Below are 133,808 nucleotides of genomic sequence, written 5' to 3'. Positions count from 1 at the left end.
AGTCCCCCTGCCTCATACCTCGATTGCCATCTCAACCTGTCGCATACTATAGATACCAAGACTTACAGTATTATGCTGAGCTTGGAACCTTTTTCGTTGTACCACATATGACACAGTTTATTCCAGCGCTTCTTCAGCTTGGCTTGAGGCATTTTGGCGCCGAGATAACCTACCCTTACATGTGATGTGTGGCATAATTATTAACAAAATTAACTTTTTTCTTTCTTTCTTTCTTTCTTTCTTTCTTTCTTTCTTTCTTTCTTTCTTTCTTTCTTTCTTTCTTTCTTTCTTTCTTTAGGTACTATTTCCTCCTCCCTCCTCCTCCTCCTCCCTCTTCCCTTCCTTCCTCTCTTCCTGGTTCCTCTTTCCTGTTGACGCGTGGAGACTGAAACTTGTGATCATCACCAGATGACCGAACTACAGTAACGTCATGACGTTACCGTAGTACAGTCAGACAGACAGACATACAACAAAGTGATTTTATAAAGGTTCCGTATTTCCTTTTGAGGTATACGGAACACTAAAAATTGTAATTTCTGTAGTGCCAGTAACATTTTCCATATAAACAGTACTTATGATGACGTCAGGTAGGAAGAAGTTGGTTTTCATAAAATTTAATGAACGTGCCGTATCTAGATATTCCAAGTCCTTGGAGCGTACATTATGGTAGTTGGTCGATGTATGGGTCGTTAATGATAATGATGCTTCTCTAGGAAAATTTTCAATAGCATGGCCACAGAAGCTAAACATTTCCATGAAAGAAAGAAAATCCTTTTCATTACTACACATCTCTCATATTCTAATTATTTTATGCCTGAATAATAAGAAAAAAAAGACATACAGGGTGTAACCAGAACGCTAGCAAAAACGAAGACGGGACTGATGATTACTGATATGATACCACAAAAAAAAACGCGATTAAAAAAATCTATTTTTGTAAAAGTTTCCGATATTTTGCAAATAAAACATCTCACTGACGCTAAAGGTCAACGAACGTTGCGTAAGTAGGCTACTCGAAGTCAATGCTGCGTCGTAAGTGGGGCATTGAACCGAGTTTTGCACACAATACATTGCGGGTTTGAAAAATACTCAATCACTAAAACTACAAAATGAGGCAAATGGTTATTGGTATTGGATTGTGTTTAGGTAGTATAACAATAACGCTAAGTTTTTGTTAGGATTCTGGTTACACCCGATACATATTTGTGACAAAAATGTGTGTAGGTACAAGCCATGGTACCTATATTGGCAAAGCTATATTTCTACGATAAAAAAATTAAGTCAATGTAAAACCTAATAAGACCAATGCTATAGCAGTGTCTATTTATATCATATTACCTTAGTGTCAAGTTTTCTAAAAATAACTGGGTTATTGGGTGAATCGCATACTTTATAAGTTTATATCACAAGACTAGCATATGCTTGCGACTTCGTCCGCGTGGACTACACAAATTTTACACCCTTATTTCACCCCGTTAGGAGTGGAATTTTCAAATTCTTTCTTAGCGGATGCCTACGTCATAATAGCTATCTGCATGCCTAGCCCGATCCGTCTAGTAGTTTGAGCTGTGAGTTGATAGATCAGTCAGTCAGTCAGTCAGTCACCTTTTCCTTTTATATATTACTAGCTAATGCTCGCGAATTCGTCCGCGTGGACTACACAAATTTCAAACTCCTGTTTCACCCCTTTAGGGGTTGAATTTTCAAAAATCCTTTCTTAGCGGATGCCTACGTCATAATAGCTCTGCATGCCAAATTTCAGCCCGATCGGTTCAGTAGTTTGAGCTGTGCGTTGATAGATCAGTCAGTCAGTCAGTCATTCAGTCAGTCAGTCACCTTTTCCTTTTATATATTTAGATTTAGATATAGAAAATATGAATTAATTTGAATAAAAAGTTATAGTCGGAAATCCTGATGCGTCAACGGAGAGAATAATATTGGCGTAAAATTGTAATTTAAGTCGACTGTGACCGTTCCATTAGTCACATTATAAATATTAGCTTTCTCCTGGATGAATATTAATGTAAAGATTTGTCACTATGCAGTTACCTATGCATCCGCATTTTCAGGGTTCTGTACCTCAAAAGGAAAAATGGAAGCCTTATAGGATCACTTTGTTGTCTGTCTGTCTGTCTGTCCGCCTGTCTGTATGTCATGAAACCTAAAGGGGAACTTCCCGTTGACCTAGAATCATGAAATTTGGCAGGTAGGTAGATCTTATAGCAGACGTTAGGAGAAAAATCTGAAAAATGTGAATTTGTGGTTACATCACACAAAAAAAAATTAAATTGTGATCATGAACTAATAATTAGTATTTTCAATTATCAAAGTAAAATAATTATATCTAGTGGGGTAATATGAAAGGGCCTGTGAATTCAAAAACAGATTTTTATTTATTTTTATGAATCATAGTTTTTGATTTATCGTGCAAAATGTCAAAATATTTATTCGACATTTTGCACGGAAAATCAAATTCGCACCTGGCCGGTTTTTTGTCTAAAAAAAAAGAATATCAGCCATGCTTATCAAGACTGATATTCCTTTTTCCCTTCCCACTAAGCGTATTTTTTTTAATTCTACATTTTTACAGATGGTTTGTTTATAACCTAAACATGTCACCCTCATAGGAGCAAACATTTTTGATTATGATCTAAGATTTGAGTAAGTCTTATTTAGCTTGTAGGTACAGTGCTCTGGCCTCCTTAGACAAAGCGTAAATATTAGGAGTAGGTAGGTAGGTACCTCATTAGTGCAACGGCTAGGGTTTGAACTGCCGACCTTTCGATTTCTATTTCAGTCTGTTAAAACTAAATCCTCGCGGACGAAGTCGCGGGCATCAACTAGTTCTAAATAATTATGAGACCAAATTATTGTCCAAATTGTTCGCTTCTAATTGAATAAAGTGTTTTTGATTTTACTTAAGATAAAAATATTATGCTATGTTATTAAAGTTAATGAAGGTTTGAAAAAAATATCATTCATCTGTTCTGAACTTAATCGTAAATACCATCAGATGGTGAAAGTTGTCCATCCGCTGTTAATTTACGAAATTGCCAAGTTTCGACGCATGTGAAAGTGATTTTTTGTTTCACACAAAACATCGCTTTACGTGTAAGTATAGGTTGGTATATACCTATTTTCTTTTTTTGGTAGCTGCTAATATTTTCGTGCGTGTTGCCAGCGAAGACATAATATGGATCCGAGACATGGTCGCTAACTATGGGCCTCATAAGAAAGCTCAGAGTCACTCAGCGGGCGATGGAGAGAGCTATGCTTGGAGTTTCTCTACGTGATCAAATCAGGAATGAGGAGATCCGTAGGAGAACTAGAGTAACCGACATAGCTTAACGGGTTGCGAAGCTGAAGTGGCAATGGGCAGGGCACATAGTTTGTACAACCGATAGACGTTGGGGTCCTAAGGTGCTGGACTGGCGACCTCGCACCGGAAGACGCATCGTTGGAAGACCCCCACTAGGTGGACGGACGACATCAGACGAGTCGCAGGGAGGCGCTGGACTCAGGCTACGCAAGATCGTGGCGTGTGGAAGTCCCTACAAGAGACCTATGCATCCAGCAGTGGACGTCTATCGGTTGATGATGATGAATATTTTCTTCATCTGTGAACAAAAGTGGAATGCGTTTTAGAAATTTCCGCACTCGGAATTCTTTCTCTATCGACTAATTAAAATGTTTCATCATTTGCGAGATGCGGCCGATTTCCAAAAAGCATGCTATAAAGGTATGCGTTTTGGAAACCACCCACATCTAATAAAACAATACGAATGTATTTGAATCATTTCGGCGCGCATCAGAATGTTTTTTGACGGGCAATTTCGGATAATATGCTGCCTTAAATTGCTTAGCAATGATTTATAATACGAATGTATTGTTTATCAATTAATGAAATCAAGCATTACCTACTTAAATCACTAATTATTATTATTAACCATTATTGTTTTTACTTTCGTTACATCACGTTAGATGGGTCTTCCCTAACACCAAAATGTAGAAACAATTGAATTCGCTAACAGAATTACAATAATACATTCCGTTTCGGAACTAGAAAGTGAAATGTTTTAGTCAGCTACGGTTTTTATTAAACAACTCACGAATACCGTTCCAACACTGAAATGGATATAAATACAAGTATGCTGGAACAGTAGGTCGATTTCGTAAAACCTGCATCAATCATTATTACAATCGCAATTGTTGTGATTGGCTGAATTTATGGTATTCTTGTCGCAACAACGAATTGTAGCCAAATACTGAGCGATCGTCAACCAATCAGAGGTGATTGCGATCGTGGCATTATAGCTATCATTCTACCGCAATCGCACAGCTGGTGTGCCATACAAAATGAGTTATTTTCTGTGCCGATTCAAAGCGGCCCATCGAGCGTACCGGGAATTAAAATTTACACTTTGTGCCACATGGTTTTAATAGTAGTTGTTGACAGATGTCTCATGACTAACATTTAATTCAGCTGCAGCCCGCAAGTCGATTACAGTAGAATGACAGCTACAAAGTCATGATAGCAATCACTTCTGATTGGTGGACGCTCGCTCACTTATTGGCTACAATAAATTGATTAATGCACTATTGTATATAATAATAATTGATGCAAGCAAGATGCAATTGAACAGCAGGTTGATTGTGGAAAACCAGCATAAATCATTACTACAATCGCAATTGTTGTGATTGGCTGAATTTGTGGTATTCTTGCAACAAGCATTGTAGCCAATAGTGAGCGAGCTTCAACCAATCACAGGTGATTGCCATCGCGACATTTTATTTATCATTCTACTGCAGTCGACTACCATGGTCTTAAATGGTAGTTGTTGACAGATGTCATCATCACTAACATTTAATTTCGAACACGCTCACATGACGCTCACTGCCTGCTATCGGCAATCACTAATCCAGCGTACTTGGATTAGTTGAGGTCAGTGCGTTCAAATGATGTGTAATGAAATGAAGTTACGTATTCAAGTGCGTAATAAAACCCGGCCTTTTTATGTTTTGATGGACTGACTACACCTGATGCGAATTTTGCTCTTTTAGTTTCAATTCTCTAACTTTTAGTGTTCCGTATCCTACGGTTGCCAACGGGACCCTATCACTAAGCCACCATTTCAATAAATAATTTCTATAGCCGCTATATCAACAAATAAATAAATTTCAAAATGGCCACCGACAAAATTAAAAAAAAAAGTGTTATTTACATATACAAGTTAGCCCTTGACTACAATCTCACCTGGTGGTAAGTAATGATGCAATCTAAGATGGAAGTGGGCTAACCTGGAAGGGTTATGGCAGTTTTTATTACTTTTGGTTTCTACACGGCATCATACCGGAACGCTAAAAGACTCGTAGCCCTGGAAGGGGCATGTCAGTTTTTATTAAACCCATGCCCCTTTCGTCTCTACACGGCATCGTACCGGAAAGCTAAACCGCTTGGCGGCACGGCTTTGCAAGTAGGGTAGTAACTAGCCACGGCCGAAGCCTCCCACCAGACAAACCTGACTCGTACCTTCTTATTATTTGCATTTTACGTTATGTAAAAAAGCACTTCCATAAATTGGAATCTGTTATCACACTGAAATGTGCTGAAAGATACGGGTCAACCCCCCAACTAGACGGAAAATCGTCCGTATTCAGAGACAAATGACCGAAAATTATTTCCCAGAACGCGGTGATGCATCATACACAGGGCCGGCTCTAGTCCATGTAGCGTCCGGGCGCCATCAATACCCAGTAAGTCGATTTCGTAAAACCTGCATCAATCATTATTACAATCTCAATTGTAGTGATTGGCTGAATTTGTGCGATTCTTATTGCGACAATGCATTGTAGCCAATAGTGAGCGTGCGCCAACCTATCAGAGGTGATTGCGATCGTGACATTGTAGCTGTCATTCTCCCGCAATCGCGCAGCTGGTGCGGGATTGCCGTAGAATGACAATATCACGATCGCTAGCAATAGCCCATTTGAAAGAGGAGGGGCTTACAAGAATTAAAAAGCATATCTTTGTCTTAGCGCCGCGAGCGTGGTATGCTCTATGGCTTGGCGTAGTAAATGGCCAATGTCCCCTAAAAACCTTCGCCTTTGTGCGCTGCACATTTTGCACCATAGCTAAAGCCGGCTCTGATCATATCTATAATTTTATGCGGAACCCGCTGGCTCTAGCTGTATGTTACGTGATCAGAATTCCACTGAAGGCGAGTTTTGCACGATATACATTGCGGGTTCGAAAAATACTACATCACTAAAACCACAAGGTAAATGGTTTTTTGTAATGGATCATCAGTACCCACCCATATTATAAATGCGAAAGTGTGTTTGTTTGTTGGTTTATAGGTTTGTTAGTTTGTTGGTTTGTCCTTCAATCAAGCCGCAACGAAGTCACGGATCGACGTGATTTTTTGCATGGGTATAGCCTAAGACCTGGAGAGTGAAATAGGCTGCTTTTTATCCCGGGAAATCAGAGAGTTCCCGCGGGATTTTTAAAAACCTACATCCACGCGTACGAAGTCGCGGGCATCAGCTAGTATATATATAAAACAATAGCGGTAAGTTTTTGCCCGCACACCCTGTATAGCTGTTAGCATTAGTATACATTTTAAGATTTGTAATTATTATTGATTTTGTTAGTTTATTTTATAAGGTCGTAGAACTTAAGACTTGCAGAACAATGTCAACTCGATTTTGGCGTTAGCAAGGAATTAAGTACCAGTGTAAATAGTAATAATTAATTATTGTATGATAGCCAAATTCGAGAGCGCTCGTAGGTTTAAAATTAATTAAATCGTTAAATTTTCCGTTTGTTACTAAAATTAATGATGATGAAGTCTGGAAAGTGTTGACTTTAAACGCTGAATAGCAAAATGTAGTAAATCTATAGGGAGAGTTTTGCTCCTTTATATTAAAAACTTGTGCCACTTGCTATTATTATTAAACTACTATACTAGCTTATTCCCGCGACTACGAAGTCTACACAAATTTCAAACCCCGATTTCACCCCCTTAGGAGTGAAAATTTCAGAAATTCCTTTTTTAGCGGACGTCTACGTTATAATGGCTATCTAGTACTTATAAATATAAATAAAAAAATTATTACAAGTATGCGGAAATGACTAGCTATAATAATTGTACATTTTTAATTTTAAAAATATATTTTTATTAAATACTAGCTGCCCCGGCGAACTTTGTACCGCCTAACAGTCGATTCTTTTTCAGGCAATTTTTTAAATTTTTCTCTCCGGAAAATCCATCCCCGTACTTTAAGGAATATTATAAAAAAAGAATTAGCGAAATCGGTTAAGCTGTTCTCGAGATTTGCGATCAGCAACACATTTAGCGATTCATTTTTATATATAGAGATAAGTAATACAAAATGTCTTTTATTTATTTAAATATAAAAACATTAATTACCGTTTCCGACCAACTAAAAAATTTAGATACCCAGCAGCTTTTGATAAGAATTTGTGGGAATCTTTCATTTAATTTAAAACTAGCCACAGACTAAATGTACAAGCATTCTGCGGTATTGTAACTCAGTGGAACTTTTGAAACAGTAACTCAGTGGAACTTTTGAACAGAGTTGTACCTACGAGTATTATATTCTACAAAGTATGCCATGCCTTTTGTAAGTTTATTCATTTCACTCCAAACTTTACGAGCCCCCTATGTTGTAACTTAGTATAATGCTGTAGGAACTTTATAAAGAACTAGCTAAAGCGCAGGCCACTCCGCGAGCTAAGCTGACTTCGTTGAGCTTGGTTCACATAATAATACACAGTGTACTTTGATGGTACCACGTATTTAACTTTGCGTAATTATTGAATTTAGCTATCCTGAAAAAGTCACTTATGATATAATCAGCTGCCGTCTATTAGTATCCGCGTGGCCGCCATTTTAGTGACGTCAGCACTAGACTGAAGTTTCGAGCGGATGGTAGGTATATTTTTATTTCGGCTGACGTCAAAATGACGTCATTTCGATGTTAATGAGACATGGTTCCAGCACAATAGCAATTTGCGGGACTTATACCCCGTATGTAACTTTGCGCATTTATTAATGATAAATACAGCTGCCGTCTATCAGTAACATAAAATATAGTAGCAAAATAAGTTGCATTGTATGACTCGTTTCATCGACTTAATAATAAATGAGGTATCGATATGGTCCGATGAATCTTCTACGGAATTACCAGCACTGACATACTGGCCATTCGTTACTACTTACTGTAGTATGGAACTAGAGCTGTGACATTTGCTATCGATAATTTATTTTTATAATTCTTACCTACTATAGCCTAACGATAATGACCGTAAATGTAATAAAAATACAAAGATATTTTTTTAAACTAGCTTATGCCCACGACTTCGTCCGCGTGGACTACACAAATTTTGAACCCCTATTTCACCCCCTTAGGGGTTGAATTTCGAAAAATCCTTTCTTAGTGGATACCCACTCTTTAGAAAGATATACCTACTAATTCTTTATATACCAACGCACAGCGCTTTAGGCTGTGCGTTGGTATATAAGTCAGTCAGTCAGTCAGTCAGGACTTTGAATTTTATATACACACAAATAGTTAATTGATTGTTAATTTCGGCCGCAATGAAACAGTAGATACAGAGAAGATATTGTATAGATAGAAAAAAAAATATTATCGACACCGCACATCACTAGATCTAGTCAATAACTATATTTCACGAGTATAATGAGTAATGACTTTCAATTTTGAAAGCAACATTATGGACGTCGAAAATACGAAAATAATGTGATTGATGTATTATTATTTTCGCTATTCTTTTCATCGTATTTTACATGTTATTAATGTTTGTAGATTTATTAGAGCTTAGCGGAAGTAACATTGGTAAATAAGTACCTTTAGAGAATGACATTTTGATTAGGGACTTTCGATTATGTAACTAGAAAATTTTCTCTAATGCCCATAACGTATTTTTACTCATTTTTTTAAAGAGTGTGGTGGTTCTAGGTTCGAGCCACCATATTTGGTAATAGCTTATGCTCGCGACTTCGTCCGCGTGGACTACACGAATTTCGAACCATTTCGAAAAATTGCGGCCCGGCAGGATTCAAACCCGCGTCTCCTGCTACGGTTCGGGCGTGATCTCAGGAGACGCGGGTTCGAATCCTGCTAGTTCGCAATTTTTGGTATGAATTCATAATTATTTAGAAATTTCCTTAAAGTGTAGGTAAAACACTATAAAAATTGTAAAATAAATTATGTCACTCATACTTGTAAACTTTCATAGTCAAATTGCTCAAGTTTAAATACAATTTAACCAATAATTTATCTTATAGGTAGGTAGGTAAGTTACGATCAAAAACCTGTCACAAACAATAATTGCACACGGCTTTAAAAAGTAGGTATAAGATTACAAAAACTATTACCTACTTGAGCTATAATAAACTTTTACCTACGTGGGTAACTAATTTTTTGATCGAATCGCATCTAAGACGTTTTACATATTACGATCCGATTTCGCAATAAAAATAAAGTCCAAAATATGAATTTCATGTAGTCCTATTCACGGCTTATGAAAGGTCAAATAAATAGAATGAAATGAAATATTCTTTTTTTTTTGCTAAATGTGAATGATAATAATTAGTGCAAGACTCTACCACAAGAGAAAGAAGTAGAAAGTAGAAAAGTAGTAGTAGTAATAGTAAAGAGAAGAGCTGGAACTTACAAAATTCAGCGATTACTCTTTTCAATAGACAAAAAATTTACAGTAGTTACGTCCTAAATTGCGGACGTATCATCTATTTATATTATACCTATTGTAGATATAGTTATATATGATATTACCCACAAACAACAATGATATACCTAGGTTTAATTGATCCTCTATCACACAATCCAGACTTATATTATAAATGCGGACGTGTGTCTGTTTGTCGCTAGCTTTTCACTAGACGAAATTTGAGATAGATAGATTGCATACAAGAGCCGGACATAAGTAGGCCCGGAAAATCAAAGAGTTTCTACGGGATAAAACACCTAAAGCTATGCGGACGAAATCTAAATATATAAAAGGAAAAGGTGACTGACTGACTGACTGACTGACTGACTGACTGATCTATCAACGCACAGCTCAAACTACTAGACGGATCGGGCTGAAAATTGGCATGCAGATAGCTATTATGACGTAGGCATCCGCTAAGAAAGGATTTTTGAAAATTCAACCCCTAAGGGGGTAAAATAGGAGTTTGAAATTTGTGTAGTCCACGCGGACGAAGTCGCGGGCATAAGCTAGTCATACATATAATCTAGTTTAACAATACAATTATTAGTAGATAAACACTACAGTACGCGGCAGAAAGTAATGTACACCGGCCTTAAGAACGACATTTCGGGGTTGACGTTTTGTCGGTCTCAACGACAGAGACAATGCTCTACAAATCTGCTATCTCCTTCTAAAGGTCGATGTACATTACTTTCTGCCGCGTACTGTACATATAATATCCATAAATTATCACAATAGCGATAAAGGTAGGACCACACTAATTCATACCGAAACGAAATCTTATCTTATGGTAGGTAGTTAGGTACGAGTGTACAACCTTTGTTAAGCATTGTTTTGCGTGTTTTGGGTTTATCAGACCCCTTTGATCCTTTATTACATAATAATCTATAATTTCCCCTTTGTTCCTTAAACTTGTAGCGTGTCTGCTATCGTAAGAGCGATAACTATCAATAACTACAAGGTTACGTAGAAAACCTGAAATTTTGCTTATTAATTCATGTTTTTTGGTTTCCACTCAAATTATAGCAAATTACAGTAAGGGTGAATTTAAAATACACGACCCCTTGATGCAAATATGATTGAGATTTGAGATAGTTTCCTGGTTCCATTTAAATAGCATTTGGGAATTTATAATTTCTAAATTAAAAACAGGTAAAATTCGTTTCATACCTATAAGGGATATTGAAAACTGGCGCGTTTGAATGTTATTAAGTTTTCATGTGAAAGTTTGATTGCACAAAATATTGTAATTAAAACTGACAAGATAATTATGATAACAGCTGGAGGGGGATAGTTGGGGAAATCAAGTTTAAATGAAAGTCGGTCTTTTTCGAGTTGTATATCTATTCATGAAAATTGGAATTTGGGCTTTGGACTAAAAATAATTAATAAAATAATTAATAATGGATTACACCAGAACGCTGGCAAAAACGAAGACATGTGATAGTATTGATGATTACTGATATAATACCATAAAAAAACGCGAAAAAAATAATTTATTTTGTAAAAGTTTACGATATATTGCAAATCAAACATATGACTGACGCCGGAGTTCAACGAACGTTATGTTAGTAGGTCACAAATACTAAATCACTAAAACTTCAAAATGAGGCAAATGGTTATTGGAATTGAATTGTGTTTAAGTAGTAGGTATAACAATAACGCTAAGTTTTTGCTAGCGTTCTGGTTACACCCTGTATGTGTTTCATGATTTTTGAAAATTTTGCTCCTTCACCGATTTTAAAAATCCCACTTAAGCGGAACCGAGGTGAGTTAGCTAATTATTTTATAACTAGCTTATGCCCGCGACTTCGTCCGCGTGGACTACACGAATTTCAAACCCCTATACCCCCTTAGGAGTTGAATTTTCAAAAATCCTTTCTTAGCGGATGCCTACGTCATAATAGCTATCTACATGCCAAATTTCAGCCCGATCCGTCCAGTAGTTTGAGCTGTGCGGTTGATAGATCAGTCAGTCAGTCAGTCAGTCAGTCACCTTTTCCTTTTATATATTTAGACTAGCTTATGCACGCGACTTCGTTCGCGTGGACTACACATATTTCAAACCCCTATTTTACCCCCTTAGGGGTTGAATTTTCAAAAATCCTTTCTTAGCGGATGCCTACGTCATAATAGCTATCTGCGTGTCAAATTTCAGCCTAATCCGTCCAGTAGTTTGAGCTGTGCGTTGATAGATCAGTCAGTCAGTCAGTCAGTCACAAATTCTCCGTGGATGAAATCGCAGGCATCAGAAGTTTTAATGTACTTAATAAAGAAAAATCATTGAATCGTCAAAACAGCAAGCAAAATTTTATTTTTCGCGCCAACGATTTCATTTTACAGATGAATAAATTAACAGAAAGCAAAATAATAATTGTAGTACCTATCGTTTTAGAATCAAGAGACGATTTAATTGGTTTTTTGTTATCAATAACATTCATCAACATTGTTTCGTTAATTCGGAATGAAGTGACGTGTGAAGAGGAGATAAAATAAAACACTCAAATGTACAGATTCGTGTTTCGTCTTTTTAGGATTCCGTAGTAAACAAGGAACCCTTATAGTTTCGCCATGTCCGTCCGTCTGTCTGTCCGTCCGAAATATGTAATTTGGCGTGGGTATAAATATTAATTACGCCGACAAATATTTTTTTTAGGGTACACATGTAAAGTGGGGATGATTTTTTTTTTCTCGTCTACCACATAGTGTGGGTTCGGTATCGTTGAATAGGTCTTTTAAAAATACTGTGGGTGTGGAAACATCATTTTTCGATTTCTAGATCCGTTTGTAAAATATGATGTTTTAAAGTGCAAATTTTTATTAGAGCCAATAATTGTCGTCGTGTCCCCCCCCCCCCTCTATCAACCAAATGGTAGTATATAGGAACGTGAAAAAATTCACAGCAGTAGTATATATATAATTAATTTTACAGGAAAACTATCATGGCTAAGTAGTGTTCACAGGTTAAGGAACTACAATGTGATATGACACAATCTTCGAAAAACAGATGTTTTTCGAGGATTGTGACTACGGAACCCTACACTGCGCGTGGCCCGCCACGCACTTGGTCGGTTTTTTGTAAATGCTACAGTAGCTACAATAATTATTCTAGCAAACACCTATAGTAAGCGACAGGTCGAGATGATAATCGGGGTGGGGACGCCCGGCACTCCCGCACATCCCCTGCGCTAACCCGGTGCGGGCGAGCGCGGTTGACATGCTGGTGTGCGGGGTGTCCCCTCGCCTCATACCCTGATTGCCATCTCGACCTGTCGCGGACTATAAATTGGCACCTACTGAAACCTGCTTTTTGGTTCAGTAGCGCTGAACCTGAGAGAGTTTTTTTTTTACATTTAAACTCGGTGCATGAGTCTGACTCGCACTTAGCCGGTTTATGTTTTCTATAGGTATGTGTATTACTGTTTTTAACATACCTTAGTAAAACAAGGACACCTTAGGTATATTTTCATCCGGTCTCTCTGTCTTTGTGCCACAACAAATTTTTCCATCAGACAATTTATCTGATACCTATTTAAAAAAAGAAATCAAGTAGGTAACCAAGTACTTAGTGACAAAACTTTATTAAAAAGTTATTAAGTAAAAAAAAAAGTATAAGTATAAAAACTTTATTTAAACCTATACAAATTCTCTGCAAAATAAACACTTAGTAGATAAATATTGTGAAAACTATGGCATTACAATTAATTTATTATTAATTAATTTAAAATCTTTTTGTGCTATAAGTTATAGGTAACTATAAGTAACTTAATAGGGTAAAAATTTAACTATTTTCCAAGATGAGCGACCGCTCCCACCACAGACACAGCAGGCCCTGCCTTAATTATTCCATCTCTGATGTGCTGGCCGACTTTCTCCTGAAATAAATAAATAAATAAATTTATTTTTATTCAAAGCTACTATGGCTCAATTTGTTAGTAGACAGACTTAGTTAAAAACTATTATTAAACTACTATCTACTATATTTGTGGCAAAAATACAGTTTAGTTTTTTTTAATTTACAAAAATGTGTTTTTTAATTTACAAAAAGCATTGGTGAGTCCGTCTTGTTCGGAAACATGTTCAGGATGCGGTTGGTACTTTAGCGCAGCCCTGTCAGCAGTGGTGATGTTAAAGACAGGTGATAGTACTGATGATTACTAATATATCACAAAAGAAAACGCGGAAAAAATTAAAAATCCTATAATTTTGTAAAAGTTTACGATATATTGGGAACAAAACATCTAACTGACGCTAGAGGTCAATGAACGTTGCGTAAGTAGGCCACTTAGAGTCAATGCCGCATCGTAGGCGGGGCATTGACCCGAGTTTTGCAAGCCGTACATTGCGGGTTTGAAAAATATTAACTCACTAAAACTACAAAATGAGGCAAATGGAATAAGTCTTGGATTGTGTTTAGGTAATCTAACAATAACGCTAAGTTTTTGCTAGCGTTCTGGTTACACCCTGTATAGAGCTCAGGCAAAACAGACACCGGTGTAGGTGTACTATACAATAATATGTCTACCGCGAAATAAAGTCTTATAGATCACTATTGTGTGGATACTATAGGTTAAATCGCTATCAAGACGCTGTCGATCAAAGTCGCTGCGTGTATGTAGAGCTTAAGGTGACGCAGTACGCTCGATCGAAATTGGCAGCGCACGTGGGTAACCTGTTTGCTTTTCACTTGACAGTGTATGAGAAAAGTGAGAGGCACGATGATTTTCACAAATCAAGCGCGCGAAAAGGGGTTTAGGAAAAGTATTTTTGAGAAAAAACTACAGAATTTATGTTTGCAAAATAAAGTTATTTCAACTAATGAATAATTAATAAACTATGTCTAATGTTAAATTGTTTTAGAATTTTCATACCCCTAATCATATTTATTTACGCCCAAAGTTGTCATAAATTTAGTGTTAAAATAGGAATCTTTTGAGGCTCGTAACTTTAAAATCAATATTTTGTCAATGTTTTATATATCAATAAACATAGATAATGATGAGACAAATCAATATAATACTCAGTTTAGAGCGTACAGTATCAAATAATGTAGTAATTACCCTTCTACGTTTTGTATGAAGAAAGTACCGTCCTGCGCCCACTTAAGTATGCAAAAATATAGCCCTAGAATAGCCCTAGATACTAAAAAAGTAGTTAAGCACAAAGTTGGTATCAATAAAAATGTAAGCGTTCCTTTCAAGACCGTATTGCAGTAATAAAATAAAAATAAAATACAATAATAAAACCCTGAGCAATAGACTCAAATTTTCATAGAATACAAAATAATGTCGACATCAGTGAAATAAAGTATAAACATAAAAACCGGCCAAGTGCGAGTCAGACTCGCGCACCGAGGGTTCCGTACTGTCGTACTTTCCGTACTGTCCTATTACAATGTAAAGGATTATCTAAATATATAAAAGGAAAAGGTGACTGACTGACTGACTGATCTATCAACGCACAGCTCAAACTACTGGACGGATCGGGCTGAAATTTGGCATGCAGATAGCTATTGTGACGTAGGCATCCGCTAAGAAAGGATTCTTGAAAATTCAACCCCTAAGGGGGTGAAATAGGGGTTTGAAATTTATGTAGTCCACGCGGACGAAGTCGCAAGCATAAGCTAGTTTTAATGATAAGCAAGCTTGGGAATGAGTTGCTTAACGGCTATGTGATAGTTCTAATAAGTTTTAATAATTTTGTAAAGTGGCGATAGTAAAAAGAATACCCGGCTGAGTTTGTTGTGGGCTCTTCTCAGACCTGGGCGCGTTTGGAACCCTCGTAGCTTTAGTTTTAAGTTTCGTAATAATTATCACCTCTATATCTTACAAATCCAACATCTGACTATCAAAAAGAGTAATTTATTACCTATTTTGAATGAATCATTTGACTTTGACTTTGACTTTGTCTATTTTTTCGACATCTTGCACGATAAATCTAAAACTATTATGCTTAAAAATAAATAAAAATCTGTTTTAGAATGTACATGTAAAGCCCTTTCATATGATACCCCACTTGGTATAGTAATCTTAGGAGACCCGTGCTCTGTAGTGAGCCGGCGATGGGTTGACCATGATGATGATGTTATTTACTTACAGCTTTCTTCCAAAACTTCCATTTAGGCGCCGGGGCAGCTACAGACATGGATAATCCCAAGAAAAAGACGAATAAGAAACAGAATATCTTTCCGAAATTCATTGTGATCGACTAATGGATAGAATTAATAATTACAAAATGTATTCTTTATGTAGACACTGGTCGTCTGATACAATCTCAAGAAATATAATTAGTTTTTATACTAATGGATTAGCCACTTATGAATAAAATCAGGTCATATGACAAAACAAATGACATTTGTTTGACCACTTTATTACTATCTTCAGTTTTAAATTGCTTTCTTAACATTCTCGGACTTATCTATACTTCTATACTATTGATAAAGAGGTAATGTCGTTAAGTTTGTTTGTAGGGGGTAATCTTTGGAACTACTGAACCGATTTTAAAAATTCTTTCACCAGTAGAAAGCTACATTATCTGAGTGATATAGACTATACGGGATCTTTAAAAACCTAAATCTACGCGGGCGGAGCCACGGGGATCAGCTAGTCTCTTATAAATACTTTATTCAAAATAGGTACGTATGTACCATACGACATATTATTTGCCAATAATTGTTGATATTTAATATTATGTCAGTCATTGTCTATGACGTCATCTTGGTTAAAAACTGACGTTAGCGAATAGAAAATTTGAGTTTGACATTTAATTATTAGACATTTTCACGAAATTAGTGTGCCACTGAGATACAGCATAACCCTGCAGATAATGATTTATGTAATGGTGATCTTTAGTCTTTAAAGGTTGAAAAAAACGGTCAAGTGCGAGTCGCACAAGGGTTCCGTACCATCGTAAAAGAAATAGCAATTTTTTTTTTAAATTTACATAGGGGTAATTTTGAAACTTTAAGTATTTGTTGTTATAGCGGCAATAGAAATACACATTCTTTGAAAATTTCAGGTCCCTTGGTCCACGGGATACAGCCCGCTGACAGAAACACGGATGGACGGACAGACAGACAGCGGAGTCTTAGTAATAGGGTCTCGTTGGACCCTTCCTGAACGGAACCCTAAAAGCATTCCTGAGAGTTCTCACGATGTTCTCTAAGGTAGTTGACGTCTGCCATTCCGCAGTCCGTACTTAGTCAGCGTGGTGACTATAAGGCCTAAACTAAAGGATGATGATAAGTACTCCTGACAAAAAATCAATGTCTTATGTCTATCTAAAAAAGTTTGCTATTACTTTTAATATAGGAGTTTGTGATTCAACGTTTCTTTTATAAATGAGAATTTAAATTTATAAAAGGAAAAGGTGACTGACTGACTGACTGATTGATCTATCAACGCACAGCTCAAACGTATCGGGCAAGAAATTTTGCATGCAGATAGCTTTTATGACGTAGCGTAGGCATCCGCTAAGAAAGGGTTTTTGAAAATTCAACTCCTAAGGGGGTGAAATAAACAAAAGGTGGAATAAAATAAGAATCGAACCCATGACCTCCGATTAGGAGGCGTACGTCCCAACCTATAGGCTATCACAGCTTTTTTTAGCTCTATGTAGGCACACGCGATACAATTCACTGAACTGTAATGGGTCATTTTCGAGACAAAAAAACCGGTCAAATACGAGTCGGACTTGCACACGAAGGGTTCCGTACCGTAAAAGATAATATTGTTTTAAGTAAACTAATAAATTATTATTTGTTCATGAACACATTTATTTTTGTGATGCAACCACAAATTCACGGTTTTCGGTTTTTATGCCTACCTACCGGCTTTTCATGATTCTAGGTCGACGGGAAGTACAGGTTTAGATTTCCTTTTCTTGACAGACATGATAGACAGACAATGAAGTGAACCTTACAAGGGTCCCTTTTTCCTTTTGAGGTACGGAACCCTAAAAAAGACAATAATTTGACACGGGGGGAAATCGTGGGCGACAACAATTTGTGTGCAAAACGGAAATCGAACTAACGATTCTTTTTGTAATGGGCACAATAGAGCGTTGATTTTATGCTTTTACCAACTTAGCTTTCGGGAAAATACCTTAGAATCATCTTCATAAATTAATAAGTAGGTATTCCAGATTCCTATCACTATTGACTTCACCTATTGACATGTTAAGGGTTAATAATACCTAAGTATATATTATATTATATTGTCATCACTTACACAGGATGTGTCTAAATAAAAGTTTTTTAAAGACCTTAAGCAAAATAATCAATAACTAAATTTGCTTTTTAAACAAATTTTTCAAAAAGAAATTCTGTTTAAAACTTAAAGTGAAATGATTTATGATTTATGATTTATTTATTCATTTGCTTTCATGGTTACATGAAGCCCCGTTAGGGCATTGCAAAGTTAGGTACATTAACAATACATACATGCTAAATATATAATTATTATACAATTACATGCAAACTACGTGTTACATTATTTTATAAAAGATTTTATCATGTAATTATATAGGGCATTCATTCTGAATCGAAATTATTTTTATTTATTGATCGCACTAATTAATTAAGTTTGTTATAATGTCAATTAGTTTCTTCTTTGTTAATAATTTAGTAATATTAAGTAGGTACAAGTATGTTAATATAAAATAGTTTCGATTATCAGTAAGAATGTCATATTAAACTTAAATTAACAGGTTATAGTAAGTACAACATAGTCTGAAGCATGGATTTAGAAGTAATAATTCTTATAACTTACATAAGTATTAGTAGGTATTTAAAAATTCTTTGGTCTAAAGTCTAAACATACAAATAGGATATGCAAATATAGTGTCGGTCGTGCAATTGAGGTCATGTATTAAATAGGTAGGTATGGTTAGTTTTGCAGTAATTCGTCTATCTCATAGAAACTATTCTGTATGAGCCATTGTTTGAGTTTACGCTTAAAGGTCCTATCGTTATTTTCGTCTGTAATATATTTAGGAATTTTGTTATATATGTGAGTTGTTCTGTAATGACCACTGTATTACAAAGTACCTGTAAAGATAAATAACATTAAGTAGTGTATAGTTCAAGTCTAGACTGAATACCGTAGATAAAAGATTTCACCGTACCGTAGATTTCACTGTTTGCGTATTTTAAATTTTTAATAGGGTCTTGGACTGTAGAAAAATGATGTGATGTCTCGTATAGCGGTAGCTTATGGGGCAAGAATTCATTATTAAAGAGAATAATCTAAATATATAAAAGGAAAAGGTGACTGACTGACTGACTGACTGACTGACTGATCTATCAACGCACAGCTCAAACTACTGGACGGATCGGGCTGAAATTTGGCATGCAGATAGCTATTATGACGTAGGCATCTGGTAAGAAAGGATTTTTGAAAATTCAACCCCTAAGGGGGTAAAATAGGGGTTTGAAATTTTTGTAGTCCACGCGGACGAAGTCGCGAGCATAAGCTAGTTATTAAATAAAAATCATGATTTATCCTTTATTTTTAACATAATAAAATAATTATAAAGATCTCAAACATCTACAGCGTGAAAAATCTAATCAAATCAGTCAATTTATTTACAAAATAACTTGACTAAAACACAATAAAGCTTTTCACTGCATTTTGATAGAGATTGAATTCCAAAATTACTATAAAGAAAATCAATTATGTACAAAATAAACCTTAAAAGGAATTAGGTACCTACCTACATCCAAAATCGGTGTCGTTTTTATTTGTTTTCTTAACAAATTTGATGCTAACATTTTGCGAAATATTTAATTAATAAAATACATGCTGTATATTGTGTTACTGTGAGACAGGTTACGTTATAGAGATGAAAGTAGGTATAGTACAATACAAGGAAGATTTTCAATTTTCATGCAATCGCTATTCTTTGTATGACCACGACAGTCACTAAGTAAGTTTTAAACAACATATTTCTAGAGCTGAGAGATTTTCATATACACGACAGATTTTCAGTAAGTTAATTTTTATTTATTTAAGTATTCTGTGAAAAAAAAGTGGACAGTCAAAGTCAAAGTCAAATGATTTATTCAAAATAGATAATAAATTACTCTTTTTGATAGTCAGATGTTGGATTTGTAAGATATAATCGTGGTATTACGCAAACTTAAAACTAAAGCTACGAGGGTTCCAAACGCGCCCAGGTCTGAGAAGAGCCCACAACAAACTCAGCCGGTTATTCTTTTTATTATCACCACTTTAAAAAATTATTTAAACTTATTAGAACTAGGTATCACATAGCCATTAAGCAACTCATTCCCAAGCTTGCTTATCATTTAAATAATCCTTTACATTGTAATAGGATTTTTCAATTAGTTTACGAGTATGAACGAGTTACGAGAGAACGAGAGTACGAGTCAGTGGCGTAGCTACCCAGGGGCTAGGCAGGGCAGTGCCCCGGGGCCCTCAATCTCAGGGGGCCCTCGAATCCTTACCAGAAGATTTCGATCGAACTAATTTTTGAAAATTTCTCCTATTTTCAAAATAAATATGACAGGTTGTAGCCCGACTTTATTCGAAAGTTATACCTAGGGAATTCCCCTAAATTCTTTCTGTGGGTTGGCAGTGTTTTCAATTTGACGGATAGCGATATGTGCATTTTATTATGATGTGCGTTTTATTGTGAATTCGAGTCAAGATTTTTATTCGAGAACGGTAAAAAAATTAATGCAGGAGTAAGTGAGTTAATGTCATGGACTTTTTTAGTACTGGTACATATAGTGGTTCAATTTTATTTGATTTTAATACCACTCATTGATGTCCGTTACGTCAATAATGGGGCCCCCATTCTTTGATTTGCCCCAGGGCCCTTGGTTACCTAGCTACGCCACTGGTACGAGTTGAAGTATGAACTGCTTCATATAAAATGTTCGTGATGTTTTGAATCCGTGCCTCGCCCGCGCGTCATAGGTGGCACAGCCCGCGCCCGCCACGTGCTGTCATAAATCATCCCTAGGTCTAATAGGATGCAAATATGCCACGCAACACCAAAGGCAACGGATTTAAATAGTACAATAATAGGTATTGTAGTTCCAACATGAGTATGATAATTTAATATTGTTATTACAAGTAGGTATGTATGTTATGTAAACATAATATATTAACTATTAATATTATAGCGATATTAATTGGACATGAGGTAATAAAATGTTGATCTTCGTAGATTATTGTATCTATAGAATTAAAAATTTCAAAAATGAAATAAATAAAAACCTTTTTTATTCGAATAAACTTTTACAAGTACTTTCGAATAGTCGGATGCATCTACCACTGGTTCGGAATGCCTTTCCTACCGAGAAGAACCAGCAAGAAACGCGGCGGTTGCTCTTTTCAAATATTTGATATAGTAAATTAAAAATACAAGTAAGTATTATCTATATCCATATTCCATATTCCATACTCTATACTTATTATTATAAATGCGAAAGTGTGTCTGTCTGTCTGCTAGCCTTTCACGATCCATCCGTTCAACCGATTTTGACAAAATTTGATGTAGCGATAGCTTGCATCCCGGGGAAGGATATAAGCTACCTACTTTTTATCCCGGAAAATCAAAGAGTTCCCGAGGGATTTTTAAAAACCTAAACCCACGCGGAATGCGGAACCCACGAAGTCGCAAGCATCATCTAGTGTGGGTATAAATTAAATATTGACAAAAGATGCGCACAGCTCATCGTCAGCCAATTACTGATCACGGGTCTCCTCTCATAATTATTAAAAGTTCGGCCATAGTCCATCACGCTGGCTAAGTGTCAAGTAAGGAGGAGCGGATTACACATACCTTTGAGAACGAGGATACCTACTCTCAGGCATGTAGATTAACGCACATAGCTCCGAAAAGTTAGAGGTGCAGGCCGGAATCGAACCCTGAACGAAAATGAGGCCGACATCGTATCTACTAGGCTATCACCGCTCTAGGATACCTATAGGTATCCTAGAGCGGCGGTTTTTTTTAATCAAAATTTATTATATTTATTACTATTAATTTGTCGGAAACGAATTAGATGATGAATTGGATAAATATAACTGTTTTCATACAATTATATTTTAAGTAGGCGTACGAAACTAGGTAAACGTCGATAATTAAAAAAAAACTTTAATTAGAAACGATTCCTGTAACGTTCCAGGAATAATATTATGTGAGTTTTGTTTCCAATATTTAAAAAAAGTCCCGCGTCTCACATCTGCACTTTAGCGGGGATTCACTTTATCGCGAACTGAGAATTTTCCCCGTTGACCAGGCAACCTTTAACCAAGCCACAAAACAGCTGTGAAACTACACAACGATATTTTATAACTCTTGTATTGTATAAAATAAGAGCTACATTTGAACGCGGTGTAGTTTTATAACTGCATAAATAATATGGTCAATTTTGTCCTATTTAAATCGAGGAATGCAGTTCTAGTGTCATTCACATTTCATCGTCTCCAGAAGTCATTTGGAAAGTAGAGAACAGTTTCAGAAAATGGATTTCTCAAAGATTTTCTTCTTCGTCTTCGCCTGTCTTTTGGCTTTAACCTCGGTGTCTGCAGCGCCCAGCCCTAAATGGAAGCTTTTCAAAAAAATTGTAAGTTTTTCTCAATTATTTTTAAATGTTGAAAAATATCTAAGAACAACCAATTTAATTTTTTTTTAAAGAATATTAGCCATGTTAAATGACTAATATTCCCCTTTCCTCTCCAACTAAGCGCCAGGCTTGTCCTAGGAGTAGGTACGACAATAGTGCAACGGGCGGGGTTTGAACCGTCGACCTTTCGGTTTTCAGTCCACTCCTTTACCGGTTGAGCTATTGAGGGTTTTAAATATTAAATATAAAAAAATATTAACATTAATTTAAATATTAATTGAAAATTGTTTTGTAAGTTTGTACGTTTGCTTCTTTATCTTAACTAAGATGATTATACCTACTTATACTAGCTTAGCCATACCAGCGACTTCATCCGTGTGGACTACTCACCAACCCCCTATATAACCCCCTTCGGGTTGAATTTTCAAGAATCCTTTCTTAGCGGATGTCTACTTGATCTACGTCGTAATAGCTAGTTAGTAAGTTATGTACGTTTGTTTGTTACTTGTTTACCTCAACTAAGATCCACGCATATTATTAAAATTAAAATATGAATCGCTGAATACGCTGCTTTGCTAAGCGCAAATCTCGAGAACAGCTTAACCGATTTCGCTAATTCTTTTTTATAATATTTCTTGAAATATGTATGTATGTTCTTGTGCAACAAGGCATACAGCATAATGCTGAGCTGGGACCCTTTTTCGGGTTGTGCCACACGTGACAGTTTGTTCCGGCGCTTCCTTAATCTATACTAATATATACAAGGCATACAGCATAATGCTGAGCTGTTCCGGCGCTTCTTTTGCTTGTTCTCAGGTGGAAGAAGCGCCGGAACGACCAGCTCTTAGTTTTAAGATGTGATGTGTGGCACAGTTGTATAAATAAAATAAACGTCTTTAAATACAAGAATGGTTCTTACGGAGAGAAAAAATTTTAAAATTGCCGGAAAAAGTCTAAAAACAACACTTTTGTATATTCCCATACAAAAGATTCGTAATAATACTTAAAAGTCAATTTGAACTTTAATAACATATAAAGTTTAAGTGTTAGTGAGACAGAAATTATTAAAAAAATCTGTTACAGTAAAATTATTAATAAACGGCCTAGATCCAGCCATTTGCATTAGGTTATTGCCATTTTAAACCTATAACTTTTTTTTGTTTTTTCAGGAGAAAGTAGGCAGAAATGTAAGAGACGGTCTCATCAAAGCGGGTCCAGCAGTGCAGGTCGTCGGCCAAGCAACTTCCATCGTCAAAGGATAAACACTCTTAAGACCACTAGCACAATGACTCATTTAGCATAATTTGACTAGTCTCATGTACCTATAAGCTGTATTATTAAGATGTAAATAAATATTTATTGTACTGCATTTTATGGTTTTAATTTTTATGTTCCTTTGTCTGAAATTTCCACTTCTTTTCTTCAAAATTGGAAAAGGTCCTTAATTCAACCTATACAGGATGTATTTAGAATGTAGCAAAAACTTAGCACTATTATTATACTACTTAAACAGAATCCAATACCAATAACCATTCGTATACATGTAAGTATTATTATTCGTACCTAGGCAATAATTCATTATGTCTTTATACAGGTTGTAACCAGAACGCTAGCAAAAACTTAGCGATATTTGTTAGACTACCTAAACATAATCCAATACCAATAACCATTTGCCTCATTTTGTAGTTTTAATGATTTAGTATTTTTCAAACCCGCAATGTATATCGTGCAAGACTTGGGTCAATGTCCCACCTCCTGGCATTGACTCCCAGTGACCTACTTACAGTGGCCTATAATTGTACTTGCAAACATCTTTGTTAATTTCTATTGTTTTGGTTTTGGTGTACAATAAAGAATATTTTACTTTTACGCAACGTTCGTTGACCTCTAGCGTCAATCAGATGTTTTATTTGCAATACATCGTGAACTTTCACAAAATATAGGATTTCTTAAAAAAAAATCGCGTTTTTTTTCGTGATATTATATCAGTAATCATCAGTTCTATCACCTGTCATTGTTGTTGCCAGCGTTCTGGTTAAATCCTGTATATATTTTTTTTGTTTTTTGTTTTTTAATAATACAGGGAATGATCTACTTGATGATCTATTGATGTGTGTTGCGTTGAAGAAGAACAACCCACCACCACCCATGATGGCCCCACCAACCTCGTGGTTATATGGGCCGAAACGCGGGAGGGCGCCCGTTCGGTACTTACTCGATGGCTTTTTCCCGGGGCGCCTTCTTGAAGAATAACTGTCGGATTTTTGAATGTGTTCCATGTTTGGCGATGTGTTGTGGCAGTTGCAAAGTTTAGCTGCCAGTCAGCCAAATGTCAGCGAGTAGAGGTGGTATAAGTCCCGCAAATTGCTATTGCGCTGGAACCATGTCGCATTAACATCGAAATGACGTCATTTTGATGTCAGCCGAAATAAAAATATACCATCAGCTCGAAACTTCAGTCTAGTGCTGACGTCACTAAAATGGCGGTCACGCGCATTACTTTCGAAGTCTCGGGCATGCAAATTTTCTCACGATGTACCTATTCCTTTACCGTTTAAGTAAGTGATTGTTTTTGATAACATTTAATATTCATCAATATCATCATCATCATCAACCGATAGACGTCCACTGCTGGACATAGGTTTCCTGTTGGGACTTCCACACGCCAAGGTCTTACGCCGCCTGAATCCAGCGGCTCCCTGCGTCTCGTCTGATGTCGTCCGTCCACCTAGTGGGGGGTCTTCCAACACTGTGTCTTCCGGTGCGAGGTCGCCACTCCAGCACCTGCTTCTGCTGCAGTGGCGTGCAGGTCATATAGGCATAAAGTCACTGCTTACCCTAGTTGATATTTCTCAAAGCTTATTTTTCATTGGCCTGGCAGTAAATAGGTACCTACCTAAATGTCTGCCTACCCTGGCTTCAAACCCTGTGCACGCCACTGTTCTGCTGCATTGCTGGAACATTTTATATTATTATAATCATAATAGCTATAATTACGTTGACAAATTTATTTCTTTTCATTATAAAGCCCGAGTCATCCCCTAGGGTTTTGCCCATAAATTTTATGTAAGGGTAACTGGGATGGTATATTAATTTATTTTAACATGTTGTGTGCGTCAAATATTGTTTTGGAGAAAATTTACTTCCTTAATTTTCCCAGTTTGCCGCGAAGCCAAACATAAAAGCCAAAAAAGAAAAGAATAAAAGGATCCCAAGACAAATGGAGGTGCTCTTTTTTTATAGAATTGTACTTACAGCTAGACTAGAACTTAAAGCTAGCCTTATCTAGTTAGGTACTAATGTACAAGTCATGCCCGCTTGGAATGGTGCCAAGAATACTGGCTGCATTTCTGCGCTTTCCGTTGCGCAAGAAATGAGCCAGCCTTCCTGTCACCAGGTGTCGCTATTAATCGAGGTGAATTGTTTCTTCTTTCATCCCTCTTTTTTTAAACTTTTATCAAAAACTTTCATCCCTTATGCAGTAGAATTATTTTCAAAAATCGTGAATTAGATACGTATTTTTTACTCTTAACCGAAAGCCTACATACCAATTTTCATCGATGTAACTTTAAAAATTGCTGTGGTAGCCTAGTGGCACAGTTTAACGAAATACTACGTGGTTAGGACGTCCGCCTTCCAATCGGAGGTCGGGGGTTCGATCCCGGGCACGCACCTCCAACTTTTCGGAGTTATGTGCGTTATTAAGTAATTAAAATATCACTTGTTTTAACGGTGAAGGAAAACATCGTGAGGAAACCTGCAGGCCTGAGAGTTCTCCATAATGTTCTCAAAGGTGTGTGAAGTCTGCGAATCCGTACAAGTACGGATTCATTCCATACTTCCGTACAAGTACGGATTCATGGGTTTTGACCATTATAGTCTACCACACTAGCCAAGGCTAGCGTGGTAGACTATAATGGTCAAAACCCTTCTCACTGTGAGAGGAGACTCGTGCTCTGTAGTGAGTCGGCGATGGGTTGATCATGATGATGCTGAACTTTAAAAATTATAGACTTTCATACAAACTTCCATCCCCTATTTACCCCCCTTAGGGGTGGAATGTCGAAAATCCTTTCTTAGTGAATACCTACTCTTTACAAAGAACACATCCTCCCATGTCTCTAGTACCAGTGGTTTAGGCTGTGCGTTGATATATAAGTCAGTCAGTCAGTCAGGACTTTGAATTTTATATATATAGATAGATTTTTAATAAATACCTACATATCTATCTACCCACAGTGGTTCCCCGATGTTTTGAACCGGCGACCTTTTGCGTTCTGATTGATAATAACTCGCAAGTCACAACAAGGTTCAAAGAAATAAACTGTAATGATCTTTTTATCAATGTAAGATTTGCGATTCACTAACATATCGCCTATGACGTCTTTTTGATGATATCCGAGCCGAGTGATGTGGTCTTACAAGTGGGAGGTCCCGGGTTCGATTCCGGCGGGAGCAATTTCGGTATTTATAATTTCCAAATCCACACAGGTCATGGTCTAGGGGGGAGTTTTAGGCCGTGGCTAGTTACCACACTACTGCCAAAACTATGCTACCAAGTGATTTACCCGTGCGAATACGAATGGCGCGTATAAACTAGAAACCAAAATCTCGTACTTAATCTTAATCGAGTCGTATACAGAAGGATCTGGGACCCACCGCATTTTTATCTCAAGAAAATCCCTACCATTTTGTGAATAATGGAAATGGGTAGCTACCCTTGACGATGAAGTAGGTATACAAGCACAAACAGATATTTTTGTTTCTTAGGTGACAAGGAAATAATGATTATAATTAATTATGTATAGCACGTGACAGGTCGAGAATGGCAATGGGGCTGGGGACGCCCCGCACAGCCGCAGAACCCCGCGCTGGCCCAGTGCAGGATAGTGCGGGTGACGTACGGGTGTGTGGGGCGTCCCCCCGCCACATACCCCGATTGCCATCTGGACCTGTCGCGTACTATGTTACCTATCATGTTTCATGATTGATAGATAGATCGCATGACTCATCAAAATAATTATACAAATATGGATCCATGCCAGTTCCAATGTAGGTAATTATCTTCTTATTAGCGCATTGTTATGTTACAAAATGCTTTATCTCATAGATTAGAAGATAAGACAGGAAATGTTTGAGATGTAATAGCTAATTATAGTTTTTACCTTCTGTCAAAGATGTTTTAAACATAAAAAAAGTAGGTAGGTACATATTATAGTGTTATATCTTGTACGATGGAAAGAAGCCTTCGTCTGCGAGTCCGACTCGCACTTGAATAGTTTTTAAGTACTCGCTAAAAAGGACTGAAAATTACTTCTTGATCGATTTTAGTAGTAGCTAGTTTTGGGTCAACGTTCTACACCAAATACTAAAATTTCAGGCTAAGTACCTCATTTTACCTACGAGCTAGAGACCTGTGACAGACAGACAGAGGATATACAGACTGACAGTAGAGTGACATTAATTGGGCTCCCTTTTTACTCTTTGGGTACGGAACCTTAAAAACCGATAGAGTTGGGGTCCGAAGGTGCTAGAATGGCGACCTCGTACTAGAAAGCGGAGCGTGGGAAGATCGTGGACCGTCTGTCCATATTAGATGAGTCGTAGTCGTAGGAAACCGCTGGATTCAGGCGGCGCAAAATCATGGAGTGTGGAACTCCCGATAAGAAACCAATGTCCAGCTGTGGACGTGTATCGATTAATAATGATGATGATTATGGAATAATTATTATTGGAAGTATCCGAAAAAGGTTTTTTAATTTTTTAATTTAGATACAATTTAGACCTTGACTGCAGTCTCACCTGGTGGTAAGTGACGATGCAGTCTAAGATGGAAGCGAGCTAACCTGGAAGGGGTATGGCAGTTTTTAACAAACCAATGCCCCTTTGGTTTCTACACGGCATCGTACTGGAACGCTTAATCGCTTGGCGGCACGGCTTTGCTGGTAGGGTGGTAATTAGCCACGGCCGAAGCCTCCCACCAGACCAGACCAGAAATTTAGAAATTATAAAATTCCAAATCCCTACCAGGAATCGAACCGGGGACCACTCACTAATAAGACTACAGCGCTTTCCACTGCGTCAGGGACGTCGTCAAAATGTGTTACCAATTTCGTCGAAACGATATTTAACCAATTACTATTATTTAAAAATCAAACTAAAAAAAGCTTTTCAGTTACCTACCACCTACCAACCTATTCGTTAACATTTTTAGTTACCTAATCGGTTAAACAGCTATTGGTTTGTACGTCATAAGTCAGGTACTGCCCCATAATCCATCATACGCAAAAAAACTGTACATACGGAAGCGTTTATGAACAGTTTTAATTCACAAAACACACAAAGGAGGAATCACTTTTACCACAAACTGAGGGAGTTCCCTCCAGACTCCGTACCGTTATCAAGTAACCAATTTAGTATTGCCGCCACAATCCTACATCACCAACTATAATGACTCATATACTTGAAATAATAGAGTTCATAATTCTGTACACTAATTTTCGCAACCACATATTTAAGTTTGTATTTTCTGCATAATATATAAAGAGTATGCTACGGGACTCATCACATCATCGCAAGCAGCCATTTGGGTCTTGTATTGAGTAATTAATTAAATAATTAAAAAAAAAATTATCAATATGAACTTCGCCAAGATTTTCTTCATCCTGTTCGCTTGCATCATGGCTTTGACCACGGTTTCTGGAGCACCAAGCCCTAAGTGGAAGTTATTCAAGAGAATCGTAAGTAAAACTTCTATATATCCATCAGTATGATCAACGCATCGCCAGCCCACTTCTGAGCACAGATTTCCTCCCAGAATAAGAAGGATTTCGGCCATAGTCCGCCACGCTTACCCAGTGCGGATTAGCAAACTTCACACACCTTTGAGAACATTATGCAGAACTCTCGGAAATACAGGTTTTCTCACGATGTTTTCCATCAAAACACGCATATAGCTCCGAAAAGTTAGAGGTGCGTGCTCCGGATCGAACCCCGACCTCCTGACGTCTTAACCTAGGCTGATATCTGTATCCATAATATTAATTTTATAATTAATGCGAAAGTGTGTCTTCCTGTATGCTAGCTTTTCACGACACATCCGTTCAACGGATTTTAACGAAATTTGGTACAGATGTAGGCAGCTTCTACCCCAGGAACGGACGTAGGATTTTTTGTCCCGGAAAATCAAGTCAAATCAAAGAGTTCCCACGAGATTTTAAAAAAATCCAACCCACGTGGATGAGCGTAGCTTGTAATAAGGTATCCCAGAGACAAATATAGGCTACTTTTTATCCCGGAAAATCAAAGATTTCTCCACGGGATTTTAATAATACTAACTAAATCCACGCGTACGAAGTCTCAGGCATCGTCTAGTGTTTTATATACGGACCTACTACCTAACTATAAGTATTATATAATATTAAGTAGGAATAATATAGTGACTCATAATTATTGACTAATACCTAATAATATTTCTTTGTTTTTATTTTACAGGAAAAAGTAGGCAGAAACATTCGTAACGGTCTCATCAAGGCCGGCCCAGCTGTTCAGGTCGTCGGCCAAGCAGCCACAATCTACAAAGGATAAACAACCTTATTCCCATAGCAATAATGTTTAATTTATCAACATAGCTAATTCTAAGTTTCTCAATCAGCATTTACTCGCCAAAGTCAATAGTGTATAAATAATAAGCAATTTGTAAAAATGTAATATTAAGAATTAAGAATACTCGTAATTGTAAATTATCATAATAATTCATGCCATTTATTGTAAAAGTATTATTTATTTTACAAATATATTTAAAAATAATCAATTATTACTCTATTTTAATCACCCCTTTAAGCTTTACTATAATATCTACGTCACATTACTTAGTTATAAACTGAACTTTTAAAATTACTTTTTAAAAGTAATTTAAAAAAAATAAATTAAAAATAATATATAAGTACCACACTTCCCGCCGACCTCGAATCATGAAATTTCGCAGATAGGTAGGTCTTATAGCACAAATAAAGGAAATAATCCGAAAACCGTAAATTTGTGGTTACGTCACAAAAAAAATTAAAATGTGTTCATGAAAAAATTATTAGTATTATTCAATTTTCAAAGGAAGATAATCATAATATCAAATGGGGTATTATATAAAAGGGCTTTACCTGCACATTCTAGAACAGATTTTTATTTATTTTTATGTATACCTAATAGTTTTTGATTTATCGTGCAAAATGTCGAAAAAAAACCCGAGTGGGTACCCTCAAAGCGCGAGTCTGACTCGCACTTGGCCGTTGATCCCTTTTTAAAAATATGTAGGTAGGTAAGTATACTAAATGCAAATGCCTTGAAGGCAAATTTTCATTAGCTATTGTTCCTAGTAGAGGAATATAATTTATGCAGTACACTTTTAAATACGAGCTGTAATAGCCTAGTGGTCAGGACGTCCGCCTTCTAATCGAAGGTCGGGGGTTCGATCCCGGGCACGCACCTCTAACTTTTCGGAGTTGTGCGTTTTGATCAATTGAATATCACTTGCTTTAACGGTGAAGGAAAACATCGTGAAGAAACCTGCATGCCCGAGAGTTGTGCATAGGTAATGTTCTAAAAGGTGTGTGAAGTCTAACAATCCACACATGGCTAGGGTGGTAGACTATAGCCAAAACCCTTCTCACTCTGAGAGGAGACCCGTGCTCTGTAGTGAGCCGGCGATGGGTTGATCATGATGATGAATTTTAGTTAGGTATTTGGTTATCTATCCTGCCGGTTCCGCAATTTTTGATACGTACCTACCTACCTAAGTATTTAAAATTACTCCTTGAAGTGTAGATAAAAAAAATATCATAAAAATTATAAATATTTGGTCACGGTCAAATACCTAGATTTTTTATCACTCAAATACCAAACGTGGAAAGCATAGATGTGTATAGTACGCGACAGGTTGAGATAGCAATGGGGGAGGGAACGCCCCGCACACCCACACATCCCCCGCGCTAACTCGATGCGGGCGAGCGTGGGTGTCGTGCGGGTGTGCGGGGTGTCCCTCCGCCTCATACCCAGATTGCCATCTCAAACTGCCGCGAACTATACTTACAATCTACATTGACTAACTCCCTGGCACAGTGGTGCAAGCGCTGTGGTCTTATAAATGGGAGTTTTCGGGGTTTTCGGAAATGCCGAAATTACTTTTTTATACCTGGGAATTTTTAAATCGTCTACGGTCTGGTCTGATGATAGACTTGACCCGTGGTGAGTTGCCATCCTTCTGGCAAAGCTGTATCGTCAAACAATTTAACGTTCTGGTACGATCTGGTGATCTGATACGGTATGGGATTAATAAAACCTTTATAATTGGATATAACCAGCTTTTATAATAAAATCCCGCAAACTATTTTGGACTTACCTTTGCACAAGTTTAAATAATCTATTAAAAATATGCTCCTGAAAAAAGCATATTACACAATTGAAGATTATCTAAATGATAAAAGAGCGTGGATTTGACATGCAGCTCGTTCCAGCAACGCACAAGACTGCAAATACTTTTTTATACATGGCATAATCTTGTACCTATTATCAAATATTTGAAAAGAGCAACCTTCGAGTTTCTTGCTGGTTCTTCTCGGTAGGAAAGGCATTCCGAACCAGTGGAAGATGCATCCGACTATTCGAAAGTACTTGTAAAAGTTTATTTGAATAAAAAGATTTTTATTTTATTTTATTTTTTTAAACTTCCATACGTCTCCAAGCTAGCCCACTTCCGTGATCCGTCTTAGATGCATCATCATTTACCATCAGAAGAGATCGCAGTTAAAGGATTACTTGGATCAGGATGAATGATGGATGATGATGACAAATGTTAGGCCCCGTAGCCCAGCCACCAGGTGATGCGTGGAACATCGTGGGGTTTTAGTCAGTAAGAGTCCGACGTAACCTCCGTGCCTCCCCGGGTGTGGTGGTATCCATGAGGATTACCCCACGGAAAAGATGGATGGATTTAGGGTTGCGTATTTTAATTTAAAAATCTTTAGTAGATCACAATACGATCAAAAGGGCTCTTGCCACCAGATACATTCCTGCGCTCATTGAGCCGGTAGGGATTAGTCGGGAATCGGGATGTTGGCAAGAGACCTGATGGATTGACGCTGGTTCCCTGGAAACGTGAACGGGCGCTAATGTGGGACGCAACGTGCGTTGACACATTGGCCCCGTGTCATTTTAGGGAGACAGCATCAAGACCGGGAGCCGCAGCAGAAATGGCTGAAAACGGCAAGCGGCGCAAGTATGCCTATTAAAAATCCCGTGGGAAGTCTTTGATTTTCCGGGATAAAAAGGAGCCTATGTCACTCTCCAGGTCTTCATCCTTGACCCTTGCAAAAAATCACGTCAATCCGTTGCACCGTTGCGACGTGATTGAAGGACAAACCAACAAACAAACACACTTTCGCATTTATAATAAGGGTACTGATTTTCAAGTAGATCACACACATCATATAAATGTTGCAAAATAGTCTATCTCACTCATTAACCGGTTCAGAATACCTATTGTATTTTATTTATTCTGATGTTATATTATTTTTATCGTGTTTTTCTTGCACTTTGAAATAAAATCTTTAAGTATCTCATCAGTAATTACTTGCTTTTCTCTTCAGTATTTTTTAAATCTACAATCTATTTTATCATTATTCAAGGATTATGCCAGTAATAGGAAAATAATTAAGTCTAAAAAAATAGGTAATACGTAGATACTGGTAGGTGTATACCTGGGCGTTGAAAATAAAAAAAATCTAATTTAAAATCTTAAACAGTAGGTACCTACCTACTAGTAGTTAAGTTAAGCAGCATCAGAATATTCGACCGAAATCGGAATCAAAGGTGCGAAAGTAACCAATCGGAAGTTCCGAACTTTCGGAATCGGAATCGAACCTCCAAAACATCTCTAGTTCAACCCTTAGAAATGAGGAATGTGACGCAGAGAGAAAGAATCTCAAGAATATCGGAAGATGCATCGTTAGAAGCAAAAAAAACTTCACGCCATTTCAAGTTCGCGGGGAATCACTGTGCTTTGGAAAACTTAAAGAAAGCTTTCACATTACACTACTTCGCGCGAGTTACCAGAATCTAATGAACACCTGAATCACGACGTCGTGAACTTTATTAATTTCGGAACAAGAGTGATATTTCTCTACGTAACATTTTATAAAATCGATTTTTATATTTGTCTAAGAAATATCAGGAGTACGTATAAAAGGTTGTACTGGGAGTTTTAAACTTCATTCTGAATCCGCACAGCGGTGATTATTTATCATTCAATAGAAAAGTATAGAATTGCAGTATAAATATGAAGTTCAGTAAGGTTTTGTTCATCTTCCTCGCTATCATTTTGGCGTTCGCTGCAGCTAGTCCTGCGCCTAAATTCAGGCCTTTTAAGAAACTGGTATGTATCTCTCCACAATATTTTTTGAATAACACTTTTTTTTGTAACTGTGATAGCCTAGTGGTTAGGACGTCCGCCTTCTAATCTGAGGTCGGGGGTTCGATCTGATTTTTTCTCTGGAAATACGGAATCCTAAAAGAGTAAATTAATTTTGACAGTAACTTTTTACCCTAGGTACCAAATCAGTCTCATAATGAAACTGGCCCTTAGAAAAATAAAATCTATAAATATGTATAAAATTCGAAGTCCTGACTGACTGACTTATAATATCAACGCACAGCCTAAACCGTCGGTCCTAGAGACATGAAATTTGAAGGATCTGTTCTTTGTAAGTAGGTAGAGTAGGTACCTATCAACTATGAAAGGATTTTTCGGAATTCCACCCCTAAGGGGGGTAAATAGGGTATGGAAATTTGCATGTATGTCTGTCACTTTTAAAGTTACATCGATGAAAATTGGTATTCAGGCTTTTGGTTAAGAATAAAAAATACTTGTTTCACGATTTTTGGAAATGCTGCTCCCAAGGGGGTTAAAAAGGGGATGAAAGTCCGTCATTTTTCAAGTTATTTCCATAAAAAATGACATTTGGGTTTTCGGTTACAAAAGAAAAAATACATAGATACCAATTTCAGGGTTTTTGAAAACTACCCCCCACGCCGATTTTCTAAGTTCCATCGGAGCCGAAGCCAGGACGGGTCTGCTAGTTTATAATAAATTTAACTTTAACTTAGATCTTTTAATCTACTCACAATATTTTTATTGAGTAAGTTTTTAACTATTCTTATGTTTTACTTTGCAGGAAAAACTCGGACAGCGTGTAAGAGACGGTCTCATCAAAGCCGGTCCAGCAATCAAAGTTATAGGAGACGCTCAGTCTATCATCAAGGGAGCCAAAGGATAATTTACCTTATGGTCATATCAACAGAGCCGCTAATTGTGATAACCACCGAAATGCATTCGTAATTTAAATAAATTAACTTATTTATAAATTAATGTTTTTTTCTAATCGCAAATCGATTGAATTTTTGGTAGTTTGGTTTGCCTTATTTTCCTTTGTTGACTAAGTTACATACATAGAATAGGGTCTTGGACTGTAGTACTTAAATGATGTGATTTTTAGGGTTCCGTACCTCAAAAGGAAAAACGGAACCCTTATAGGATCACTTTGTTGTCTGTCTGTCTGTCTGTCTGTCTGTCGGTCTGTCAAGAAACCTACAGGGTACTTCCCGTTGACCCAGAACCATGAAATTTGGCAGGTAGGTAGGTCTAATAGCTGACATTAGGGAAAAATCTGAAAACTGTGAATTTGTGGTTACATCACACAAAAATAAATAAATTGTGGTCATAAACTAATAATTAGAATTTTCAATTTTCGAAGTAAGATAACTATATCAAATGGGGTATTATAAGAAAGGGCTTCACTTGTGCATTCTAAAACAGATTTTTATTTATTTTTATGCATCATAGTTTTTGAATTATCGTGCAAAACTTCGAAAAAATACGACTGTAGTACGGAACCCTCGTTGCGCGAGCCTGACTCGCACTTGGCCGGTTTTTTAGTATTCATGTAATACCTATTTAATTGATTGATGGATGAATTTGGTCAAGACTGGGCGTTTCCCTTAGGCATCTAGATAGCTATTATGACGTTGGCATCCGCTAAGAAAGGAATTTTGAAAATTCAACCCCTAAGGGGGTGAAATAGGGGTTTGAAATTCGTGTAGTCCGCGCGGACGAAGTCGCGAGCATAAGCTAGTTTAAATATATCTAAAGAAGAATAAAGCTTTACATCAGTTATATAATAATACCACATTTATTGACTTATGGTACGAGTACCTAGGCACATAAAATATTGAGAAATACATAATTAAGACTTCATAGTAACACATTAAGGATTAAATTTGAATTCTAGAAATCTTCAGTCTCTTCCTCCTTTCCAAACGGTTTGAGCGTCGCTGATCACGTCCACTGCGGGCTTGGCTGAGATGATGGCATCTCGAACTCGCTGGCCAGCTCTCTCCTAGAAAAAAGAAACAAATCATTTAGAGCTAGCGCGCACCACGGTGAACCGTACGTTTTTTCCCCGCAAAACCTGTGAACTATAGAACTAATAGAAGTGCGCGCATTGCGGAATTATTTCCGCACCGGATTTTGATAGATTAAAATTCAAAGCGGATTTTAAAACGCACCGCAACTTGTGGCACTCATGTTAAGATAGAGCCCTACCATAAGAAAGGATTTTTGGAATTTGCACCCCTAAGGTGGTTAAATAAGGGATGGAAATTTGTATAAAAGTTCGTCATTTTTTAAGTTACATCGATGAAAATTGGTATTTAGGCTTTCCGTTAAGAATACACGATCACGATTTTTGAAAGATCTACTCCCAAGGGGGTTAAATAGGGGATGGAAGTTTGTGTGAGAGTCCGTCATTTTTCAAGTTGAAATAACTTGAAAATGACATGAAATAACATAACATAACATGAAAACTCTTATTTTGGGTTTTTGATTACAAATGAAGAAATACATGTTTACAATTTTTGTAAATTCTACCTCCACGCCGATTTTTTAAATTACACTAGATCGAAGCCGCGGCGGGTCAGCTAGTTACTTATAAAATTAATTAAAAGCACTAAAAATATTTGTTAAAATAAAAAAAAAATTACCAATTCCTTGAAGAAATTCTCAGGCGCTGCTCTCACGTTGTTCAAAGCCATGAAGCAGGCGAACACAAAGATGAAAATCTTGGAGAATTTCATTTTCACTTATTTATTAATTTGAATTAATTATTATCTCAAACAAATAGCTTCTTCGAATGATACCGTACTGTCCTCTCGCTGCATATTTATATCGGACTAGCTAGTAATATAAATTTCCAGTTACAAAACTATTTGCTTAGTAAATATACTCTTTGTTTCGATATTGTTAAGTGCTATGCATGAGTTTTATAACTGCAAATTGCAGAGGTCTTTTACGGGACCTTACACTGTACATACAAAGAAAAGTAATTCCCCCAGGTTTTGTCTGTTATCACTGTTTGTTATTGTTGGGCGTTATGCGGAAAATTGAACGTTAAATTAATTATCCTATAAATAATTGTTTAATTGTATAGATTAGGTACCTAACCCTTTTGTCTGACTCCTGTGATGTGATTTATAGTGTAACCAATTAGGGAGTAAACAGTTTAAAGACCTTCTTACCCGATTGCACCAGGAGGGTAATATTTTTCGGGATATGTATTATTTTAGCCATATTATAATTGCGAGAGTGTGTTTGTTTGTTGGTTTGTTGATTTGTCCTTCAATCACACTGCAACGGAGCAACAGATCGAGCGGGGTTCGACTCCAGGCTCGCACTTCTAACTTTTCGGAATTATGCCCGTTTTAAGCATTTGCCTAAATAGCACTTGCTGTGAAGAAAAACAATGTGACGGAATCTGCATGCGGGAGAATTCTCCAGCTCCATAATGTTCTAAAACAGTTCTACCTGTTTTGGCAGACTTCGCCTTTGAGAGCGCTATGAAGGATATTATGTAATTCTCAGGTATGCAGGTTCCGTCACAATGTTTTCCGCCACCGCTAAAGTGACGCTCATAATATTTGAAATCTGAAAAGTTAAAGTTGCGTAGGTACGGGATCGAACTCCCCAAGTCGCAGGCCAACGTCTTCACCACTAGGCTATGGCTATTTGGAAAAACAAAAACACAAAAGAGATAAAAACAACATAAAGAATACAACGTCACGCCTATAATATTATACGCGTATAACAATACATTCTAAGCGTATTCTTTTCCAATATTTTATTATCCATGCATGATATTATACATGTCCTTATCAGAACGCGTTGGTTTTATGATTATTGATTTCTTACACAATATGTTACCTTCAGTTTTCCGTAAGAACATGGTGTTACGTTATTTACTCTTATTTTTCTTTATATATGAGTATATTGTCGTATTTTTTACCGTTTATTAAGGCCAGTTCACACAATTCTAGTGGCATTCCAGTCCAGATATCGAATCCAGTGCGATATTATACACAGCGTGTGTGATAAATCACGTGACAATTTAATGAGTATGTACTACTAAATAGTTAGTGCCATAAATTTTTAGGGTTCCGTACCTCAAAAGGAAAAACGGAACCCTTATAGGATCACTTTGTTGTCTGTCAGTCTGTCTGTCTGTCAAGAAACCTACAGGGTACTTCCCGTTGACCTAGAATCATGAAATTTGGCAGGTAGGTAGATCTTATAGCTGACATTTGGGGGAAAATCTGAAAACCGTGAATTTGTGGTTACATCACACAAAAAAAATTAAATTGTGGTCATAAACTAATAATTAGTATTTTCGAAAAAAATACGACTGTAGTACGGAACCCTCATTGCGCGAGCCTGACTCGCACTTGGCCGGTTTTTTCAATGTTTCTGCTACTAGACTAAAGTTCAAACCGTTCAAACGGTCCTTCGAGTTCAAAGAAGTTTTTACGGGTTCATTTCCGGGATCAGCTGTTTGTAGGGTTGTTACAATGGAGTTTTAAATAAATTATTTAATCTCCCATGGTTATCACACTACGAAACTCGTTAGTTTTGGTACATCTACACATTGCATCGGTTATTCAGATACAAGTTAGCCCTTGACTGCAATCTTACCAGGTGATAAATGATGTTGCAGTCGAAGATGGAAGCGGGCTTACCTAGAAGGGGTAGGGCAGTTTTTTTTATTCCTACACCCCTTTGGTTTCTACACGGCATCGTACCGGAACGCTAAATCACTTGGCGACACGGCTTTGCCGGTATAGGGTGGTAACTAGCCACGGCTGAAGCCTCCCACCAGATTAATTATATTAACTGTATTTTTATTTTAGGAATATTTATGTTATCTTATTTTTTTGTAAACATTTTTTAAAAGATATGATTGCAAAGAGTATTTGTAAATCAATGAGAAAAATAGCTTTTAAAAACATTGTATAATTGCAGTCATATTAAAAAGCAATGGATATTACGTAAATAAGAACATGACTATGCCGGCTAGAGTGAGGTACTACCCTAAAAACTCCGTGTTTAGAAAATCGGCGTTTATTGACCGGGGTTGTGTCGTCTTCATAAACGACTGTCCAGTGTCCACCTGCTTACAAGTAAGTCAAAGTCAAAATCAAAGTCAAATTATTTATTCAAATTGGGTACTATTTTACACTTTTTGATGGTCAACTGTTTGAATTGAATTTGTAAGGAGACCCTGGGGCCATGGAGTCTTAGTGCTAAAAATTTTTTACGTGACATTTCATCGCGATTAATAGCCTCATCTAATGACAGAAGGGCTGACTCATTTTGACACGAAGCCAATGTGTCAACGCACGTTGCGTCCCACATTAGCGCCTGCCCCCGCCCAGGGAACCAGCATCAATCCATCTCTCTACCAGGTCTCTTGCCATCATCCCGACTAATCCCTGCCGGCTCAAAGTCTACGGTGGCAAGAGCCGTTTTGACAGTATCTTTATTGAGCCGTAATATTATATCTACTACTAGATGATGCCCGCGACTTCATCCGCGTGGATTTAGGTTTTCAAAAATCCCGTGGGAACTCTTTAATTTTCCGGGATCAAAAGTAGCCTATCTCTACACCAAATTTCATCAAAATCGGTTAAACGGATGGGCCGTGAAAAGCTAGCAGACAGACAGACAGACAGACAGACACACTTTCGCATTTATAATATTAATTAGTATCGAAGTATGGATTAAGTAGGTATGACAAATCAAATGTTTGCACTTTTTCAGGAGGAATAAAGTGTGTGCACGGCATTATGACGGCATTTATAAAACTTTCAGCAACTACTGTGAACTAGAGTACGAAAACTGCAATGATTGGAGAAGTACGTAACTACTTATCTTATTAGGGTTCCGTACCTCAAAAAAAATAGGAACCTTATAGGATCACTTTGTTGTCTGTCTGTCGTGTCTGTCAAGAAAAGCCTACAGGGTAGGTAGTTCCCGTTGACCTTGAAACTCTAGTTAAAAACATGAATTTGTGGTTACCATTTTTAAAAAAAATGTGTTCGTGAGCATAGTTTATTAAATCACATAATATAGATAAGACTCTCCGTCATTAACTTGCAGGTTAAAAAAAATATTTGCAAATCGGTCCAAAAACCTGGAAAATATCGATGTCGAAAAAAAAACGGGCCGAATTGAGAACCACCTCCTTTTTGGAAGTCGGCTAAATATCTTGTACGATGGTACGGAACCCTTCGTGTGCGAGTCCGATTTGCGCTTTACCGGTCTTTTTATTGTAGATGTAGATGTAGATGTTGTATATGTGTAGATGTGTGGATGGGCCAAATAATTATAAGCGAGTACTGATACGAGGAGAATTTGCTTAAAACTTTAATGTACCTAACAACCCTGCAAACAGCTGACGAAACGAATCCGTAAAAAACTTCTGTAAACTTCAGCGACTTCGTCCGCTGTGAAGTCGAAAGAAGGACGGTCGTTATACGTGCTGAAAAAGATGTAGTACAAAGTGCGGGTTTTTTTTGAAAACTTTTTAAATTACTTTTTTAATTTACCTACTTGTTGTTTACAGAATGGAGCATGGTGAAACGCGCGAGATGCTGATTGCTCTTTTCAATGCGTAGGCGCTTGACGTCAAAGCGTCAAACGGAATGAAAAATACACCTTTATATTACTGTGGAATTGTATGAATTAAATTTACAATAGGACTCCCGGAACAGTTGGATCTGTTTTAGAGCACTCGCCGTCGTTTAAGCAATGATGATTTGCTGAAACAAAAGTTTTTGATTTTTGTTTTCCCACTATCTTGCTACCATTATTTTGTGAGGCGAATGAGCAATTTACCAGCCTTTAAGCGCCTCGATCGTCGGAACCGGGAACGTCGAGTCAGCTCGCGCAACGAGGGTTCTGTACTACAGTCGTATTTTTAGGGTTCCATACCTCAAAAGGAAAAACGGTACCCTTATAGGATCACTTTGTTGTCTGTCTGTCTGTCAAGAAACCTACAGGGTACTTCCCGTTGACCTAGAATCATGAAATTTGGCAGGTAGGTAGATCTTATAGCTCTCTGACATTTGGGGAAAAATCGGAAAACCGTGAATTTAGGGTTAGATCACACAAAAAAAATTAAATTGTGGTCATGAACTACTAATTAGTATTTTCAACTTTCGAAGTGAGTGACTATATCAAGTGGGGTATCATATGAAAGGTCTTCACCTGTACATTCTAAAACAGATTTTTATTTATTTTTATGCATCATAGTTTTTGAATTATCGTGCAAAATGTCGAAAAAATACGACTGTAGTACGGAACCCTCATTGCGCGCGCCTGACTCGCACTTGGCCAGTTTTTTCATCATTTTGCACGATAATTCAAAAACTATGATGCATAAAAATAAATAAAAATCTATTTTAGAATGCACAGGTAAAGCGCTTTCATATAATACACCACTTGATATAGTTATCTTACTTCGAAAATTGAAAATGATAATTACTAGTTCATGACCACAATTGAATTTTTTTTGTGTGATGTAATCCTAAATTCACGGTTTTCGGATTATTCCGCGAATGTCTGCTATAAGACCAACCTACCTGCCAAACTTCATGATTCTAGGTCAACGGGAAATACCCTGTAGGTTTCTTGACAGACCGAGAGACCGACAGACAGACAGACAGACATACAGACAACAAAGTGAGGGTATATTATCCTATAAGAGTTCCGTTTTTCCTTTTGAGGTACGGAACCCTAAAAAGTATACCTACCATCTTCTAAATCTATAGGTTCCAGGTTAATACTATATGAATGCGAAAATGTGTCTGTCTGCTAGCTTTTCATGGCCTATCTGTTTAACCGAGTTTGACAATATTTGATATTGGTCTAAGATCCCGCATTAGAAATATAAAATTATCTAATGAGGGTAGATATTCCTAGTACCGGCTCTCTTCCTATACAGAGATAACTTGCATCCCAAATTCCCAAGGACGGACGGACGTAGGCTACTTTTTATCCCAGAAAAGCAACTAATTCCCACGGGATTTTTATCAACTTATATCGAAGTGGACGTAGTCGGGCAGAGCATTTATTTGGTACAAAGATAGCTCGCATGTCGGGGACGGATATAAAATAGGTAACTACTTTTTATCCCGGAAATTAAAAAGTTCCCATGGGATTTGTAAAAAACTTTAATCCACGCGGATTAAGTCACGGGTATCATCTCGTTTATAATATTTTAATTTATTGACTTTCTGTTCTTGATTATAGATAGCTATAAAAAAGGAAACAATGCTGAGGTAATATTTTATTTTATTAAAAAAGTTACAATTAAATCGCTTAAATCACATTCTCATATAGATAACTGGTGATTTACGTTTTGGGCTCAATAAAACGTAAATCCCCGTTATTTTTTGTTCAGAACTTATTTCAGACTTAAAACTAATAGAAGATCTACATAATATACTCGTATTTACATTGGACACAGCTATAATAACAGATATCAACAACAAACAATGAAACTGAGGAACTGTATACACCGTTACACTGTACAAGAACTTTATTATAAAGCTGCGACAAACGCATCGCGTCGTGCGTCGCGTTAGTCGCGTTACAACGAGCATTTAACCAAAATGTAAAATCCCGCCATGCCACTTGAAAGCGTGCAATTCAAATTAGCGGCATAGAATCGGGTGACAATCGAATCGGAGTCAATTTGTATTTACAAAAAAAAACGCGACTGTCGCGCATAGTGCATATTTTGAGAGCGCACTCACCATATTTGCTCTATGTATCAACTGTCATGTCAAAAGTACCATTTTAGTCCTTAATTAAACTGTATAGTGCGACAAGGCTCTTTTGGCACTTGAATGACATTGGCAGGGGCGCGCTGTTGGAGAAAAAAGGCTTAGACTATTCAAATAAGAACAAAGGGGGCACTTGACGACAACATTAGTTCCAATTTTTGCCACGCGGCAAAAGAGCCTTGTCGCACTGTACTTTTGACATGACAGTTGACAAATAAAGCAAATAATATGGCGAGTACGTTCCGCGTTCTGAATATTTATGCGTATATTCAGAACGCAAGAATATAAGAAGAATATTTAGTAAGTAAGTATTAACACCAAGAGCATCTAGTCACGATGACCACTATAAAAAGTTCAGCTCTAATAAAAAAAAGTTCAAATGCTTTGCATTTCAATAGTTTCTTGCTATTTGAAACAAGACTTTAGTCAGAAAATTTGGGAGCATTGTGAAGTTTTCGTATTCGAAGTAACCGTGTGTTCCAACTGAGCTAACGCAGTTAGCTCTGTTTCCATTTTTCTATTATTAGCCCTCATGTTCTTCCTCAATGGCCCTTTTATCCTGCAGCAGCATAGAATCTCTTCGAACTCCTTCCTAAAATTGTCGTTCAGCCACCCGTAAAGCAATGGATTGGATACTGCGCTAGACATCCCGAACATATGGCATATCGCGTACGTTATTGTCAAAGGTTGCTCTTCTAGAATTGGCTGTGTACTGAAATCAGCTACTAAGTTGAAAACATTCAATGGCAGCCAGCTTATCACATACGTTACTGCTATAGCTACAAGAATTGCAGGTGTTTTCCTAGTCGTCCTTCTTCGTCCACGAAGCCTTCTATGGATTTGTACATGTGCCATCACGACTACTAAAACTGGTACAACATATTGGAATATTAAACTAAATAGAGAGTAGCTAGCCCGTCCCTTTTCATAAGGCCAGTCTTCGATACAAAAATGTATCTTGTCGAAGCCTAATATACCAACTGTGTGGGTTTTTAAGCTTCTAAATATATAGAGGGGTGATGCAAGGGTGAATGCTGTGACCCATATGAAGAACATTGTGACGAGAGCTCCCATTGTCTGCAATCCAGGGCGCGTCGGGTACACGATCAACTGTAAACAAAAATAATTGTTACTGTATTTGTAACTAGCTGATGCCCGCGACTTCGTACGCGTGGATTTAGGTTTTTAAAATCCCGTGGGAACTCATCAATTTTCCCGGATGAAAAGTAGCCTGTCCTTCCCCGGGATATAAGCTAACTCTGTACCGAATTTCATCAAAATCGGTTGAACGGTTGGGCCGTCAAAAGCTAGCAGGCAGACAGACAGACAGACAGACCGACAGACAGACAGACAGACACACTTTCGCATTTATAATATTAGTATGGATGAGGGTTCATTTTCATTTTTCTTATCACAATGATTTACGACATTTTAATTCGCTTTCCGGCAAAGAAGTTTTTGATATTGTTTTAACTTTTTGCCGTCTTCTTTATATCAATTTACATGACTTTCTAAGTTATTTTAGCGTTTAAACTACCGTGAGTGATTTCCATTCTAAATAATATCTGTCCCGGCTTTACTCACGTGTGTAGTCGACGTTAGCCCGACTAGTTTCGAACCCATACGGTACTTTCTAAGTTGTTCGAAACAAATTCGGTTACGATGGGGTACGATGCGAAACGATAGGGTATAACAATATCGTAACGTAAAATTTAACTCCTCACGCGCCATTTTAACTTTTTGTTTGTTTTGTCAAATTTCATGTCAAAAGAAAGATTTTAGTCCTTGTTTTACAGGTGAACAGTACTTTTGACATGACTTTTGACACAGAGTTAAAATGGCGCGTGAGGAGTCATTTTGTACGGAGTACAATTAATACATAACAAAAATTGCGGAACCGGCAGGATTTGAATTTCGAACCTACGTCTTCAGGTACGGTTTGACCGCTAGGCCACGGTTCGCTTGCTGCCAGTGACGAAATTTGTGATATGTATACGTTCACTCAGTACTGAAGCGACTGTTAACGCCATCTAGTCGCGACACTTTGCACTTGAAGTGTAGGTAAAAACACTATCATAAAATATATACCTAACATTTTAATTTCAATAAAAGCCTGTTACATTAAGTTACATTTTTTTTCCGTTTGCCGTGGAGAAATTTTTTTTACGAGACATTTCACCGCGATTAATAGCCTCATCTGGTGACAGAAGGGCTGGCTCATTTTTTGCGCAACGGATCAGCCTGGCTGTCCAGCGCGGAAATGCAGCCAGTATTCTTGGCACTATTCCACGCGGGCATGATTTGTATAGTAATAAGATAAGGCTAGCTTTAAGTTTTATTGTAATATTTTCATTATAAAAAAAAGCCTGTAAAAACAAAGTGAGGATAATAAATTTCAATTACAATGTGTCATAGTTTGCTCAACATTTTTTCCATGTTTAATAGACCACCGTGCTATCAGCATTATGAAGTGGCGTTATCAATTCTCTAGTGTTTGGGTATTCGGTTCATTACACGAACTCTTCAATGATAAACTGATAAATAATAGAGTTCATACAAAATCGATCGAATATCGGTCACGGCGGCCAATCTCCATAGAGATTATAGCCAACTACAAGTTAGCCCTTGACTGCAATCTCACCTGGTGGTAAGTGATGATGGGAGCGGGCTAACGGAAGGGGTATGGAAGTTTTTATTAAACCCATTGGTTTCTACAGAGCATCGTACCGTAACGCTTGGCGGCACAGCTTAGCCGGTACAGTGGTAACTAGCCACGGCCAAAGCCTCCCTCCAGACCAGACCAGGAATTTAGGAATTATAAATTTCCAAACCCCTGTCAGGAATCTAACCTTAGACCTCCCACTAATAAGACCACAGCGCCTACCACTGCGCAAGGGAGGTCGTCGAGGTACCGTCGAGTTTTTCATCATCATCATCATCATATCTAACCAATAGTCATTCACTGCTGAACATAGGCACAGACATAGGTCTCTTGCTATAGCCTTCCACACGCCACGGTATTGCGCCACCTGAATATGCACCCAGTCCTCCATAAAAGGAATATTTTATCACGCTGAATAATTGCCAAGTTTTACTTCAGTATATCTGTGTACGTACTGTTTCAGTCAGTAGTGAGACTGCTTTATATACGTGTAGAGAGACGATAATAAATAAATCGCAAGAAGATTAATCGTAGAAGTGTGCAGATAAACGGGATAGTCCGAGAACCCGTGCGTTATTCTGAGAATGTGCTTGATAAGCTGAACGTTTATTTTAAACTAGCTGATGCCCGCGACTTCGTACGCGTGGATTTAGGTTTTTAAAATCCTGTGGGAACTCTTCAATTTTTTGGGATTTCGGGATGCAGCTATCTTTGTACCAAATTTCGTCAAAATCGGTTGAACGGTTGAGCCGTGAAAAGCTAGCAGACAGACAGACAGACAGACAGCCACACTTTCGCATTTATAATATTAGTATGGATTTATAGACTAGCGCTGGGCTGCAATCAGACCTGCTGGCAAGTGATGATTCAGCCTAAGTTGGAGCGCGCTTGCCTAGAAGATGTCTATTCACTCTTAACTTGAAGGTAATACTAAAAGTGGAGGGGAAAGCTGATGCCCATAGCTCACGGCAAATTATATGCGGGTTCCGGATTTTCTTATTTATTTAAAATTAAAAAATGTCTGTAATTCACATTAAATTCGATGTGGAACACCTTTCAGAAGATAAAACAGAAAACAGATTTTCAGGCAATAAAAATGACCCATAGTCGTACCATAAGTTTCATCAGTTCAGCAGTTTCATTTTAAAAAAAAACCTTGTTTTTTTGTTGCTGGCACCTTGAAAATCTAGTTTGCCTTAACCACTTAGATGTAACTTAGAAAAACTAAATTATTTAACAATTTCCTTATTTTATCAAGCATCTGCTAGATTTCTGAAGTGAATTTTGATCGCTGGAGCGACGACTTTGGGCACTATATGCACAACAGACGGAAACGCCTAAGTGCGGAATCGTGCATAGAAGGAAGACAGAAGCACCTGTATAAATTTTCCCACGGGTTCTCGGACCAGGATAAGTAAAGTAATTGACTCTCAACCTAGACGAATATAAATCCTGAATCCAATTAACTTAAATAAACACTCGTTTGGAACCTGACATATTTCAATGTCATGCAAAGTAAGACGTATTTGATCAGGATCCCATCTCGATTGCTCTTCACCTGTGACCTACATATTTCCAAAATTAGGACATTTTTTAGGAATAAGTATTCTTTTTTTCCTAATCCAACTGTACCTACTATAAGTACAGTACTGTAATTACCTACCTACAAGTATCTTCTTGCACAAAAGTTATCGCAGGAGTGTTTGGCAAGTTCTATTGCAGAAATTGACTTGCTGCGAATGTATACACATTCTTTTTTTTTTTCAGAAGAATATTAGCCATGTTAAATGATTAATATTCCCCTTTCCTCTCCAACTAAGCGTCAGGCTTGTGCTAGGAGTAGGTACGACAATAGTGCAACGGGCGGGGTTTGAACCGTCGACCTTTCGGTTTTAAGTCCACTCCTTTACCGGTTGAGCTATTGAGGCTCTAATTAACATTATAAGTATGGTGCAAGTGTCTTGGCAAAGCTGACTTAGCTTAACATGTTCAAGGTATTTTTGAATCCGGATCTTTAATGTTGTCTTTAATGTTGGGTTACAGTGGTCACAAGTATATGAATCACTGAGCTCTCGCGTTACGTCATCACAACCTCCCGGACCTATGCAATGTATGCGTTATGCCTCCAGTACCTGATCTTTTCAGTGCTAGGAACGACAACACAGACAACGTAAGCTCTCTATGCGTGTTCTATCGCCTTTATAATGGGGAGAGCTCTGAAGAGCTTTTTGACCTCATTCCGCCCTCGTTTTCCTGCAACCGCACCGCGGGCCACCGTAATCAATTTCACTCTCACCACCTGGGTGTCTGGTGCACTTCGACCGTCCGTTGTGCCAGATTTTTTTTTCCACGCACATGCAAACAGTGGAATCAACTCCCAACGGCGGTGTACCCACTAGATTACAACATGCGGTTATTCAAGGGAGCGGACCAAAAAATTCCTAAAAGGCCGGCAACGCATCAGTAGTTCCTCTGGTGCTGCAAATGTTTATGGGCCTGCTGGCCTGCCTGCCTGCATGGTGACCCGCCTGCTCGGTTGCTAGCTATCTCTATTAAAAAAAACAACTGCTGAGCCCCTGAGACCTTACCTAGCTACAACTATTTTCGATGAAACCAAATCGATATCGGACTTCAAAGTTAAATGGAACAGTCTATTTGTAGAGATATTACAAACTATAAGCATAAACAAGTGAACAGATCTAAACAGTATAGTGGAATATTGAGATGAACTAATTTGTTGTGAAGTTATATAGACTTGGGGATTACACTGGTTAGAGCTGGATGAATATTAGCGTACCTAATTTATGTGACGAAAAGGAGAAGTGTGCTGGGATTTTCCACTATCCCCTATTTAACTCTGTTAGCGTAGATTCACATTGGCAGCGAATCGAAGCAAAATTCTCCACAAAAACCAAGAAAAAAGTTAGACTTATCTACCCAAGTTATATAGGTTACATACATCTGACGTACCTGCATGTCTGACGAGCCAGACCCAAAACTTTCATAAAACCAAAACAGAAACATATTTTTATCACGCAACACGAAGAGATATCACAGCCCGGTCCCACTTGTCGGCTGTCGGGCCCGGATTTTAATTAGAAGTTCCAGTCGCAGTACATTTTGACACAAAATTGGTTTCGGACATGTCTGAATAGCTTCATTTATAATAAATATACAAATAAATGCATTTTCTTTTGTTTGTTTTCTTTATTTTCTTTCTTTACATGCTTTTATTTAGTTTCTTTCTTTCCTTTCTTGTCTTTCTTTTCTTTCTTTTCTTTCTTTCCTTTCTTTTCTTTCTTTTCTTTCTTTTCTTTCTTTTCTTTCTTTTCTTTCTTTTCTTTCTTTTCTATCTTTTCTTTCTTTATTTTCTTTATTTTCTTTATTTTCTTTCTTCTTCATATAAAATATTCTGCCACTGGAACATCAGCTGCTCGATTGCGGTAGAATGACAGCTACAATGTCACGATCGCAATCACTTCTAAATGGTTGAAGCTCGCTCACTATTGGCTACAAATTACAATGCATTGTTGCAACAAGAGTCACAGAAATTCAGCCAATCAGAACAATTGAGATTGTAATAATGATTGATGAAGTTTTTACAAAATTGACCTACCGATTGAAATCCAGGCCCGACAAATGGCAAGTGGAAACGGGCTGCCACTGTGATTCTTGTCGTAGAAAATAGGCACTAAAACACAATTTTTATTTTAACTCAACACGCGTCACATCGCGTGTTTAACTAAGTTTTGTCCTGAAAGTTACACAATAATATTTTACCTGATATCGATCCCGAGCAATCGCAGTGATAGAAATAGCGTACAAATTTTCACATCATCGTCATCATGATCAACCCATCGCCGGCCCACTACTGAGCACGGGGTCTCCTCCCAGAATGAGAAGATTTAGACTATAGTCTGCCACGCAGGCCCAAAGCGGATTGGCAGACTTCACTCAGTTTTGAGAACATTATGGGGAATTCTCAGGCATGCATGTTTCCTCACGATGTTTTCCTTCAGTGAATTTTCACATAATTAAGATGACCATTTTTTTAAGCAGAAACATGACGTCTATACCCAATACTCATTTTAACCCAACCTAAGTTGGATCGTGTATTTAAGTAGCTAAGTTACATTTTACCTGATATCGATCCAAAGCAATCGCTGTGATGGAAATAGTTGACACAAATATTGATATAGCTTGGATAGCGCCGCACGCTTTGCAAAGGCTTGGCCAAGACGGCAATGGCCAATGTTTGGTCAAAAGCTCCATCAAGGTGAGTGGGGTGCCAACGCAGCAGACCAGGGCATCAGAGACAGCGAGGTTGACTATGAACATGTTGCGCGCTGTTCTCATTGCTGGTTTTCTGACTACCTGTAAAACAAAATCAATCAATTAGTGATGATGATTTTGGCCTTCAAGCAATATAGATAGGGATTACGACAAGTAGTCAAATCAGCTACTTTTTATCAAACGTCAAAGAACTCACTCAGTAAGGAAGCTTGTATGAAATACCGACCGAAAGTAATGTACATCGACTTTTAGTAGGTGATAGCAGATTTACAGAGCGCTGTCCCTGTCGTTGAGAACGACAAAACGTCATGTAGGTATGAGTGACAGAGACAACACTCTACAAAGCCGAAATGTCATTCTAAAGACCGATGTACATTACTTTCGGCCGCGTACTGTACCTAGATAATAGATGAATGTAATACGCATGGCTACACGAAATCTATACTTATAATAATAAGTTTTTACTATAAAAGTTATTATTATAAGTATAAAGTATAAACGCACGAACGATAAAATTATAATTGGTCGTTATTACGATAATAAGGACTTTCGTAATATTTTAAAGGCAAATATCTAATAATTGAGTTGGAAAATTAGAAACTGGATAACTTTAAAAGGTATAAAATTAGCTCGAAGTGGAACAAATTCTTTTAAAAATTGCTATTTAATTGTACCTATCTAATAAATAATTAGTGATTTTAACAAACATATTAGTAAACTCGCTAAAACATTAGGTACCTACTGAAAGTCGATATTTTGACCGTCTGGCGCACTGGTGCGGGAATATACCTAATTATTACAGGTAAATAAATGGTTTTGGTCGCAGGGAGCCGCTGGATTCAGGCGGCGCAAGACCGTAGCGTGTGGTAGATCCTACAAGAAACCTATGTCCAGCAGTGGGCGTCTATCGGTTGATGATGATGATGAAATGGTTTTGAGTATGCCGATCTTTTTCTAATGTTTTCTTTAGGAGGGTAGGTCTTAGTTCGATTATGGCTGGCTTATGAAATGAAGGAAATGAAGAACTTTATTTCATGTAGGTCTACAAGTATTTGTGTTACTTATGTAATGTTAGGACTCGATCACTTTCTTGATCTCGAAAATTAAAATATGACCCCACGTTTAGCGCGAAACTTATGGGCCCGACTCACATAAACAAATATGCTGGAAAAAGTGTGTTTATGAAACACTAGCTGATGCCTGCGACTTCGTCCGCGTGGAATTAGGTTTTTTAAAAAACCCGTAAAAACTTTGATTTTCCGGGATAAAAAGTAGCCTATGTAGTGACATAGGCTACTTATTATCCCTACATAGGCTATTATATATAATAAAAATAATACTTACAGAAATAACCACTAGTGCATTTCCAACAGCGCCGATGATTACCAGGATTCCATAAAAGGTGAGAAGTAAAGCTCTAGTCGGGTCATCGACTTTTCTGTTTTGGGAGAACTTCTCCAAGAGTACATTAGGGTTCTCCACTCCACGGGACGCCTCGATCAGCGATGAGAGGTTCAGTCGGTACGTGAAGTTTAGACTGGGGTCCTCCCCCTGGAACAATAGAAAAATATACATTAACTAATTTATCCCCGCAACTTCGGCCGCGTGGACTATACAAATTTCATACCCCTATTTTACCCGCTAGGGTTGAATTTTCAAAAATCCTTTCTTAAAGTATGTCTATGTCATAATAGCTCTCTGCATGAAAAATTTCAGCCCGATCCGTCCAGTAGTTTGAGCTGTGCGTTGATAGATCAGTCAGTCACCTTTTTCTTTTATACTTATATTTAGATTCAATAAAACTTCAAAGTTTGATTGAATAGTATATTCTGGGTAAAGCGATTATTTTACCCTTTATTTTTGCCAAAGTAAATAAGACGGACACTTACAGGAAAATATAATAAAAGTACCTGTTTTTGTTTTTCGGATCCGTGAAATACCTACTCTATTAAATACGTACTATATCTAAAAATATATGATACGAATATACCCATTCATACGACCTCTCTGATATATTTACAGCTTCTCCAAGCATAAAAGCGTCGGTGTTTTCACGGAATTTTATGTAGAGTAACGTGGAGTTGACATTTTTAAAGCTGTTCGCGTTGAAAAGCTTGCTTCATTGAAACACAATAATGTTCAAAGCGAAAGCTCCACTTCTGCTCTATTAAAAATAAGTACAGTCATATGTTATTGTTTTCGTATAATGTCTTCTTCGAACTATAACTGTATCTTCATACCCTATTTTACCCCCTTGGGGCTTGAATTTTCGAAAATCCTTGTCCTCGTCATAATAAATAGCTGCATACCTTTCAGCCCGATCCGTTCAGTAGTTTCAGCAGTGCGTTCATAGATCAGTCAGTCAGTCAGCTTTTGCTTTTATATACATGTAGATATAAATATAAATTTGAAAGTTAGGATGTTCTTTTCTTTCCAGAAAATGTTCAAGTTCCCGTGGGATTTCTAAAAACCTATATCCACATGGATGAAGTCACGGACATTAATCTCGTAGATAAATATATTTTTATACACACACGCATACACACACACAACACACACTCACACACATACACACACTTATTTTGTGTTTGGTTTATGTTTTTGTTTAGTAACTTTTTAATAAGTTTCACTTGTCATTCTATCGAAATTGGTAACTGATTTTTCAATTACTTCCAAAAATAATTGTCAGAAGTTGAAATTTTTAGAGCACGTGTGGTTTGGGGTATGTAATATTATACTATTGAGCGTCTCTAATGGCGGAGGCACGCGGAGGTGCGGAGGTGGGAGGTGAACATTGTAATTTTTCACTCTCTGTAAGCACAAGGCAGGACAGTTGAATTTGAACTTATTTGCTTTGTATTTATGAGTAATTTTCAAAACCTACAATGACAAGAGCCTGGTAGGTAAATGGTAATGGAGATGAAATGAGGGCACTGAAACTCCTTAATGGCATATAAAAAGTTAGTTCATTTTCATCAATAAAGCTACAGCCACACCTGCGCATCATGAACGTGAGATGCGGGAGCGTCCACGTCCCGATTTAAGTATACGTGCACACCTTGCGACTAAATGCGAATCGCGAAACTCATTCGTTAGTGCATTGTTGATGACTACAAGGAACATTAGACGAGTACGTCCGTATGACTAAGTACCTACGTACAGTACGCGGCAGAAAGTAATGTACATCGACCTTTTGAAGGAGATAGCAGATTTGTAGAGCGTTGTCCCTGTCGTTGAGACCGACAAAACGTCACATAGCTATGAGTGACAGAGACAACGCTCTACTGTTATATATCTGTGTACGAACTAAAATGTTATTTGTTATCTGTGGTTGTAAATTCTGTCTATAAAATTTTGTCTGCGACATAAAAAGTAAATTTGTAACGTTTTCACATTTTGGCCAGATTTTAAGTATAGTATAACAAAGAAATAAAGTTAAAGGAATATTTAATAAGTGGTGTGGTTTAATTTATAACAAATTGGCGACGATTCATACGTGCAAAAAGACGGTTACCATCTACAACTTCGTTGAGGTAAATTGGCGTGGTTCGTGACAACTCCATGGACGCAAACCTCTATTATAGAGAAATTCTTGACAAAAAGACCAGTTTCCTACAAAAATTATCAAAAAACGAATTACTCTCGCTGTGTAAAGAGTTACAAGTGGTGGTGGATGTAGAAACAATAGAGGAACTTCGTAAGACTTTACGAGAGGTAGTCAAGAGTGGATCTAGATTGGAGGAAGTAAAACAACTGCTGGGTGAAGATCATTCAGAAATAAAAGGGCTACAAAGTCCTCCGACGATGTCCGTAAATATTTATAACATTGAGCCGTTCGATGGCCGTGATTTTGACACCTTCGAGACTCAGCTGCAATGTCTAATTACTTTAAATGAAGTACCAGAAGAGAAGAAAGTAGCGTTATTAATTACAAAATTAACACCAAAAGTGTTCGATACTCTAAACCACAAGTGTGCGCCGGAGAAACCTACAAAGAAAACCTTTGCTGAATTATTGACAATTTTAGAGGTTAGATATGCAAAATCAACTTCAGTGGCATTAGATAGGGCAGAATTCAGGAAGTGTAATCAAAAGTCTGATGAAACTATAGAAGAGTACATTATCCGATTAAAAAAATTAGCGAAAAAATGCTCTTTCAAAGACTATGATGATCAAGTGAAAGAAAAACTAATAGATGGTGTATTTTCATCTTTAATCAAGTTTGAACTTTTGAAAAATGGTAATCAAAATTTAGAGGAATTAATAATTTTAGCCCGTACTGTGGAGTCAGCATTATTACATTCAAAGGTTAAGGAGCCAGCCGAAGAGCAAACTAGTAGTATGTTTCAAATTAGGAAAGGTACCCAATTAAGGAATAAATCATTTAATAAGCCAAAGAGTGAATCCACAGGTACCACACCTATGGGTAAGTTAACCAAATGCTTTTGTTGTGGAAAAAATAATCATCTTAAGAGTGAATGTTCATTGAAAGATAAATTCTGTTCGGAGTGCGGCCTGCGTGGACATTTATTTCGAATGTGTGCTAAAAACCGTAGGGTCAACACGTTAGAATGTGATACACAGGACGACTCAGACGATAAAGGAAACGTAGAGCAATCAATAAAAGACTTATTCCCTGAAAGTGATGATTATTATAATGTTTATAATTGTAATTCAACTACAACTAAAATACCTCCTTGTTTTGTAAATGGTAGTGTAAATGGCCTAAAATTAAAATTTGAATTGGATACAGGGTCGGAAGCAACCACTATTTTGTTTAAAGATCTAAAGATGTTAAATCTAACCGGTAAAATAAAAAAAACCAATATTCACTTTAAAAATTATGATCAAACTGTAACCCAACCCATGGGAATAATTAATATGGAAATGAATTTAAATAACAATAAAAAAAATGTGAATTTGTTTGTTGTCGAAGACAACAAGCCGAGGCTATTGGGGCGAGATGTCCTTAGTATCTTTGGCATGTGGCCATTACAGTTAAATTCAAATGAAATATATGATCCGGTAAACCTGATCAAAGAAAAGTTCTCAGATGTGTTTAGTCCGGGGTGGGGAAATGTAAAGGGTGAATGCATAAATCTAAAATTAAAAGACCATGCACAACCTAAACGCCTACCAGTTAGACAGGTTCCATTTGCACTTAAAGATAAAATTAATCTTGAAATTAAAAGATTGTTAGAAAACCTGTTGCGAATTGAACCTGTAAAATACAGTGACTGGGGCACACCAGTAGTACCTATATTAAAACCGGATGGTTCTGTTCGTTTGTGTGGTGATTACAAAGTTACTCTAAATCCCCAATTAAAAGTGGATCGATTTCCTCTACCCCATGTTGAGGACATTTTTAATAAATTGAGAGGAGCTGAATTTTATTGTGAATTAGACTTAAAAGAGGCTTATTTGCAAGCACCTCTTGATGAAGCGTCCCAAGAACTAACAGTTATTGTAACTGAAATTGGAACATTTAAATATAAATTTTTACCATATGGTGTAAGTACAGGACCAGGCTCTTTTCAGCGACTAATGTCACAAAAACTATCAAATATCCCAAATGTAATAGTGTTTATAGATAATATATACATGTGTGGTAAAACACACGAGGAAATGATACAAACTTTAGAAAGTGTTCTGTCTAAATTAAAGGAGTGTGAATTTAAACTTAAGGTAGAGAAGTGTAAATTTTTTCGAAAAAATATTGATGTTTTTGGCTATAGAATCAACAAAGACGGTATACAAATTATACGAGAAAATATAGAACCCATATTAAACATATCACCTCCCGAAAATATCACCATGCTAAGATCTTTTCTTGGAAAAATCAATTACTATGGTAGATTTTTAAAACATCTAGCCACAAATCTGTACCCATTGTATGAATGTACCAAGAAAGGAAATTTTGTCTGGACTGATGAGTGCCAAAACGCGTTTGAGTTAGTAAAACAGGAATTAGCTTCGGCTAAGAATTTGTCACATTATAATCCAGAGTTGCCGTTAATTTTGACTTGTGATGCATCTGCATATGGGGTTGGAGCTATAATCTCTAACAGAGGATTAGATAATGTTGTGAGGCCCATTGCTTTTGCTAGTAAAAAATTTAATGAGTCTGAAAAAAAATATACTGCGTTAGATAAAGAAGCACTAGCAATAATTTTTGGGATAACAAAATTTTATAATTATACATATGGGAGATTGTTTGAATTAGAAACTGACAATGCTGCTCTAGTACGTATACTAGGCCCACATAAAGCAATTCCAAAAATGGCTGCCAAACGTCTACAACATTATGCTATATTCCTCTCTGCTTTTAATTATACCATAAAGCACATCAGTACAGACAGAAATCCTGCAGATTATTTATCTAGAAAGCCTAATATGAAAGATAACACTAATTTTCATACTTTATGTAAGACTGACAGTGATGTAAATGTATACTATCTCGAGGGGTCAGACTTGAGTTCCCTGAACTGGAAAACCATCCAGACAGAAACAAAAAAAGACATAATATTATCAAAGGTTCTGGTATTCTGTCGGGATGGTTGGCCAGGCACAGTGAATGATAATTTAAAACCGTTTTATTTGCGAAGACACGAAATTAGCATGGATAGAGATTGCATAATGTGGGGTCATAGAATTATAATACCTTCAAGTTTGAGAGAAGCAGTTTTAAAAGAACTTCATGTGACACACTTCGGAACTTCTAGAATGATTGAAATGGCAAAAGCCTATTTTTGGTGGCCAAAATTAAATGAAAATATAGAAAAAATATCTAATTCATGCGAATTATGTTTAAAGAATAGAAATAATCCTTCTAGAATAATTCCAAGGTGTTGGCCGATTCCACCTGGACCCTGGTATCGCATTCATGCAGATTTCCTGGGCCCATTATTGGGGAAGATGTATTTAATCATTGTCGATAGCTACTCCAAATGGCCAGAGGCTTTTCAAATGGCAAATATAGCTTCAAGTTTAACCATAGCTAAATTTAAGGAAGTATATGTCCGTTATGGGTTTCCGGTCCACCTGGTGACAGATAATGGAAGTTCGTTTACGAGCCAAGAATTTCAGGAGTTTTGTAAAACCACTGGTGTAAAGCATAGTTACACTTCACCTCACTACCCTGCAACCAATGGGGCTGCAGAACGGTTCGTAGAGACATTTAAATCACATCTGACAAAGATAGTAGAGAGTGGTAAATCACTTAATTATGCTTTAAGCATATTTTTGTTTGATTATAGGACCACCCCTCACAAGAGTAGTGGTGTTTCACCGGCTCGCTTAATGATGGGTAGGGAACTAAGGAACCGTTTATCATTGCTACGGCCTGCTCCTATTTATCAAAATCTGGTGGAATCCCAAGAGAAACAGCTGAAATATGCAAAGGGGGGTAGAGTTTTAGAATTGGATACGGGGGACGAGGTCATGGTTAGGGATTATAGAAAAGGAAAAAAATGGTCAAGAGGTAAAATCAGTAGGGAAATTATTTCGGGTACAACTTACGAAGTAGACGTGGAAGGGTACAAGTGGAAGAGGCATGGTAATCAAATACAAAAAATAATTTAAATATACCTTTATTCTTAAAAATAAAAATCTTTTTGTTCTATTGTTAAATTTAGTTAGGACGGGGGAGAGTGTTATATATCTGTGTACGAACTAAAATGTTATTTGTTATCTGTGGTTGTAAATTCTGTCTATAAAATTTTGTCTGCGACATAAAAAGTAAATTTGTAACGTTTTCACATTTTGGCCAGATTTTAAGTATAGTATAACAAAGAAATAAAGTTAAAGGAATATTTAATAAGTGGTGTGGTTTAATTTATAACAAATTGGCGACGAGGATGGGATACTTCTTGCTCCGATTCCTACGCACAAAGAAGTATCCCATCCTCGTCGCCAATTTGTTATAAATTAAACCACACCACTTATTAAATATTCCTTTAACTTTATTTCTTTGTTATACTATACTTAAAATCTGGCCAAAATGTGAAAACGTTACAAATTTTTCAAAAGTTCAAACTTGATTAAAGATGAAAATACACCATCTATTAGTTTTTCTTTCACTTGATCATCATAGTCTTTGAAAGAGCATTTTTTTGCTAATTTTTTTAATCGGATAATGTACTCTTCTATAGTTTCATCAGACTTTTGATTACACTTCCTGAATTCTGCCCTATCTAATGCCACTGAAGTTGATTTTGCATATCTAACCTCTAAAATTGTCAATAATTCAGCAAAGGTTTTCTTTGTAGGTTTCTCCGGCGCACACTTGTGGTTTAGAGTATCGAACACTTTTGGTGTTAATTTTGTAATTAATAACGCTACTTTCTTCTCTTCTGGTACTTCATTTAAAGTAATTAGACATTGCAGCTGAGTCTCGAAGGTGTCAAAATCACGGCCATCGAACGGCTCAATGTTATAAATATTTACGGACATCGTCGGAGGACTTTGTAGCCCTCTTATTTCTGAATGATCTTCACCCAGCAGTTGTTTTACTTCCTCCAATCTAGATCCACTCTTGACTACCTCTCGTAAAGTCTTACGAAGTTCCTCTATTGTTTCTACATCCACCACCACTTGTAACTCTTTACACAGCGAGAGTAATTCGTTTTTTGATAATTTTTGTAGGAAACTGGTCTTTTTGTCAAGAATTTCTCTATAATAGAGGTTTGCGTCCATGGAGTTGTCACGATCATCGAGTGCACGCGCGCCATTATACTACTGTCGTATACGTGCGGGTCGAAACGACCCATGCATGATAAGACGACTCTCCGTCCTTCCGAGTCCCGTTTCGGCAGAGGAACCAAATACCCGGCGTCGATAACCGCTGCTATCTTCGGATCAACATACTTCATTAAGTCTTCAGAAGTGCGATGAAACAAAACGCGATCCTTCAGTTTATCGCTGAGCAGTGAAACGCCGAAATGTTTTTTAAAAAGAATATTAGCCATGTTAAATGACTAATATTCCCCTTTCCTCTCCAACTAAGCGTCAGGCTTGTGCTAGGAGTAGGTACGACAATAGTGCAACGGGCGGGGTTCGAACCGTCGACCTTTCGGTTTTCAGTCCACTCCTTTACCGGTTGAGCTATTGAGGCTCTTCTAAATGTCATTCTAAAGGCCGATGTACATTACTTTCTGCCGCGTACTGTACAGCAGACGCAGTCGAATCGTGTTGTAGTCGTGTGCATGGCGCTGTGAACTGTAATGTGATCGCCGCGCGTTTGTCATTCCCTTTTCGTAGTGCCTTTGGTCGCGCAGGTTTGGATGATGCTTAAGCTTACATTGGCACCGATTCTAAGCACAACCTAATTTTAGAGTATTCGCACCCTCTTCTTACTATTGTAATATGAAAAGGACAGAAGCAGTTTGACATTTCTAAATTTAATTTTTAGATGGTAAAACCCGTGATTTTAGCACGCACTTGCGAACCTACTGTTTAAATTTGTATTGTGCACTAAAATTTAGAGTCTTTAAGTGTGAAAGTCATGTTCCGTTCCTTTTTTAGCATTAGTAAAAAGAAAGGGATGCAGATACTCTAAATTTAGTTTAGACAGCGACTAGAGAATCGGGGCCATTAAAAAGCTTTTAATGGAAAAAATGTGTATAACTTTTAACTGATTTTAATTTCCCGACACCACCCATCTTTCTATTAAATTAAATAATTTATATAGTGAGCTGTACAGGAAATTAGAAAGTTTTTTAATAACTTCGATCAAACTTCGCACAGCTGACGTAAACTTTGTACTTTGATGAAAGTATGAGGAAGTTGGAAAACTGATAAGTTTTCTTTTAATAACATTTGTTCTAAGGTTCGAGAGCCCGCACGCAATTTTGAGTTGGTTTTTAAATATTGTGAATGGCATAAGAGTATAATAATATGACTAACAGGCTTCAAAATTATTTAATTCTTCTTTTATTACATTACTAGATGATGCCCGCGACTTCATCCGCGTGGATTTAGGTTTTTGAAAATCCCATGGGAACTCTTTGATTTTCTGGGATAAACAGTAGCCTATGTCCTTCCCCGCGATGCAAGCAATTGCTGTACCAAATTTCGTCAAAATCGGTTGAACGGATGGGCCGTGAAAGGCTAGCAGACCGACAGACAGACAGACAGACACACTTTCACATTTATAATATTAGTATGGATGGCTAGCAGCTAATGACTAGTAGGCTATGACTAACAGGCTTCAAAATGATTAAATTCTTCTTTTATTACAAAACTAGCTGATATCCGCGGCTATGTACCCGTGGATTTAGGTTTTAAAAATCCCGTGGGAACTCTTTGATTTTCCGGGATTAAAAGAAGCCTATGTCACTCTCCAGGTTTTAAACTATAGCCATGCAAAAACTCACGTCGATCCGTTGCTCCGTTGCGACGTGATTAAAGGACAAACCAACAAACCAATAAACCAAAAAACCAACACACTTTCGCATTTATACTATGGGTGGTGAATTTGAATGTGCAGATACCCACTGAAATTCGCATAGGTATACCTTTATGTACGCTGGAAGATGACGTGTGGTAGGAATACAAAATAATAGTTATTTTGTTCCTGATTCGAAGCACCCTCCCGGGCGCCCCAGCGAGCGTACCGGGAATTAAAATTGACACTTGACAAATGGTCCTCATGTGGGCACTATGTTAACAGATGTCCCATCACTAACATTTAGTCCCGAGAACGCTCACATGATGCGCATCCTGCAAATATCGGCACTAAAATGGCGGAGATCAAGGTGCTTCAAAACGTGTCGGCAATCGCAGGTCTAGCGTGTAATAATAGAGGTCAGTGGCAGATACCTGTGGCCCTACCGCGGTTGTTTGACAGCTACAATGTCACGATCGCAATCATCTCTGATTGGTTAATGCTCGCTCACTATTGGCCACAATTCATTGTTGCAAGAAGAATCGCACAAATTCAGCCAATCAAAACAATTGAGATTGTAATAATGATTGATGCAGGTTTTAGACAATCGCCCCGCAGTTATCCGATCTGTCATTTAGTATGGACGGGCAAATACAGGGTGTAACCAGAACGCTGGCAAAAACGAGAACAAGTGATACTACTGATGATTACTGATATGATAAAAATCCAAAAAAATCCTATATCTTGTAAGAGTTCACGATATATTGCAAATAACGTACCTGACTGACGCTAGAGGTCAGCGACCGTTACATAAGTAGGCCATTCGGAGTCAATACCAAGTCGGAGGTGGGGCATTGACCCTTGGTTTGCACGCTATACATTGCGGCGTTGTAAAATACTAAACACTAAATGGTTGCGCATTGGGTATTGGATAGTGTTTAGGTAGTATAACAATAACGCAAAGTTTTTGCTAGTTACACCCTGTATAGGTAATTTTGGAAGAAAATCTTTTTTACAAGATAACTTACACCTAGAGCCAGAACTGCCTAAACAAGCGTAACTTTATAAAGCCAAGTTACGTAAGTTATGCAATATCTCGTATTTTTTTGCTGACGCCATTCCTTTAAAAATCCTAAGAGCGAAAATGCTCTTAATATTTTTGAGGGAATGTTACAAAAGTGAAGTGTACCCATTGACCCATTTTCTCAGATGTTAACAAGATCTAACACTGAATAAAACCAAGATAAGACTTGTCTGAAAAACCTTTGGCAGTTGAAATTAGGTACTCTGATTTGCAATACTAAAAGTAAGTATGTACCTATTTTAAACTAGCTGATGCCCACGACTCCATCCGCGTGGACTACACACATTTCAAACCCCTATATTTTGCCCCCATTGGGATTAAATTTTGAAAACTCCTCTCTTACCAGATGTCTATGTCATAATTAATAATTATCTGCATGCCAAGACCTACCTACCTGCCAAAATTCATGATTTTAGATCAACGGGAAGTACCCTACTAATAGGTTTTTGACAGACACGACAGACAGACAACGAAGTGATCCTATAAGGGTTCCTTTTTCCTTTTGTGCTACGGAACCCTAAAAATTGGTGTATTTTATACAAAGAATAAACAGAATCACAAAAAACGAATCATAATTGTTTTACAGCTCCTAATAGATACCGGACTAAAAAGTATTTCGTGCGACAGAGCGCTCTACGAAGCCAAAATTAGCCGACTGTCTCTTTCTAAAGGTCGATGTACAATACTTTCGGCAGCGTACTGTATAACGCTCACCTCTGCGCAAGAGAGGTCGTGTGAAAACGTATAGTCATCATCATCATCATCATCAACCAATAGACATCCACTGCTGGACATAGGTCTCTTGTAGGGACTTCCTCACGCCACGGTCTTGCGCCGCCTGGATCCAGCGGCTCCCTGCGACTCGTCTGATGTCGTCCGTCCACCTAGTGGGGGGTCTTCCAACGCTGCGTCTTCTGGTGCGAGGTCGCCATTCTAGCACCTTGGGACCCCAACGCCTATCGGTTGTACGAACTATGTGCCCTGCCCATTGCCACTTCAGCTTCGCAACCCATTGAGCTATGTCGGTTACTCTAGTTCTCCTACGGATCTCCTCATTTCTGACATGATCACGTAGAGAAACTCCAAGCATAGCTCTCTCCATCGCCCGCTGAGTGACTCTGAGCTTTCTTATGAGGCTCATAGTTAGCGACCATGTCTCGGATACGTACGGAAAACGTATGGTAACAAAATATATTAAGCGTGTAATATATTCCTAACGTCGAGGCCGTATGTACGTGCTCAGTACATTTATTCTGTAGTTTATATTATAAGAATACATTTTCCAGAGACGGGACGGACAGGCGAAGTAAATTAATAAAAGTTTCTACAAAAACTAACATAGGTACTGTATCTAAAATATTATTTACCTGTCAATAAGATCATTATTATAAAATAATAACAGGCAAAAGATATATAATTTTAATTTTTTTTACTGCGTGGAGTCGAGGTGCTTGTATTTCAACGTCAATTTTCCCTTCCGGGTATCTTCAAGTCAAGAGTGAATGGATATCTTCTAGGCAAGCGCGCTCCCGGATTTTAATTAACCCTTAAGAAACCTTGATTCTAATTTATTTTTTCAAAAGGTACGATTTTTCTGACGCCGTGTGGCCGTGTTTCAAACCTGATTTTAGGAAGACCTAACGGCCCGTTCACACATGGGAGTCCGTTTTACTGGTACGTTTTTAACGGATACGTCATAAATTTATGCTCTGTTCACACATAGGCACCGTATAACGTTCAACGGATCCGTCATTACTGGATGCGATATGTGAAAAGAAAACTCGCAGTATACCACACAGTAAAACACGCAGTAAAACACACAGTATCTATCCGTTAAAGATCTACGTACCCGTATATTTCCGTTCCGTCCGTCCAGTATTCGATGACAAAACGGAATGTAATTTTTTTACGGAACGATATTTTTTACTGTATACAGAATACTGTGCCATGTGTGAAGTAGCTTGTCCAACTACATACGCCATCGACGAAAAAAAAAACGTACACGATAAAACGGAACAGTAAAACGGAGACATGTGTGAACCGGCCGTAAGTTTGAAATCCTGGGAAAAAATAGTTTTTCCTAAAATCGAATTTGGCTGGTAACTATCTAAATACAACTTTTGGCATCAAGAATCAAGTTAGTATCTAGGTAACTTACTTTTCTTTACTATAAAAATTCTAAAATGTAAAGGAGAAAGTTGTAAGTCAGAAAATTCTACTTTTTAGAGCATGTCCTTCCAAGTTTTGTATGAGATTACGAGTTGCCAACAGAATGACTAATATTGTCGTTCAAACATGGCTGCAAAGTGACAGTGAACGATAGTCTCTATTTTTTGCATCTAAGTAAGTAAAGTTTGTGGAAGAAGAAAGAAGTTATGAAAGTTTGCTCATTTTGCATTATTTTAAGACTACTTTTTACAGTTTTTAAAAAGTTACTTAGCAGTTCGTATAATATATCTAGATAACGGGTCTGAAATTTTTGGTAAGTTTTAGTTTTTCCGGGCTTTGTAGGCTAACCTTTAACTGAAATTTGGCAAACCACAGCTACTTATAGATATTAGGTTTTAGAACGTGTCTAAAAAATCACACCGAGTTTGATTGGTTAATATTATGCTAAACCGAACTACCTACATTTTGTATGGGGCGAGTGACGGAAAGACCCCTCTTAATGAGTAAAAAAGCGCACATGCAAACAAGGGCGAGGGAAAAACCACCAACCTTAAAGTTCCTTTGACTACCATATTTTGTTGACAGTGAAAATAAAGTTCTGAACAGCCCAGCGCTCATTTCCAAGCCCACAACAGTCATTTTTAGGGTTCCGTACCCGAAAGGTGCCAACGGGACTCTATTACTAAGACTCCGCTGTCCGTCCGTTCGTCCATCCGTCCATCCGTCCGTCCGCCCGTGCGTCTGTCTGTCAGCGGACTGTATCCCGTAAACCGTAATAGGTACAGAGTTGAAGTTTTCACAGAAAGTGTATATTGCCGCTAGGTATAACGACAAAATACTTACTAATCAAAATTACCACCATGAAAATTAAAAAAAGTGTTGAGTAAGTATTTGTTGTACGGTGGTACGGAACCTTTCGTGTGCGACTCCGAATCGCACTTGACCGGTTTTTTGTTCTGCTGCCTCCCGTATTCAACCACCGTAAAGGCAGTTGTAGACAAAAAGCTAAATATTGTATCGCTTACATTATTCGTTCGAAATTGTTTGCTATAAAACTTTGAGGAGATTAATGGCCGCAAAACCGAAAACCAACCGAGACTTTGAGTTCTCAAACTTTTATTTACACTAACTCAAAGTTTTATTTATGTTATTAAACTGATAGTACGATATACTCGTAAAAGCTGCTAGACATAATAATTTTGTATTGTATAGACCATCTATTATGTAACAGACTAACTACAGGTTGAAACATACTCCATACTAATATTATAAATGCGAAAGTGTGTCTGTCTGTCTGTCTGCTAGCCTTTCACGGTCCATCCGTTCAACCGATTTTGACGAAATTTGGTATTGAGATAGCTTGTATCCCGGGGAAGGACATAGGCTAATTTTTATCCCGGAAAAATCAAAGAGTCATCACGGGACCCCAACGTCTATCAGTTTTTCGAACTATCTGCCCTGCCTATTTGCCACTTCAGCTTCGCAACCCGTTGAGCTACGTCAGTTACTCTGGTTCTCCTACGGATCTCCTCATTTCTGATTTGATCACATTTTGCAAATATTTGGAAATAGTCAAAGACCTGGAGAGTTACTAGTAGATTGGCTACTTTTTATCCCGAAAAATAAAAGAGTTCCCACTATATTCAATACTAGCTGATCCCCGCGGCTTCGCCCGCGTAGATTTAGGTTTTTAAAGATCCCGTATAGCCTATGTCACTCAGGAATAATGTAGCTTTCTACTGGTGAAAGAATTTTTAAAATCGGTTCAGTAGTTCTAAAGATTACCCCCTACAAACAAACTTAACGACATTACCTCTTTATATAATAACAACGGGCCGTGCAGCAGAAATCGTAATATTTTAATTTCGCCATAACTTCAAAACCAAACGTCCAATTTTAATCATTCAAAGACCAAATATTATCTCCATAAACTGTTCTTAGTGATGAAATCATTTATTTTGATAAGGATTAATAGCATGAGTAAAATAAACGCGTTTAAATGTAGTCCAAAAAAAATTCAAGATTTTTAAATAAAAAAATGGTTGCTGTGCCTCACTCGACATAGATGGGTATAGTGTGTCGCGGACTTTTTTGTAGATATTTATAAGATCTACAATTAATTAGAACATTTTATGGTTCTATCTTTTATAGTTTAGGCAGCGTACGCAAAATAAGTAACTTTTCTGGTTGATTTTTTACACCTTGTGTCCGAAAAACCCAAATATTTTACGGAACCCTATTTTTTTTCCAAAATAAAATATAGCCTATGTTACTCGTGGATAATGTAGCTTTCGAATGGTGAAAGAATTTTTAAAATCGGTCCAGTAGTTTTTGAGCCTATTCAGTACAAACAAACAAACATACAAACAAAGTTTTCCTCTTTATAATATTAGTGTAGATGTAGATGTAGATTTGTAAGTTGCGTTCAGTCACGAGTCACATTATGAAGAGGCATAAATTTTAATTTATACAGAACGGTCACGTTATGAAGAGGCACAAATTTTAATTTATAAGGAACTAAATTCCATTGTGACCAAGGCATAGAATTCTTGAAAGGCATGGCTTTTCTGCCATTTGCATTTAGTGAGGATAAAAAAATCGGTCAAGTGCGTTTCAGGCGACACACAGTGTAGGGTTCCGTAGCTGTCGAGTCACAATGCATATAGACGGGACCTTTTTCACCGCACGGGCGACTTTGGCACGTCATTGGCACCGACTCCAAAAAATATTATTATAGAACTATATTTATAACTCTTGTATACATAATACTAACATAATTTTTTTTAACTTTTTAGTGGTTGTGGTTTATAAAATATTGAAAGGGGTTTTTTTTTGTAAAAAAAAATTAAGCGTAGTAGCACACGCCGGGTATCTGCTAATTAATAACATTACAACGAGACTCGAGAAGAGCAGCTCGTTTTATGTAAAGGTTGAAACTTTACATAAGGTCAACCTAATTCATTATTGTGCATGAGTACTCTCATCATTAAAAGTTGTTCTAATGTCACAGAATTCGAAAATAGGGTATAGTCCGCGACAGGTTGAGATGGCAATCGGGGTATGAGGCGGGGGGATGCCCCACACATCCGCACATCAGCCGCGCTATCCCGCACCGGGTTAGCGCGGGAGCTGTGCGTGTGGCGGGGCGTTCCCTTCCCGATTGCCATGTCGACCTGTCGCGGCCTTCAGGTATCTATTCTATGAACCACATGTAGTATACAATTCATATAAAACACATTGAAGTGAGTCTCGTTTTATTATTTACTAGATGTTGCCCCCGACTTCGTGCATGTAGATTTAGACCCTTCAAAAATCCTGTTGGAACCCTAAACGATATCCCGCACCGGGTTACTGCGGGGGCTGTGTGGGTGTGCGGGGAGTTCCCACCTCGATAGCCATCTCGACCTGTCGCGTACTATACCTACCTACTGTATTGTAATAACCAGAGCGGTACGCAATATATGCGTGAGATTAAACTTTATAGCGGCCAATATGTTGCGAGGTATTGACGTCAACAAGTTTGATAAAGGCTACAAAGGCGCGTCCGTCGTGCGTTTCGTACGTTTAGATGGTGTAGACTTTTTTTGGGTTCACTAATGATTAACAATAAACATATAACAAATGATCATTTCACCAAAAACGTTTCAAAAACGAATTAAATCACAAACGTAATCCGCAAACATTTTACAAAAAAAAACTTGTAAAATATTCTAATAACATTATGTTATATTTTGCAAATGTGTTAAATGTTAAAATATCATTTATAAATTTATTATTTCACCAAATAATTCGTTTTCCAAATTCGCGATTTTAAAATATCGCGAATTTCAAGTGGGGGTAGGAAAGAGACCCCCTACTATGCGACGGAGGCCAGGTCGACGAAGTGGGTGGTTTAAAAAGAAAGAACCCATCCGTATCAGGATGCCCCAAGTCTCGAGCTCGCTTCGCTCGCTTATGCATCATGGTACAAAGGGGATGGCGGGGTCTTACAGACCCTTCTAACATAACTCATCCGAGTCGGAATGCCCCTAGTCCCGAGCTCGCTCAGCTCGCTCTTGCAGCCTAAGTTCTCTGTGCCTGTTTTTCCTATCCTATAATATCATAAACTTAATTTATGGGGGAAGGGCATTTAAAAAAAATGCTATTTGTTGTTGTACTAATTAACACAATTAGTCAAATGGTAATATTACTAATGGTTTTGAAATCGGTATGTCCAATAATCCCGGAAAATCAAAGAGTTCCCTCGGGATTTTTAAAACCTAAGTCCACGCGGACGAAGTCGCAGGCATTACCTAGTACGTAATAATATCTTTGATAAAAACTTATATTTATAAAAGCTTGTAATCGTCCCGGTTTTATTTTCCAGACTGTTCAGTTTACATTTCTTTCAAACAATCAGCAAACAATCATGAGCGATTGCTTTTTTCATTTGATAGACGTAAAGCTTTTTGCGCGGGAAAAAAGTAATTTGGGAAAATAGAGTTGTCTGCAGCATAGCAAAAATAGATTAAAACGTTAGAGCATTGCACGTGACGACGTTAGTCTACGTGATCAAATCAGAAATGAGAAGATCCGCAGGAGAACCAGAGTAAACGACATAGCTCAACGGGTTGTGAAGCCACATAATTCCACCCTTACCACCTGGGTGTCTGGAGCACTTCGACCACCCGTTGTGCCAGATCCTTTTTTCCACGCACATGCAAACTGTGGAATCAACTCCCTTCGGCGGTGTTCCCATTAGATTACAACATGGGGGATTGAATAATCAAAGGGCGGACCGACAAGTTCCTGAAAGGCCGGCAATGCATTGGTGGTTCCTCTGGTACTGCAAATGTTCATGGGCGGCGGTAATCATCAGGTGACCCGTCTGCCCGTTTGCTCGTCATTTTTATTTAAAAAAAATGTTCGAAGGACTGATAGACGTTGGGGTTTCAAGTGCGACCTCGCACCCAAAAGCGCAGCGTTGGAAGACTCCCCACTAGTGGACAGACGACATCAAATGATTTGACTTTGACTTTGACTTCGTCATCTACGCGCATAATTTTGCGCATCTGCGACACTGCATGGTTGATACTTGAAACGTCGCAAATTCAAAATGTTTCTGCTCAGATTTGTCGTATGGTGGCTGAATACAAATCCGTCTTTTTTTAAAAATTCATTATAGGCAAGTGCTTGACCACAATCACACCTGATGTAAAGTGATGATGTGGCCTAAGATGGGACGCGTTTACCTAGAAGATGCCTATTTACTTTTGTTTTAAAGATACCTGGATTGTAATTGGTAGGAAACACATATCATGGAAGAGTATTCCAATCCTTAGCCATGCGTATGAGGAATGATGACGCAAAACGTTTCGTGCGTGTAGATGGAATGTCAACGACATAAGGATGGAAACTTGCCCGAGACGTCTTGCGGTTCGGTGGTAAAATGGTGAAGGGGGGACAAGATCGAAAAGTTCCTGAGCACACTCTACGAAATACATCCTATAGTCTGTTTTATAATACAGTTGTTTCACTATAGTCATCTGCGCGACGATAAATTCACGCTTATTTACCATTTCTATACCGATTCTGAACTCTGTGATGAATACCTATAGACTAATAGAGTGATCTATTGTGGTTCTATACAAAAGCGAAATTGTTGAAGCAATCTGGGCAATGTCGGCATTTGTTTTTCGTTAGGTGGTTTGGATAATATCATAGAATGTTTGGAGATTTTAATAAAAATTCTTACTTTAAACGTTGTTTTTGTTTTCATCAATAAAAATCCCATTAATCATGTGCTACGAAAAAAGTTAATAGCTTAGGTTATTTTTGTTAAATATAACTTGTTAACTGCAATGGGCAGGGTAGATAGTTCGTAAACCGATAGACGTTGGGGTCCCAAGGTGCTAGAATGGCGACCTCGAAGAAGCAGTGTTGGAAGACCCCCACTAGGTGGACGAACGACATCAGACGAGTCGCAGGGAGCCGCTGGATTCAGGCGGCGCGGGGCAAGACCGTGGCGTGTGGAAGTCCCTACAAGAGACCTATGTCCAGCAGTGGACGTCTATCGGTTGATGATGATGATGATGAACTTGTTGATGTCCGCGATTTCGTCCGCATGTAGGAAGGTATTTTACTCTAGTTCAAAACATCGGCGCTATTTTCTACAGGCTTATATAGGTACTTATACAGGATGTTACCAGAACGCTAGCAAAAACTTAGCGTCATTGTTATACTACCTAAACACAATCTAATACCAATAACCATTTGCCTCATTTTGTAGTTTTAGTGATTTATTATTTTTCAACCCCGCAATGTATAGCGTGCAAAACTCGTATTAATTTTAAATTAAAACTTTGATTGAAAATTAGTTCAAAAGTTTGACATAATGTAATATTAGTGCTGATAAACTTGAGCATTCACTTGTAACAGAACATCGAGCATTCGCCGTTTTTATTTTAGACGAACCGAACAACGAGCCGAGCCAAGCATAGAGCCAAATATTGCTACGAACATCTTGAGCATTCTAGCGAATGCTCGTCTATTCTTCATGAAGATGTCAGACTTGACGGTCGCCTGTGCTCGCTAGAATGCTCGCCAGAACGCTCGATAGAATGCTCGCTAAAATGTTCTCGTATTTTTCTGTAATATAACATTCGCACGAATGCTCATTACAAGTGAATGCTCAAGTTTATCAGCACCAGAGTCTGTAAACCTTCTGTAAACGAACGAAAGAAGATACCTATACCAGACATAATATATTATACTTGTTAATAGGTATATTATCTCTGCCTATACCTAGTTCGCAACAGCACTGAATATATAATATAGTACTAACGCGACAGGTTGAGTTGGCAATCGTGGTATGGGGCGGGGGGTCGCCCCTCACACCCGCACGTCACCCGGGATCGCCCACACCGAGTTATAGCGCGGGTGTTGTGCTTGCCATCTCGACCTGTCGCGTACTATATACTACGCCATGAAATGTGACCATGATTAACGATGCTGCCGAGTTGATGCATGTACCAAATGTCTGCCTGTATATAAAATAGGATGATTTGCGAAAATGTATTCGGAATGTTGAAACGTTTGAAGCAAAAACCCTGTTTTTCTTTTTTTTTTAAAGAATTTTTGGGTTTAAAACGCTGAAGTAAAACGCCCAATGCTATGGCATGATGAGTGGAAATGACTTTTTTTTCAGATACAAGTTAGCCCTTTTCTGCAATCTCACCTGGTGGTAAGTGCTGATGCAGTCTAGGGTGGAAGCGGGGTAACCTGGAAGGAGTATGGCAGTTTTTTTTATTAAACCCTTTGGTTTACACACGGCATCGTACCGGAACGCTAAATCGCATGGCAGCACGGCTTTACACGTAGGGTGGTAACTAGCTACGGCCCAAGCCTCCCACCAGACCAGACCAGAAATTTAGAAATTATAAAATTCCAAACCCCTGCCAGGATTCGAACTCGGGACCTCCCACTAATAAGACCACAGTGCTTATCACTGCGCCAGGGAGGTCGTCAGGGAGGATGAGACGGAAATAAAGCAGTGTCATTGTTATTTGCACGGAACAGAAAGAACATTTTATCCGTGGTTATTTGTTTTAAGGTGACGCAGGACGCTCGACCGAAATTGGCAGCGCACGTGGGTAACATGTTTGCTTTTCACTTGACATTGTATGAGAAAGTTGAGAGGCACGATGATTTTCACCAAAATCAAGCGCGCGAAAAGGGTTCAGGAAAAGTATTTTTGAGAAAAAACTGCTGAATTTATGTTTGCAAAGTAAAATTATTTCAACTAATGAATAAATAAACTACGTCTAATGATAAATTGTTTTAGAATTTTCATATACCTAATCTTATTTATTTACGCCCAAAGTTGTCATTAATTTAGTGTTAAAATAGGAATCTTTTGAGCCTCGTAACTTTTAAATCAATATTTTTTTCAATGTTTTATATATCAATAAACCTAGATAATGACGAGATAAATCGATATAAATCTTAGTTTTGTGCGTACAATATCAAATATTGTTGTAATTTCCCTCCTACGTTTGTATGAAGAAAGCACCGAACTGAGTCCCCTTAAGGACTTTTTCTCTCCACGGTTTTTTTTTTTAACAATTCTTTTTAGTGTCGCTTTTTCGTTTAATCGAGTTTAAAATCACAATGGTACTAAAGAAGTTTCCCTTCAAAAAAGTAATAGAAAACCCCACCCTCCGTGTCTGCTGTTGTGGACACGACGTACGCACGAACGTCAGTACGCGTCATCATTTAATGGGGCCACATTTTCCCAACGTTATAACATCATGAGTGGAAGTGACACGGAAATGAAGCTGTGTCAATGTTTTAAGGACTTTTTCTCTCCATATTTTTTCAACAATTCTTTTTAGTGTCGCTTTTTCGTTTCATCGAGTTTAAAATAACAATGACACAGTGCACGGCAAACAACTTGAGCATTGACGCGATTAGCTGGCGAATAGCGGGTGCACATGATTGGTTAATACGTCGATTTTCACTTTCCGCACTACGCTGCTTCAGGTCCAAGTTGTATGCCGGGCGAGAAATTTTCCCTTCAAAAATGTAATAGGTAGAAACCCCACCCCCCGTATCTGCTGTTGTGGAAACTCGCCGTATGCACGAACGTCAGTACGCGTCATCAACTTAATGGGGTCACATTTTCCCAACGTTATGGCATCATGAGTGGAAGTGACACGGAAATGAAGCTGTGTCAATGTTTTAAGGACTTTTTCTCGCCACGATATTTTTTCAACAATTCTTTTTAGTGTCGCTTTTTCGTTTCATCGAGTTTAAAATAACAATGACGCAGTGCACGGCAAACAACTTGAGCATTGACGCGATTAGCTGGCGAATAGCGGGTGCACATGATTGGTTGATACGTCGACTTTCACTTTCCGCACTACGCTGCTTCGGGTCCAAGTTGTTTGCCGGGCGAGAAATTTTCCCTTTAAAAATGTAATAGGTAGAAACCCCACCCCCCGTATCTGCTGTTGTGGAAACTCGCCGTATGCACGAACGTCAGTACGCGTCATCAACTTAATGGGGTCACATTTTCCCAACGTTATGGCATCATGAGTGGAAATGACACGGAAATAAAGCTGTGTCATTATTTTTAGGATTTTTTCTTTCTCTATGATATTTTTTAAAATAATAATAGTAGAGAAAGACTCTATTGTTATAGTTCCGAAACTATTATTCCACTGTGCCGACCATAGTGCTTTGAACAAATTTCCGGAATACACCAAAATATAACAAAGCCTTTGTAATTTGGTGTATTACGGAATTGTTTATATTGTCCTATACATAGATAACAGGTCCCTTATAAGTTATAAGTCCTATAGGTACTCGAACCATTATTTGTATAAGTTTTAAATAAATATTATATTAAACTAACTTATGCCCACGACAACGTCCGCGTGGACTAAGTGAATACTTCCCCCTTCCTCCACTTTAACCACCCTTTCCTCCTTTTACCGCCCCCCCTCCCCTACCTCTAATTTTTTTAATTTTCAAAAATCCTTTCTTAGCGGATGTCTACGTCATAATAGGTCTAGCTGATCCATTCGGTAGTCAGTATCAATCAGTCAGACAGTCAGTCAGTCACCTTTTCCTTTTATACATTTTGATTATTATTATTATGATTTTCGTAATGATGAATATAACTCAAACCGTTAGTCTACTAAAAATATGTCCCAACTAGCCCGCGACTTCGTCCGCGTGGATTTACGTTTTTTAAAATCCCGCGGGAACTCTTTATTTTCCGGGATAAAAAGTAGCCTATGTGTTAATCCAGGGTATAATCTATCTCCATTCCAAATTTTAGCCAAATCCGTCCAGTAGTTTTTGCGTGAAGGAGTCACAAACATACACACACACACACATACAAACTTTCGCCTTTGTAATATTAGTCGGATGGAGCATTTTTCAGTATGTAGGTATAATAAGAATACAAAAGAATAAGAGTAAATATTTTTGAGATTTACACAACAGTCCTAACTCAACACCATTTGTCTCATTTCTTTTTTCCATAAAATCTATTGTACGATAAATGTAATTACTAGAGGTACCTATCTACATCTCAAATTCCTTTTAACCCTCGACGGTAAAAAAGGGATTTTTCGAACCATGATGAAAATGTTGCTTTGTAAAGAAAGTTTCATTATGAGAATGAGATTGAACGAGGCAAAAACCGAAATACTCACTGAAACATACCTTCATTCGAATACATTAAAATGTCATGGGTAATCACTGAAAATACACTTAAAACGTTCGCGAACGCGAAAACAGATGTTTGTTTCGTGACCTTTCAGAAAAAGCCAGTCAAGTGCGAGTCAAACTCCCACACAAAGGGTTCCATACCATCGTACTAGAAATTTTCAGATTTTTCCCCTTTAGGTAGGTACTTGTGCTTTATGACAATGCTCGGTCGGGTAGGTCGGGGGTTCGATCCCTGGCACCCACCTCTAACTTTTCGGATTTATAAGCGTTTTAAGTAATTAAATATCACTTGCTTTAAAGGTGAAGGAATACATCGTGAGGAAACCTGCATGCCTGCTACATAATGTTCTCAAAGGTGTGTGAAGTCTACGAATCCGCACATGGTCAGCGTGGTAGACTATGGCCAAACCCTTCTTACTCTGAGAGGAGACCCGTACTCTTCAGTGAGCCGGCGATGGTTGATCGCGATGATTTCAGTATAATTCACACAAACTCTCATGACAATTGATGACATGAATTTGATTTTGATAAAATATTTTTTTCAAAAAATAAAATAAAAATACAAAATTACATTTCGGTGTAACGTGAGGAAATCTTCACATAGGTGAGTCTGATCATTTACAAACATGCGAAAAACATACGAAATCCTTATGTACATTTTTGCCGTAATGAACACAATAAGTTAAGGGATGTTTTTTTATTATTTTATTTTTTCATAAATAAATTGTTCATCGGTGTTTTATTAATATACTTAAACATAAAGTTGTTATCAGTCTCTTTAAAAGACTTTTTTGTTGAAAACTAATAAGTTTATTAACTTTACAATTTTTAGGTTTAAAGAGTAGGTACCTACGCTCCTTCTCTTTTATTTGAACTCCTCTCGATACGATGGCAAAAAAAAACTATTCAGAGACCCTCACTTTCTTGGGTGCCACAGCCGCCATATTAATTGTGTTCATTTAAAATGTAGTCTATATCACCCGGACCAAAATAACGAATCGATTGTCATCAAAATCGGCTCAGTAGTTTAGGTGTTACGGTGGAACACACGTACGTTCAAAAATCCTTGCATGTTTATCGTTTTGCATTTTGTGTCTTTTTGTGTTTGTATTTAAATTTATCATTGATCATCTAGTTAGTGTGAGTGGCACTGCCGTTCCAATCACATGTAAAATAAATAAATAATAATAATAAACAGAAACTAACATACATACGTACACACATATATAGACTGTTAAAATCATAACCCTTCCTTTTGGCTTTGCCATAGTCGGGTAAAACGGAAAGGTATTTACACAAAGACCACTTAGAAGGTAAGTATAGTTGTTTGGATTAAACAATAAAATGGTCTTTGTGTAAATACGTTCTTGCTTTGAATGAAAATTAAATATAGCTACAAGTCGGTAGACTGAAGGAATTTACCTCAAGTCAAAGGATTTGAGAAAAGGTTCATTTCCTTTGAAGTACCTAACAGCTTGTGGTTCCACATAAGTAGAATTTATTCATACTACAATGTTTATTCTTGAATGTAAATGTACTAGGTGTTTTATTAACTTTTGATTTGCCTATACGTTTAATTTTACTTACCTACTTACCTAATCTTTATACTTACGTCAATAAATGTAATTCAGAGTATTTAGTGAAATGAAACTTTATTGAATTCAGACACGGTAGGTACTTACCTAGTGCAAGTCAGAATCAGAAAATGTTTTCATACAAAAAGTCATTCATTTATTTGAATACTAAATATTCAAATTTAATAAAATGTAGATTGCTAATGAGAACTAAACTACGTTTGTATAGAGCGCTTTGCGATTACAGTACGCGGCAGAAAGTAATGTACATCGTGTGACGTCGACATTTAGAAGGAGATAGCAGATTTGTAGATCTCTGTCGTTGAGACCGGCGAAACGTCATGTAGGTATGAGTGACAGAGACAACTCTCTATAAAGCCGACATGTCATTCTAAAGGCCGATGTACATTACTTTCTGCCGATGTTTTCCTACTTTTCCAAAAATAAAACTACAAGAGCCTGATAAAAAAGTGTTAATATAGTCGACTGGAGGTGCAAATCCGGACCAATAACACATTAGCAGTACATTCCACGGCACGCGTTCTGGTTTCCGAAAAAGTGCCATAAATTGCGTCGAATGTTTGTAATAATGTATGCGTTGAACGTTAATGTGCGGTGTAGGATACGTGGAAATGTTTGCCGACGATTTCAATGGATGCTGCGATCTGTGTGTTTAGTACGTATGAGTTTTACATCTCACCAAAGATGACATCGAGTCGAAATACTAGTGTTAAAGTAAAATGGATCTGTTTACTGTTTAGGTCCATTTTGTGCAGTGCCTATCACTCTATACAGGTCTTCAAATATACCCATGTAAAAAATCACGTCAAATCGATTTAAAAAAAAGGCACACGTGGTAGAGGAAGGCCGCATTATCGTTGGGACGACAACATCAAAAAAGTGGCGTGACCAAACTGGATGCTCAAAGCCAAAGACAGGGTAAAGTGGGTTTCTCTGGAGGAAGCCTTGACCAGAAAAAGGTTCTTCAAAAAAAAATACCTGTCGTACTAAAATTAAATTATTTTATTTTAACGTGTAGTATTTTAATTTTTAAGTTTTATTTAATAATCCCATAATATTTTTTATTGTAAAATAAGAGAAGAAATAAGAAATACTTAAAAGGCTTTTTTATTTATTAATTATGTATTTTGCTAATGCAACACACGTCTTGATGCTGTAGCAGTTCCGAGCATAGATAATACACTATATACCAGAGGTTCCGAGGTAAGAGAGCGATAGTTCCATCGATCACACATCCTACCTACTGAATGACGGAATGATACAAAAAATAATCGAATTTTTATGTTTGGGTTTTCCAACAATATTGCCAGACACAGAATTGTTATTAATTAGAAGCTACGACCGTGTGTCGCGAGCAATAATTTCCATGATTACATTTCAGCTGTGGCATTTGTCAGACTTCGCATTGCACGGTCGAGCTTAAATCCTACAAAGGGTTTAATTAACCCCTTAATTACGAACACCCTTAATTAAAGGAGCAACAGGGTTAATATACATAAATCCCTTCATTTTATTTGCAAAATTCATACACATGTGAAAATCCCGGTTTTATAAAATTATCTAAAATAGGACGAGGTTACGGTTTTTGTTAATAGGATAAAAGCTAGCGCGCACCGCGGTGCGGTTGAGTTGCGGTGCGTTTTAAAATCCGTAAATTTGAATTTAAATGTATCAAAATCCGGCGCGGAATTAATTCCGCAGTGCGCGCGCTTCTATGTAGTTCTATAGAATTCACAGATTTAGCTGAAAAAAAACGTACGGAAATGTACCGTGGTGCGCGCTAGCTCTAAAACTACCTAACTAAAACTACTAGGTGCTAAGTCGTACCTACCTAGTACATAGATATAATACTTTATTCACGAAAATCAGATAGATCATATTTTATTTGGCACAGAGACAGCTTGCATTTCGGAGAGGGAGAGAAAGGTATCTCTCTAGTTATCAAGACGGAAAGAGTACCCTTTAGGCGCCATCTCCACAGACGACAGAATCGCGGCGACTGGCCTGGCGGAGATAGGCCTAGTTTGTATCGAATTTTGTCACACGGCGTTTGAAATGCGTACAATTTGCGGCATTTTGTCCGTGGAGATAGCGCCTAATACATATTTTATATCGCGGAAAATCCAAGAGTTCCCACGGAATTTTTGAATAACCGAACCTTACGTGGATGAAGTCGCTGGCATTATCTAGTATCATAATACTATGTATTATATACGGATTTCTTGTTTTACTACAGACCTCTAATAAAAAACCGCACTTTACATTTGACTCGCGGCCCGAAAAAAGGTCCCCATAAAAGATACAGCTATGTTTACCTCAAAGCCTCAAATGGATCCTGTTCAACCGATAAGCGACTGGCAAAACTAAAATGTTTATTTACTTTGCCCGATGAACATAAATAAATGGAAATCTAAATGAGGGTGGCCATGCGTCCCAATACATCAGGATATGTCACCGTTATCAACAGTGGCACAGTTCACGGCAATTAGGGAGCTTCTAACAAAACGTCAAGGCGTCGACTCGACATCACTGGCACTTGGCAGGCGTCAAATGTTAGTACATTTGACGCAGTAGCCCTATTTTTCTATGATTTCACGTCACCATAGCCTAATATAATATATTTGACTAGCTGATCCCCGCGGCTTCGCCCGCGTAGATTACGGTTTTTAAAGATCCCGTATAGCCTATGTCACTCAGGAATAATGTAGCTTTCTACTGGTGAAAGAATTTTTAAAATCGGTTCAGTAGTTCTAATGATTACCCCCTACAAACAAACTTAACGACATTACCTCTTTATATAATATAGCTGATCCCCGCGGCTTCGTCCGCGTAGATTTAGGTTTTTAAAGATCCCGTATAGCCTATGTCACTCAGGAATAATGTAGCTTTCTACTGGTGAAAGAATTTTTAAAATCGGTTCAGTAGTTCTAAAGATTACCCCCTACAAACAAACTTAACGACATTACCTCTTTATATAATAAAAAAAAATTCAAGATTTTTAAATAAAAAAATGGTTGCTGTGCCTCACTCGACATAGATGGGTATAGTGTGTCGCGGACTTTTTTGTAGATATTTATAAGATCTACAATTAATTAGAACATTTTATGGTTCTATCTTTTATAGTTTAGGCAGCGTACGCAAAATAAGTAACTTTTCTGGTTGATTTTTTACACCTTGTGTCCGAAAAACCCAAATATCTTACGGAACCCTATTTTTTTCCAAAATAAAATATAGCCTATGTTACTCGTGGATAATGTAGCTTTCGAATGGTGAAAGAATTTTTAAAATCGGTCCAGTAGTTTTTGAGCCTATTCAGTACAAACAAACAAACAAACAAACAAACAAACAAACAAACAAACAAACAAAGTTTTCCTCTTTATAATATTAGTGTAGACATATCGTCGATTTAGGATCATATCGAGATTTCCCTCAATCTAGTTCACTCTGACAGTGGTGTCCAACGTAACGACGAGCTGTCAAATGTCCCGACAAGTATAAATATACAATCCATGTAAAGAACACAAGAGATTTTCATTGATATCGTCGCAATGGAGGGACAAACAGAATCCCCAAGAAGTCGATACGATGAAAGCTATTCTTAAAGTAAAATTAAGTATCGTCCCAGGTGGAATCATCCGAAAAATATAGAACAAATAAAAAGAATAATAATTGTATCCCGCGTTAAGTGATAATAATAAATTGGTCCATCGGTTTTTGTTTTACTTCACCTATTAGGTGATGCCCACGAATTAGTCCGCGTGAGTTTCAGTTTTTTAAAAATCCAGTTGCAACTCTTGATTTTCCGGGATAAAAAGTAGCCTATGTCCTCCCCCGGGATGCAAGCTATATCTCTGTACCAAATTTCGTCAAAATTGGTTAAACGGATGGGTCGTGGATACAGTTTCTCTTCACCGGTGTGTCCCGACTGTGTCTCTACTATGGCTACTGTGTCTCTACTATGTCTCTCTAAATATGGCTACCCTAATCTGAAAGCTACCGTAAGTTCAGCGAAACCTTTTGTAAGATTGTGTGAATATCTACCCGCATAGGCTCTTTGAAGTTTATGTGATGAGTATTTCAGTCAAATTCGATTTGATATGCAAGGTAGGCTTCGTAATACACGTTAGTTGCGCACGCGTAGCACGATCAAAGTATCCACAGACTAAGGCTGAGATCTATAGAGCGCGCTTTGACTTTGCTCAGACTTAAGATTGAGTTTATTGATTTATTGATTTGAGTTAAAACGAGACAGATTTATGTGAAAGATAGCTCGTCTCGTTTTAACTCTGTCTTAAGTCTAAGCAAAGTCAGAGTGTGCTCTACAGATCTCACCCTGAGTACTGATAATATTAATGTTTTATTACTTTTTTCAACTTTTATGTGGGTCCATCGATTTTTGTTTTATTTCACCTATAAAAATGTTTTCTTCACCAAAGTGTCCCGACTGAGTCTCGGGAAAATATGGCTACCCTAATCTGAAAGCTACCGTAAGTTCAGCTAAACCTTTTGTAAGAGTGTGTGAATATCTACCCGCATAGGCTCTTTGAAGTTTATGTGATGAGTATTTCAGTCAAATTCGATTTGATATGCAAGGTAGGCTTCGTAATATTCGTTAGGTGCGCACGCGTAGCACGAACAATGTAACCACAGTCTAAGTACTGCTAAGTAATATTATTGTTTTATTACTTCTTATGTGGATTTGAAATATACACAAATTTAATAATGCATAGAACAAAATTAAATCCATAAATCACGTCAATCCGTTGCACCGTTGCGACGTGCTTGAAGGACAAGCCAACAAACCAATAAACCAACACACTTTCGCATTTATAGTAAGGGTACTGATATTAGTAGGTATGGATTATATATTATGTATCTCGCCGCGTTTTTGTCTACATATATAAAAGGAAAAGGTGACTGACTGACTGACTGACTGATCTATCAACGCACAGCTCAAACTACTGAACGGATCGCGCTGAATATCGGCATGCAGATAGCACGCCGGATAGATTATGACGTAGGCATAGGCATCCGCTAAGAAAGGATTTTTCTCAATTCAACCCCTAAAGGGTTAAAATAGGGGTTTGAAGTTTGTATGAAACTCTGTCAGTTTTGAAGTTAGAATTGCGAAATTTTGCAATTTACATTAATCTATATATATAAAAGGAAAAGGTGACTGACTGACTGATCTATCAACGCACAGCTCAAACTACTGGACTGGTGGTGGGGTAACCCTAATGGTGTTAAATAGGGGTTTAAAATTAGTGTTGTCCACGCGGACGAAGTCGCGGGCATAAGCTAGTTTCATATAAAACAAAACTACATATTATCTCGAAAAATTTATGGTGATTAAGATAAAAAAACGAGTAAGTACTCTCATTTCTACAAAAAAGAACATCGCGTTCGGGAGCTTAATAAAACCTCAAATTACAACTTATTCGTTTAGCGGAATAATAAAAAAGCCTTTGTTCTTCGTAGGTACTATTCAGGCCGTTAGGAAAATATCTATGTACCTATCTCCTGAAACGAATAAGAGTAAAGCTAAACGACGCGTTTCCGGTGCGGATTTGAGCATTGGGTGCCACACGGCACTTCGTTGCCGTTCCCGCAAAAACTATGGCGTTGCAACGCACCACCCCTCCCCGCCTCGTCTTTCTGTACCTGCCTAATGGTACGATTACACCTAACGAGTACAGTGGCGAGTCAGTGACCTCGGCCCAGTACTCGGTTGGTATAAACACTTAACGAGTGCAATTTCGCCACAATTTCTCAGCCACAGCACTGTCTCGGCCGAGTGACATTTTACTGTCTCGCTTCACAACTCGGTAGGTGCAATCGTACCATAAGTATGAGATTTTACTTCTCATCAATTTTGTTAATATTCGAGAGCTGAAACGAAATAACGACCGCCATGCAAATTAAAAAAAATTAAAAGTGTTATAACTTGTACGATGGTACGGAACCCCTTCGTGTGCGAGTCCTGTGACACAGACGGGCAGACGGACTAGACGGGACTATAAAAGTATAAATCCTGAAAAGTGTAGAACTGAGAAAAACAAGGTCTTTTCAGTGCTCCGCTTTTTTGATGGTAAAAATTTTTCACAAACAATTTATCCAAACCGAGGAAAAATATATTTATGGAACCTTTGAATATCGTGAGACGAAAATATTTACGTTGAAATATTTTGAAAAGCTTGGTTTACCTACTGCTTTGTTAATAAGTTTCTTAATATTGAATTGTATAGGGCTAATTAATAGAAATAGAAAGCCTTTTTATCAAACTTTAACAAAACATTAGGATCAGAATGCCCTTCTAAATATCTGGTCTGGTCTGTGAGAGGCTACGGCCATGGCTAGTTACCACCCTACCGGCAAAGCCGTGCCGCCAAGCGTAAATCGCTTCGTTTCGGTACGATGCCGTTTAGAAACCAAAAGAGGCCCTTCCAGGTTAGCGCGCTTCCATCTTAGACTGCATCATCACTTACCACCAAGTGAGATTGCAGTCAAGGGTTAGCTTGTGTCTGAATAAAAAAATATACACGATCCTTACAAGTAAGCAAAACAAAGAAAACACTTTTCTTTATACGGAGACCAATTCAAGTAGAGTTGTTTGTATTTATGAATTGAATCACTGTCTAATAACAATACAACTGTATTGTCTTGATGAGGTACTCTTCAACAAAAGATGCTATCAAGAATAAGGCCTTGGACAAACACAACGCGATAGCGACATGCGACGGAAGCAGCACCGTTGAGCGAAATATTGAATACGTGTACTGTCAGATAAGAAGCTGTGATATCCTAGTGGTTAGGACGTCTGCCTCCTAATCGGAGGTTGGAGGTTCCATCCCAGGCACGCACCTCTAACTTTTCAGAGTTATGTGCGTTTTAAGTAATTTGTTTGTAATAGATATTATTCTGAATTTTACTAAACCGATTTTTAATAACTCTTTCATCATTGGACTACTTCATACAGAAATGTACGGTGGACGAAGTTGCGGGTAAAAGCTAGTTTGTTATACAAGGAAATGTAAATCATACTACGAAGCGCAACACTAACAGTGTGTTATCTAGAGATAGAGAGAAATAAAAGATAAGAGGCACAAGTTAGAAAGAGAGGCGTTAAGTCGTAACAAGAGTCGCAATTTATTTAAGCGTCTTTGTGGAGTAATCCTTCTCTAATCGAAAGGTACTATCATGCATCTGAAAGTACTGAGGCCAACTGTATAGCTACAGCCTCTAGATACGCTCACCGTCCCGCGTCGTATCTGTACATGCCTTAAGCTCTGCCGTTGAAGAATTTCACTTGAAACAATGAGATTAAACGTCAAAAAGAAAAGACAAAGGGAATAGGGAATTGTAATATGAAATATGATATTTTCGTAGAAACTGCCTCTGACTCTAAATAACCAGCCTGCCTCAAAATGTCAGCCAACAATAATTGACTGATAAGAAAAGGGAAAATCAAAAAGGTTATCGAGTCAACCGGGAACCCGAGAGACATAGAATTAGTTTGACCATTCAAAGGGGTAATGCTGCCAGCATCTTGGGTACAATACCTCGCTGTGGTGGTCTCGACGAGGTTTTAGAATTAATTTAATTTATTTTACTTGTAATTTTTAGGGTTCCGTACCTCAAAAGGAAAAGCGGAACCCTTATAGGATCCGTTCCGGGAGATCCCACAGCAGACATTTGCCATTTTGCCATAGGACGAGCTTCAAGTCATCTGGACGCTTGCCGTCTGTGCGGCTCAGCCCAGGTGGCTGTGGGAACACAGGGCACATTTGAAATGAGTGCCCTGCGGACGATATCGTGGGCATGGTGACGAGGAAACCTTGCTGAGCAACGGCAGCAACTCAATGTGTGATGGCCGTTGGCTTCCACCACGGAACTGCAGATGCATCGATGGGGTTCGCAAAAAGCAAAGTAAATTAATATAAAAATCACTACCCCTAATATAAATGCGAAAGTGTGTTTGTTTGTTGGTTTATTGGTTTGTTAGCTTGTCCTTCAATCACGTCGCAACGTAGCAACGGATCGACGTGATTTTTTGCATGGGTATAGTTCAAGACCTGGAGAGTGACATAGGCTACTTTTTATCCCGGAAATCAAAGAGTTCCTACGCGATTTTTAAAAACTTAAATCCACGCGTACGAAGTCGCAAGCATCAACTAGTAATTAATAATTAATATTATATAAACAACGGATGCAGATTTGGAGACGGTGTGGGTGGTTATAGCTGTGAGTTATCTACAACAGTGCCCTTATCAGCCCGCACACAGTGTTTTTATCCGTTTTTATGACAAAACGCAAATAATATTGATATCGCAATATACCTATATACCTAGTCTTTCAATGGCTTTAATTTATTGAATACTAACTGTCACCCACGATTTCGACCGTGTGGATTTAGTTTTTAGGGTTCCGTACCTCAAATGGGAAAAAGGTACTCTTATAGGAACACTTCGTTAGCTGTGTGCCTGTTTGTCGTGTTTGTGAAGTCTCGAATCAAAACCTATAGGGTACTCCCCGTTGATCTAGAATCATGGACAGATAGCAACTTCTTGTGGCATAAGTAAAAAGAGAAATCCGAAAACCGTGTATTTGTGGTTACCTACATCACAAAAAAAGTTTTTTTTTAAATTTATTTATAATCAAATTAAATGCTACATATTTACATTTTGTGACTCTTGCCTAACTGATGGGCCATTTTGTTGGCTAGCTGGCGCTCCTTAATAATCTCTACATAGTATAAAATAAAGTCGCTTCCCGCGTCTGTATGTATGTATGAACGCGTAGATCTTTTAAACTACGCCACGGATTTTAATGCGGTTTTCACCAGTAGATAGAGTGATTCAAGAGGAAGGTTTATAGCTATAGTTTAATTCTCAAAAAATTAGAGATCCCTAGAGAAATTGAAATAATGTGAATTAGGTCGGAAAAAAATCCTCTCATTTGAGAGTTTCCGAGGCAATGACACCTCAATGACCCCACATTAGTATCTACGTTGCACCCATGCGGATCCGGGGCGGGTCGCTAGTAATTAGTAAACTAATAACTTGTACGATGGTACCTTTGTGTGCGAGTCTGACTCGCATTTGACCGGTTTTTTTAATTACGTGGAAACTCTTTGATTTTTCCGGGATAAAAGGAGCCTATGTCCGTCATTATTTAGTTCAATCACCGTAAACCATTCTTATCACGACAAATCAACCTCGTGATTTCTTTGTGCCATTACTTATCATAGATTAGGTATTGTACATTTCTCGCTTGATTATGATTTCATCTGATAGTATGTGACTAGCAGTCGTAGATTAGATTTTGTAAACACAAAAATCAAGCACGTGCCAAATTTTATCATACTACATACATGTTATGCCCGTGACTTCGTTCACGTGAATTTTTTTTAATTTATTTATGTATGTACATCGATTTTTTTCCAGGTTTCTGGACCGATTTGAAAATTTTTTTTTTGGTTTTTAAAATACAGTGGACACTTTTTGATTTTCTGGTATGAAAAGTAGTCTGTTCTTATGTCATTACTAGCTTATGCCTGCGACTTCGTCCGCGTGAACTACACAAATTTTAAACCGCTATATTTTAGCCCCTTAGGGGTTTGAACATTCAAAAATCCTTTCTTAGTGGATGTCTACATAGCTATCTGCATGGAAAATTTCAGCCCGATCCGTCCAGTAGTTTGAGCTGTGCGTTGAAAGATCTGTCAGTCAGATTTTCCTTTTGTAAGTATACTAGCTTATGCTCGCGACTTCGTTTGCGTGGACTAGACAAATTTCAAACCCCTATTTCCTCCCCTTAGGGGTTGAATTTTCAAAAATCCTATCATAGCGGATGCTTACGTCATAATTGCTATCTGCATGCCAAATTTCAGCCCGATCCGTCCAGTAGTTTGAGCTGTGCGTTGATACGAGTAGGTCAGTCAGTCAGCTTGTCCTTTCATAGGTATATTTAGATTTAGATACCAGTTTCTCTGATTTTCCACGTATCTACTTATTTCTGTTTTTATCAGGTAAAAAAACTCCAGGCACCTTTAAGTTAACATTATTTTCCATAGCTTGAATAAATAATGATTCAACATTTTTGAAAGGCGCTATTATGCAGATAAGTTATTGTAAGTTGATACAATTTTCGGCGTCAGACTAAAAGGGGTTGATGGTTTTTAAATGATATTCAAGCAAAAATCCAATTTCACTTCAAAGTGAAATATTTGAAAGACAATTTCGTTAACCAAAGCGAAGTCTTTGAAGAGGCACGAAACGATTACCTATAAATAATATCTAAATTGGAAACTGACTTACATGTTTACTCAAATTCAATCGTCATCATCGTCATTATCATAATCAATCCATAACGTTAAATCAAGTGATATCCGAAAAGCTAGTGGTGGCGTGCCCGGGATCGAACCGTCGACCTCCGATTAGGAGGCGGGCGTCTTAACCACTAGGCTATTACAGTTTTTTGATTACCTCATCATGCACCATGAAGCCTCGAGGTTTTGTTACAAGCTCCCTAACGGTTGTGAACTCTGGCAATGTCTTATAGCACAAGTAAAGGGGAAAATTCGGAAACTGTGAATTTGTGGTTACATCTAATACCCCATATGATACCCCACTTGATATAGTTATCTTACTTCGAAAATTGAAAATATTAATTATTATTTCAATAATGACCACAATTTTTTTTTGTGTGATGTAACCAACAAATTCACGTTTTTCAGATTTTTCCTCGAATGTCAGCTAGAAGACCTATCTACCTGCCCAATTTCATGATTCAACGGGAAGTACCCTGTAGGTTTCTTGGCAGACCGACAGACAGACAGAAAACAAAGTGATCCTATAAGGGTTCCGTTTTTCCTTTTGAGGTACGGAACCCTAAAAAGTGTTTTGTTATTAAATTCAGATACAAGTTAGCCCTTGACTGCAATCCCACCTGGTAAGTGATGATGCAGTCTAAGATAGAAGCGGGCTAACCTGGAATGGGTATGGCTGCAGTTTATATTTAACCCATCCTACACCCCTTTGGTTTCTACGCGGCATCGTACTGGAACGGTAGGGTGGTAACTAAGCACGGCCGAAGCCTACCAGACTAGACTAGAGATTTAGAAATTATAAAATTCTAAACCCCTGCCAGGAATCGAACCCGGGACCATCCCACTAATAATACCACAGCACATACCACTGCGCCAGGGTCGTCAAAATTAGTTATTTCTTGTACGATGGTACGGAACCCATCGTGTGTGAAACCGACTCGCACTTGACCGGTTTTTGTATTAAAAGCGGTGATATTATGCAGTATCATTAGCATAAGAATAATAAAATTTTGTTTGATATTTTATTGGCAATATTCGTTCAGTAACGAGGCAATCAAAATTCTCTCACTTTAATATCTAAAATGTTTTCACAATGAGGCCAATCTAAAAGCACCTAAAAGGTATTACCGAATACCTACTTTCATTATTAAAAAAAAAAGAATCTCGAAGTATTATTCAACCCCGCAATGTAATAGCGTTCAAAACTGGGGTCAATGCCCCACCTACGACGTGGAATTGACTTCGAATGGCCTGCTTACTCAACGTTCGTTGACCTCTAGCATTAGTCAAATGTTTTATTTGCAATATATCGTGAACTTTTACAAATATAGGATTTCCGCGCTTTTTTTTGTGGTATCGCTGGTATCATATTATCAGTAATCAGCAGTACTATCACCTGCCTTCGTTTTTGCTAGCGTTCTGATTACACCCTGTATACACGGTGAAGTTTTAGTGGTTGTCTTCCCGCGGCAGAACGATTTGCCCTCAGTAATACTATCGAAATTTTGAGTTAATCTTAATAAATAAAAATGATTTTGTTTAGAAATAATTTAAAAAAAATCGACAACTCGAAAGTGTGAGAAACAATAGTAACTCCCTAGACGTAACGTGAATAGCAGGTAGGTACATCCACTCGAACCGCGCTGCCAATAAAGTGAAAAAGTTTAGAGCAAAATAAGCTCTCGCACGTAGTGATACGGCATAAACTAGTCTGCGCGCACGCGGTATCACTATTGGTTCGAGGTCATTTTTGTTTTTCTCGATTGTGACATTTTTGACTCTAATATTTTTCTATATTTATTATTTATAAATCGATTGTATTACCACGACGTCATTTCGCTTCGGGAAAACAAGCATTAAAATTTCAGTGTGTATAAATTCGATATCATTCATCCTGACTCGTGGATGTACCTCTACCTGTCATGTTAGAAGCCACAGAATAAAGCTAGTTAACTGCATAAGTGTTTGGCGTCATACAGCTCGTTATCATGCTTCTTATGCTAGGCGCCTACTTGGCTACTTCATTATAACGTCCTCGTTTAAATTGCATGCTGACTATATATATCAAGCTTCTATTATTACAGTTATGCCATAAAGACGTTGCTTAAAATAGTAGTGTCTTTATATAACACGTATGTATTTATCGCCCATAGATTGAACTAGCTTATGTTTGCGACTTTGTCCGCGTGGACTACACAAACTTCAAACCTCTATTTCACCACGTTAGCGGTTGTATTTTTAAAAAATCCTTTCTCAGCGGGTGCTTACGTCATAACAGCTATCTGTGGCCCTACCGCGGTTGTTTGACAGCTACAATGTCACGATCGCTATCATCTCTGATTGGTTAATGCTCGTTCACTATTGGCCACAATGCATTGTTGCAACAAGAATCGCACAAATTCAGCCAATCAGAACAATTGAGATTGTAATAATGATTGATGCAGGTTTTAGACAATCGCCCTGCTGGTCTTCCTTCACTATCCGCTATTATTTCCGTTTTATTAATTCGGATCTAATTCCTTTAAATAATATTATTTTGGCAATTATTTGCTGATTAGAATCGACGTACAATGTTTGAGTAAAAACTTCTTAATCTCATGCAAATTATTAAAATATACATAGTGTACACCGAAAATAGTACCTACCTATCTGCAGAATCTTCAAAACTAAGAGTATGACGTATGTATGACGTTGTCCGTACCTGTAGGGCGATTGTCTAAAACCTGCATCAATCATTTATTACAATCTCAATTGTTCTGATTGGCTGAATTTGTGCGATTCTTGTTGCAACAATGCATTGTAGCCAATAGTGAGCGATCGTGAACCAATCAGAGGTGATTGCGATCGTGACTTTGTAGCTGTTATTCTCCCGCAATCGCGCAGTAAACCGTACTAATGATACAAAAATGATATGCCATAGGTATAATATAAGTTACCCGTCGGAATTATATGCGCACCTCGCTGGAATGCGCTTCCCATACCTAATAGTTTTTGAACTATTTCGGTTCTCAAAAATCCGCATTTGGTGAGCGTGGTATACTATGGCCAAAACCCTTTTCATTTTAGAGGAGATCCGTGCTTAATAGTGAGCCAGCTATAGGTTGATCATGATGATGATGAATATAACCTACCATGGACCTAGTAGGTAATTTTTAGGGTTCCGTACCTCAAAAGGAAAAACGGAACCCTTATAGGATCACTTTGTTGTCTGTCTGTCGGTCTGTCAAGAAACCTACAGGGTACTTCCCGTTGACCTAGAATCATGAAATTTGGCAGGTAGGTAGATCTTATAGCTGACATTTGGGTATTACATTACGGCGCAGATGGTTTCTCTTCTTTCTATTGCCAGCACTAAAATGATAGAATGAAATTGATATTATCATGACTAGATGATGCCAGAGACTGTCCACGTGGAATAAGGGAATTTTCCCCGTCCCGTGTAAAAAAGTTCAAACTTCAGGTAGGTCGAAATCAAAATAACCGGCCAAGTGCGAGCGAGGCTCGCGCACCGAGGGTTCCGTAGTACAGTCGTATTATTTCGACATTTTGCACGATAAATCAAAAACTATGATTCGTAAAAATAAATAAAAATCTGTTTTAGAATCTGTAGGTAGCCCTTTCATATGATACCCCACTTGATTTAGTTATCTTACTTTGATAATTGAAAATACTAATTATTAGTTCACGACCACAATTTAATTTTTTTGTGTGATATAACCACAAATTCACGGTTTTTTAGATTTTTCTCCGATTGTCTGCTATAACCTACCTACCTGCCAAATTTCATGATTCTAGGTCAACGGGAAGTACCCTGTAGGTTTCTTGACAGACCGACAGAGAGACAGATAGACAGACAACAAAGTGATCCTATGAGGGTTCCATTTTTCCTTTTAAGGTACGAAACCCTAAAAATGTGGTTGGCCTAACCCTCAGTTGCTGGGTTGCCAATACGTATTAAGTGGTCTTCAATCTTCATGGTGGCATATCCAGGCATATTGTGTATCATAGCCTTAGCCGATAGCGTCTTAACACGTCTTAAAACTTTATCTAATCAAAGCAATTGAAATAAATTACCTAGATAAGTGAAACATGGATACACTATTAAAGAAGTGATGCATTATATTGATGCATTCTTTCAGACATTACATCATTACTTTTTCTTCTGCAAGTGCTCAAAAACTGCTTTTTCAGTTTTAAAATGTTAATAAAATCATATACTAGTTACCTACCTACTTTTACCTACTATTATAACTTTTTTTGAAAATATTAATCGATAATCGGGCTGAAACTTGGTATGCCGTAGATATCCGTTAGGAAAGGATTTTTGAAAATTCAACCCCTAAGGGGGTACAATAGGTGTTTGAAATTTGTGTAGGCCACGCGGACGGAGTCGCGAGCATAAGCTAGTTATTTACAAAACTAGTTCTGGGAAATTATAATAATCCATCCCCTTAAATAACCCCATATCAAAGCTTGGTGGGAACAGAAGGGTGCCGTTTAGGCGTTTTGCATGTACACACATTAATTAAGAAGAGTTAATTCCTAGAGCGCTCTAAGCAATTAATGTTCATTGGCTCTCATTTAAATTTATTAACCAATCAAACATATATATAACAACTAGCTGATGTCCGCGACTTCGTCCGCGTGGAATTGGGTTTTTTAAAAATCCCATGGGAACTGTTTGATTTTCCGAGATAAAAAGCCTATGTCACTCTCCAGGTTCTTTATCTATACCCATGCAAAAAATCATGTCAATCCGTTGCACCGTTGCGACGTGATTGAAGGACAAACCAACAAACAAAGACACGTTCGCATTTATAATACTGTACGCAGTTTGATCAGTACGGTACTGATCAAACATGTACGCACATTGTATGTAAACTATGAGCCAAAGTAATTTTAAAAACTATAATTAACTAACTAACTAACTTAACTATAAGTAATTTAAACACATTTGTACGGAAATATGGCAAACACAGACAACGATATTTGATTGCAGAACATGTCTACCTTTCATTATCAAAATCAAAATCTATTTATTTGTAAAATATGTTTGTATGTAAGGTGGTGGTACAATTTTTATGTCACGCTATTTCATGCCTATATAATGCGTACAAATTTTAGCCTTAAAACTATAGTACAATTTTATTGCGTCGACATACATAAGTTGCGCTAACAATCAACTATGATTAATATTATGTATTATAACATCTAATGGCTAACCTATAAGCTTACATTAGTTTTAAATTAATTTTAAGTTTTAACTAATATTTACATACTTTAATACCTAACTTATTTAACTAATTTTAACAATTTTGTTGTTTAATTTTTTTATCATTTATTATGTATTCTGTAACACTGTAGTAATTTTTTTGTTTGATTAATTAATTTTCAATTGAAAACTAAACTATGTTTGTATTTTGACGACCTCCCTGGCGCAGTGGTGAGCGCTGTGGTCTTAATAGTGGGAGGTCCCGGGTTCGATTCCTGGCAGGGGTTTGGAATTTTATAATTTCTAAATTTCTGGTCTGGTCTGGTGGGAGGCTCCGGCCGTGGCTAGTTACCACCCTACCGGCAAAGCCGTGCCGCCAAGCGACTTAGCGTTCCGGTACGATGCAGTGTAGAAACCAAAGGGGTATGGGTTTAGTAAAAGACTGCCATACCCCTTCCAGGTTAGCCTGCTATCTTAGACTGCATCATCACTTACCACCAGGTGAGATTGCAGTCAAGGGCTATCTTGTATCTGAATAAATAAATAAGTATAGAAAGCTCTGGGAAGTAGTTAGTACTGTAGGTACCTATGCTGAAAAAACTTCTCTTAAACTGCCACTAAACTTACCATATCATCATAAAACGGCATTGGGATGGTCACAATCCGCTTTATATGGTAATAACATAACGTCCAGTTTATATTTTGACCACTGCATACGGGCCTCTTTGACCACTTTCCATAATTACTGTAAATGTTACTTAATTCACCTATTTTGTTTGAGCACTTTGTAACGAAAAAAGAAACAAAAAAACAAATAATAAGTATCCACTTATCCACGGTCAGAGAAAGCAAAATTTAATTAAAAATGTTTCATTTTGAAATTATATATTCGTAACACGTTTTGAATTAAGCGCGCATAGTACGGTTTAAGTTTCGTAACGGATTTCGTTCTGAAACAGACGTGTTTTCTCTCTAACGTCTGAAACTCGACTGAAAGAAAATTGTATAAACGTACAGTATGGCCCTAATTCAGCGGTTTCAGCCGCTTTATCTTAGCGAAATTGAGTGTTGGAATTTTGAATGCAGCAATAAAATGATCACCTTTTATTCAAATAGAGCTGTTTTGTATTCAGGCTGTGCGTTTCGGTGCCACACTTTTCCGTGATTGCGTACTGCTGGAACCACGACTGAGACACTGAAGAAAAAACCGGCCAAGTGCGAGTCGGACTCGCGCACCGAGGGTTCCGTATTACCTACAGTCGTCTTTTTTCGACATTTTGAACGATAAATCAAAAACTATTGTGCATAAAAATAAATAAAAACCTGTTTTAGCATGCACAAGTAAAGCCCTTTCATATGATACACCGTTTGGTATAGACTTTGAAAATTGAAAATACTAAGTAAAATATTTCTTAGTATTTTGATGAACACATTTTAATTTTTTTTCTGTCATGTAACCACAAATTGACGGTTTTCGGATATATTCCTTTACTTGTGCTATAAGACCTACCTACCTACCAAATTCTATGTCAACAGGAAGTACCCTGCAGATTTTCTTGACAGACACGACGGACAGACGGACAACAGAGTGATCCTACAAGGGTTCTTTTTTCCTTTTGAGGTACGGAACCCTAAAAATATTATGTTATTCATGAAACATTTTAACTATAGAAATAGGGAAACGTGATTGAAGTACCTCGTACGATATTTTTTTGGTTCCGTACCCGAAATTTTCACATTATATTAGCTCTGATACTTAGTATCTGAAGATAATTTTCGGTAGGCATAGGTTCTTATTACATTACACCTATGGTACGCGACAGGTCAAGATGGCAATCGGGGTTTGAGGCGGGGGAACGCTCCGTACACCCGCACGTCACCCGCGCTATCTTGCACCGGATTTGTGCGGGGGCTGTGCGGGTGTGCGGGGCGTTCCACCCCGATTGCCATCTCGACCTGTCGCGTACTATAGGTATATAGGTACCTATGAAGACAGGGGTACCTAATCGCAAAAGTTTTTTTTTTCAAATATTTATTTAGGCCTATTTGTCAGTGTGGTAGTCCCTTTCAAGTTTTCCAATATACATACTTTGACCCAGGGTATATGTAAATAGTTGACGATTTATGACCCTCAAACTACTTTATTGAATATTATTCTTACGTTCAATAGTTTGCGCTTATGTTAGGCCTCGATCGCACTCAGTAGCGTGCACAGGGTTTGAAGCCAGGGTAGGCATTAGTTAGGTAGGAACCTTTACTGGCAGGTCAGAATGTAAAATTTGCATTGAGCTATTACAACTGGGGTAAGCAGTGCATTTATGCCTCTATGACCTGCACGCCACTGATCGCACTGCCAGAGTTCTAGAGTTGTTAGTTCGGAGTTTCGGATTTTTGGAACTATGTGTCCATGTGTATGTTATAGCAATTTTAATTAATTTTGAGTAGGTACTTCAACAGTATCCATAAAAAATGTTACGAATTTTCAGAATTGATTGATGCGTAGATACAATAACGCATAAAAACAATTTTCAATAACCTATAGCCTATTCATTTATTGAATAGAAGGTTATTGAAAAGTTGAATGACGTTGAAAAACTCACATTTCACTTTTAATAGAAAAAAGTGCCATCCACGTTGTTTCGCCTGAAGCATTTTGCAAGAGGTGGAGGGTTGTCCCTGACCGAGTGAGTATAATTAGGTGAATTTGCATTTGTTCGTCTGTCTGTCGTTATAGAGCAACTGTTGAGATTCTTGCGGCACTTCTTAATAGAAGGTTAGAGTTACAGACGTAGCATAAGAGACTCTAGTTGCCCTACCTTCTTCCTTACCTTATCCCACGCTACGTGGGGTCGGCACAACATGTCTTCTTCTTCCACTCACTTCTGTCATTCGTCAACGTATTATCCACCCCTTTTTCACGCATACCTATCCTCTTTCACGCAATACATCCACCTTTTCTTTGGTCGCTCTCTCCTCTTTTTTCCCTCCACATGCATACTTAACATTCTTCTAGAATCTAGTGACATGGCTTTCTTCCCTCCGCATTATATGCCCATACCATGCCAGCCTACAACTCTAGTTGCCCTACATGAAATAAATGTCACTGTCTCAGCGTTTCATCTGTGAAGACAAAAGACTAATGAATATTTATGAAGTGAGTATAATCCAAGCAAAAAATAAATTAAATATTTGGAGCAATTATGTCAAGCGCTAAGGAAAATTCGACGGTCGTGACTGTGAATAGTAAATGGAGCTAAGAAATTATATAGTCCTAATTTACTACCCAGATGCTTTAACGGTGACGGAAAACATCGTGAGGAAACCTGCATGATAATGTTCTCAAAGATGTGTTAAGTCTGCCAATCTGCACTGGGCGAACCTGGCAGACTATGTCCTAAACCCTTTTCATTCTAAGAGGAGACCCGTGCTTAGTAGTGGGCTGGCGATTTTTATTGGTTAGCGGATGGTAGGATGGGCTCCCGGCGGCTTTCCGTACAGCGTTATGCTAAAAATAAATAAAACTCATGTTAAAAAAAAATCTCTTTAATAATGAATTCTAGCCACCAAACCACCACTATACAAAAATCCATCATTTTATGACTACATAAACCATGAAATAAGTTTAAAATCACACACTTGACCATCTTTTATTTTTTTTTATTTTATTCAGATACAAGTTAGCCCTTGACTGCAATCTCACCTGGTGGTAAGTGATGATGCAGTCTAAGATGATAGCGGGCTAAACTGGAAGGGGTATGGCAGTTTTTATTAAACCCATACCCCTTTGGTTTCTACACGGCATCGTACCGGAACGCTAAATCGCTTGGCGGCACGGCTTTGCCGGTAGGGTGGTAACTAGCCACGGCCGAAGCCTCCCACCAGACCAGACCAGAAATTTAGAAATTATAAAATTCCAAACCCCTGCCAGGAATCGAACCCGGGACCTCCCACTATTAAGACCACAGCGCTCACCACTGCGCCAGGGAGGTCGTCAAAATCTTACGCAGACGAAGTCGCGGGCATCATCTAGTTCCATATAAATCACACTTTAAGGGTCAAGCGATCTTGAAAGCACGTGCCATATAGTACCTATAAACCTTTTTTTATAAAAAGGAGCGATTTATTTATGGAAAAGGTCGATTTGTTTACGAAAGGTGTCGATTTATTATAAAAGTAGAGCACTTTACAGATTCTGGGTATGTAGATTTGTTTTGATTCATACAAAATATATCTAACAATATCACTACCCCTATTATAAATGCGAAAGTGTGTTTGTCTGTTGGTTTATTAGTTTGTCGGTTCGTTGGTTTGTCCTTCAATCACGTTGCAACAGAGCAACGGATTGACGTGATTTTTTGCATGGAGTGACAAAGGCTACTTTTTATCCCGGAAAATCAACCAATTCCCACGGGATTTTAGAAACCTAAATCCACGCGAACGAAGTCACGGCATCAGCTAGTTTTAATATATTTTTTGGGTTTCGTATCCGAAGGGAAGCTTGTTACTAAGCTTCCACTGTCTGTCCGTCTGTCTGTCCGCGGGATGTATCTCATGAAGAGTAATAGGTAGAGAGTTGAAATTTTCACGGAGTGTATATTTCTATTGCTGCTATAATAACAAACAAAATGGCCGCTATGTAAACCAAAAACATTAAAAAGTACATAGTTTTATTGAAGCAGGCGTTTTGCGGAAATAAGTACCTACATGACATGCAATGACGACCTCCCTGGCGCAGTGGTGAGCGCTGTGGTCTTGTTAGTGGGAGGTCCCGGGTTCGATTCCTGGCAGGGGTTTGGAATTTTATAATTTCTAAATTTCTGGTCTGGTCTGGTGGGAGGCTTCGGCCGTGACTAGTTACCACCCTACCGGCAAAGCCGTGCCGCCAAGCGATTTAGCGTTCCGGTACGATGCCGTGTAGAAACCAAAGGGGTATGGGTTTAATAAAAACTGCCATACCCCTTCCAGGTTAGCCCGCTATCATCTTAGACTGCATCATCACTTACCATCAGGTGAGATTGCAGTCAAGGGCTAACTTGTATCTGAATAAAAAAAAAAAACATGAATCAGAAGCTTAATTTGCTATGATCCGCTGAAACGGATCAAATCTGTATGGTGCAACATGCAGCATGCGATATGCACCACCCGCCCTCCCACTGCTAAACATGCAGGAAAATCGAGCCATCAAGCAAGCAATACGCACCACCACCGCGCAGCACCACACAAATCCCACAACACACTCGACGCATGTTTCGCCCCGACACTGGAGCATCCTCAGGAGATGGTGTGGTGCTGCGTGTTGGTGGTGCGTATTGCTTGCTTGTTAGCTGGCTTTTCCTGCATGTTTAGCAGTGGGAGTGGGAGTGCATATCGCATGCTGCATGTTGCACCATACAGATTTGATGTTTCAGCAGAATATAGCAAATTAAGCTTCTGGTTCATTGTTTAAAGTACACAGTGGTACCGATTCTAAGCACAACCTAATTTTAGAGTATTCGCACCCTCTTCTTACTATTGTAATATGAAAAGGACAGAAGCAGTTTGACATTTCTAAATTTAATTTTTAGATAGTAAAACCCGTGATTTTAGCACGCACTCGCGAGCCTACTGTTTAAATTTGTATTGTGCACTAAAATTTAGAGTCTTTAAATGTGAAAGTCATGTTCCGTTCCTTTTTTAGCATTACTAAAAAGAAAAGGATGCAGATACTCTAAATTAGTTTAGAGAGAGACTAGAGAATCGGGGTCAGTGTCATATTATGTTGTACAATGGTACTGTATGGTATTTATGGCACATCGCATCGCAGCAAAATTTAATGCATACTTAGAGTCAGCCGCATGCGGGTCTGGGTGTCCTTAGGCGACCACATTATCATCCCAAGTATCCCCCACCGTTATGTAAATAATGGAAGGGATGACAACCCTTAGCAATGATGATTACGGTATAGAAATGACCAATTTACAAAAAGATTGTTACAAATTATTCGCAGATGTTACCAAATCCAAATTGCACCTACTTGATAATTTTAACTTCAAATAATAATTATGTACCTAAACTATTTTTGTATTTACTTCGAGGCCACTTGAGATATTATTGTTAAACTTATAATAATAGTGATTGATTATCATCCATTACTGAGCACGGGTCTCTTCTCAGAATGAGAAAGATTTTCATAGTCTACCACTAGATTGGCAGAATTCACACAACTTTGAGAATAAGTGTTATGGTAAATTCTTAGGCACACCTAAGAGCTTTCAAAAGTTTTTCATGATGTTTTCCTTCACCGTTTTAACCAGTGATATTTAACTGCTTGCATACCCGGGATCGTCCCCGGACCTTCCGACTGAAAAGTCGATATTTTACCCACTAGGCTATCACCGCTTTTTCTTCTTTATTTTCAAAAAAACAAAAGATTACAATGTTGGTTTCTTCGTGCTCGTAAACGCATGGCGGCTTGTCTGAGCACTGCACTGCACATTTATCTATCGTTTAACAGAATATACTGTTAGTTGTAGTACCTATGTAGTTAACAATAAGAATATAAGTATATATATATATATATATATAAAATTACTACAAAAAGTAAATAAAGTCTAAACGTATAAAAGGAAAAGCTGACTAAAGTGACTGTACAATCTTTCAACGCACAGTTCAAAGTACCAGACTGATCGGGCTGAAGTTTGGCATGCAGATAGCCGTTATGACGTGGATATCTGTTAAGAAAGGATTTTTGAAAATCCAATCCCAAAGGTGGTAAAATAGGTGTTTGAAATTTGTGTTGTCCAGGCTGACCAAGTCTCGGGCATAATCTACTATTACAATATATACAGTATTACAATAGAAAAGAAAGCTATTCAATTTATTTAAGTTAAGACAAAATAACATTACGTACTTTGTCTTCAAGGTAATTCAATTTTTATTTATTAGGTAGGCAATTTGTCAATTATTGTCTAAAGAATTTGATTATTTAGGTAGGCAATTTGTCAATTATTGTCTAAAGAATTTGATTATGATGTCGGCTCCAAATATTTTAAGTGGAAACGTGGAACGATTTTCAGACCCATAAAAACTATTAAGGTACTTCAAATATTTGTGAAAAGGAATGATGGTACAGGAATTTTCCGATAATGCTGTACACACATAAGACGTTCGCCGCACCAAGCGACCATACACAGGCCATTACGAACGTGCGAATGAGGCTATAAATCATTACGATCTTAGGGTTATGAGAATGCCGCAGAAGTCGTTATCGATAAAAACGATCGATTGAAAAATGCGAATCGAATGTACGTATTTGTATGACGGTCACTTCGAAAAATTACGGATACGAACCGAATACGGATGAGTGCACAAACGCCCTTAGGTTTAACATGTGATATGTGGCACAATTTACAAAATAAACATTTTTCTCTCTTTCTTACAAGATCGTTTACATGATTTTTTTGCGGAGCGTACCTACGCATATGTGTCTAAAGGGCTAGATGTGCGATCAGCTTTAACAGAAAATGAAAATGAATTTTTCGAAAATTCTTTTGTGCAATGTACCTACTGTACTCCTATATAGGGAGACATTGCACTGAATTTATACTTATTAATTCAAACCTTGTAATATTACACGTGCAAGGAAGTCTAAATTTTAAATGTAAAATTTTTTACGAGACATTTCACCGCGATTAATAGCCTCATCTGGTGACAGAAGGGCTGGCTCATTTTTTGCGCAACGGATCAGCCTAGCTGTCCAGCGCGGAAATGCAGCCAGTATTCTTGGCACCATTCCACGCGGGCATGATTATATATAGTAATTAGATAAGGCTAGCTTTAAGTTTTATTATAATCTTTTCATTAAAAAAAAATATAGAAAAGATTCTTCTTCGTTGTAACACTCTTGGCAGAGTGGTCGTGGTCATCACGAAGTGATGTTTTTGGGGGCAGATGTTATACGCCTCACGAGCATTCGCCATTTCTCCCTGCTGGAAGATAGTCTGGTACATTCGTGCACGGGACCGCCCACAGCGGACTTCATTTGGTCGGTCCATTGCGTAGGTGACCTTCCTCGTCCTCTGGTGCCCTCAACCTTGCCCTGCACTACAACACGCTCAATGGAGTCACTCTCACAGATACGAACGAAAAGATGGCATTGAATTATTACAGGCTTATTAGGTATGTCTGTCCTCACTAACGTCTGAATTCGGAGTCAAAGTCGTACCTACTGTTATTATGACGAAGGAGGAATATGACGCAAGGACGTTTAAAGGTCCCCAGTCTTGCATATTTTTACTAGCCATTACGCGTGACTTCGTCGGCGTGGATTTTTTAAAAATACCGTGGGAACTCTTTGATTTTCCAAGATAAAAATAAGCGTATGTATAATAGGCGTGGAGCGCCACCCGAATCAGGGTTCCTACTGAAAACCAGCGCTGTATGTTTTTGTACTTGTGCAAGACATATGGCATTTATGCTGAGTAGGGACCTTTTTTTTCGAGTTGTGCCACACATGACATACTTTATTCCGGCGCTTTTTCTACTTGAGGTTTTTGACTTTACTACTCAAGTATCAGAGGCGCCGGGATAACCTAACCAGTTCTAACTGGTAATGTGTGGTACAGCTTTAAAAAATAAACATTTCTTTCTTTCTTTTTGTCTTCTATGTCACTCTCCTTGGGAGTTCTGAAAAAAATCATATCGACCTTGTATCCGTTGCTCCATTGCGGTGTAATTGCTGGACCAACCAACAAACAAACACACTGTCACATTATTAATAATATTATGAAGCGTATTTCGTATTAAAATATTATATTTTACCATGATATTTTATTAGTAGCAGATTTTCAACAGAAACTCTTGTCCTATATATTTGTGTCAGCCACTATAACAAAATAATGGTCTCATAACTTTACCGCCCGTCGCGATCGTTAGGGTTCAGCTATCGGACCAATAGATAACCTAGATTTAAGTTCTAGGTACTCAATTATAAATGGCTAAGTTATTTTAAAGTTTCGAGAATGTAATAGATAGCTTTTGCACCTGTACCACCTTACACCTCCAGCGGGGTTTCTCTGTTCCTAACACTGAATGATAGCCACTGAGCTCATTTTTTAATCCGTTGAAGGTTTTCTATGGAAAAACATTTTCATATCACCCAGTGAAGCAGCAATGTAGAACCAACCAACCTCGGTGGCTATCATTTCGCGTTAGACACTGAGTTAGCGAATCACCAGGCAGGGTTATGCTCCATACAAGCGAATCGATTTAATTTCCTATTACTACTACCGCACACCAGCCTGTCCGCACATGATTTGTGAGTGACGGTAGGGCTTTATTTTTATTGTTTTTATTTTTTAACTACATATAATATAGTCTTGCCGTCAAGCAATCGTACCAAACAGCAGAAGATGATGGAGGCTAAGCAGGCAAGTAGAAGGTGCATAATCATTCTGCTTTTTAAGATAGGTACTAATATTTTGGGGTTGAGGTCTGAGCGGTGCCAATCGAGCGGGACAAGTTTCTTGTTGGTGTGACAGGTACTGATTCTGAGCACAACCTAATTTTAGAGTATCTTCTTACTAATGTAATATGAAAAGGACAGACGCAGTGACAGTTTTAAATTTATTTTTTAGATGTTAAAACCCGTGATTTTAGCGCACAGTCACGAGCCTACTGTTTAAATTTGTAGCGTGCACTAAAATTTAGAGTCTTTAAATGTAAAGTTCATGGTCTGTCCCTTTTTAAAAAGAAAAGGATGTAGATTCTCTAAATTTAGGTTAGAGAAAGACAACGGAATCGGTGCCAATAAGGTGATTACAGAGCTAGGTACATAGTGACGCTAGCACGGCTTGCAGTGTCAGTAGCTATAAAATTTTATGGCCAGTGACGTTAAATTAATAGGGGAGGGGGCTGGTATGGACTACAAGAAGCTTTCTGGATAGTTCTTCTCCATAGGAAGGGATTCAGAACCAGTGGTAAATTCCACTAATTGATTCAAAGCTCAGACAGTAGCTCAAAGTCTTCCTTAACACTTCTATACTTATTTTAAATTCTGTGGGTTAACTGAACGCAACTTTAACGGCAAATATTTTCATGGATGGAATTAGGGTAACTGGATTTTTTGTATTTTGTACCACAGAACCGTGCTCTAAAATTTTTGCATATTTTTTTCCCCGAATTTTCTAACATGCTAAACCCGGTCGTTTATTTTTCTTTTTGAGACAGGGAACATTGTAAGGAAAATCTCCTGCAGAGAGATTTTAATAAATGATTTCACGACAAAAGTTTATTAAACTTGTACCATTCTTCATGGCTTATAAAAAAATCAAAACATTTTTATTCCATGAGCATCAATGGTGGCTCAACCCGCGCGTATAATGGCATAATGAATGCACGATGAAATGCACGTAGAATATTTATATCCTGCCAAGGGATAATACCGAAAATCAGGTTATATTGCGTCACTCAGGCATTGACTAAGTACAAAAATTCTTTCTTAAAATTAATAATCAGAAGTAAATTCTTACAAGTTAGTAAAAAAACCGGCCAAGTGCGAGTCAGGCTCGCGCACCGAGGGTTCCATACTACAGTCGTTGTTTTTCGACTTTTTGCACGATAAATCGAAAACTATGATGCAGAAAAATAAATGAAAATCTATTTTATAATGCAAAAGTGAAGCCCTTTCATATGATACCCCACTTGATATAGTTACCTTACTTTGAAAATTGAAAATAAATTATTAGTTCATGACCACAATTTAATTTTTTTGTGTGATGTTACAACAAATTCACGGTTTTCAGATTTTTCCCCTTATGCCTGCTATAAGACCTACCTACCTACCAAATTTCATGATTCTAGGTCAAGGGGAAGTACCCTGTAGTTTTCTTCTTCTTCTTTCTTCTTTCTTCACTCTGGGCTGGTTTCCGCACTTAAACTGTAGTTTTCTTAACAGACAGACAGACAAACAATAAAGTGATCCTATAAGGGTTCCATTTTTCCTTTTGAGGTACGGAACCCTAGAAAGTACCGTAGGTACGATGTTTCTAAATATGCTGAACCAGTATAGGTATGTACCTATTTGGTATCGGAAACTTTTGGGCTTTGCCGCAGTCGGGCAAAAACAATCTTGTTTATGTTTTGAAAATTGAAGATCAATCAGCTAGCCTTCCGGTTCCGGTTTGGTAAAGTAATTTAAGAGCCCGGGCATTGATTGACACATCAATTAAGAGAAGTTTTCCTAGCGCTCTTCCAGTGTTCTCCATACAAAATTAATTTGGTTTTCATTTGAGAGTTAACCAATCAAACTCAATTAAATATTGTAGATAGGTACTCGTACGTTCTAAATACAAATAATTTTACCTTCCTTACATAAATAAATAAACGAATAAAATGTTTTTATTTCGACCAACAAAAGGATCATATTGATGCAAATTGGTGTTAGTAATTACACGAAACTTAAACTTTTGTTTAAATTTTTGTTAGTTAAAAAGTGTAGTTTCAAGGTTAAATGGGCTCAAAGTAACAATATGTATCTTTAAAGTCTGTCAATCCGTACTTGGCCAGCGTAGTAAACTATGGCCAAACCGGTTTCATTCTGAGAGGAGACTCAAACCCGTGCTCAGTAGTGAGAGATGAAAATATATCGACACGCTAAAATAAAAAGAATGGAAATAATAGCAATATTCTTCAGAAATTTATTGACTAAAAGACAGTACATCAATTCAGATAGTAAGAATCGTGTTTTATTGTAGACGCCTGTTCTGTTACTCAGCACCGCTCGCGTTTGTAAACTCGCCAGTCTGTGGAAAGAAATAACAACTCAATTTAATTATGCTAAATGTAGGCACGAGAGGCCACAGCTGGTGATACGCCCAGGAGTAGACATGACATTCCTGTCTGATACAAACAGTTCTAGCCATTGAACTAAATAATAATTAGTATAAGTCCACCATAACCATGTCTCAATAACATCGAAATGGCGTCATTTTAACGTCAGCCGAAATAAAAATAAACCATCAGCTCAAAACTTCAGTCTAGTACTGACGTCACTAAAATGGCGGCCACGCTTATTAGCAATTTGCGAGACTTATACCTAAAAAATCGGCCAAGTGCGAATCAGACTCGCGCACTGAGCGTTCCGTAGTACAATCGAATTTTATCGACATTTTGCACGATAAATCAAAAACTACTTACTAGATCTCGTTCAAACCAATTTTTGGTGGAAGTTTGCATGGTAATGTACATCATATATTTTTTTTAGTTTTATAATTCTGTTATTTTAGAAGTTACAGGGGGGACACACACATTTTACCACTTTGGAAGTGTCTCTCGCGCAAACTATTCAGTTTAGAAAAAAATGATATTAGAAACCTCAATATCATTTTTAAAGACCTATCCATAGATACCCCACATGTATAGGTTTGATGAAAAAAATTTTTTTGTGTGAGTTTGGTGTGAAGCGCAAGCCTAAAGGTACAGTACGCGGCTGAAAGTGATGAACATCGGCCTTTAGAATGACATTTCATATTTGTAAGGTGTCGTCTTCGCCTTGTCGGTTTCAACGACTGAGACAGTGCTCTACAAATCTGTTGTCTCCTTCTAAAGATCGATGTTCATCACTTTTGGCCGCGTACTGTACAAGTGTTTACACAGTGCAAGTGAGGTGCAAGTAACCTGCCAGAGTTGATTTCTTATGCAATTGTATTGCTAGAAGACACGTCTTATCCAAAAAAGTCCAAAAGTCATATTTTGTGGGTATGGGTATAACCTTTTATAATAAAATCCTGCAAACTATTTTGGACTTACCTTTGCACAAGTTTAAAAAATCTATTAAAAATATGCTCCTGGAAAAAGCATATTACACAATTGAAGATTATCTAAATGATAAAAGAGCGTGGATTTGACATGCAGCTCGTTCCAGCAACGCACACAACGGACTGCAAATACTTTTTTTATACATGGCATAATCTTGTATATCAAATAGGTATTTGAAAAGTGCAACCGCCGAGTTTCTTGCTGGTTCTTCTCGGTAGGAAAGGCATTCCGAACCAGTGGTAGATGCATATATGCATATTCGAAAGCACTTGTGAAAGTTTTCTTGAATAAAAAAGTTTTTTTTTTTAAATTTATACCACGGACTCTGTTTGGTACATAAACATTAAACATTTTATGATACGAAATAGGTCATATGGGAAGTTTTCGAGATACAGAACAATAAATCGTGCACATTCGATCTGTCTAGACGTGGCGAATTATGTTTTATGGCCGCAAGAGAAAAGACGGGTATGTTCAACCGAGAGCCGGTAGAAATTTTGAAGAGGCGTTTGATATAGAGCCTCAATAGCTCAACGGGTAAAGGAGTGGACTGAAAACCGAAAGGTCAACGGTTCAAACCCCGCCCGTTGCACTATTGTCGTACCTACTACTTTATGTCTCACCACAACGTTGATAGTATTCGAGTATCGAAACACTTCCGCACACTTTCACATTGCTGCTTTACTGGGTGGTATAAAAATATTTTTTCGTAAAAATCCTTCAATGGATTAAAAAACCCGGCCAAGTGCGAGTCAGGCTCGCGCAACGCAAAAGCTATAATGCATAAAAATAAATTAAAATCTGTTTTAGAATGCACAGGTGAAGACCTTTCATACGATACCCCACTTGATATAGTATCTTACTTCGATAATTGAAAATAGTAATTATTACTTCATGACCACAATTTAATTTTTTTTGTGTGATGTAACCACAAATTCACGGTTTTCAGATTTTTCCCCTAATGTCTGCTATAAGACCATCCTATCTGCCAAATTTCATGATTCTACCAGTAAGTAAATACAGACAAATCACCTAAAAACACTAAGCTTTTATCAACCACCTCCGCAAAACTTCCAACGCCTCTCAGACCACAAGTATTGAGGATAATTTATTTTATACCTACTAAAAAGATGACATTTGGAGTGAAGTCCTGTGTATAGTAGGTAGTAGATGAAATATCGCAAATATAAGAAACATATCAGTCCAAGAACAATCGGTACGATACATCTCACGATTTAATGTTGATAAAGCTTTGCAAAATCCGTGAGTATATCTTTAAGGCGACTCAAAACTCGGCAGGAAAGGCATTCCGAACCAGTGATAGATGCATCCGACTATTCGTAAGCACTTGTAAAAGTTTATACGAATAAAAAAGATTTTCATTTTCATTTTCATTTTTAAAAAGAGCAGCTTCAGTGAGGAGCAGAATCCGAGGTAGTTCCAACGGTATTCTGAAAACCTTATCTGAAAAACTAGATAATCCATTTATGAGACACTGGGTTGGTTTGCACATGCACTCTCAGTGTCTCATGGGTGGTAGATTCCTAGACAAATAAAATGGTTCATAAAACAGCCTACTTACTAACATAGTCATTAGCAATTAATTTTATTACTAACAAAATGGATGTAATATCTGAAATAAAGATGATTATTATTATTATTAAAACTTTGTAAGCCAAAAAACGTGGTAGATATTTCTAAACTTCACACAAAGCATCTAATCTGAGCCTCAATAGCTCAACCGGTATAGGAGTGGACTGAAAACCGAAAGGTCGACGGTTCGAACCCCGCCCGTTGCACTATTGTCGTACCTACTCCTAGCACAAGCCTGACGCTTAATTGGAGAGGAAAGGGGAATATTAGTCATTTAACATGGCTAATATTCTTTAAAAAAAAAAAACATCTGCTGAATTTTTGTGTAGTTTTTGTCACATCTTTATCTAGTTTTGTCATACTGAAATAATACAGAGTTTAGCAATTACTGTTTTATTTTTCTAGATGATGATACCCGCGACTTCGTCCGCGTGGATTGGATATAGGTTTTTTATAAGCCCGCGGGAACTCTTTCATTTGTCTGCACAGTCCCCAAGCTAACCCAGTGCGGGAGAAAGCGGGTGACGTGCGGCTGTGCAGGGCGTCCCCCACCTCATACAGTCATACCCCGATTGCTATCTCGACTTGTCACTCTGATCACAGATCGTGTGCTGTGATTGTGCTAGGACCAGTTTGTTGTGGGCTCTTCTCAGACCTGGGCGCGTTCGGAACCCTCGTAGCTTTAGTTTTAAGTTTGCGTAATAATTATCACCACTATATCTTACAAATCTAACACCATACCATGGTCTGGTATGGTGTTAGATTAATTTAATAGGAGTAATTTATTACCTATTTTGAATAAATCATTTGACTTTTGACTTTTGACCGCTGAAATTACATATAGGTAGTTACACGTGGCCAAAGATTAGAAATACATTTTATCTTTAACTTGGCTTAGATATTTTCGTCTAGACTGAGATTCAGTCTGTTGCTTGGTAGGGGTGAAAAAGTGTCATTATGCCCTTACAGTGCATAATCCCAATTCCGCCAGACCTTCCTTATTTTCTGAGAAAGAAAATGTGTGGGATAGAGTTAAGTGTTAGTGTGTACTACGTACGCATATCTGCTAACTTGTGCCGTGGGCCAATTTAAAGGTATCAGCTACTGAAAGTACCTATTTAAAAACTTACTCACTTTTTAAGAAAATTGAGTAACTTTTTAAATAGGTACTTCTAAGTAAATTTTTATAAAGTTCTAAGTAAGTTTTTGTAAGTTGAGTAAATTTTTCAAAACAGGTAGGTAATTCTATGTAAGTCTGACAGCTGATTTTTTTCATGTATGTTTTTTTTTTTTTTAATTCGTTATAGGCGCACGCTTGACCACGATCACACCTGATGGAAAGTGATGATATGGCCTAAGATGGGACGCGTCTGCCTAGAAGGTGCCTATTCACTCTTGTTTTAAAGATACCCGGATTATAATTGACAGGAAACACTGATCTAGGAAGAGTATTCCAGACCCTAGCCATGCGTATAAGGAATGATGACGCAAAGCGTTTCGTACGCGAAGATGGAATGTTGACGACATAGGGGTGAAAACTCGCCCGGTGTCTTGCGGTACGGTGGTAGAAAGGTGAGGGAGGGATAAGATCGAACAGCTCCTGAGCACACTCTCCGAAATATTTTCTGTAAAACACCGATAGGCCGGCAACTTTTCGGCGGTGATCAAGACTTTGAAGCTTCCCCAAAAGTGGTGAATCTTCGCCTATAAGTCTCCTGGCTCGACGATCAACGGCGTCTAAAGCGGTTAGTTGTTTTACAAAATACAACTGTAAATAATTAATATTCGATACTGCTAGACACTTCCTGTTGGCAGTAATTTCCGCCAGACGCTTTAAAGCTCGCAAAACATAGCATAGTTTATCTTACTTATTATTACGTATACGTAATTTTTATATTATGATACTGAGGAGTTATACATAAAAATCACCACTCAGAACTCAGAATAATTAGCAACTGATATCTTTAAAATGACCCGAGTGACAGGCTAGGCAAATATGCGTACCTACATTAAAAGTACACACGAGCACTGCTCTATACCACACATTTTGTTTCTCAGAAAATAAGGAACGTCTGGCGGCAGTGGGATCTCGGACCATTATAATCTAGTCTAGACTTTATATAATCCAGATTATTAAGTTAATACCATGTATTATATGTATATTTATAAAATGTTATCATATTATGTTTTGGGCAAATAAATATTAATATAAATAGAAAATAATAAAATTTTGATAGAAGCAGTAGCAGGGCAAAAATAGGCCTGGAAAAAACCCAGGGCAAAAATGGTCCGGGGTTTGATTCCCGGCACGAGAAAGTTCCTGAGGAAAAGGTTAACGGACCGACAGACAACGAAGCCTATTACTCCTATTAGATAATAAAGTAAGTGTAGACTATAGCAAAGTGATTCTATGAGGGTTCCTTTTGAGTTACGGAACCGTAAAAATTAGTGGGGTTTTCTTTTTATCTGAATTTTCCCGCTTAGTTGATCTTGCTTTTACAACATCTCCGTGTCGAAGTATTTTCAGAGTCGTTTTGAGATCAAAGAATTTTCTGCTTGATATATTTTTAAAAGATGATCGCCAAAATAAGTATAAAGTTCCTTTTATTAAAAGTTCTTATCTATTGCGATTTTTGGAGTTTGTAATAATTTTTAAAAGGAGGATTTTTTTTCATCAGGTATGTATTTATGAGTCACAATTAGCCCCAGGACCAAAACTAGTAGATATCGCGCGCGAAATGCCGCTCACGAAGTTTCGCGCGGTCGTGAGTAAAAGTTTTCGAAAATTCGTACTGCCTAACAATTAAACGTGGAATAACGGTGGAATAGTTATACTTTATTTTGTCTTTCTCTGTCATCAGTTATTTGACATTTGAAGGAAAAAGACAAAACAGAGTATTACTATTCCACCGCTATTCCACGTCAATTTGTAAGAAGGTTACTCTTTATAGTTTACTAAAATTCAAAATTAAGTTCGTCATCCTAATTTACATTTAGATACTTCCTATGTCTTGGACCTGGCGCCTCTAGCTCAAGTTTGGAATACTTTGATTGGGTAAGCTTGAGGGTTTTTTTGTGTAAAAAGAATAATAGCCAAGTTTATCAAGCTGACTAATATTCCCCTTTTCTCCTCCAATCAAGCGTAAAGCTTATGCTAGGAGTAGATACGACAATAGTGCAACGGGTGGAGTGGACTTTGAACCGGCGACCTTTCGGTTTTCAATCCGCTCCTTTAACCGTTGAGCTTTCGAGGTTTTGCATATACATTTTCTCTATGACGTGACCCCCACAATTTTTTTTAATAGAGAAAGCGAGCAAACGAGCAAGCGGGTCACCTGATGTTAAGTGATTACCGCCGCCCATGAACAATTGCAGCACCAGAGGAACCGCCGATGCGTTGCCGGCCTTTTAGGAATTTGTTGGTCTGCTCCTTGAATAACCCCACATTGTAATCTAATGGGAACACCGCCGATGAGAGTTGGTTCCGCAGTTTGCATGAAACTATGAAAGGATTTTCAAGAACTCCACCCGAGCGAAGCTGAAGCGGGCCAGCTATGTGTTAATAAGCAAAAAGGAATGCATACTTCTCCAAGTGTTACAGTTTTCGTATTGCATTTCACAATAGTTTGGGAAGTTCCTGTAGTCGCCGTTATAATTCCGGGCACATATTGGTTGTACCCTGAAATGTAATAATAATAATTAGCAAAAGCCTCGTTGGTCTAGTGCTTAGCATGCTCGGCTGCGGATGACAAGGCCCTGGGTTCGATTTTTGAGTTGGGTCAAAAATAGATAGCTATTGGGTTTTTCTGTTAAGAAATTCTCAGTAGGTATAGGAAGTTATACCACTAGCCTAGTGGTTAGGACGTCCGCCTTCTAATCGGAGGTCGGGGGTTCGATCCCGGGCACGCACCTCTAACTTTTCGGAGTTATGTGTGTTTTAATTAATTAAATATCACTTGTTTTACGGTGAAGGAAACCTGCATACCTGAGAGTTCTCCATAATGTTCTCAAAGGTGTGTGAAGTCTACCAATCCGCACATGGCCAGCGTGGTAGACTATGACCAAAACCCTTCTCACTCTGAGAGGAGACTCGTGCTTTGTAGTGAGCCGGTGATGGGTTGATCATGATGAATATTACCATATGGGATGATTTATGCTAGACCGTGCCGGGCCCGAGCCGTGCCGCGTCCGAGGCACCATATTGGGAATTTGTATGATGTCACATCAGACCATGCTGTGTCCGAGTCATCCAAGCCTTGCAATCCGTGGATCGTCTTCACGTCGGACGTGCCTTGGACGTTGCACGGCTCGCGCCCGGCACGGTCTAGCATAAATCATCCCTTAGTCTGAAACCGTCCTCTTGTCCATGAAGATGACTTACTTGTACATGGTTGGGCATTTCTCAATGAAGTTTCTGCATCCCTTCACGAAGAAGTCTGTCGCCCAGAAGTTAGTGTCTTTAGGGTATCTGATGACTGGCCGTCTATACTTCTTGCCTTGGTGACTTCCTTGGATTATGATTATGAGTATTAAAATTTTTGTAATAACTGAAAAAAATATATGACTATAGAATCAGTTTTAATACCATTTTTTTTTTTTACTCTTTCTATGCTAAATGCTAAATAGCAACCAAATTGCCGCCAAGAGCACAATTTGGTCTAGTATCTGTCTGTCTGTTTGTTACCATTTCATAGACCAACTGCTTAACTGATTTATCCGAGCCAAGTCAAAATCTAAAACGATTAAGTACTATATCTACCTAAACAAAGTCGTTTGCGTCTTTTGCTAAACCATACCAAACATAGTTTTTACCAAATTGCCTCCGAATTATCTTGATCTATCTATTTATAGCTATTATTAGAGTTCCGTACCTCAAAAGGAAAAACGGAACCCTTATAGGATCACTTTGTTTTTCGTCTGTCTGTCTGTCGAGAAACCTACAGGGTAACTTTTTGTTGACCTAGAATCATTAAATTTGGCAGGTAGGTAGGTCTTATAGCAGACATAAGAGGAAAAATCTGAAAACTGTGAATTTGTGGTTACATCACACAAATAAAAAAATGTGGTCATGATCAATTCAACTGGGATATGGTATGAAAGGACTTCACTTTTGCATTCTAAAACAGATTTTTATTCATTTTTATGCATTCTAGTTTTTGATTTATCGTGCAAAATGTTGAAAAAATACGACTGTATTACGGAACCCTCGCTGCGCGAGCCTGACTCGCACTTGGCCGGTCTGTACATTTTGTTCTAATTACTTGAGGTTTTGTTACTTAAAATATGCATGGGTTGTCGTCGTGATTTGATATCCAAGCAAATGATTAACATGAGTAGGGTATCGCGTCTTATCATGAAAATTCAGGGCACTGTTCAAAGAAACTATATTCAACTCTAGTACTTTACTATTTTTACGATGATAACACTTTCAATCTTATTGTTTGACATCCCGCAGTTTTAGTAGGTGTAGAAAATAAAACACGCATTTTAAACGTTGGACTGCCTACATTATATCTTGTAAACAGAGTATCAAAGATTTTAAAATAACCGTATAAATCAAAACGCAGATATCGGATTATTAGTTTAACACTCCAATTTTAATATGGGTACCTTCAAGTGAATAGGCATCTTCTAGGCAAGTGCGTTCCATCTTAGGCTGCATAATCACTTGCCAGCAGGTCTGATTGCAGCCAAGCGCTGGTCTATAAAAAAAATAGTCTTAATATATAAAAGAAAAAGGTGACAGACTGACTGACTGACTGACTGATCTATCAACGCACAGCTCAAACTACTGGACGGATCGGGCTGAAATTTGGCATGCAGATAGCTATTACGATTTACGACGTAGGCATCCCCTAAGAAAGGATTTTTGAAAATTCAACCCCTAAGGGGGTGAAATAGGGGTTTGAAATTTATGTAGTCCACGCGGACGAAGTCGCGAGCATAAGCTAGTCAGTCCATAAAAAGTTATCAAAAATACTCTCTAACTCAAGCCATTAACTATCTATGAAGAAGCAATCCTTAAATTTTTTTATCCACGACATTTTGCACGATAAATCTAAATCTATTATGCATAAAAATAAATAGAAATCTGTTTTAGAATGTGCAGGTAAAGCCCATTCATATTGTGATACCCCACTTGGTGTAGTTATCTTAGTATGAAAATTGAAAATACTAAGTAATTATTTGTTCATGAACACATTTTAGTTTTCTTTGTGATGTAACTACAAATTCAAGATATTCCTTTACTTGTGCTATAAGACCTACCTACCAGCCAAATTTCATCTGCAGACAGACAACGAAGAGTGATCCTATAAGAGTACCTTTTTTTCATTCGTAACCCTAAAAATCGGTCTCAGACAAAAATTGGTCGTCTGCGTTAGGTCTAATTAGTTTCACAAAATATCACCCTAATTCCATCATCAAAGATTTCGTGTGGAAAATTAAATCGGTCAGAAGGTACGTTACCGTGTCGATTTCCCATATCGGTAGCCTTGAGAAACTCTAGGAATACCTTTTTCAATATAAACAACGTATCAATCAGGGTTTACAAATCGTTGGCTCTAACATTATTTAAACTATACATATTAACCAAAACATCGCGGTTTTTTTACATTAAACTAAATAGATTTTTTTTAAATTTATGATGTTTATGGCTGTTTTATTGACGTTTATTTTTTATTTATTTACTTCACTGTTATCACTAACAGTGAAGTAAAAACATAAAAAAATATACGTTAATTTTCTTGCTAGTTTTTTCACATAAAAATCTGTTTTTTAATAAACAAGTCGACTACAAAATTCAGACTTTATGTTTCAACAAAATTAGGTCGATCCCCTGTTGCGGCATGATAAACCAAACAAACCATTGTTAATATTACTATAATTTTTTTTTATAGTAACAGAACATTTACCTAACACGTTTCTTGTACATTGCAGAGGCAAGTTTTGTATAGGTAGGTACCATTTATAAAATAATAGGGCAATAGCGCTTTCATTATAATTTATTGGACAATCGAGTGTTATACTGGTGCCAAATATAAACAAGTTTTGGCACATAAAAACTGCAGGTTTAGCTGTATTTTGGCAGAAACCGAGGTCGTGGGAAATCCAAGCGAGAAATCGTAAATGGATTCGTGGCTTGTTAGAACATTGGTGTTTAATGTCGCATGAATTTCCGGTATTTGAACCATTTTTCCGCTCCTTCTCATTCGATTTATCATTTTCGCAGGATTTAACAAAGGTTTTGATATAGATATAGAAATCTATATCATACTAGCCATTTCTGGCAACTTCGCATGGATTTAGGGTTAACCCTAAGAAGATCCTGTTAGAATTTTTCAAAAATATTTCTTCATGAGAGACTTAAAAAATTGGCCAAGTCGGCAAGTCGGACTCACACACAAAGGGTTACAACAAAAAACATTTTTTAGTTGTTTTTAATTTTCAAAGCGGCCATTTTGAAATGTTTATTACTTTTTATTATAGCGGCAATAGAAATACACATTCACATTTCATCTCTCTACATGTTACAGTTCACGAGATACAGCCCACTGACAGAGAGAAGGACGAACGAACGGAAAGACTGACAGCTGAGGCTTAGTAATAGGACCCCGAACCCTACAAATCAATAACCAAGTTTCATACACATGCATTTATAATTTAGTAACTTATTTTTATTAACTTGATATTAAAAATAATTATTAGACAATTTCATAGAAAAAAATCGGTGTACTAAATACTAAGCTAACTAAATAAAAAATAAATAAATACAAGTTGATTAGGTCTTTAAAATTTCTTTGAACGACAAATGTTTACAGGCCCTGAAATAGCCACGCTAGTAAATTTTTATGAGAATTATAATATTACAAAATTTATATTATTATTACAATAAAATGGTTTGTGAAAACAAAATGGAATATTTTCTTTTGAAGCACTCATACGCATGCGCTTTGCGTATTATTAGGTATATATGAAAACTGTAAATTCGTGTAAACATTAGTACTTACCTAATTTACTTTACTATTCTGTACTTTACCGACAGAATTCATAAGATTATAGAAACGATATTATGGTTTTAGCAACTCTGGGTGAATTAATTACAAAAAATAATTTAAAAGATCTTAATTATTATCCTTTTAAAATAACGCCAATAGGAAATTTTACGCTTTTTTGAAAAGTGTCTAAATTTGATCCTAAAGTGATAATAAACTACCAAACAATTTACACAAATTTTATTCAATCGACAAGTGCAATAAAAATGCATTTAAATTGTGCATTTCAAATTTCGCCGCGAATATATCAGTCAGTCAGTCACCTTTTTCTTTTATATGAAATTTAGACTAGCTTGGTCCGCGTGGACTACATACACTTCAAACCCCTATGTTCTCTCTTTAGGGGTTGAATTTTCAAAAATCCTTTCCTAGCCCACGTCGTACCTAATAGCTATCTGCATGCCGAATTTCAGCTCGATCCGTCCAGTAGTTTGAGCTGTGCGTCGATAGATCAGTCAGTCAGTCAGTCAGCTTTTCCTTCTATACAGATAAAATAGCCGCAAAGATAATTTAATATTATTATTAACAAAAATGTTTGCGGTCTACGTTATTATCAGTAAAATGGAAAACAGCTTCAGATTTCTACTAGTCTCACTTTCCTCCATATTGGAAATGCACAATCACAAAATTGCTACGTGTTTAACATAATAATTTTGCCGCACGTGAGCAATGATCTATAATTTCAAACAACCTGTGTGTCGAGAAATTAGCGCCAGTGAGATGTTTTATTTGCAATATATCGTGAACTTTTACGAAATCTAAATATATAAAAGAGAAATACCACTCACTCACTCACTCACTGACTGACTAATCACGAAATCTCAGAAACTATAAAGCCTACAAACTAGGTAGGTTCTTTCTAGGACGTAGGTGTCAGCTAAGAAACGGTTTTGAAAAATTCCACCCCTAAGGGTGGGAAAGGGGGGGTCGAAGGTTGTTTGAAAGTCCTATGTTTTTGGAGTTAGAGACGTGAAAATCGACATTTAGGTTATTAGCTTTAAATAATGAAAACCTGTATAATTCAATTTGGGAAATTCCCCCCTCAAGGGTGGTGGTCCTCTTAGGTCTAGGACAATGTTTTTATAGAAAACTTTTAACTATTGTTATTTTTACTTGAAATTTGAAATGTAGGCTATTTCTAGGGGGTAGGTATCAGATAAGAAAGGATCTAACTAAATCCCCCCCCCCCCTAAGGGAGTAAAATGGGGGTGGAAGGGTTATATGAAAATCCTATGTTTTTGAAGTTAGAGATATGAAAATTGGCATTTAGGTATGCTGGGTTCCGTATCTTAAGGTGAGACTTTTTGCAGCGGGAAAATTTCAGATCTCATGAGAAACCAGAAATTTTTACGCGGACGAAGTCGCGGGCATCTGCTAGTATAAGATATTTATTCATAATTTTTCGGTTTTTTTTTGTGATATCATATCAGTATTCACCTGTCTTTGTTTTTGCTTGCCTTCTGGTTACACCTGTAGGTATGTACTACCTCTGTACTAGCTACAATAATAATATCCTTTCATAATAATATATTATCTAACTTGGAGATAACTTTCTGTCAACATGAAAAACAACATCTCAGATAACATTTCCGTCTAAGCTACGTTCCCCTTTCAGAATTTAATTTCCGGTTGCTAGAATGTCACATAGACATAATATATATTTCCGGATTTGTTTGCACTTTCAATAAAATACATACATTATATTTTTCCGTATCTGAGGCTCAACCCGCAAGGCATCCGTCGAAGTCAGAAGTGATACGACGAGGTTTTTTATAAATATTCCAATGTATAATAAACTTTATGTCTACTTCATAGAATATAAATTTGTATGGAGGAAACGGAAAATATGGTAGCATTTGCAAGCATTTTCCCCTGTGGTTGTCCCTGACAAAGTGTTACGTATTCCATACTAATATCACTTTAGTGATAAGGTCGCCCTTTGGTTTTCAAGTGTATCATGTATTCTTACTCTCTGTAAATCTATTAACAATAAAGTTGTTTTAAATTAAATTAAATTAAGTTAAGTGCGAAAGTGTTTATCTGTTTGTTACCATTTCCCGGCTCATTCGTTTAACCGATTTTGATGATGTTTGGCACAGTACGTATAGTACACGACGGGTTGAAATGGCAATCAGGAAAGGAACGTCCCACACACCCTCACAGCCCTCGCTCTAACCCGGTGCGGGCGAGCGTGGGCGTGCAGGTGTGCGGGGCGTCCTCCCGCCTCATACCCCGATTGCCATCTCAACCTGTCGCGGACTATAGGTAATTAATAGCTTGCATCACGGAGACGGACACGAGCTACTTTTTATACCCGGGAAGGGCTTTTATAAAGGGCAGGTGTCAGGCGGAATGCTTTACTTGTTCTCCTAGGTCTAGGCACTTGGAAACTGTTTAATCTTTCGGCTTTCTGATACTACAGATATCACTTGCATTAATGGTGTAGGAAAACATCGTGAGGAAACTTGCATGTCAGGGAGTTTTCATAATGTTCTCAAAGGTGTGTGTAGTCTACCAATCCGCACTTAGCCAGCGTGGCGGTCTATGGCTTAAACACATACATGATGATGATATCTTCTGCGTAGTTGAATACCTAGTCTCCGTTTAGATTGGTCGCCATGGCCGAAAATACGGTTAGGGGGATATCATTATTATGTTATGATTAAATTTGTAATTTCACGGTCAAATACGTTTTTTACCAGTTAATCGAATCGGACGAAAAGAATAACTTATCTTTTAAATTGATTCAGCGAACACTTTCTTTTTTCTTTTTAGGGTTCCGTACTCGAATAGTGCCAACGGGCCCATATTACTAAGCCTCCGCTGTCCGTCCGTCCGTCCGTCCGTGTGTCTATCTGCGCGCTGTATCCCGTAGGTAGGTAGAGTTGAAATTTTTACATAATGTGTATTTCTATTGCTGCTACAACAAATCTATATAAGTATTGTTAGATTGAAAACCATTTTGATATACTTTAACTAGTTTTAAATCACTGTTTCTTATTTAATTAATTTGAAGTGGCAGTGGGCAGAGGCCACGTCTGCCGCAGAACCGATGGCCGCTGGGGCAGACGTGTTCTGGAGTGGAGACCGCGTATCGGCAAGCGCAGTGTGGGACGACCTCCAACCCGCTGGACTGACGACCTTAAGAAGGTAGCGGGAAGTGGGTGGATGAGGAAGGCGGAGGATCGTGTGTGGTGGCGCGCTCTAGGGAAGGCCTATGTCCAGCAGTGGACGCAAACAGGCTGATTGATTGATTGATTGATTGATATTTAATTAATTTACAAATCAGTACAACGAACTATTCATATTCTAAGCGTCACCATAGAGTGTAGAGTCTATCCGAAACCAAGACTCTCGGAGAATGTCCAAGGGTGCTAGGCCGGGCACAGACTATAAACAAAACCCACCTAACAGTATATAAAAGGAAAAGCTGAATGACTGATTGACTGACTGATTAATCTAACTCACAGCTACTGGACGGATCGGGCTGAAATTTAGCATGCAGATAGCTATTATGACATAGACATCTGCTAAGAAAGGATTTTTAAAAATTCAATCCCTGAGGGGGTAAAACAGGAGTATGAAACCTACCTACTTACCAAAAATTTCGAAATGGCTGTCATGATTTTTTATTAAACGGTTTTGATTCTTGTACGATGGTACGGAACCCTTCGTGTAGGAGTCCAACTCGCACTTGGTCGATTTTTTACTGTTCCGGAACGTGATACTTAAGAAAGAAAGAAAGAAGCACAGTTTTATGAAATCTTTATGGTGTTTGTTGCTCCATTTGTCTCGAGTTACGAGTATTGATAGTGTAGGAATCTAAGTTTGCTTTGTTATTTTATTTTGTGTACTTAGCCTAGCTTGCTAGCTTAGCTTACTTGTGTACCTAGTCAAAGTCGTACTTTTTCACTGCTGTTTTAGGTTTATTTATTTACTAGCTCTTGCCCGTGACTTCGTACGCATGGATTTAGATTTTTAAAAATCCCGTGGAAACTCTTTAATTTTCTGGGATAAAAAGTAGCCCATGTCACTTTCCAGGGCTTAAACTAACCCATGCAAAAAATCACATCAACCCGTTGGTCTGTCGCGACGTGATTGAAGAACAAACCAACATATCAACAAATCAACAAACAAAACACACCTTTGCATTTATAATATGGGTAGTGGTTCAGATAAAAGTTAGTCCTTGACTGCAATTTCACCTGATCATAAGTGATGATATAGTCTAAGCGGGATAACCTAGAAGGGGTATACCAGTTTTTATTAAACCCATACCCCTTTGGTGTCTACATGGCATCGTACCGGAACGCTAAATTGCTTGGCGGCATGGCTGCGCCGGTAGGGTGCTAACTAGCCACAGCCAAAACCTCCCACCAGACCAGACCAGAGGAAATTGAGAAAAATGTAACGTAGGTAAGTACATCGACGTTTAAAAGGAGATAGCAAATTTGTAGAGCACTGTCTCTGTCGTTGAGACCGACAAAACGTCATATTATAGGTATGAGTGACAGAGACAACGCTCTACAACGCCGAAATGTCATTCTAAAGGCCGATGTACATTACTTTCGGTCGTGTACTGTAAGCAATACGAACGACAATATAGTCGTTGTCGTACTCGTAGGTGTTAGATTTTTTTTAGAAAAAAACGCACAGAATGCGAAAACCAAAAAAGAACAAAAGACGGTTAGTTATATTATTACGGACAATAACTTTCTAAAGATGCAAAAACTTGATGAAACTGAAAGTTAACAAGCAAGTTAACATTTTTTTTATGATTGATGAAATAACTTAACCATCTATTTAGTTTTTAGGGTTCCATACCTCAAAACGAAAAAAGGAACCCTATAGGATCACTTTATTGTTTGTCTTTCTGTCTATGTGTCCATCTGTCTTTCTGTCTGTCGTGTCTGACAAGAAAACCTGTAGGTAGGTCGTATACTACAAGTAAAGGAGAAAATCCGAAAACCATGAATATGTGGTTACACCTATACCCCGTTCATTAGCATCGTTCAACGCGCTTTTGGACAATAATGCTCAATGGGACCCATTTAATGATGGCTCTATAATACTGGTTCGGGAGTTACTGAAGTACGCTGAGAGCATTGCATGAATATGTCATTCAATGTTCTCAGCGTACATATTCAAAATCCTTTGATTTTTTATCGTTTTGTATTTTATGTCTTTTTTCTTGTACCTTTATTTGTATTTAAATTTATTATTAATTATCTAGTTAGTGTAAGTGTTCTAATAAGATGTAAAAAATAAAAAATAAAAAATAAAAAATAATAAAAATAAAATAAATCACAAAGAAAAATTAAAATGTGATCATGAACTAATAATTAGTATTTTCAATTTTTAAAGTAAGATAACTATATTAAGTGGGATATGTGAAAGGGCTTAACCTGTACATTCTGAAAAAGATTTTTATTTATTTTATGCCTAATAGTTTTTGATTTATAGTGGAAAATGTCAAAAAAAATACCGTTCCTCCCCTTTATCTCCGAAAAATCTGAAATAATTATGGTCAATAGAACTTTATTTATATTTTACAGCTAACGCTCTAACTATAATATTTTTTTTGGTATTAACAATAAATCTCTACAAACAAAGTTAGTTTTGCGGTTCGTTAACAAAAGTGATTCTTACCGTTTTACTTCTTTTGTAGCACGGAACCCTCGGCGCTCGAGTCCAACTTGGTCGGTTTTTTACATCGCCTTACAAATGCGGGTGCGATGAATGACGCTTAGGCACTGGTCCCACCGCTAACGAGGCAGCGACTAGCTGTCGATTATTATCTCGCTCAAAAACCGTAAGTACAATCGACGCATGATTCCAAGTCAATAAAAGTGGTAATATATTAATGCCCGCGACTTCGTACGCGTGGAATTAGATTTTTTAAAAATCCCGTGGGAACTCTTTTATTTTCCGCGATAAAAAGTCTAACTAGTCTAAAAGCCTATGTCACTCTCCAGGTCTTTATCTATACCCATGCAAAAAATCACGTCAATCCGTTGCACCGTTGCGACGTGATTGAAGGACAAACCAACAAACCAACAAACCAACAAACAAACACACTTTCGCATTTATATAAGGGTACGGATTTAACTGAACTGTTAGTATAACTTAATTGTTACTAGATGATGCCCGCGACTTCGTCCGCGTGGTTTTAGGTTTTTAAAATCCCATGGGAACTCTTTGATTTTCCGGGATAAAAAGTAGCCTTTGTCCTTCCCCGGGATCCAAGCTATCTCTGTACCAAATTTCGTCAAAATCGGTTGAACGGATGGGCCGTGAAAAGCTAGCAGACAGACAGACAGACAGACACACTTTCGCATTTATAATAATAGTATGGATTATTTGTTCTTTATCTGTATTTTTTTTTATAGTTATAATTTATGTCAGCAACTTTAAGGCAATAAAACTCTCTTCTCCGGCATGCAGGTTATTGTAGGTTTCCTCACGATGTTTTCTTTCACCGTTAAAGAAAGTGATATCTAAATATATAAAAGGAAAAGGTGACTGACTGACTGACTATCTAATCTATCAACGCACAGCTCAAACTACTGGACGGATCAGGCTGAAATTTGGCATGCAGATAGCTATTATGACGTAGGCATCCGCTAAGAAAGGGGATTTTTGAAAATTCAACCCCTAAGGGGGTGAAATAGGGGTTTGAAATTTGTGTAGTCCACGCGGACGAAGTCGCGAGCATAAGCTAGTTATTAAAAGACCGTAGTTTGACTACTAGGCTATCATTGTTTGGATAAGAAGTATAAAAGAAAAAAGCTACTTGATCTGCGATTCGATTATAGGGAAACTGTCAATTAGTTTAAAGTTTCCAACAAATTAGAATATTGAATCCGCCTGTTCTATCAAAGTTTCTAACTTTACACTAAAAGGATTAAATAATTAGGGTAAGAAAGGGAAAATGGATATTTTAACGCCAAAACGGAAACATGATATTGTAATAGAAATATAGAAATAGAAATAGTGTTTATTTGCTAGAATGTGGTACAATTTGGTCTTAAATCTATTTTGTTCTAACACATTCAACCAATAACTTAGTGTGCAAATTGTTGTAAGCAAGTTGTTGATTCGATCCGGAAATTGGGTGAGAGTTGTTTGGATTTAATATAAGGACCTGCGGGGTGATCCGCTAACTCAGCGTCTTTCACAGAATGATTGCTCATTTGACATTGGTTGGTTTTTTTTAATAGACATAGCGAGCAAACGAGCAGGCGGGCCTGATGTTAAGTGATTACCGCCGCCCATGAACATTTGCAGCACCAGAGGAACCGCCGATGCGATGCCGGTCTTTTAGGAATTTGTTGGTCCGCCCCTTGAATAACCCCATGTTATAATCTAGTGGGAACACCGCCGATGGGAGTTGGTTCCACAGTTTGCACGTGCGTGGAAAGAAGGATCTGGCGCAGCGGACGGTCGAAGTGCACCAGACACCCAGGTGGTGAGGGTGAAATTCCTTACGGTGGCGCGCGGTGCGGTTGTAGAAAAAAGAGGGTGGAATGAGGTCAAAAAGCTCTTCAGAGCACTCCCCATTATACAGGCGATAGAACACGCATAGAGAGCTAACGTCTCTGCGGTGCTCCAGGCTTTCCAACGAGCCGGTTAGTTTGGGATCGTCCACAAGTCAAACAGCCCGCCTTTGGATCCGATCAAATGGAAGGAGTTGGTACTGGGGTGCTCCAGCCCAAAGGTGGGAGCAGTACTCCATGTGAGGGCGGGGTGGTTCTACATTGCTGCTTCATTGGGTGATACTAAATTACTGTTTCTTAGAAAACCTTCAATGGATTTAAAATAAATGTCAAATTAGCTCGGTGGCAATCATTCAGTGTTAGACATTGAGTTAACGAATCAGTAGGCTGGTGACAAAATGGTGTATGTCAATCAATCAGTTTATTTGCGTCCACTGCTGGACAAGAGCACGCCACGATACACGGTCCTCCGCCTTCCTTGTCTACTCACTTCCCGCTACTTTGAAACGGTATAGAATAGAATAGAATAGTATATAGGTAATTGCATGAAATAAAATTTTACAGGAGGAGCAAAAAAACTGAATGAAAGCTGTTGAAACTTTATTGTAATATAACTATATCGTTTCGAACTAAGTCACGAACTTTGGTCATAGTAGAATACGATACGTTTTGCACGATAAATCAAAAACCATTTTGCATAAAAATAAATAAAAATATGTTTTAAAATGTACAGGTAAAAAGCCCTTTCATATAACACCCCACTTGGTATAGTAATCATACTTTGAAAGTTGAAAATACTAATTATTTGTTCAAGAACATACTTTTTTGTGATGTAACCACAAATTCACGGTATTCTGATTTTTCCCTTAACGTGTGCTATGATCTACTTACTTGCCAAATTTCATGATTTCAGGTCACAGGAAGTAACCTAATCGGTTTTTTGACAGACAGACAACCAATTCACGGTTTTCTGATTTTTCCCTTTAGTACGTATGCTATGACCTACCGCCTACCTACTTGCCGAATTTCATGATTTTAGGTCAACGGAAAATATAGGTTTCTTGACAGACAGACAACGAAGTGTAATAAGGGTTCATTTTTCACTTTTGAGGTACGGAACCCTAAAAAGGACAATCACCTTTCGGTATCAATGGCCTGTAAGTTGTAAGTATAAGAAAGTGCAAGTGAAACCCTATAGGAATAGAAAACAAGGGTGTATTGTGTTACGACATTGCAGGGACTAACTAATAAGAAAAATGCATTTCTGTCTTTCTGTGTATAAGCTGTGGTAGCCTAGCGGTTAGGACGTCCGCCTTCTAATCGGGTTCGATCCCGGCACGCACCTCTAACTTTTCGGAGTTATGTGCGTTTTAAATCCATACTAATATTATAAATGCGAAAGTGTGTCTGTCTGTCTGTCTGTCTGTCTGCTAGCTTTTCACGGTTCAACCGTTCAACCGATTTTGGCGAAATTTGGTACAAAGGTAACTAGCAACCCGGGGAAGGACATAGGCTACTTTTTATCCCGGAAAATTTAAGAGTTCCCACAGGATTTTTAAAAACCTAAATCCACGCGTACGACGTCGCGGGCATCAGCTAGTAATTAAATATCACAGGAAAACATCGTGAGGAAACCTGCAATCCTGAGAGTTCTCCATAATGTTCTCAAAGGTGTGTGAAGTCTACCAATTCACACATGGCTAGCGTGGTAGACTATGGCCTAAGCCCTTCTCACTCTGAGAGGAGACCCGGCTCAGAAGTGAAAATTCTCAGTCGCATGCGATATCCGGCTGCTCGATTGCGAAAAAACTATATCAATCATTATTACAATCGCAATCGTTGCGATTGGCTGAATTTATGGTATTCTTGTTGCAACAATACATTCTGGCCAACAGTGAGCTAGCATCAACCGATCAGAGGTACCTGATTGCGATCGTGACATTGTAGCTGTCATTCTATCACAATCGAGCAGCGGGATCCTAAAACGCCTTATTACTTGACGTGGACGGTAATGCTGGGTTTCTAGTGGGTATACTGAAGGCTGTAACAATTATAGCCAGTGAGTCCCACACACCCGTAATTGCATTTTTAGCAACGAGAATTGAAATTCCAGGTAGGTATTATTGAAAATGATACAACCTTATCTAATAACTTTTTTTTTCCTCGATAATAGGATTTTAATCACAGAAATCATTTAATATTTCAATACAAAAAAAAACTATATATATAGTATATACATACAGAAAAAACTTCTCACTAAAAAAATTATATTTATAAAAAATATACGCCGTCCGAATGGTCATTTATGGGCATTGTGCCCGAAACACTGGCGCTATTACCTCGCTGAACGGCAAGCCTCAACCGTTGAGCGAAATAAGCACCAGCTCTTGGGTCACCAGACGCGTGGATCAGCTTTTGGGACACGACGTTTATAAAAGCTTTCGTGTCCGATGACCATGGGCCCAGAGTCTCAAACGCAAGCGCCGCGAAAACATAGTCCTTACTAATAACTTAAACATTGTACAAATCATGCCAGCGTGAAATGGTGCCAAGAATACTGGCTGAATCTCCACCAGGCTGATCCTTTGAGCAAAAATAAGCCAGCCTTTCTGTCACCGGATGAGGCAAATTGATTTTATTGGTATCTAGGTGTAATTTTCAAAAGTGATATCGTACACTTACACTTTAGAGATCTTGCACTAGTTTTGCTTATTCACTGTTCTTACTATCTCTACGCAGGAATTGCATACAATTATATTATTAAAAAAATAAAAGTAGGGAAAGCCGAGTGCGGTGGCTACTATGGTTTGGAAACCGGCCGGATCGTATTTTCCTAGGCATTAGAGATGGACCATTTCACAGTCGGGAGCATGTGAAAAATCATAATGAAATAGCCTCTTCATAATATGTAACAAACACTTGTTAAGCCATGTCACTAGAAGAATGTTAATTATACATGTGGAAGGAAAAAAGAGGAGAGGACGACCAAAGAAAAGGTGGATGGATTGCGTGAAAAAGAGGTGGATAATACGTTAACGAATGACAGGAGTGGAAGAAGACATGACACACTCATCCCTGCTCCCTGCATGTTAGAAATGGAAAAAATAACTAGTCTAAAATCAACGTAGCAAAAAATCGTTTGATACGTTCCACGAAAACAAGCTTTTCGTGAAACTTAACTATCCTTGAAAACACACCTAACCTGCGAAATATCAACATTCATCTTGATCATAATTCGTAGTTTAAAATATAATTAATGTAGCAAACGATTGTAAGTGCGAAAATTAAAAATCACTCTGTGAAAAATCGCCTGTGAAATCGCTGTGAAGAAAAGTAATAATTTCACCAAATGAAAATGATTTACAATAAGCAATCTTGCCCATCGCTACTAGGTACGGTGGCGGAATGGTTGTAGATCATTTAAATAGCGTAGTAACTGAACGTATTCTTGACATTGGACGTTGATCGGTGGTAGCGGCGTCACGAATTTGCATAAAAAATCTGGAAAGTTACAAAAAATTGTTACAAAAAAGCACATAGTTACTAAAAAGTGTGTGAAGTGTCGTGGTTGACAACACAAGTTTAATTTGTGCCCTTTAAGGAAATCGCAAGGTTATAGGTGAATGTTGTGCTATTATAATAAAAAAAAAAAAAAAACCTACTAAATAAAGAAATTAATATAAATTAAAATTAAAATTAAAATAACTAAAATATTATTTGATGTTCAAGAAGTAGAAGTAAAATCTTACTTCTACTTCTTATTCGCGTCCCGATGCACACGCCGCCAGTGATCGAATATCTGACCGGTCATATGCCCACCTATAACCTCAAGTATGACGTTATTGGATTGTCGTATATATATACCTCCTTTTTTATTTTTAGGGTTCCGTACCTACCTACCTCAAAAGGAAAAACGGAACCCTTATAGGATCACTTTGTTGTCTGTCTGTCGGTCTGTCAAGAAACCTACAGGGTACTTCCCGTTGACCTAGAATCATGAAATTTGGCAGGAAGGTAGGTCTTATAGCATTCGGGGGAAAATCTGAAACCGTGAATTTGTGGTTACATTACACAAAAAAATTAAATTGTGGTCATGAACTAATAATAATTATTATTTTCAATTTTCGAAGTAAGATAACTATACCTTTCAAGTGGGGTATCGTATGAAAGGTCTTCACCTGTGCATTCTAAAACCGATTTTTATTTATTATTATGCACCATTGTTTTTGAATTATCGTGCAAAATCTCAAAAAAATACGACTGTAGTACGGAACCCTCGTTGCGCAAGCCTGAATCGCTCTTGGCCGGTTTTTTTATTCAGATATAAGTTAGCCCTTGACTGCAATCTCACCTGGTGGAAAGTGATGATGTAGTCTAAGATGAAAGCGGGCTAACCTGGAAGGGCTATGGCAGTTTTTTTATTAAACCCACGCCCCTTTGGTTTCTACACGGCATCGTACCGGAACGTTTGCTTGGTGGCACGGCTTCGCCGGTAGGCTGGTAACTAGCCACGGCTGAAGCCGAATTTATCGGTGTCAATGATGATGATGATGAAATCGACATAGAAGTAAAAGCTATACCAGCTACTGTGCGGCTAGCCTAACTGCAGATTTGTGACCTTGTTCTAAGACCTGAGTTGACCTTCATTGACCTCTCCAAAGTTAGAACTTGGACTTACCTAAGAGCTTACAATATGTGACCTGAACTTTATCCACCCCCCACTTGCGATTTATGTTCCAAACTAGCTTATGCTCGCGACTTCGTCCGCGTGGACTTCAAAAAATTCCAAACCCCTTTTTTACCCCCTTAGGGGTTGAATTTTCCGTATGTAGCTTTTTAGCGGATGTCTACGTCATAATAGCTATCTGCTTGCCAAATTTCAGCCCGATCCATTCAGTAGTTTGAGCTGTGCGTTGATCACAGACAGACAGTCAGTCAGATTTTGCTTTTATATATTTAGACTAGCGGATACCTGGCGTGTGCTAGGTACTATGCTAAAAAACACTCTAAAACCATCATCTCATTATTGCCTTTCTAATTAAACCGGTTTGGGGTACATATCAGTTCGATAGTTTTGGTGGTTTTGACGTAAATTAGAACAGTCAGTCAGCGTTTCCTTAAGGTATATAATATATATTCACTAATTTACCTGCACCGGCTTTGCCTGGTTGGTTCTATTCCATAGGTAAATACGAATAATAATTATGTTATATTACAATACATAATATAAACATTCCTCGTGAAATGTTCTGAATGAAACTCGTATTAACTGCACTAAGCTTAGCCACCGAACAAAATTTTTTTCACCGATATTGAACTTGTTACTAATAGAGAAGAAAATATGATAATGTAGGTATGCATAGGTGTTAGATATTATGTTTGTGTAATATAATGGTTAAAAGACTTCTTTATAATAAGTTATTTTACTGATAGATGGTTTGGTACATATTATATAGCTGAAAAAGATGAATTTTAAGCCAGAGATACTTATAAATCCACGTCTAAAGACTTATGTATAATATTTTTCTTTTTTTTATCCTAAACTTAGGTTTTTGAAATTTTATTTTGGTGTTTTGATAAGTTAATTAAAATTCGAACAAAACAATCTTCTCAGGGGCTTATATTTTGAATACCTTTCGTCAAAGTTTTGCAATATCATTTGAAGGCTTTGAATATAAAGAATACCTTAGAACAGTATGACGGACTAACAGCGGAGTCTTAGTAATAAGTTCCCGTTTTTCTCTTTGGGTACGGAACCCTAAAAATGAACAAACAATTTCGTATTTATTTAGTTCAGTCAAAGTTGTACAAAGTGCGTTATTTTCCTTTTTATTAATTCATGAGGGTGACCTACCTATCCGTACGTAATTGGTACAAAATGTATTATTGTTCATCTTAAAAGTAAATAATAATGTTAATCAATCCGAAATAGTTTCTACTGGCTTTCAATCAAAGTCGATTTCGCAGTGTATCTGAAAATTCGTTTGGTACCTACTTTGGGCACTCAAAATGTAGGTAGTGCGAAATTTCATTTCTGCGAGTTAGTGAAGTTATTTGTTTTACTAGGTACGTGTAAATAAGGAACGTGATATGAATGTGCTCAGGCTCAGTTGAATATTTATTTTCCTTTATTAAAGTGTTTTGGTCCTTAAAGCCAAGGACATATTTAGCGGTACAGTGCGACAAGGCTATCTTGTCGCGTGGCGAAAATCGGAACTAACGTTGCCGTCAAGTGTCCCCTTTGTTCTTGATTGAATATTCTAAGCATTTGTTCTCTAACAGCGCCTCCCTGTCAATGTTATTGAAGTGCGAAGAGAGCCTTGTCGTACTGTATTGCGGAAGCGAAAAAAATTTACAAAGATAAAAAAACTCAGTGGGCGTGAACCATTTTGTCCACCACCACCAACCAATCATAAACCAAACTATGTTTTCGCCTGTTTTTGGAAAAGATAGTTCCCGTTGACCTAGAATCATGAAAAAAATCTAGGTAAATCTTACTGCACAGTTAAAGGAAAAAATCCGAAAACCGTGAATTTGTAGTTACATCATCAAATAAAATTAAAATATGTTGATGAAAAAATTATTTTACTAAATCAAAGTTTTAGACGTATGTCTGTACGATGATACGGAAACCTTTGTGTGAGAGTTCGTCTCGTACTTGACCGGTTTTTAATTTTTATTGTACTGTTTCAGGACTTATCAAGATGATTCTCAAATTGGCTGCATTCCAAATTATCGTCATAACTTTATCCGCTACTGCATTCGAAGATCGGTATCTCAGATATGTCAAAGATAGCTGTTATGTAAAGGGGGAAGCGTTCTCTTGTGTAAAATACAGAGCTCTGAAAATAGCTAAGAAAACCTTTTTCGGTGATATGAAAAATAACGAAACTATACAAGCAAGTGCAATGATCAGCTTAGTACCATTAGGTGATGAAACTATACAAAATCTAACAATTTCTGAAGAACTAGATTCGATACGAAATGAGCCGAGGGGCTTTTTGTCGGAGTGGACTGAAATAGCAAAGTATTTCATGAGCTTGGTTAAGGAGTTCTTCAAGATGAAAGCTTTGAGGGTCAATCTGCCTGAGGGGTCGAGGACTGTTGAAGAACAGGAGGTTGATGAAGATGGTGAGTTTGTTTTACTATAAGTAAAAGGTTTTTTTTTTATTCATATACAAGTTAGCCCTTGACTGCAATCTCACATGATGGTGACGATGCAGTCTAAGATGGAAGCGGGCTAACCTGGAAGGGGTATGGCAGTTTTTATTAAACCCATGCCCCTTTGGTTTCTACACGGCATCGTACCGGAACGCTAAATCGCTTGGTGCCAGGGTGGTGGAAGTTGGTTGATGCTGGTCGACTGCGTTGGGTGAGCAACGTTAACTGAAGACGATAACGACTGTTGGTTCGAATTTGACTTTTACCATTTTTCATGTATGTAGGTGCGTATGTCAGTTTGTTTAATCCACCATAACTACCTACTAAATGCCGGAACGGATTTGGTTAGAATTCCTACATTATCCCGAGTGACACTGGCTATAATTTTCTTTAATATTCAGTACGGTATGGCACTCATTTTTTTAATAATATTAATTGTCATTAAATTATTGTAATATTAATAATATTAATATATAATTGGATAGTTAAGTTGAACAACATAATGTTAGACTACAATGTGTCTAGTTTTAACACCAGTCAAAAAAATAACAGTAAGTAACTGTTATTTTTTGACTGGTGTTAAAAATAAATTCGATGTGGCAAAGCTAAACACCTTCATGATTATGATTTTTACTAAACAATTTAGAAACAACTACTAAACAATTTAGAAAACAATAAAGAGCCTCAATAGCTCAACCGGTATAGGAGTGGACTGAAAACCGAAAGGTCGACGGTTCAAACCCCGCCCGTTGCACTATTGTCGTACCTACTCCTAGCACAAGCTTGACGCTTAATTGGAGAGGAAAGGGGAATATTAGTCATTTAAAAAAATGGCTAATATTCTTTTTATTAAAAAAAAAAAAAAAATTTCATTACAGTGAAATAACTGTGTATATGATACCTACTTAGTTTAATTAAATAATAATGTCGACTCTCGGATACTGTCAACGGAGGCAGAGTACGGAAACAACGGAAAGAATTTTTAACAATTTTATTCATTTACAGCAGTCCCCGTTGAAGGGGAATAGATAACGGGGACAACGGGATAAGTTTTTTATAATTTTATTCAAATCCCGATGTCCCCGTTAACGGGGATACGGCTAACGGGGCAACGGGACTACATGTGAAATTCGTGCTAAGTCGAGGCGAGTCTGTTATGTACTCTATTCAAACTTATTGAATTTAACTAATTCATATCTCGTCCTCGTCTCGTCGCAGTAAATTAGTATCCGTTCCTGTAATCTATTAGGGCATGTCGTCGGTAGTCTAGATTGATTGATTATCCTAACCCTATCTAACGGAAGGGCTTAAATTAAATTGATTTAGATTTACTGTTCATCCACTTTTAGCCGTTAATTCGACTGACGGAGTTTTTTTTAATTTATCTTATGCTTAGCTTATGCTTGCGACTTTGTCCGCGTGGACTATACACATTTCAAACCCCTATTTCACCCCCATAGGGGTTGAATTTTTAAAAATTCTTAGCGGATGCCTATGTCATAATAGATATCTGCATGCCAAACTTCAGACTGATCCGTCCAATTCTTTGACCTGTGCGTTGATAGATTAGTCAGTCAGTCAGTCAGTCACCTTTTCCTTTCATATATTTAGATAATGCAGTTCTAGAGTTTGTAGTCCTACGCAGTACCAACGCAGTCACAGAATAATATAATAGTGGGCTATGTTATATGATTGACATAAAGGAGATAGCGCATTTGTAGAGCACTGTCTCTGTCGTTGAGACCGGCAACACGTCATATAGGTATGAGTAACAGAGACAACGCTCTAGCCGAAATATCATTCTAATTTCTAAAGGCCGATGTAGATTATTTTCTGCCGTGTACTGTACCGCAGTCTTGCGTTATGATGATTGACCAATCGCATAACTAACTCCCAAGAGAAGTCAGATGGTCAATGATCAAAGCCGACGCAATTTTGTTTTGGAGAAAATGTCAAAGGGTATTTGAATACGTATGGTTTGAGTGCAGTTAATCCTTGGATTACGAGTTATTAGGGCTATTCAAATATTTTGCGTCTTTAGTTGAGGCTTACTGAAATCTCCTTCAAGCACTCTCGACGCGAGCCCCAGAAAAACGATTTCAAACAATAAAGACTACGCACCTCTAACTTTTCGTTATGTGCGTTTTAAGTAGTTAAAATATCACTTGCTTTAACGGTGAAGGAAAACATCGTGAGGAAACCTGCATGCCAGAGAGTTCTCCATAATGTTCTTAAAGGTGTGTGAAGTCTGCCAATTCGCACCTGGCACTTGGCAGACTATGGCCAAAACCCTTCTCACTCAGAGAGGAGACCCGTGCTGTGTAGTGAGCCGGCAATGGTCATCAAATCATGATGATGATGATGATGATGAATATCCTTCCAAGGTACGGAATCCTTGGTGCATTAGCCTGACTCGAAGTTAACTGTTTTTTTTTATATTTTGTGTTAGCGATAGGTAGGTTTAGGTAGGTACTATAGTTTGCAAATTTTAGGTGTGAAATAAAACGCGAGTGAACGCAAAATAAGTAGTCCAATCTGAACATGAGGCGTATGTGCATTGTACCCACAAACAGATTTCAGTTATAAGTCCCCCAAACTGCTATTGCGCATGCGCTGGAACCATGTCTCATTAAAATCGAAATGACCTCATTTTGACGTCAGCCATCAGCGAGAAACTTAAGTCTAGTGCTGACGTCACTAAAATGACGGCCACGCTCATTAGCAATTTGCGGGACTTACAGGTTTGTATGGCTTCTTAGTCTATGTTCTGCGCAAACCACCATCTTGTAACTTCAGGAGTTACGACTGCGAAGTAAATATTGAGCTATTTTTTATTATGTTTGGATTCGTCTGCTTTATTCTCAAGGGTAGAGCTAAAACCAGAAACATAGTAGCATCTGAGTAAACAAGCTATAACGCGTAAAATTTAACTCCTCACACGCCATTTTAGCTTTATGTGTCCATGACAAAAGTACGATTTTAGTCCTTATTTTAAAGGTGAACCGTACTTTTGTCCTGACAGTTGTCCCCTGCAACATCAGGATTGAGGAGTCCTTATTTTAAAAATTAACCGTACTTTTGACATGACAGTTGTCCCCTGCAGCATCAGGATTGAGGAGTCCTTATTTTAAAAGTGAACCGTACTTTTGACATGACAGTTGACCTATAGAGTTAAAATGGCGCGTGAGGAGTCATTTTGTACGGAGTATAGTCCAATTAGTCCTTAAGGGTTGTTCTGTTGTACTGTTCATCCACTTTTAGCCGTTAATTCGACTGACGGAGTTTTTTTTAATTTATCTTATGCTTAGCTTATGCTTGCGACTTTGTCCGCGTGGACTATACACATTTCAAACCCCTATTTCACCCCCATAGGGGTTGAATTTTTAAAAATTCTTAGCGGATGCCTATGTCATAATAGATATCTGCATGCCAAACTTCAGACTGATCCGTCCAATTCTTTGACCTGTGCGTTGATAGATTAGTCAGTCAGTCAGTCAGTCACCTTTTCCTTTCATATATTTAGATAATGCAGTTCTAGAGTTTGTAGTCCTACGCAGTACCAACGCAGTCACAGAATAATATAATAGTGGGCTATGTTATATGATTGACATAAAGGAGATAGCGCATTTGTAGAGCACTGTCTCTGTCGTTGAGACCGGCAACACGTCATATAGGTATGAGTAACAGAGACAACGCTCTAGCCGAAATATCATTCTAATTTCTAAAGGCCGATGTAGATTATTTTCTGCCGTGTACTGTACCGCAGTCTTGCGTTATGATGATTGACCAATCGCATAACTAACTCCCAAGAGAAGTCAGATGGTCAATGATCAAAGCCGACGCAATTTTGTTTTGGAGAAAATGTCAAAGGGTATTTGAATACGTATGGTTTGAGTGCAGTTAATCCTTGGATTACGAGTTATTAGGGCTATTCAAATATTTTGCGTCTTTAGTTGAGGCTTACTGAAATCTCCTTCAAGCACTCTCGACGCGAGCCCCAGAAAAACGATTTCAAACAATAAAGACTACGCACCTCTAACTTTTCGTTATGTGCGTTTTAAGTAGTTAAAATATCACTTGCTTTAACGGTGAAGGAAAACATCGTGAGGAAACCTGCATGCCAGAGAGTTCTCCATAATGTTCTTAAAGGTGTGTGAAGTCTGCCAATTCGCACCTGGCACTTGGCAGACTATGGCCAAAACCCTTCTCACTCAGAGAGGAGACCCGTGCTGTGTAGTGAGCCGGCAATGGTCATCAAATCATGATGATGATGATGATGATGAATATCCTTCCAAGGTACGGAATCCTTGGTGCATTAGCCTGACTCGAAGTTAACTGTTTTTTTTTATATTTTGTGTTAGCGATAGGTAGGTTTAGGTAGGTACTATAGTTTGCAAATTTTAGGTGTGAAATAAAACGCGAGTGAACGCAAAATAAGTAGTCCAATCTGAACATGAGGCGTATGTGCATTGTACCCACAAACAGATTTCAGTTATAAGTCCCCCAAACTGCTATTGCGCATGCGCTGGAACCATGTCTCATTAAAATCGAAATGACCTCATTTTGACGTCAGCCATCAGCGAGAAACTTAAGTCTAGTGCTGACGTCACTAAAATGACGGCCACGCTCATTAGCAATTTGCGGGACTTACAGGTTTGTATGGCTTCTTAGTCTATGTTCTGCGCAAACCACCATCTTGTAACTTCAGGAGTTACGACTGCGAAGTAAATATTGAGCTATTTTTTATTATGTTTGGATTCGTCTGCTTTATTCTCAAGGGTAGAGCTAAAACCAGAAACATAGTAGCATCTGAGTAAACAAGCTATAACGCGTAAAATTTAACTCCTCACACGCCATTTTAGCTTTATGTGTCCATGACAAAAGTACGATTTTAGTCCTTATTTTAAAGGTGAACCGTACTTTTGTCCTGACAGTTGTCCCCTGCAACATCAGGATTGAGGAGTCCTTATTTTAAAAATTAACCGTACTTTTGACATGACAGTTGTCCCCTGCAGCATCAGGATTGAGGAGTCCTTATTTTAAAAGTGAACCGTACTTTTGACATGACAGTTGACCTATAGAGTTAAAATGGCGCGTGAGGAGTCATTTTGTACGGAGTATAGTCCAATTAGTCCTTAAGGGTTGCTCTAGATTAGTAATGCTCTAAACATGTTGGGTTTTGCCACAAAATATAAACAACAAAGCGGGCAAAACTAAATTGCGGCGGTTGGCTGCTGTTACGTCTTAACGTATGATTCCGAACCACGCTGCACGCAGCAGTGCTGCCGCAACAGTGGTGTCGCGGCACTACTGGTCCCCATACAATCTCTATAAGTTTATATGAGACTAGCTTATGCTCGCGACTTCGTCCGCGTGGACTACACAAATTTCAAACTCCTATTTCACCCCCTTAGGAGTTGAATTTTCAAAAATCCTTTCTTAGCGGATGCCTACGTCATAATAGCTATCTGCATACCAAATTTCAGCCCGATCCATCCAGTAGTTTGAGCTGTGCGTTGATAGATCAGTCAGTCAGTCAGTCAGTCACCTTTTCCTTTTATATATTTAGACTACATTCCGAGCTAGGCAGCAATGTCGCAGCAGCGATGCGATTGCTGCCTAGCTCGGAATGTAATCTCATATAAGCTTATAGAGATTGTATAGGGACCAGTAGTGCCGCGACAGCACTGTTGCGGCAGCACTGCAGCGTGCAGCGTGGTTCGGAAATCGGAATCATACCTTTACGATAAAACAGCTAGCTTTCCTTACTAAAATTAACTTTGGGTTCTAAATGTTGTACCTACCTATATAGTTACTAGTTTTATTAGCTTATTTTAATCTTAGTCGAAAACCTAGTACCACGGATACTATACGAATCCATATCCATACTAAATGTGTATGTCTGTATTTCTGTTGTCTTTTCGGAGCGGAAAAACTGACCCATCTTGATTAAAGCTTGCTTTAAATGAAACGGATATAGGCAACGACCTCTGGTAGTACTACGCACAAGGCATGTCATTCCAAACAAAACTTTTGCAACCTTCAATTTGTTTTTGTGTACGACGTCATACAAATTTTGACTTTATAAAACAAGTTTTTTAATCAGAAATAGATATAACATAGACTGCTTTTCATGTCACAAAAATAATAATACTTTTATTAGTTT

General features: G+C 37.8%; 5 protein-coding genes and 1 long non-coding RNA gene across 8 annotated transcripts in view; 3 read left to right on the top strand and 3 right to left on the bottom strand.

Moving 5' to 3' along the window:
- Positions 1–28,720: 28,720 nt before the first annotated feature.
- Positions 28,721–34,785, top strand: LOC138404056 (cecropin-like). Of its 3 annotated transcripts, none has more exons than XR_011238157.1 (2): positions 28,721–29,116; positions 29,871–30,192. XR_011238157.1 is itself a non-coding variant. In XM_069507029.1 (2 exons), the coding sequence occupies exons 1-2, from the start codon at positions 29,015–29,017 to the stop codon at positions 34,700–34,702; spliced, it is 204 nt and encodes a 67-aa protein (XP_069363130.1). In that variant the 5' UTR covers positions 28,922–29,014; the 3' UTR covers positions 34,703–34,785. The 3 variants fall into 3 exon arrangements, 1 of the variants encoding a protein (XP_069363130.1); XM_069507029.1 differs by lacking the exon at positions 29,871–30,192 and adding an exon at positions 34,601–34,785 and having other exon boundaries at positions 28,922–29,116; XR_011238158.1 differs by lacking the exons at positions 28,721–29,116; positions 29,871–30,192 and adding exons at positions 33,661–33,801; positions 34,601–34,785.
- An 806-nt stretch (positions 34,786–35,591) lies between these two features.
- Positions 35,592–36,606, bottom strand: LOC138404020 (uncharacterized). The gene is made up of 2 exons (XR_011238121.1): positions 36,465–36,606; positions 35,592–35,821 (listed from the first exon to the last, which is right to left on the bottom strand). It is a non-coding gene; the product is annotated as an uncharacterized lncRNA (long non-coding RNA).
- A 1,867-nt stretch (positions 36,607–38,473) lies between these two features.
- LOC117993621 (uncharacterized) lies at positions 38,474–40,442 on the top strand. The gene is made up of 4 exons (XM_069506747.1): positions 38,474–38,498; positions 38,773–38,934; positions 39,582–39,665; positions 40,376–40,442. Exons 1-4 carry the CDS (start codon positions 38,474–38,476, stop codon positions 40,405–40,407), a joined length of 303 nt encoding a protein of 100 aa, XP_069362848.1. The 3' UTR covers positions 40,408–40,442.
- Positions 40,443–42,088: 1,646 nt separating this feature from the next.
- Positions 42,089–91,519, bottom strand: NPFR (Neuropeptide F receptor). Its single transcript, XM_034981410.2, has 4 exons — positions 91,171–91,519; positions 50,899–51,105; positions 49,402–49,635; positions 42,089–43,709 (listed from the first exon to the last, which is right to left on the bottom strand). The coding sequence occupies exons 1-4, from the start codon at positions 91,189–91,191 to the stop codon at positions 43,026–43,028; spliced, it is 1,146 nt and encodes a 381-aa protein (XP_034837301.1). The 5' UTR covers positions 91,192–91,519; the 3' UTR covers positions 42,089–43,025.
- Positions 91,520–102,247: 10,728 nt separating this feature from the next.
- On the bottom strand, positions 102,248–111,464 carry LOC117993619 (uncharacterized). Its single transcript, XM_034981422.2, has 4 exons — positions 111,400–111,464; positions 109,313–109,478; positions 108,516–108,610; positions 102,248–102,323 (listed from the first exon to the last, which is right to left on the bottom strand). Exons 1-4 carry the CDS (start codon positions 111,413–111,415, stop codon positions 102,292–102,294), a joined length of 309 nt encoding a protein of 102 aa, XP_034837313.1. The 5' UTR covers positions 111,416–111,464; the 3' UTR covers positions 102,248–102,291.
- A 12,499-nt stretch (positions 111,465–123,963) lies between these two features.
- The window catches only part of LOC117993614 (uncharacterized), a 15,879-nt gene continuing 6,034 nt past the window's right edge, over positions 123,964–133,808 (top strand). Inside the window, exons 1-2 of the mRNA XM_034981416.2 lie at positions 123,964–124,100; positions 127,175–127,612. Coding sequence (XP_034837307.1) covers positions 127,186–127,612 — 427 coding nt within the window. The 5' untranslated portion in view covers positions 123,964–124,100; positions 127,175–127,185. The remainder of the gene's footprint in view (positions 124,101–127,174; positions 127,613–133,808) is intronic.

Source organism: Maniola hyperantus, chromosome 24 (assembly GCF_902806685.2).
Source record: "Maniola hyperantus chromosome 24, iAphHyp1.2, whole genome shotgun sequence".
Classification (NCBI taxonomy): domain Eukaryota; kingdom Metazoa; phylum Arthropoda; class Insecta; order Lepidoptera; family Nymphalidae; genus Maniola; species Maniola hyperantus.
This window is presented reverse-complemented; position numbering and strand designations above follow the sequence as displayed.

Excerpts from the sequence above, each read along its gene's own strand:
- LOC138404056 (XM_069507029.1), top strand. The coding sequence starts at position 29,015 with ATGAACTTCGCCAAGATTTTCTTCATCCTGTTCGCTTGCATCATGGCT. Across the intron at positions 29,117-34,600 it reads GGAAGTTATTCAAGAGAATC|GAAAAACTCGGACAGCGTGT; the intron begins GTAAGTAAAACT and ends TTTACTTTGCAG.
- LOC117993621 (XM_069506747.1), top strand. The coding sequence starts at position 38,474 with ATGGAAGCGGGCTTACCTAGAAGGG. Across the intron at positions 38,499-38,772 it reads AGCGGGCTTACCTAGAAGGG|TCATATTAAAAAGCAATGGA; the intron begins GTAGGGCAGTTT and ends GTATAATTGCAG. Across the intron at positions 38,935-39,581 it reads GTCCACCTGCTTACAAGTAA|TGTGTGCACGGCATTATGAC; the intron begins GTCAAAGTCAAA and ends GGAGGAATAAAG.
- NPFR (XM_034981410.2), bottom strand. The coding sequence starts at position 91,191 with ATGCCGTTTTATGATGATATG. Across the intron at positions 51,106-91,170 it reads TGCCGTTTTATGATGATATG|GGGGAGGACCCCAGTCTAAA; the intron begins GTAAGTTTAGTG and ends CTATTGTTCCAG. Across the intron at positions 49,636-50,898 it reads ATGCACTAGTGGTTATTTCT|GTAGTCAGAAAACCAGCAAT; the intron begins GTAAGTATTATT and ends TTTGTTTTACAG.
- LOC117993619 (XM_034981422.2), bottom strand. Across the intron at positions 108,611-109,312 it reads AAATGCCCAACCATGTACAA|GGTACAACCAATATGTGCCC; the intron begins GTAAGTCATCTT and ends ATTACATTTCAG. Across the intron at positions 102,324-108,515 it reads AAACTGTAACACTTGGAGAA|ACTGGCGAGTTTACAAACGC; the intron begins GTATGCATTCCT and ends TTCTTTCCACAG.